The following is a 144179-nucleotide window of genomic DNA, read 5'->3' on the forward strand; positions in this document are numbered from 1 at the left end:
CACCATCAGGGTAAAACTGTCCACATACTATAACCATTCTCATATTAAATATTCTAATTTTTGTATTTGCTCATTTTCTCTAACACTGAAGCCAGATTTGTATTTATTTGATTGCTTAGAGGTAGAATATTTCCATAGGTGTTTTCAGTCAGTATACTCTTATAAAATGTCTATTCAAACCTTTTTTTTTTTAAACACGTGAAAATAATGTTGTCAATTCCTTATTTTTAAAGGATATGGTTGATTTGTGGATAGATTTTCCATAAAAAATGTGCATGGAAATTCACTCTTCTGTGGTTATGGCTCTCACAAAAGTTCAGTAAAATTACCTCAACTTAAACAATACTAGGAATTAATTCCCTCTGACACACACACTCACTCTCCCATCAAACTTTTTTTAGCCTTCAGTCACCTATGCAGCATGTTCAGATAGTACTCAGGAAGAATGGACCCTGGGTTCCCTTCCAAGGGTATGAAGGTGGACTCTGGGGCCTTGAACAGAAAGAAAATATCTCTGGGTTCCACATCTTCATTCTTCTCCCTACATCACTAACCACGCACCAGTGGCCAGAGAACAATATGATGGCTCCATCCAGAGACTCCGATTTCCTTTCAAAAGTTGCTGAGATTTCAAAAGTTTGATCCACTGGAAGGAGAAAAATGGTTGACAGGTGGCAAAACAAACAGACAAAAAATACTCTCCTATAAAACCTCTGGTTAGAGAAATATTTGTGCTTCACAGTGAGCTCATCGGAGAAAAATAAATATATAAATGAATAAATATATTTCTTTTAGGGGAGAATACTGAAAATTCAATGAAATCAGTTTTGCACACCCTTTTTCTTTCTCCACACCAGCTCTCTATTATGGCAATTTTCCACAGAGATTTCAAAAGTATTAGGTTTATTGTTTCTGCTACTGCCTAAGACGACTGTCCATTAATAAATATATCTAAAATAATAGACACTTATTTTTGAGTCAATGCACATGTTTATACTTAGCTAATGTAAAAGGGGATTTACTCTTGGCCAGTTCTGTATAAAGTACATTTCTCTATCAAAAAAATATGGTTTTCCTAGCCAACCAACTGCTCTGTAAAATTTGGGATATGCTTCTATGGCGGGGGGGGGGGGGGGGATTGAAGTAATTCAGTAAGAAAATTGTAACTAAAAGTTCTATTATTCAGTTCATATTAAAATTGAAATGAAATGAAAATATAATAAGACTCAAAATAAATTTGAAGTATGAATATAACATGAACTATTAGTAATAATAATATTTTTCCCTGCTAGAAAGTGAATAAATGGAATACATTTCTCATTCCATTTCTCTCTCAAGCACTTCTACATGTATTGTTCCGTGAGGGATTTTTATTGTCATTTATTTTCAAACTTCTGACCTTGGTTTCCTTGACTGCAAAATAAGGTTAATATTTCCTACCCCATTATACCTTTATGAGAATTACAAGAGAATTACATGTAAATTAAATACTATATAGCCTCGCATTTGGTAGGTGTTCATTAAAGTGTATTTCTATCAGGTCGCCTTTGTCTTAAGTACTATAAATTATGTATGGCATAATCCATAACCTTTTAGTCTTATTTAGAGTGGGGCAAAGAGAACCAACTGCTGTTCTATCATTTGAGAGAAAATGGCAAAACCTAAGAAAGAAAGTCTTCATTCTGAAAGCTTAAAGGCATCAATTGATTCATTTTTGTCAGCAATGTCCCTCCTTTTAAAGAGGATCAATACAGCAAGATGCAGGAGAGAATCTCTCTTCTGATCATCGATGAAGGGAAATGTTAGCTATACTTTTTAAACATATATGGCTAGCAGAGAGAAATAGGGAATGACACTTTAGGGTCCACAGTAGAGGAACAAAACGGAATGTTTGAGGGAAATGCAAAGGGACTATTAAGGGCGTCTCACAAATCAAGCCTTTGTTAGGTGTCTCTGTGACTGTGAAGCTGTCAGGATTTGTTTAGCTAATGACTCTCACTTGTTAAAATTTTAACCATCGCTCCTTTTGCCGCATTTCAAAAGACTCATAACATTCCTTTTAATATTTGTTTTCTGTTTGACAATATGATTTCACATGAGTATTTCTTCACTTAACAATATAAGGGCAGTTATTCAACTCTGGGACCCTTCATCCTCCATTCTAATTTAGCCATTTGTTCTTGTTCTAGCAGACAATTTCTGTCCTCTTCTCTTCTACTTGAAGTTCTAGACTTCTTCCAGGATAAGCAAAGCACGCAGGGACTGAGGAAGTAGACTGGATTTAATAAGACGGAATGTCAGGTGTCATTTTGGGGCACGTGGCCAAACTGTTGAAATAGTTGAACATTTATGGAAACACTCTGCTAAGAAATGTAGTTATATCACCTTATTTAATAGCTATTATAGTCCTGCGAGATAACAATTATTTTCATATTCATTTTGCGGACAAGAAAACTATGCCTTAACAAGGCTAAGTAATTTATTCAATGTACACTATTGGTATATTTCCAATAACCACTGGCTATTCTTTGAAAATAAGGGCTGTGAGACAACTTTATAAAGTTTCATGAAAAAACCTGTAAAGCTTTTGGGTTTCCATTTTATAAATGAGAGTTAATTAATTTGCCTAAGTTTGCACAGCTAAGTAAGTGACACAAAAGGATTTGATCACAAACCTATACATTTGATCTTAAATCTACTCCATAGTTCTTGACTGTCATGTATCTCTTTTGGTATCTGCCTGTTAATGGGTATTGTAAATGATAGAAAAAATGGTAACATTTTGTCCTTTCCCTCAATATGCTTAGAACATACCAGGAGAAATAGCTTTGATATTAAAAAAAAAGTCTAGAACCTAATGTATTTAGTGAGGATGGTCACCAGACAAAAACAGCAGAGAAACTATGAGATCAGATGAGAGAGGAGAGATTTGAAAAAACCTGGATGAGAAATGGGTAGGCCTCCAGCCATTCTCTTAAGTTGTAGGATTATGTAAGAAGATGTGTATCAGCAATTATGAAATAAATTCAGAGAATTGACAAGACAGCCATTCTAAGAGAATGAAGCTCTTCATGCATAGTGATACAACTTTAATACTTTAGTCTCCATCTATTAAGAGATTTAAATAATGTTGATAATGGTTGTTCTGAAATTTACCTTAGGCTTAAAAAGAAAAAAAAAAAGGTTTGTTGAAAAATTTTGGAATGAAAACAAAAATACCTGGGATGCTTTTTAATGTCTTTGATATTTTTAATTACCTGTAAGACCCTTTAAAATATTTGCATATTACATTCCCTTCAATATAGAAACTGCATTTGAAAAAAAATGTTAATAATATAATAACTCTATGAAGTGCTGTATCGATGATCCCCTAGTTGTTAATAGGATTTTTACTTTCCTGGTTGTACTAACTTGGTATTTTTGAAAGAGTAAAATGTGGTGATTGTTCAGACCTGTTTAATCCCTGCCTCTTCTACTTACTCGCTTTGTCTGCAAACCTTTGGAAATTATTTCTTCACTTGCCAAAAAGAAGGTTTCACATTCTGAGGATTAGTGGATTCAATGAAATGTATATATAGAAAGGAGCCTGGTTTCTAGTATCTAGAGACATTTAGCAAATGTTAGTTCTTTTTCGTTAGGCAAAATGCCTGCTATTATGCCTGGCAGTTATTGGGGATTCAAAACATATAGTCCTCCTAACTCTCCCCCAAATTAATAGATAATAGTTAGCAGAGAAATACTTTCATGTTACATATGTGATTTCCATGCAAAGGTTGAAGCACTCTTGATTCTTCCCCTCTTCCTCCTCATCAGCATTATCATCATCAAAGCCAAAGGAAGTTTCTGCTTTCTTTCCTTGCTGTCAGCTGTGAATTAGAAGAAACACTAGTTACAAACTGAACAAAACACACATCAGCAGTGAATAGTAAATAATGGAAGTTATCATTATAATTAAACACCCGCTCAGCCACGAAGTCACTGGTTTTAAGTTTAATGAATAAATGAGGCACTCTGCTAATATTTTACTTTAATTTTCTGGCAAGCACAAGATAAGGGTATCTTTTAAAACTTCATTGGATGGGGCACCTGGGTGGCTCATTTGGTTAAGCATCTGACTCTTGATTTCAGCTCCAGTTAGGACCTCACGGTTTCATGCGTTTAAGCCCCAAGTCATGCTCTACACTAACAGCATGGAGCCTGCTTGGGATTCTCTCTCTCCCTCTGTCTCTGCCCTTCTCCCACTCATACTCTCTCTCTCCACCCCACCTCAAAATAAATAAACTTTAAAAAAAATAAAAATAAAACTTCATTGGAGAAGAGTGAATTTTCAGCATATTTATCTCAAGGAAAGAAAGGTAAAACAATTTAGAGAACAAAATTTATAAATAGGGGAAGAAGGACCTGTGATGAAAAAGAAAATATGGCACCAAAAATATTGATGACCTGGAAATCCACTAGTTGTTGTTATATAGTAAAGTTTTAAGGAGAGAGAAAATGACTCAGATGCCATTTGATATTGTTTGTGCTGCTTGATGGACTTCTTTGCAAGAGAATCATGTAATTCTCAAAATATGTATGTGAGGTTATCTTGCCGGTTTTAAGTGTCCTAAGGGTAAGATGAAAGAACAAAAGAAACATAAATGGAGAAGAAATACCTACTTGGTTCCAGGCACTTTGTATCAATGATCATTACATGAGGTAAATACACTTGAAAGAATTGACTCAGAGCTATTTGACAAATTACTCAAGACCACAGTGTTAATTCATGAGAACTAAGGGTTAACACCTAGGTAAGTTTCACTAAATCCATGGTTTTCCATGATACGCTGTGCCTCCAAGAAACAGATCTGGTCTGAGGCTCCAGGGTGGCTCCGTTGGTTAAGCGGCTGATTTCAGCTCAGGTCATGATCTCACAGCTCTAAGGTTTGGGAGTTAAGAGCCCCATGTTGGGCTCTGTGCTGACAGCTCAGAGCATGGGGCCTGCTTCAGATTCCGTCTTCCTCTCTCCCTGCCCCTCCCCTGCTCGGACTCTCTCTCTCTCTCTCTCTGTCCCAAAAATAAACATAAAAAAAAAAAAAAAAAAAAAAAAAAAGACCTGGTCTGATTTGCCATTGGTTCACCATTTCACTTTTTTCTCTTAAGAAGGTCTAAGTGCTTACATCACAGGGATTAAACACTAACTATAGATGCACATAAGAGAGCACTCCCAAACAGATCTCCAATATCCACTCAACAAATGTACCAAATAGGATACCTGTAAGTCTGGAGAAAAAAAAAAATCAGTGTAAAAGAGCAAGAGGACACTGTCAATTCAAATGCTGTCCCGGAGGGAGAGAGTAAAGGACAAGTTTGCCTGGCCAAGAGTTAAAACTCCATTGGGATAGAAGCATCTCATTAAAGGTCCCTGACACGGCTGCACATTCAGCTCACATCACAAACCTCTTCAAGCCAAGTTCTGAGAACCTGGCTTCTGTCTAACTTGATTATATTGCTGTTAGGGCAAATGTGAAAGTCACTTCTCTAGGTACTTAAATAGTCATTTATTTTGTCCTTTTCATTTGCACATAGGCTTTCGTGAGCCCTTCTACTGAAATCAGTACTCCTGGGCGTGATCTACATTGTATTAAATTAAAGCTGGAATCCTGAGCCTTCAAGATGGAAGGCGTGAGACTTACCTACGGTTAAAGAAAACACCCATATAATTTTGTTCTTTACCCTTCCATAGGTGAAAAGTCTATCAGGTACTCCTCTTATTCAGATGGATCCAAAAAACCTTCTGATCTGATAAGTCTGCGGCAATGTTATTGGAGCAATAGAGCCCATATTTATCATCATGTTATTTAGCAGATTGCAGCTGGATACTTGTCATCCCCTTATCTCAATCTCATGCTTTGTGTAATTTTAGTTTAGTGTGGTTTAGTTTTGATTCGAAGTCAGCTTGTCCACAACAGCCTAGCTGCAGTCTGATGTCCCCTAAGAAGTGGGGTGGGGAAGGAGAAAGTAGAGAAATAGCATTTCAAATACGGTCTCATAATTAAAGATGGTTTTTTCTTCTTAAAAAGAAAATACAGTTTGGGAGCCACTGAATTACTACATTGATCTATTTTAGATATCAAGGAAATACATTACATTGCATAATATATCATATCATACCTATGGTTTTATATTAGATTGTATTTTGGTCCAGATGATTTTTCAGGCACAGGGCCACACTCTTCTCTCCACTCTCTGCTAGTTTTAAACAGAGTTATAATTCACATTATAACATTATATTTTAGGTATACAACATCATGATACAATATTTGTATCCATGGTAAAATGATCACCATAATAAGTCTAGTTAATAACATCTACCACTTTATACAGTTACAAAAATATTTTCTTTCTTGTGATGAAAACTTTCATGATCTACAATCTTAGCAACTTTCAAACACTATGAACTATACTCAGCAAGCTGTATATTAATCCCCATGACTTATTTATTTTCTAATCCTCTCTTTTTAGGTAAGAATTCTCTTATAAAATATAAGGCATTATATACCCAGTTTTGATACGTATACAAACTTATTTTGGGGGGTAGTACTTAATACAATGTCAGGGGCACCTGGGTGGCTCAGCGAGTTAAGTGACTTCAGCCCAGGTCATGATCTTGCGGTCAGTGGGTTCGAGGCCTGCGTCCAGCTCCATGCTGATAGAGCTTGTAGCCTACTTCAGATTCTGTGTCTCCCTCTCTCTGTGCCCCTCCCCTGCTTGCGCTCTGTCTCTCTCTCAAGAATAAATAGACATTAAAAAGTTTTAATACAATGTCAGAACCTGCTAAAGTCTATTAAAATATATGCTTTCATTGTTATTGGTATAAAACAGTGTTGGTATGATATTGTGACTAATATTTTGCATTAAATATGTTTTTATTATGAAATTATTATTGTACACAAAATCAGTGCCCCTCCCAGGTGCAAGCCATGTAGGAGATGGCATTTGACACAACCCATGAATGATGTGAACAATTTCAATTAGTGCTGCTTTCAGAACAACTGAAAACTGGCTGGTATTGCAGTTGCTATTAAGGGCCTGGCTGCTCCGCGAATTTTTTTAAATGTTAATGTAGCAACAAAATTGCCACTTAACTACAGTATGTAAATATGAATGCATAGCATCAATATCACCACAATGCTGCTGGACTTATTTTTCCAGGAATAGACACACTGTCAGTTTTAGATTAATTTTAATAGGAATTAATGGCTCCTTAAATAAATTGTTGATGACAAGCAACACTTTCGGAATCAAGTATTCTCAGATCGGTGTCTGTAACTTGGAGCGACATCTGTATATATTTATACCAATAGCTCATTAACTGACTCATATTTTATTTAAAGAGTCAGCTTTGTGGCATATTGAGGATTTTTTTAAAAAATATATTGAATACTACTACAGGCAAGACACTATACTAGGTACTTGACATCCTTTCAGTCAAATTCCTTAGTATCCGCGTGCAACAGAAACTACTGTCCTTGTTTGTATTAAAGAAAATGAAGGAGAGCAAAGGCTCACGTGTCACTGCAGGACACAGTCGAGGTGGTCAGCAATGGGAAACCTATTTCAGAAGTAATTATTATTTGTTGTTTCTCTGTTATATGCCAAGGGCTTCATAAGGGGCCTATCATTCAATGTCCCTAACCCTGCACACAGAGATATGCTTTTCATTAAAAGGTATTCACCTCTGACTCCTTTTTTATACATAGAAGAATCATCAGACAATTATCATCGTGTGATATTATGTTGCATTATGATAACCTGGCAATGTGGCGAGGGTGTGTGTGGGGGGGCGGGGAAGAATGCCACCCTGTTTTTACAGAGATATCTTTTGAGTTATTAACATTCATGATTTTTATAGCTGATCACAACTCAACATTTGAAAACTTTGTATGCTTGGAGTGGTATATCATAAACAGACATTTCAGAAGGTCCCTCTAGGCACACAAGAATGCTTCTAGTGAAGTGAATGCAACTGTATTTGCATGTACCCTAAATATCTCTAATTTAACTGACAGAAAAATTGTCAAGGCAGATGTAAAGTCAACCATGCACTGGTTGGTGATGATGGCCTCTGTCAGAAATATGCTCCTAATTCACAGACTCCATCCCTGAGAATTTATTTTTAATTTTTGTTGTGTTGTTTTACAAAATTTCAAATTCTAGGCCCTGGGCTAAGAAAATAAATGTGTCCTGTTTATGCTTAGGCAGCCAATTCCAACATCCTTCATGGGTGGCATGGATAGTGCCTCAACCAGAGTCCCAGGCATAGCAGTCAGGCATCACACTGAACTTGAATTACAGTTCCAGTGGTAAAAGTTCAGAGCTTCATCCACTTAGCAATCGACTTTGTTCTATTCATTCCACTTTATTAAGCATGGTGAAAGTTTTATATCCCTGATGTCTTGTTTCCTTTCCTCTCTACCAACCAGACCATCGACCATATACAGACTGACTTACACACATATGTATACACATCAGCATGCAAACCTCCTCCATTTAAGCTAAAGATGTTCATGCATGCGAGGCTTTTTTTTTTTTATTTAAATCTCTAGTGCTATCACAGCCAGAGAATATTCTTAGTCTCTCTATAATGAAAGAATGAGTCCACTACTTTGGGAAAAGAGGGATTTTTAGACCTTTGGGTTGAGCCTCAAACTAATATTTTGTTAGTATCGTGTGGCAGGAGACTGACATGTACACTGTACAAATTATCTTATGGAATATTCAAAAATTACTTTTGAAAGTTGTATTAAAATTCTTCTTTACAAAGAGGAGACTTTTCTTTTCTTTTCTTTTTTTTTTTTTTTTGTAGAAGCCAAGAAAGTTAAATAATCACTACATCTTGAGTAATGGTGGACCTGGAATCTGAATATACTTCGAGGTTACTCCAAAAACACACCTTTTGATTTAATGCAGCACTTTGGGAAGATGATAAACATAAAATAAATTGAAGTGTAAAAAAAAATGAAAAGAAGAAGATTGTTCTTTAATTCCCCAGAGCTCAAATACTCTTATTCAGAGTAGGTGGCAATACATCCAGTAGTTCAGACTCTAGAAGGAGAAACTGATGATTATTTAGAGACACAAGGCCCCATCATTATCTTTGTAGTCACGTTATTCTTACACTTTATATACTTTGTGTGCGTGTTGTGAAGTCAATTTCACACACAGAGATAATGAATTCTCTAACAGATAATGATTTCAAATGTTCTGGATGTTCATTGCTCCTCGAGATCAGTTCTCTCCCTGATCTGCTCATCCTTCAGGCCTGGCATATGTGGATTGTACCGACGAGGCCTCCTTGCCCTCTGGAGTCCCACTGGACACATCCAATGGGAGGACCTGGCTGGTGATGAGAAGGTGGAAAGAGATGGAGATCATGGTATTTATAGTCTTGGCTCCCTCCCTGCTGGATCTAGGTTTAGAAGTCTGTATTTGACCCGTTTTGGGTGGTCCCTCTGCTATAGTTACGGCAATTCCCATGTTACAATAATTTCTCCTTAGACCACAGGACAAGGAATGGCAATGCCTTCTGTTATTTCTAAATCCAGAAGATCTTCTGTACTTTGTTCATTTCCTAAAATCTTAGTGACACTTTTGTAAAAGTCCTGTCATTCAATTCTCTTTATTGCTTTTGAATATGTTATCTTCCCCCGCCTCCTCCCCCGCCCCCACCCCGGGATCCTGATACAATTATTAGAGAAGACCTTAGATGAAGTTGAAGAGAAAATGCTGAGATTCTTACATTCCTACTAAAACCCTATAACAAAAAATATAGATGAGGTGATCACCACTGAAGGAATGCTTCTTGAAAATTATTCTATACAGTACTTTCCCTCTAATCATAAATATATTTGCAAATACAATATACATGCATGTTGCTCTCAAAAGCATGGGTTTTTTTTTTTTTAATTTTTTTTAACGTTTATTTATTTTTGAGACAGAGAGAGACAGAGCATGAGCGGGGGAGGGTCAGAGAGAGGGAGACACAGAATCTGAAACAGGCTCCAGGCTCTGAGCTGTCAGCACAGAGCCCGACGTGGGGCTTGAACTCACGGACCGCGAGATCATGACCTGAGCCGAAGTCGGCGGCTTAACCGACTGAGCCACCCAGGCGCCCCAAAAGCATGGGTTTTTTTGAAAGTTTAATTACTCTATATAGAAATTTGGGTCACCTGGGTGGCTCAGTTGGTTAAATGTCCGACTTCAGCTCAGGTCATGATCTCACAGTTCATGAGTTCGAGCCCTGCGCTGGGCTCTGTGCTGACAGCTCTGAGCCAGGAACCTGCTTTGGATTCTGTGTCTCCATCTCTCTCTGCCCCTGCCACTCACCCTCTGTCTCTCTCTCCTTCAAAAATAAACAAACATTAAAAAAATTTTTTTAACCTATATAGAAATTTCCCTCAAATAAATATTTGTAATCCTAATAAATAAACAATTTCACATTTGTCCTAATAGGTACACAACATGGTATTGTGTTAAAAATAGAGTCCATCTGGGGCGTCTGGGTGGCTCATTTGGTTGAGCGTCTGACTTCAGCTCAGGTCATGATCTCACAGTTTGTGGGTTCGAGCCCCGCGTCGGGCTCTGTGCTGACAGCTCAGAGCCTGGGGTCTGCTTCTGTGTCTCCCTTAGTCTCTGCCCCTGCTCTGCTCATTCTCTGTCTCTCTCAAAAATAAACATTAAGAAAATTTAATAAACGATTTAAAAAAATAGAGTCCAGCAAATAAAAATAATATTAGAAAGGTTGCAAATATTACTTGCATCTCTTAGGGAATATTAAAGGAGATCCCATTTACATCCCAAAGCAGCACTTCTTCATATACTTGAAAAAAAATTTTTTTTCATGTTTATTTATTTTTGAGACAGAGAGAGAAAGGGGGGAGCAGGGAGGGGGAGAGAGAGAGGAAGACACAGAGTCTGAAACAGGCTCCAGGCTCTGAGCTGTCAGCACAGAGCCCGACATGGGGCTACAACTCACGAGCCTTTGAGACATGAGATCATGACCTGAGCCGAAGCTGGCCACTTAACTGACTGAGCCACTCAGGCACCCCTTCATATAATTTTTTTACACTCAAATTCTCTCTCTATCCGGCACTGCTCAAGCCACTCACTTGCTTAGACAGTTATTCAACATATAAAATTTTCCTTGAATTTCCATCTATGGAGACCTGATCTTTTTCTATCCCTATTTCTTCCTGCTTCTCTATTATCATCTCTCCCTCTCTTTCACATAATTCATCCATGTCATAAATTCCAAATTATATCACTCAAAATCATACCCACTGATAGAACTCATTCAAATGGGTAGAGGAAGGAGAAAGATGACTGGAAAAAGGTGTTTTTTCTTTTTGTTTGTTTTTTAAGTTCCTTTTCTAGCAGAAAGTGTGCTATTATGTCAGGAGAGAGTGTATGTTGAACAAAAATTTCTATGTGATTTCTGGGTTTTTTTAAATGTTTATTTATTTTTGAGAGAGAAAGTGTATGCAAGCAGTGGAGGGGCAGAGAGAGAAGGAGACTGGGGATCCGAAGTGGGCTCTGTGCTAACAGCAGAAAGCAGAATGCTGTGTGCAAATTCACAAACTGTGAGATTATGACCTGGGTCAAAGTCAGAGGCTTAACCATCTGAACCACCCAGGTGCCCCATAGGTTCAAGGTATCCACAGAGACAGTGAAGATCCATCATGGAACTGCTACAGACTGAGAAAATATTAGGTCTCAAGTTTAAAACCAACAAGAAAAGTAAAAAATAAATAAATAAATAAATAAATAAATAAATAAATAAAACAAAAACAAAAGTGAAAAGCAGAGAAGAAAAATCTGTATTTGAAAAACTAAGATATAGCTATGGATGACATTCTGATAAATGTGTCCAATAAACAGTCATATATATTCTATATATCTGCATATTATGTATGCATATATAAGTTTTACATTGACCTGTTATTTATTTATTTATTTATTTATTTATTTAAACTCCGTGTGTGTGTGTGTGTGTGTGTGTGTGTGTGTGTGTGTGTGTTTTAAGTAATCTCTTTGCCCAACGTGGAGCTTGAACTCACAACCCCAAGATCAAGTGTTGCATACTCCACCAACTGAGCCAACCAGGTGCCCTGCACTGACCTGTTATTTTAAATGCTTCAAAATGAGATTTTTAATTGTTTTAAAACATTCTGCTATAAGGCCTATTATAATTTATTTGCCAATTTCCCTCCTGTATGTAGACATGTATGTTATTTCAATTTTTAAATACTATATCTGTTACTAAAATCAAACATTTATTCATATATATGATCAGTTCTCTGATAGATTACTAGACAAAGATATAGTGGTTCAAATATTAGAATATTTTAAGTCTTATGATTTGCATTGCCAAAGGGATTTATTTCTAGAGAGATGGAATCAATTCACATTTCTACCAGCAACATGTTAGTGAGGCTGTTTCTCCATAAAATCTTCAGTCATTTATCAGGTGTTAGTTAAACAAGGAAGAAATGGCATATTGTTGTTTTCATTTGCATCAGTATAAAGTTTATTATCTATTTCACAAGCTTATTGACTATTTAGAAATTCTTCCATTAATATCCTTTGTTTATTCCACTACTGGAAAAATTTTTATTAAACTTTATGATGCTTCAAATCAGGGCATTATTTCTTTGACATAATTTTTACATTTTTACATTTCTGTGGTTTCCTGTCAATACGAGGTTTTTTTTAGCATTTAGCTTTCTACCCAAATATGTTTCCTAATAATTTCATCATAACTATTATAAATTACTATTATTGTCCCCAAATGTGTGTGTTTATCTGTATTTGTTTTCACAGATGTCATCTTTTTCACATATAAACTTTTTATTAATTAAACACTGTTGATACATAATATGAAAGAGCAATATAACTTGATGTCTAACTCACCCCTAAGTTGTAGAAATTTTTTAATATCCTTTACTGGGTTATCTATCAATATTCCCACTGATTGTGATAGATCCTACCCTGTTTGTCTGTTTTTTAATATATGTTTCTGTATCTTCCAAATAGGCTGAAGTTCTATTTGTTTTGTTCTATTGATCAGTTAGGTTACATGCATTATGTCTCAATTTTCTAAATCATTTCCACTTTATAGTATGTTTTTACAGCTGATAGGAAAACAATCTTTAGTCTTTTTGTTCACAAATCCTCAATATTTCTGTTAAAAAGACTATTTTTTGTAATACTTTTATTAATTTCCAAAGGTTTCCAAAGACTGAGATTTTCAAGTTTCTACAAATTAATACATACATATACATTATATATTATATATATGTATATATAATTATATTTATACATATGTAAATATATGTTGTGTGTATGTGTATACTAATGATGCTGGGTATTCCCCTACAGATAGATTCAAGTTTTTCTACTTCTTCATGTATTCTGTTCAATCTCTTGTAAAGTCTGAAACAATTTAAAAAAATTTTTTTTTTTCAACGTTTATTTATTTTTGGGACAGAGAGAGACAGAGCATGAACGGGGGAGGGGCAGAGAGAGAGGGAGACACAGAATCAGAAACAGGCTCCAGGCTCCGAGCCATCAGCCCAGAGCCCGACGCGGGGCTCCAACTCACGGACCGCGAGATCGTGACCTGGCTGAAGTCGGATGCTTAACCGACTGCGCCACCCAGGTGCCCCAAGTCTGAAACAATTTTAACACATATTCTGCTATTCAGTTTTTGTTCAGGATTATTCTTAGATAATTCACGTGATTGATATTCTGGATATTTTTCATTGCATTGTATACTAATTAGGTAGAAAAATAGAAATTTTTTTTTTAATTGAACTTATCCCTGATTAATTTACCAAACAAAAATCTATTTGAAAATAATTAAATATTCCTTTGAAGAATGTCACCTGTAATTATTTTTTGAGTATTATCACCCATATTTTCTAGCATAAAACATAATTCCTGTACAAAAACAGAATTCAGAATGATTAAATACACAACAGACAAATGACTGAGTGCATGAATGAATTCTACATTTTGTTAAAATGGTCAGAATTTCCAAAATACTATTAAAGATAGTATCCTAACCCTTACTGCTTTAGTTTTCCATTTTATTTTATTTTTTTTTTCAAAGTTTCTTTATTTTGAGACAGAGAGAGAAAGAAACAGCAATAGAGGGGCAGAGCGAGGAACAAGAATCCCAAGCAGGCTGTGCACTGTCAGTGCAAGGCCCGACATGTGGCTCGATCTCACAAACAGTGAGATGGTGACCTGAACCAAAATCAAGAGTGGTATGCTTAACCTACTGAGCCACCCAAGTGCCCCAAAGTAACGTCTCTTTGGTGATAGAGTACCTTCAAATACTGCATTCAGTTTCTGGAGTTTGCAAACCTCCTGAAACACGTTAATATATAACATGCATATATGCTTTACCCTGTTAACAAAAAAAAAGAGGTTTTAAAAAGAAATAAATTTAGCAAAGGAAACCTATTTTCCCCCAATCATTAAAATTCCAGGATATATTTTATTACCCTAAGTATTATTTTGGCTATTGGTTTAAGATTAACCTTATTTATCCTTTTATAAATGAAATCTAAGGGAAAAATTACTATTTTGTGAGAAAGGAAAATTGACTTTATAGATCACATCATATTATTCCATCAATTACTTTTTTTATTTACCAATGAACTATTGATTTTCTCTACTATATTAATAAATTAATATTAAGATAATGCTATATTCCTGCATTCATCTCCCTTAATTATGTAGGGTCAATACTTTAACAGTATAATTGTAATACATGTTCTGGTGTTTGATTTGGTACTTTTACAACTCTATAATTAAAATTGTTCTAAGAGTTTTTGTTGGTTTTATTTTCATACTAGTCATGTTAAAGTCATAAATTATAGACAAGTAGATACAATCACTTGTAACTTTATATAACATGGTGATTATAACTTCATTGTTTGAAACTCACAAATGTTTCAAGCCTTCAGCTTGGTTCACAGTGTTTCTTAGATAGTCTATTAAAATTTCCTTTTTAATTTTCATATCTTTTGTTCCATTTTTTGCATTAATCTCTGGTGTCCCCCTGAGTATTGTCCTACTTGAATATTATTTCCTTCTAACCATTCATTTGGATTGTCTGTAATGTCAAAAGTCTAATCTAGGGTCTTAATGTATCAGAGGTGAAGTCAGAGGATCATTTGAGCTCCCTCTACAGGAACAACAGCACAGTCACCCTTCAACAGCACTGTGATATACTGCTTATTTACTTAAAGGGGGAAAAAAGTCACTGATTTCCAAGTACTTCATATTGCTTATTATTAATGCACTATACTTTGGTAGCTTTTTTTCCCCCCTGAAAACCATTCCTTTAAATGCTTGTATCCTATTTCTCTGGAACTCGTGATGCAGCCCTCAGGTATCTGACCCAGTATGGAATATATTACAAGATTGAAGAAAAATGTTTTCCCTTTTCTTCGGGATTATTTAACCAGGAGGAGGGTGGAACTCTAGAGGTGACAGTAGCCATCTTTTCTGGCATAAGGAGAAAGATGATCTGCAGGATGAAGTCAGTAAGAGAGAAACAATGATAAGAAATAGATGGAGACAGAGTCGCCTGGTGGCTCAGTTAGTTAAGCCTCTGACTCTTGATTTCAGTTCAGGTCATGACCTCACGGTTCATGAGAGCCCACATGAGGCTCTGTGCTGACAATGGAGAGCCTGCTTGGGATTCTCTCTCTCCCTCTCATTCTACCCCTCCCCTGCTCTTGCTCTCCCTCTGTCAAAAATACATAAAAAAACTTAAAAAAACAGATGGAGACAAAAATCTTTGAGATACTCACTTCAGTTCCTGGGGCTCCAGTTTCTTCAGCTCATGCTTGGATTCTGTGTTATTTTTTTTTTCTTTCCAGTTTCTTCTCAGGTACAGAAGTCCATGCATTTTCTTATGGCTTAAACTTAGATAAGCTGGATAGTAGCTACCTGAAATCAAAGAGTCCTAACTTTTGTCAGACATCTTTTAAATGCCCTGTTAATAGATTTTGATACAAATTATACAAATTCATAGTGACCTCACTGATTTCTTCTTTGTGTAATTAACCTCTCCCTAATTTTTGAATATTGAGATCATCCTTCATCTTCAAGTTTATCATCTTATTCATTCTCCAAGGTTACTTAGAGATTTGTAAGAGTATCATCATCTAGATGTAAAAAAAAAAAAAAACAAAAAAAAAACAAAAAAAAAAAACGTTTTCCCACCCAAAGCAGAGTGATGATATTGAAATTTGGTGAAGAGCACTTAAATAAGTTAATAATAAACAGACCGGCAAGGAAACTTTCTCAAACACCTATAAGGCAATACCTGCTATACTTCCTCCTGGCTCGTCTTCTCCCTCACTCCTGCCATACCCATTTCTATGATCCTTTCGACCTGCCCCAAAATTCTGCGATTTGCAATTTTACTGCACATTTTTACTTAAATAAAATGTTTGGCAAGTGTTTATTTTTTCAATCTGTATTTAAATTCCAGTTAGTTAACATACAGTGTAGTATTAGTTTCAGGTGTAACATACAGTGATTCAACACCCAATGCTTCTCACGACAAGTGCACTCCTTAATCCCCATCTCCTATTTTAGCCATCCCCTCCCCGCTCCTCTGGTAACCATGAGTTTGTTCTCTATATTTAAGTCTGTTTTTTTGTTTGCCTCTGTCTTTCTCTCTCTTTCTCTTTCTTTCTCTCTCGTACTCTCTCTCATTTCTCTGCTTAGCTTGTATTTTTTAAAGGTGTTTTTTTTTTCAAAGTAATCTCCATACCCAATGTGGGACTTGAACTCACCACCCTGAGATCAAGAGTCACTTGTTCTTCTGACTGAGCCAGCCAGGTGTCCCTGTTCATCTGTTTCATTTCTTAAATTCCACATATGAATGAAATTATATGGTATTTGTCCTTCTCTGACTGGCATATTTTATTTAGCATAATATTCTCCAGTGGCTCCATCCATGCCTTTTCAAACGGCAAGACTTCATTCTTTTTCATGGCTGAGTAAATATTCCATCCTATATGTATATATATCCCACATCTTTCTTTATCCATTCATCACTTGATAGACACCTGGGCTGTTTCCATAATTTGGCAAATACTTAATTTAACTGAAACCACTGACCAGTGCATGTAACAGGAAAGCAATAAGGTTTCTGACTTACATTATTACAATAAATTTATTTCATCCTTCTCATGAATAATAAAATATTATAATTTGCTCTTAACATTATGTCTAATGAAAAAGAAAGACAGGAAGGAAGGAAGGAAGGAAGGAAGGAAGGAAGGAAGGAAGGAACAAAGGAAGGGGGAAGGAAGGAGGGGGAAGGAAGGAGGGAGGGGAGGATGAAGGAAGGAAGGAAAGAGGGAAGGAAGGAAGGAGGGAGGGAAGGAAGGAAGGAGGGAGGGAATGAAGGAATGAAGGAAGGAAGGAGGGAAGGAGGGAAGGAAGGAGGGAAGGAAGGAAGGAAGTAGGGAAGGAAGGAAAGCCACACTGTAGACTTTCCACCTCAACTTGGCAGCTGTTTCAGCCTTAATTGCAGCGGGTTAGGGAAACCTTGAAGCACATGGTGTCTTACAAATGAGCGTTCTTTAGTCAAGGTGGCATGTAGGTAGTGTGCTTGCCTGCAGGACTAACAATTATACTTGCCTGATCTGCATAACCTATATTTCCTTTTATTTTTTTTTTAATTTTTTTTCAACGTTTTTATTTATTTTTGGGACAGAGAGAGACAGAGCATGAACGGGGGAGGGGCAGAGAGAGAGGGAGACACAGAATCGGAAACAGGCTCCAGGCTCCGAGCCATCAGCCCAGAGCCTGACGCGGGGCTCAAACTCACGGACTGTGAGATGGTGACATGGCTGAAGCCGGACGCTTAACCGACTGCGCCACTCAGGCGCCCCTATACTTCCTTTTAGAGAAGCTAGGGAGAGACTACTCATCTGTCAGGTCTTAATTTTAAGGTCATCTTTTCTAGAAGTTCTCAATGCTGCCACCGACTAAGTTAAAAATGTAACTTATATAAGCTGCATGGCATATTATGAATATTCTTACCTATAATTATGTATTCAATAACCTTCTTCCATATTAGACTATAACCTCAGTGAGGTCAGGGACCATGTCTGATCTATCTAGGTATTCCTATATATAAAATGTGTATTTTATTTCTTTATAAAGAAATACCATGGCTAGATTTTTTGATAGGGGTACATAGAGATCTATAAGCACAAAAGTAAAAGCTCATTTTTTAATACAAATAAATGAAAATGAAATGAATATTTGCACCATGTGGACTCTATTCTGAAAAAATAAAACATAACTTTTTTCACATTTACATGACATCAAATCAATTCCAAGAAAATATTTGGGTCTATAAATGGAGCATATACAATATTAATTCTCTCCTAATTAATTTTACACAAATACTCTGTAATGGGAACATTAGGGAATGAGTTGTCTCTTGTTATTTTCACTGCAAATGTTAAAAGTGAATCTACAATGCAAATATTCTTTCAGAACTCTGAACTATGTCCAAATGTTTTCTTTGAGGGTGGGGTAGAGTGGATATGCAGACAGAGTGTAAATACCAACCAGTGAAAACCTCTTTCTTGGCACTTGCTTATGGAGGCTCAACTGCATGGACATTAAGAAAGGAGCAGGGAGTTAGAAGTCAATTCACAGCAGGAAGATTGCTACTTATGTTTTTCAATTCATTCGTGTGTGAAAGAATATCATATCATAAAATGAACCATTAGAAAGCCAGAGAATGGAGCATATGGGAAATAAACTCCTGAACCAGGCCAAGATACAGGTGTGTGCGTGTGTGTGTGTGTGTGTGTGTGTGTGTGCGTACAATGTGTGGAATCTAGAAATCCATTTGTTCTCTGCTCTATATATGCCACCTATGTTTAGAACCACAAACGTTCTGAAGAAGATATTGCCTGTGTTGCAGGGATGATGTCATTCTAGACAGCCTATTTCAGGATCTCAAAGTAAAGAACTCATCTCTAACCTCGCATTTAGGCAAACATATCTGAGCAGTAAAATCTAACAAATATATATTTGTCTATGTTTTCCCATTATTACTCTCTGGGTATTTCAAAATGGAAGTCAAAGTCACCTTACAAAGGCAATTCAGTGAACTGTCAATTTTGGTAAACAATTTATTAAATCAGTGTCATAGTAACTGGGGAATACTCCAAGACTCTATCCTCATACTGACCCATGTACTTACCTCATAGGGCTTTGAAAGTTGTAACCTTGTTTAAGGCAATTATCCTAGACCTTCTAGCTCTGCCTACTTCCTGGGACTCTGTTCCTAATTATTCTATGTCTGGATTTATTGCTGGTCTCTTATTCTTCTCCCAGCTTACCCCCAAAACATTGCGTTATACCTAGCTTCCATTTTTTTTCATCTTCAGTGCATGCTTTTTTACATTGTTTGAACCATACACCATCACTTTCTAACTGTGTGAACTGTTAAAACCAAACACAAATGGAGATCAGGCTTGAAAATTCCCCCAAACAGACAAAACCAGGTTAGGCATAAAGCAAAGCTTAATTTAGCTTATTTTGTAAGAAAAATGAGGCTGACTTGACCTGGGTCACTTCTTGCTTATGCCTCAGCAAATCATAGGTGAAAATTAAATCCTTCCCCCAAATCCATATGAGGTAACCATTAACCAATTCTCTTTCATTTAAGACAATTCTAACATTGTAACCAATCACTGTAAAGAGTAAACATTGCCTGCACCCTATGTTAGTTACTTTGGAACAATATACATCTGACCCTCATTCACATTGTGGTTTGAGTGTTCCTGGTTTGCAAACCATCTTTTGGGTGTGTGCACAATAAAATTCTTCAAAGGACTACTCAAATGATTCACTGGTTTTCTGTTTTTTATTTACTTCTGACAGAACTTACAAATATCAATTAAGCCTTCCCAACCTCAATTTTTTTCCAATTTGTAAAGTTAGTATTGTGCAAATTACTCTACCATAAAATGCAAAATAAACACCAAGGAAATCTGAGATGGTGAATGGTAAGTTTGAATAAATTGCTCTCCTTCTCTACTGGCTTAATGGGGTGCTGTAACAACAGTACCTTAACAAATGCCCATTTCCTATTGGTTAATGACCACCCACCACCCCAGATTCTACCATGTCCTATATAGGGTGTGGTGAGGATGGAGGCAGGGTAAGCAAGATCACACATGTGATGCAGACTCACATGTTCTATTAAACATTGTATAGAAAATTCTGTTAAAAATTAACTACAGAGTGAATCTGAAAAATGTGGAAAGGAAGGAAATGATAAATATGAAACTGAAGTAGCTTTTTAAAAAATGGAGACAATCAACTAAATGTAAAATTGATCCTCTATTTTTTTAAATGTTTATTTTGAGAGAGAGAGAGAGAGAGAGAGAGCGAGCTGGGGAGGGGCAGAGAGAGAGGGAGACAAAGGATCTGAAGCAGGCTCTGCACTGCCAACACAGAGCCTGACGTGGGGTTTGAACCCACGAACTGTGAGATCACGACCTAAGTAGAAGTCAGATGCTTCACCTACTGAGTCACACAGGCACTCCTGAAAAATATTTTAAAAATCTGAATAGATCCATAGTCAATAAAGAAAAATAACAAAAAATAATAATACTCTCTTTAAAATAAACAAACAAATAAATATCACTAAACCCAAATTGTTTGACAGACCATAAATCCTAGCAAGACAATCTAAAATCTCTACTACTCTATTTTGTCCAGATTACTGTTTCAGCTACAACTGAAAACCCAGATATAGAAATGCAGGCATTAGTCATTGTGAATTATTTTAGGGGTAATGATTTGCATACACAAAAAAAGTGTTCAACTTAATGTGTTTACATTAAATGGTTGACACTGTCTCTTGTCATAAGATGCAGGCTTATTCATCCCCAAACAAAAAAAAAAAAAAAAAAATTCTTCTATTCTAGAAGAAAGTCGAGTGAAGCATTATCTCAAGTGTTGTAGTAAGTACTTGCATTAACATAAATACTTTAAGAGAAAAGAAAGCAAGGGTATGGCATTATCCCCAAGAGAAGAAAATGTGTGTTACTATAAAAATATATACAAACTAATGTAGGAAAATACAGGCAGACTGTGGGAGACCCTAAACAGAGAAGGATTTAAGAGGGAATTTCAGAGAGGAGGTTTTGGTTTTTTTTGCTTTTTGTTTTGTTTTGTTTTGTTGTTTTTGTTTTTGTTTTTTAGTTTTAAAAGATAAGCAGGAATTTACAAGTTAGGAAAAGGAAATGCTTTGGAAAAAACCATTGTAGAGAAATGGAACATACTGAAGAAACATGAAAAAGCATGGTGTTTGAGGTGTGGGTTAGACACACTTCCCAGAAATGACTGATGCTTCCTTAATGATCACAACCCTATTGCTATGTATTTGATTATGCCCTGCCCTGCAAATTCGTATGCCAAGGCCTGAACCCCAAAGGTGACCACATTTGGAGATAGGATTTTTAAGATATAACCAAGATAAACAAGAGCATATGGGTGGGGCCCTAATCTGGTAGGATGAGTGCTTTCTAAGAAGAAAAGAGAACAGAACTCCCTCTGTCTCCACAATGAGGCCACCATTGTAGCTGCTGTCTACAAACTAAGGGAGACAGCTTCAGATTGGCACTGACATTGCCAGCACCTTGATTTTGGACTTCTCAGCCTCCAGTACCATGAAAAATAAATATCTGTAATTTAAAGCGCCGGATATCTGGTATTTTGTTATGGCCGTGGAAGACAACTAACACACTTGTCAAAACTGTACTAGGTGGGGTGCCTGACTTTTGATTTTGGCTCAGGTCATGATCTCACAGCTTATGAGTTCGAGCTCTGCATCGGGCTCTGCACGGATGGCTTGGGATTCTGTCTACCCCCACCCCCAGCCCCACCCCACCCTTCTCCTGCTTGCTAACTCTCTCTCAAAATAAATAAAAGTAAACATTAAAACAATGTACTAAATGAAGAGATTTAGGAGAAATAATTCAAATGACCCTAAGTGTGGGTGGGTCAGAAAGAGTCATCAAGGTGAAGGAGCTGGAAGATGTGATTGGGTCCACAGAATATTAAATGTGGAGGAGTTCTTAGGGACCCCATTTTCAGCTGCTTCATTTTACGGTAAAGAAAATGAAGATACAGCTTTGCCCACGGTTACTTCTAAGGCTACTGACAAAGCTGTGGGAAGCACTTTGATTTTCTCTGTATGTGTAGGGACCCCTTCCTCTGGAGAGGATATAGCAGTGTAGTATCACTTATGCTGACAATAATTCTATTTTCCTCTATACCCATGTGAAGTTCTGTCCTTTTTCACTCTTCCTGATACAGCCTGATGCCTTCACTGAAGCAGGTGATTAATTACCAAGAACTATCAAACTCGGCAGAGATATCCCCTAGGCAAAGGCTGCCTTTCTGCCTGAAATGCCAATCTTGGTGAAGGTCTGAGACACCCCATGTTTTCTGACATTCTCAGCTGTGTGGACCCTCTGCCTGGGGCTGATTCAGTGGGAAGAGGGTTGACTTTAACAAACAAGATGCTGCTTCCCCACCAGCCAGCCTGCTGTTGCTGTTGTTTGCAATCCTCCAAAGGCAAGCTCCTCCATATGCTCACCTACCACTGTCTCAAGTACCAAATGCATGAACAAGTGAATGGGAGGCACAGGAACCAGCGGAACTGAAAAACAGGGCTGGCATTAAGCCTAGCTGGGCAACAGGGAAAGGCAAGTACTATATCATGAAAGGATGGAAACCCTGGACCCACATGCTACCGACATGAGGACTGAGTTTCTGTTTCCATTATGCCCTAAGCAATGTCAAAAGCAGTCAGAAAACACAGCTTTGCAATCAAATCTGAATATCATTTTGTGAATATCAAACTCATGAAGGTTTAAAATTAATAATAATGATACTATCCAATGATGACAAGTATATAATAAGGTGTGTTTCATCCACATATTTATGAACACCTCCAGCTTTGCCCCTAGAGAGTGCATCATTTGGAAACACTTTTGAAGGGCCTTAAAAATGCCTACATCCCTTGTTCAGTCATCCAAAAAATAACATTAGGGATCTGGACATATAGGAACAAACCTAGAGGAAATAGATCTATTTATAATATGACAGTTGGGAAAATGTGCTGCTCTTATGTCCTGTTACAGACATGAAGACTCTGGCTGTTATCCCTCTGTATTCTCCACCAAGTTTACACCAAGGCTAAGCTACATATGGGCTATTCTAAGCCAGTAATAGAACACGGTGTGGTTACTAAGGAATTATCTGATAAGGTGAACTCTTTCAATGATGGATTTTAGCTTGAGGACTCTCCAATGACCTGCCTGAAACTTTTTAAAAACTGTGCTGCAGTCTGAGATTTTTCCTGCCACAATGACTATCCTGTCTCTCCTTTACAGGAGTCTGATCTGCATTTTATTCTGAAGATTCTACCCACCTTCTCCAACTGCCTCCCCCAATAAATCTGTTGCATGTCTAATCCTGTCCTGTTGTCCACTTCTCAGGAACCCAAACTAGTACATATAAGAATACTTAAGAGCCAGTTTAAGATGGTGAAGTAGGAAGATCCCGAACTCACCTCCTTCCATAGACACCCTGAATCTACAGCTACCTGTGGGACAATTTCCTCTTAAAAAATCCTAAAAATGAACAGAACAACTCCTTCCTATGCAGGAAATGAGAAAAACAAAACAAAACGCTGAAGCAGGTAGGAAAGGCCGAGACACATTCTCTGCAAACACTCCCTACCCTGCAAGGCGACCCACAATCGTGAGGGAACTCAAAACGTGGAGTTTCTCCCTCAGAAGCAAAGGGTTCATATCCCAAGATTGGACACCCCAACTTTTAAGCTTTCACATGAGAGATGAGTCCCCAAAATATGTAGTTCTGAAAACCAACAGGGCTTTCATCCACCAGACCCACAGGGCTGTGCCAAACTGAGAAATGACTCTCAAAGGGCTTTTGCAGATTCACCTGCTGCAGGGGCCAGAGCAGAAGCAACCTTTGAAAAGGACCCAGACTTTACGTGAAAGAGGCTCAACGCTAATTTTAAAGCATCAGACTGAGAGGCAGGGGCCTGCTGGGATATTCTGCAGGGACAGAGGCTGGGAGACGCTCTCCCTCAGCCTTGCTAGGGCAGCAGGGGCCATCTTATCCCCCACCCACGCAGTGGGCTCTGTCTCTTTGCTCCAGCCCCTGGAGGCTATCTTCATGCTTTTTCTCAGCCTTGCTAAAGCTGGAGGGAATCATCTTCTTTTCTTTTCCTATTTTTTATTTTTTTAATCTTTTTTTAATTTATTATTACTTTTTTGTTTACTTTTTTTTTTTTAAGCAGGTGCCATCTTTGCACTGTCCCTCTGCCTTGCTCCTGATCATGAGTATCTCCCAGAGAGGAGTTTCTACACACATCGGGTGACCTGTTTTTTGTCGCTGCAGCTCACAATGCACCCCTTGATGCCTGACTGTGGAGGCTAGGTGGGGTTTGAGTTCCTGGGTCCCACAGGACTATAAGTCAGAGAAACCGTTCTCTGCAGACTACCACCACCAGGGCACCACGAACTAAGGCACACCCCCAGTCACTCGGAGGAAGAGGCCTATTTGTTGTCCAGGAGCTCTGGTCTGAGGTAGTTTGGCACACTTCAAGGGGCCTGCAGAGCTCCATACAGGGAACAGGGGTAGCAGACACAATTTTTATGCTCCTCTCTGTCTCACTCTGGCTCACGGATAATGTGTACATCAGACATTTTACTGCAAAAGTGGTAACACCTGTAATAGAAATTAAATAATCATAGCAGTATTTCTCAAAATGAGTTGTATGAAATATATATTCACTGCCTATTATTTGACCTAAAACAAGTGGAAATATTTATAACACCTAAAAAGTTGAGGAAATGTGATAAACATCATGGAACAAATAAGTTTTTTTTCTCTGTCAGAGGTTGTTGAGAGTCCTAAAATAATGTGCATCTTGAATCAATAAAAAGGGGATTTGATATACATTAATAATGGAATATTTTCTTAAAATAGTCAGTCGCTAATTCAGTCAAAACATGTATTAATTATTTGATATGGGTCAAGGCATTTCGTAGGATTAGTATTACATAAAACATACATTACAAAACAAGGTTAAAGTAATATTTCATAAAAACCAACATGATTTTTATGTCTTATAAGTATGTTATACTTATGGTAATAAAATTTATTTTTTTCATGTGTAGATATGTACTCATACGTCCAATTAACAGCCCTATCCTTATTCTCAGAGCATTTTTCCTCTCCCCACAATCCAGCCAAGATCCTTCATTATAGTAAGAGATCAGTAAATATTGCCTTCCATTGGGTGACCCAATTTTAATTCCTTGTATGTCTGATTTGTCAGTGTAAAATTGACATTGGAAAATAGTAAAATGATCCAGGAGACACAGCATTCTTAAGGAATGTGTTACTTGTTCCTACTCTTCCTGTAGTTTCTTATGTACCTGATGATTGGGAAAAGCAGACACCAAACTGCAGGGGGATAAGAGTCTTCCCCTGACATTGCAAATACTGCACAATAAGTCTCACAAAAGATTTAAATACATACATGATGTTAATAAAGACATACAAAGGGGCGCCTGGGTGGCGCAGTCGGTTAAGCGTCCGACTTCAGCCAGGTCACGATCTCGCGGTCCGGGAGTTCAAGCCCCGCGTCGGGCTCTGGGTTGATGGCTCAGAGCCTGGAGCCTGTTTCCGATTCTGTGTCTCCCTCTCTCTCTGCCCCTCCCCCGTTCATGCTCTGTCTCTCTCTGTCCCAAAAATAAATAAACGTTGAAAAAAAAAAATTAAAAAAAAAAATAAAGACATACATGATTTAAACAAATCCTATAATATACATATCAGAAAGCTTGTGCAGTAGCGTATCATGAAATATTTGCTTTCACAAGGCAGAACTGTGAAAGGTAATCCACAAAGAACAAGGGTAGGCTGAAGTGCTATTCTATGAATGCAACTTCTTCATTGACATTCAATGCCTGGTCATCTGGATTTCCTTTCTTGATACATCTATGATTTATACTGTTTACATAACTGAACTGAGACACACTCTAGAAAGCACAGATTAACACTGTGTCTATTACTCAGATCACTGTACCTTTAACCCATTTAAAACTTTAATATGTAAAAATAAATTTAACAGAACCAAACACATTCCTCTTAAAGGGATTTAATTATTGCAGCAATATGGTATTTATTTGTCCCAGTAACCATTAAGAGATAATAGATATTTCTTTTGCTAACATAGCATGAACACACTGAATAAATGACATTTCGAAAGTAATTAACATCATTTCCACACTTAGTATCTTTTCACATATCATGAAGATCACACCTCTTGATCTGCCCTCATGATGTGTGACATCCTTATCTTGTAAGAGATGTACCATTCCTTCACAACTGCCTTCTGTTATCACACTTTTACAGTTCAAATTATTCATATCACAAACGCAGACGCATGACACCGGGCTATAGAAAGAACTATTTATGACAGTGTACCACGGAGGTTATAAATCAATCCCATCACATTTTTATTTAAGATCCAGGAATGCCACTGTGGCCAGGAATCAGATTAATTTACCCCTGAGTTTTGATAATTATTTTAAAACAAACAATATCACCATTAGAAAAAACTAGTCATTTCTCAATTTCATATCCAACTTCGCATGTTGCTGTCTTGTTCCTTTTGAATAATTTACAAGAATTCTGTTTTCTTCTAATAACAGAAACTGCAATTTTCCCTGTTAGATAAAATCATTCAATATTAACTATTTTGGGCTGGGGATCTTTTAATTACCTTCTGTTCTTTTAATAATTTATTTTTTAATTGAATCTTTTGATCACAGCTGAAAGAGAAACTGAACTTACCTTGCTCTACAAATTCCTAATAATCTATAAAGAGTTAGCCAAACTCATGGAAAAACTCATGGAAGTTTACATTTCAACTGCCAGATTGGTTTTCTGTATTATACACAGGTCAGAGTTGTGTTTCTTCGATCACTTATCTTACTCATTTAACAACTATGAGTGAGAATTATGAATCAATTGGTTTTAGGTGCTTGATAGAATGCAGCAAACAAAACACATTAGCTTCCTACTCTCATGAAGCTTATATTTGGGAGATATAAAAACATAATTATAACCTGGAATAAATTCGCAGGAAAAAAATAAAATTATTAGAAGAAACAGGAGCAGCCTATTTAAACAAAAGCAGTCAGGTGCAACTTCTCCAGTCTAGTAACATCCCAAAGAGAACAGTGTGAAAATGCCAGGGGTGAAAAAAGAGTGCATTGTCTTCAAAGAGTGAGAAGCAGTGAGTGAGGAGGCTAGTGGCAGGAAATTAAGCTGAAGAGGGAGCAGAGGCCCGAAACGGTCTGATAATGCCCACCATAGTTCCTTCATATAAAATTTAGAAGAATTACCCCAGGAGCCTTAGTTTTCCTTCTTTGAGTTATGTTCTGTTCCTTACTGCTTAACCATTGTTACTCCCGGATTAAGTGGTGTTTGTGAATGAGTTCTAACCAGCATTATGCCCATGGGAACACTATGGTTTGGAGATAAGAATGTTGGTACAATAGGCAGCAATCTTGTGGGATACTTGAAACTCTGTCCTTCGTGTTAACCCAAGGTATGTCAGAACGTAGCTATGTCATAACCACTGCTCTTCCCACTTAAAAAAATCATAATATTTTCCCTGGAAAAATGTTTATTAATGCAATATTTACATTTAAGAATCCTTTACTTTGGTATCTATACATGCAATCACATACATACATAAAATTCTTATGTGGGGAATAGACATGTTAGCATAGGTTGCTGTGAAAATAATTAAGATTACATACTTATCTTTTTACATATCTTATTGTATCTTTATTTGTATTTTATTTGCCTCTAACATAAGGCAGTAGTAAATTTATTTTATTTCTCCTTCAGCCACATAAAAATGGATTATATCAAATTAGTGTCAAGTCTCACAAGTAACATTATTTTATGCATGGGAGATTTTTATAACAGTCTTGTAAAACAACCATTTTGTTTCTCACCTACCATCTTTTGACTATTGTCTAAGGCAATGGTTCTCAACCTTGGCTGCTCCTGTGAATTGCCTGGAGAGCCTATAAAAATCCTTATGACCAGGCATCTCCTGAGGTCAAATCATAATCTCGAGGGCAGGGACTCTGGCATGTCTATTTTGAAAGCTCCCCAGTTGATTCCAATGGGAAGCCAAAGTTGGGAACCCCTTTTCCAGAGTACTCTGTATGGTGATGCAGGGTTATCTTAAAAAAAAAATGAATGCAAAATGTATTTTCCTTTGGATATCCTCCTCTGCTTTCAAGTTCCAGAAAGACTTGGCAACTGTATTGTAAAGACTTCCTATTTGAGATAACTTTTACCAGTCAATATACCCTGTGCCTATCTTTATTATAACTTTTACAGAAAGTCATCTATAATGAAGGGGTAATGAAATATTGCACTCTACTTCTAGAAGGTAAGTTTCTTAAGGCAGTGAGATGGATGGATGGATGGGTGGATGGATGGATACACACACAGAGATATAGATATATAATCAGTGCAAGCAAATGTACAGTTTAATATTCTCTTGGATTTTAATTAAGTGGATTTCTAATACAGCTAACATTTTATATAAATCCATAAATGTCCTTAAGATAATAATGAGGAGCGCCTGGGTGGCTCAGTCGGTTGTGTCCGACTTCAGCTTAGACCATGATATCATGGTTTGTGAGTCTGAGTCCCTGCATTGTGACTACTACACATCCTCTGTTCCCATCTCTGTCTGCCCCTCTCCCCCTCATGCTCTGTCAAAAATAGACAACCATTTTTTTTTTAAATAGTATAAGATTATAATGAAAACTTCTGGCTCTTCAACATAATGGTACTCAATAAATATTTGATGATAATTTTTTATGCTAAAAGTACAGTTTATAAAGTTTCTGTTGCATATCAAACCCTAGAAATTATAACATACTCACTGTTTCAGAACAATGATCAGGACAAGGAAAACTGACTTTATTATATAAACATAATTGTTACAATGGAATATTACTCAGTCATGAAAAAGAATGAAATCTTGCCATTTGAAATGATTATAAGGGCACCTGGGTGCCTCATTCGGTTAAGCGTCCGCCTTCAGCTCAGGTCATGAACTCGCGGTTTGTGAGTTCGAGCCCCGCGTCGGGCTCTGTGCTGACAGCTCGGAGCCTGGAGTCCGCTTCAGATTCTGTGTCTCCTTCTATCTCTACCCCTCCCCCGCTTATGGTCTATCTCTCTCTGTCTCTCAGAAATAAATAAAAATGTTAAAAAAATGTTAAAAAATGAAATGATTATGGAAGGAGCTAGGGAGTATTATGCTAAGTGAAATCAGTCAGAGAAAGACAAATACGGTATGACTTCACTCATATGAAATTTAAGAAACAAAACAAATGGGCAAAGGGGAATAAAAAGAGAGAGGGAGCCAAACCAAGAAACAGACCCTTAACTACAGAAAACACACTGATGGTTATCAGAGGGCAGGTGGGAGGGGGCATGGGTTAAATAGGTGAAGGTGACTGAGGAGTGTACTTGTTGTGATATCACCAGGTGAGGTATGGAAGTATTGAATCACTACATTGTACACTTGAAATGAGTACCATGCTGTATGTTAACTAAGTGGGATTTAAATGAAAACTTAAAAATAAAAAGAGACTGGAGAAAGGTTTTTGAAGAGGAGATTGTGTATGTAGTTTAACCGGGAAACGTAGACTCTAGTTTGGAATCTGACAAACACTTGCTGGCTATGTTCTGCTTCCGCATCAGTTTCCTCCTGCATGTTTATGCTTTTATAAGACTTATAATTGAAGTCCGAAAGCAGTATTTCCCACCATAGCCTTGAAAAAAACAGCTTATTAGTATAGTTTTTAGGTAACTGTAGTTGTAATGACAGAGGTAAGTCAATGACCAAACCTCTTTTCCCAGGTACTCTGTCCTTGATGACTCAGAAAAAAGGCTGAGACACACGCATCAATGATGACTTTGCCTTGACATCTGTCTCAGATAGGAAAGACACAAAGGAGATAGGAGGGAAGTGTTAATACCAATGCCCTCGAAGAATTCCATTCACCCAGTCACTACTGTGAAGACTTGAGTATTTTGCAGATGTAAAAATATTGCTAAGCTCTAAAAGAAACAAAGAAATTATAAAGGAATCATGAAACTAAACGTGTGGATCTCAGTGTTAATTTTTTTTAATAAATAGTTTATATGCAGCGGTACATGCCTTTGAGCACTTGGAATTTGGCTAGTTCAACAGAGGGGCTAAATTTTTAATTCTATATAATTTTAATTAAATTAAAATATCCACACGTGGCTAGTGCTGCTGCATTAGAGAATGTGGGTTTAGATTCCAGCCTCAGTATGAATTCCTTTGGGGACAGAGAGGTGACCACAGAGGAAACACACACAATGTGTCATTGGACACCTATAGTCATCTTCCTTGCTTTGAAAGCCAAAATGTGTTTTCTCATACTTTCCTCAAATAACTTTTAGCACTATCCTCTGGAACCACATAAAGAAAGACAAATCCTTCCTTGATGCCACAGCTCTCCAAATTATTTCTTAATCTACTACTTCATTCTTCAGTCTAAGTAGCCTCTCCTTCAAGCACTTCTCTGGATCTATGCTCAGCTCTAGGAGACCCAAGCTTCTAATCAGGTAGATGTAGATTGGAAACCCTTTGCTTACAAAATGTTTTCGGAAATTGTAACCCCTTTTGTACAACAGGTATAATAGTAATAATAACCAGGGGACCAGGGGCATCTGGGTGGCTTAATTGGTTGAGTGTCCAATTCTTGATTTCAGCTCAGATCATGATCCCAGGACCATGGGATTTAGCCCTGCATCAGGCTCTGCGTGGAGCATGGAGCCTGCTTCAGATTCATTCTCTCTCTCTCTCTCTCTCTCTCTCTCTCTCTCTCTCCCTCTCTCTCTCTCTCTGTCTTTCTCTCTCCCTCCCTCCCTCGTTCCCTCCCTCTGCCTCTCTTCCAAGCTTGCACACTCTCACTCAAATAAAGAGAAATAAAAAATAACTATCTCACATTTTGTTAACAAGAAATAATTAATAAACCATCACACTGACTGATATGTAGCAAGTAGTGAAATTTTAGCTCGTTCCTGCATATAATAGTTTTAGTTCTGTCTTGTTGGTCTCTGTCCCTCTTAAAGTCTGATGTACAAGATTGAACTCCGTGTTCTCTATGTACGTTTACAAGAATTTGACCATAAGCACAAATTATAAGTTTCTAAATATTTGACCCGATAGATCAACATTCTTTTACGAAAAGTATTTAACTGTTCTTTCCTCTCAGTGAAAGAGACAAAAGGAATTGTCTCGGTAACAAGTTTGTTTCCAAACTTTCACTGAGAAAAGGCATTGTAGGATTTATTGAAGTCATCTTGTCTAACGCATTCTTGAGTTAGTTGTTGTTCCTGACTGCAATAATTTGTTATCTACAGGATTTCCAATGTTACTGTGGGGGAAAAAAGCAGTTTTATATCAATACACCACAGACAGCTTATTCACTTGCCCCCCAGAAATTGTTCATTACTTTTAAGAGGAGACAATGGCTGAAAAATGGATAGGTTTCCACAGACGGTTTTTTAAAACTACAAACTGCTCAAATCTAGACATAAAAAGTACACATCAAAAAGGGAACAATGGAATTCTTTTGAGGTGAAGGACAAGCATATACTTTAAGGCTACATTTGTGAAAACACTGCTAAGTTTAAACATGTTAAACAGATGATAGATAGATAGATAGATAGATAAGCAGATAGACAGGTAGAAAGACACACAGACCAAATGTTTATATGAGGAGGTATGCTACACTCCGAAAAACACTACTTGAGTTGTCTAGTTTATATAAATAGAAATTGCAGGAACATGTATGGGAACGGATACTTAGGGCACAGGATAATAATGGAAGGAATGCAAAGATGTTTTTCTCCACTAAATTACCTTTGCACTTTTATTCAAAATTAGCTGAACACATTTTATAGCTCTGTATCTGGACCCTGGTATGTGCTATAGATCTGTCTATCTGCACACTAATACCACCTTTTTGTTGACTACTGTCACTATACCATGTCTTCAATTGAGGGACTGTTAAGTCCCCCAAATTTGTTGTTCTTATTTAAGCGGGGTTCCATATTCTAGGTTCTTTGCATTTCTGCATGAATTTGAGAAACAGCTAGCTTTTCATTTTCTTCAAAATACTATTGGGGTTTTGATTGAAATTGTGCTGACTCTGCAATTAACTTAAGGGCAATTGACATTTTACCAATACTGAGTCTTCCGTGAGTATGTTTTATCTGCATTGTTTTTTCTTTCCTGTCTCAGAAATGTTCTGTAGTTTTCAATGTACCAGAATGCATGTGATTTGTCAGTTTTATTGCTGAATATTTCGTATATTTGATATGACTGCAAAGGCAATTGTTATTTTCAACTGGTATTTCTTTACCAATATAAGGAAATACAGTTGATTTTTGTATATTTCACATACTACAAGGCTGGTAAATTCACTAGTTAGTCCTAGAATTTGCTTTTTTGAGATTCCTAGGGATTTTCTCCTTATATGATTATGCTGTCTGCTATTAAAAACAAGTATATTTCTGGGGCACCTGGGTGGCTCAGTTGGCCGGGCGTCTGACTTCAGCCCAGGTCACGATCTCATGGTTTGTGGGTTGGAGTCCCACATCAGGATCTGTGCTGACAGCTCAGAGCCTGGAGCCTGCCTTGAATTCTGTGTCTCCTTCTCTCTCTGCCCCTTCCCTACTCATTCTCTGTCTCTGTCTCTCAAAAATAAATAAATATTGAAAAAAAATTTAAAAAAAACAAGTGTATTTCTGACTTTCTAGTCTTTATAATTTTTCTTTCTTTTTATCTTATTCTACTGACTAGAATCTGAGTGTTGAACAGAAGTGGTGAGAATGTTTGATCTTGCTTTGTTGCTGATCTTAGGAGCAAAGCATTCAGTCCTTCACTATTTAAGTATGAAGTTTTCTGTAGATAGATTTCGGAATATACTTTATCGGGTTCAAAAGATTCCTTATTACTCCTAGTTTATTGAAATTTTGTCAGAAACAGATGTGAGATTTTGTCAAATGTTTTTTCTGCCTCAACTGAGATGATATGATTTAATTTTTATTTCCATTATTGACTTATTTTACCTATATTTCCATTTTGTTTTACTTATTTGATTTAGGGTTTATAATATGTATATTTAAATGATTAGAATCTACCTTTTAGGACAAGTATGCCACTTCATATGCAGTATAAGGACCATACAATAATACAGCCATTTCTCTGCAGTCCCTCCTTAAATTTTATTCTACTGTCATCATATACGTTAGGTCATAATATCTTCCAAACACCATGGCATATTACTACTAGTTTTGCTTTAAAGAGTCAATTATCTTTTAAATAAACTTAAATAATAAAATTTAAAGCCTTAAATAGTAAGAAAAAGTCTTATGTACTCATGTAGTTTTCTTCTTTTGTGCTCTTCATTTATTTGTGTATATCCAGATTTCCATCCGATACCATATCTGTCTACCTAAAGGACATGATATATTTTATCTTTTTCTTGCAGTGCAGGACTGCTTGTAATAAGCTGTTTTCTAGGTCTGAAATGTCTTATTTTATCTTAATTTCTCAAATATATTTTCTCAGGCTATAGAATTTTAGGTTGGCAGGGGTGTGTGTGCACGTGCACACATGCACGCACGAGTGTGTGTGTGTGTGTGTGTGTATGGATGTGTGTGTTTTCCTTTAGTACTACAAAAATGTTGTTCCATTTTTTTTAATTGCACTGTTTCTAGCAAGCAGTAGGGCTCTTATTCTTGTTTGTTCCTCTCTATGCGTTGCGTGTCTTTATGGTGGCTGTCATAAAGTTTTCTCTTTGTAATGGTTTTAAGCAATGTGTTCACAATGTGCATTTGTGTGGTTTTCTTCATGTTTCTTATTTAATTGATTGTCTTTAATCTGTGGATTTATAGTTTTCATCAAATCTGAATTTTTTTCAGCCATTAGTTCCGCATTGTGTTTTTTCCCCCTTTCCTCCACTTCAGGAATGCCAATGGCACTTATACTAAGACATGTAAGCATCACAGTTCGCTGATGCTCTCTGCTCATTTCTGTCCATAATTATTTTTCTTTGTGTATCATTTTAGATCATTTCTAGTCCTATGTTTTCAATTTAAGTATTTTTTCCCTGCAATGTCTAATCTGCCCTTAAACCATTCCTTATATTTTCATCTCAGATATTTTAATTTTCACCTTTAGAGGTTTCATTTGGGTCATTTTACATTTTTATGTCTCTGAATACTGTGTTTAATGGTTCCTCTATCTTCTTAACCATGTGGAATATAGTTAACTTCATTGGTTTCATGTCTTTGTGAAATATATAATCTGTCATTTCTGGGTCAGTTTTAATCGATTAAATTTTCTCCTCATCATGGGTTATAGTTTCTTGATATTTTTAATGACTATAAATTTCATCGGATTCCATACAGTATTCATTCTACTTTTGTGATATGGTGGATATTTTTGTATTTCTAAAAATAGCATTTTCTTTTTAAACTTTGTTGGGATTACAATAGCATTTGGTCTAGAATTAATTTTGCCTCATTAACTGAGCCAAATCCATTCTAAGTATGTTTCCCAGTGCATCACACTTACAAGGGATTCCACTCTGCCTTGTAGGAACAAGAGATATTTCCAGCTTTGTGTGAGTCTCAAGGACCTTTTCCTCTAATACTTTCAGGTAATTCTTTCCCTGGCCTTGGGCAATTTCTACGCATGCATTCATTGCTCAGTATCCAGTAAGACTTGAGGGAGATGCTCTGCAAATATTCACTATTCTCTCTAGTGCAGCTTTTTCTTCTCTGGTATTCTTTCCTGCAAATTTTAGTCATCTTCGCCTTTTGAGGTTTCCTGCTTCATCTCTTCATATCAGGGATTTCTCTGGGTTCTCCCTGTGTTCCCCTCCTCTGAGACATGGCCTGGATACTCCCCTCATTCGGTAAACTGAGGTCACTGTAAGGCTTATTTTGTTTGTCTCCTGATTCTCAGAGAACACTACACTGTCCTTCATTGCCTGTCTACTTATTTATTTATTTTTTTGAGGAATAAATTTTATTTAACTTATGTTTAGTTTTAAGCAAAAGTCTAACCCCCAGATACTTTCAGCAATATCTGGGAATCCCTCTGTTTCAGGTATTAAAAGATGACATTAAACTAGTTTCAAAAGAAAATATTTAATTAAAAAATATATATTTCCACATATCTCATTGATTTCCAAGCCCAGGTGCTATTCCTATATATTCATATGACATTTAACATTATTATTATTACAACATTATAAATCAATTTTTAGCTCTACTGAGGTATAATTGACAAATAGCTATATACATTTAAGATGTATAACGGGATGCTTTGATATACTTGTATGTTGTGAAATGATCACCATGATCAATCTAATTAGCATAACCGTCATCTCTAATCTTTTTTATATGTAATTGTTCTATATAATTTAACTTTTCTTAAATATATATAATGTGGTTGCTTTTTAAGTGGGGGGGGGGATAGTAAATTGGATTCCTATTACTCCATCTTGTTCAGAACAGAAGCACTTATAGTTTTAATAGAAACAGCAAAGGATTGTGGTTCAAACCAACACTAAGATATTACCTGGAAAAAAACAAGCAATCAAACTATCTCAATATAACAATCTAAATAAAGACTTGAAGAAATTGAAGAAGTTAACAGGAAAAAAAATGGCGGCACACAATACCTTATATGAGGCAATAGAAATGAGAAAAATAGAAATAAATGAAAATTAGAAAGATTATTAAATAAGTTGACAGGCAATAGTAGGCCATGACAAGAGAGCTGGCCAATATCAGGAAAGATTAGAAACAAAAGAAAAAAAAAACACCCAAAATGCTGGAACTAGCACTTAGAAGGATTATGAACATATAGATAGAATAGGGAATGTCATAAAGAAAATAGAAAACGGAAATAAGAAAAATGAAAATTATTGATGAAAATGATAAAAAGAATTTGCAAACAGGCATACAGAAGGAAAGCAAAAGTAATCAGGCATGGAAAAGAAAACTAAAGCAATGGAACACACAGACACACACACACAATGACATGACATGCAGTTCAAGAAACCTTTCCCAGATCAAGATGTGAACTTTCATACTGTAAGGGCAAACTGGGAAAAATTGACACATTATGGTTGATTGCAAGACATATTGTAGTAGAATCATTAAACTTTGAACAAATGGTATATACTGTGTTCATTCAAGCTAAAAGTTCAAATCACCTCAAGAAGAGAGAAAGTAACACTGATATCAGCTTATTTAAAAAATATACTTTATTTCAGGAAAGATTAGGGTAATATATTTAAGGTACTGAAGGACTGAAAACATAAAGCAAGGATTTTATATCCAGCCAAACTATTCTCCAAGGATAAAGATTATAGGGAAAATGTCACAAACGTGGAGACATTTAGAGTATGTTTTCTCTGAACCCTTCTCAATGAATCTCATACATTCTAAAAACTAGTTGGACAAACTTCAGCCAATAAGTAATTTGCGAAGCTTCAACATGCAGACAGGTGGCTGGAGTCTTTTACCATGTAAAAATGCACAAGGCCAAACAATGGTCAAATAATAAGAAGGAAAGTTCTGTGGATAAGGCCCATATTTTCGGAAAAGAGCTGTTTTAGATCACCCTGCAACTGAATTGTCATTTAAAAGAGGATTTTCTATCAATTTGGAAAATTAAGTACAATGTTGTGTAAAGATTCATAATATACCATTAGCAAAGGCGATTCAACTCGATCTATTTGATGAGCATATGGCTACCAAGGAAAATGTCTTTACCCTGACTGCCAAAGCAGGAGTAAGAAAAATGCAGATAAATAGGGAAGAAAAGCACTCCTTGCAGAAGAAACAATGAGTGCAAAGACTTCAAAGATAGTATGTGACATGTTCAAGGGAATTAGAGCAGATAGAGAGTGTAAAGGGGGGAGAGACATGGGATTTTAGTGAAGAGAGAGCAATATTCAGGAACATGTGGTTTATCCTTAGAAAAATTAAAAAAAATATATACAAAGGCTTTTAGCAGGGAAGTGACAAAATTTGTTCAATTTTAATTATAAATATAAACAATATGTTAAAGTGTGCAAGTTGGAAGGGACAACAATTTTTATAGGAAGCCCAGTCATAAGGGTGCTACAGTAATCCATGCAAGAGATCATGGAAACTTGGATCAGATCAATTTAGCAAAAAATACGCTTTGAATGGTAAATTAGTGTGAGCACTTTAAAATGTTAAGGTTTGGGGCGCCTGGGTGGCGCAGTCGGTTAAGCGTCCGACTTCAGCCAGGTCACGATCTCGCGGTCCGTGAGTTCGAGCCCCGCGTCGGGCTCTGGGCTGATGGCTCGGAGCCTGGAGCCTGTTTCCGATTCTGTGTCTCCCTCTCTCTCTGCCCCTCCCCCGTTCATGCTCTGTCTCTCTCTGTCCCAAAAATAAATAAATGTTGAAAAAAAAAAATTTAAAAAAAAAAAATAAATAAAATAAAATGTTAAGGTTTTCCCTGACATTGAGCATGGCTAAAAAACAGATAGCTGACCATTAGCCCCTGTGATTTTTATCATGACTAAACATACAAAGGCCCTACAGTATCGGAGGAATCCAAGTTAAAATTCAGTATGTGGTATTGCCTAATTTATTCCTCCAAACCTGATATATTCAAGCATATCATTGGTTAGATTCAATCTGATTCTTAGTTTTCTGAACTATGAGAATTTCTTCTTATACCTCCAGATTTATTCCCTTGATTATTTGTAGAAACAAGAAAAAAATCATACACATCTAATTCACTAAACTCTGTGTGAAATTTTAATTTTCTGGCTATTATATCTTAGTGCCTGGTACATTGTCTTGCACATAATATATGTTCAATAAAAATTTATTGAATTAATCGACTGATACACAGAAGTAGATTATATCAAAAAGAAGTAAAGAACTAGTATTACTATATGATCAACATTTATAGTCAATTATCTATAGTAGTTTTTTACTGTAGCTGTAACACATTACTGCACATTAGTGACTTAAAACAATACAAATTTATTATCCTAAAGCTCTGTTAGGTCAGGAGTCCAGTATGAGTCTCACTGACTAAAATCAAGGTCGTGGGCTGTGCTTTTTCTGGAGGTTCTAGGAGACAATGTGTTTCCTGCTTTTCCAAGTTGCTGGCAGACTTCATTTTCTTGCAGTTGTGTGACTGAGACCCATGTTTTCTTCCTGGCTGTCAGCTGAATGTTCTCAACTTCTAGAAGCCACCACATCTCTTGGATTCCTAAATCCTTTACTCTATCTTCAAAACCAGCAATAGTGGGTCAAACCAAATCTCCCTCTAACCTTTCTTCTGCCTCAAATATCTCTCAAACCACAACCAGAGAAGTTTTTTAACTTTAAATTACTCACTTGATTACATTTAGTTCACCATGATAATCAAAGATTATCTCCCCATCTCAAGGTCCATAACCTTAATCATATATTCAGTCCTTTCACCAAGTTAATATATACACAGGTTTTAGGGCTTAGGGAAAGAACATCTTTGAGAGCCATTATTCCACATATCTATAAAAATTCCTTAAAATTTCCTCCATAATTGTAATTGGGTATACTTCACTCAACAAATCCCCAGAGTTCTATTTTCCTCCAGCACTGAAACAAAACAACTGTTTTTTTAAAATATGGGTTTAGGTGATGGATTTCATTAAAAAATATATTCTCTATTTTTGAATGCTTGAATCATTGCATCAGAATAAGGTGTAAATATTATGAGGACTCTTAAATACTGAGAAAAACAGATCCAGAATCTTCTATCTTAAATTCTTTCTGCTATATTAGCATAAGTAGTAAAATGGTGAGTGAACATATCTACAATTCTAATTGTTCTTTGCCTCATTTCCTTCTTCTATTCTTTCCTTACCTGGATTTCTCCTTACTTCCATCTTTCTCTCTTCTTTTTCAGACATACAATGAAATAAGACGTAGACAGCATGCAATTTTACCACTGTAAACTGATATTCATCAGATTTATACCTGAAGTCCCTGAAGTGGCATCTGTCTTGCACCAGACAAGCCAACAGTGCACCCTCTCTCTTTTCAGCTTGTCTCTGACATTCACTTCAAGGAGCCTGAACAATTATTCTAATTGCTCAAAGTTTGGAAATGTCTTAATTGGATGGGAAAATCAAAAACAAACCAGGAACACGGAACTAAAGTCCTCAAGTTGATTAGCAAGCGACATAGATTAAATTCAGAAGATGAGTAAACACTACCTTTTGTTACAAAGACATTTCTCATCATCATCACTGCTATCTCTTTATGAGTGACATAAGAAACAGAAAGAATATTCGTACCTTAGTACTATTCTACTAAGTACTGCTTAGTATTATTAGCATTATGCCACTACCCTCACAACCAGAATATGTTTATTAAAAAGCAGACACAGAATTAAGCACAACAATCTGTGTAAATTATCAAGGGTATACAGTATTTCCACAAGGGTAATACGATTATCCCTGTTACACAGATGAAGATGTACAGTTTTAGATAAATGTACCCCCCCAAAAAAAACACTGTAACACACACGAGTGAATGTCAGGAGTTGGGGATTTTTACTTTGCAACTCTCTAACCACAACATGCAAGGTCTTTTTTGGGTAACACCTTTGGAAACCTTCACAGGCACACTGGCAAAGACAGAAACAGCACTCTGTATTACTTTCCTAAGGTTGCTGTGACAAAGTGAAACTGGGTAGTTTAAAACCACAGAAATGTGTTCCTTCATATTCTGAAGGTTAGAAATCTACAATCAAGGTGTTGGCATGGTTGTTTTCTGGAGGCTCTGAGGAAGAATCTTGCTTTCCTCCTGCCTTCTGGTGGTGGCCAATGATCCTGGGAATTCCGTGGCTTATAGATGCATCACTCCACTCTCTGCCTCTGTCTTCACATGGCTTCTCCCTACGTCTCTGTGTTCTCACACGGACTGAACTCTTGTATGGGCACCCATCATACAGGAGACTCCCCTCCTCTACCATCTCATCTTAACTTCAATAACAATAGCTCCAGCAATCCTACTTACAAATAAGTTCACATCCCAACCTACTGGGTGCTAGGGTGTCCACACATATTCCTTAGGGTTCGCAATTCAACCCATAGCAGACAGATTCCAATCTGAATGTAAAATGTGTTCCCCCAAAACCTTACAGGGTCGAATCAGAGGACAACACCTAAAAAGGTAATTAATCTTTACAAAATGCAAGGAGAAAATAAATAGGTCCTTGGCTTCAAGAAGAAAAGGTTATTTTTGAACAGCAGTTCTTTAATGCAGTGCTTATATTTTATTTAATAATTAATAAATGATTAATGCAGATTGCTTTCTTCCAAATAAATTATCAGAGTGTGTTATAACAGATGTGAATAAATCATAGGCTCTAGTTCAAGAGTTGTCTGCACAAATGTCAGGAGTATAATACATTATATTTAAATATTAGTTATGTGTCTAAAATATGGGTGAAGACTCAATCATAATATATTAACCACTATTTCTATCAATGAGTTATTAATTATTAAAATTCAGCATGTTCTGAAATGACTTTCTAGATGTTTTATTGTTTAAAGCATGTATTGATACTGATTTAATTTTCTCTTTTCCTTTTAGTGGCATGTAATTGAATTGTTAAAAATATCATCTATAACAATTAGAGATAGTCTAAAACACCAGCAATAGAGTAAAAAAGTCATCATAGTACATTTTTTCTTCCTATTAAGAAACGGAATTGCTTATTCAAATGATTTTAAATCATTCGCTTAATGGAAATAATTTTTTGTGTGATAAGAATAATGTAGCAGAATGATCATCATGTAACTATCACTGTTGCATCATTATCACCATCATCATCGATACTGTTTATTGAGTACTGGCTATGTGCCGAGCATTAAGAAAGGTGCTCTAAGAAATGTTATTCCAACCTCAAAACAATCTTAGGAATGAGCTATTATTGTACTTCCCATTTTATATAGACAAAATTGAGTTTTAGAGATGTTATGTGTTTTTTTTTTTCTAACACACAGTTAACAAATAAGAGCCAGAATGGGAACTCAAGAGTCCAGGATGATACTCTTTATCTTTTATATCCCACGAGCGCTAGGTTTCATGACAAAGAAACCTGGCAAGTTTCTGCTGTTTGAAGTTGGTAATTCATTCAAACTCTTGGGATTGGATGGCCCTCACTTGTAGTCAGATGATTCTAAAGATAATGACTACATGTGTCTAGTACATGTAACCATGATTCTTAGTACTGTACACAGATTATCTCATTTCATCCTCAAAATAACAAAATGTGGGAGATTTCATACCCCTCCTTAACAGGTGAGAAAACTGAGACGCTGTGGAACTAAGTAACATTTCCAAGGTTATACAGTCATAGTTGTGCTAAAATGCAAAACAAATTCTGGTTGCAAAACCTCTGTTCTTAATTTCATTACTGTATGTATGTATGGATATATGCATGTATGTATGTATGTATGTATTAAAATAGAAGATTCACATACTCCCCCAGCTCTGAGCATCTATGACTTTGTTTTATGTATGTTACTTTTTCCTGACTATGGCTGTCTTTGCCCAATGTCCTAAGGTGATGTTTTAAGGTGATCTCTCCTTCAAGATTTTGTTGAAATAACTTTTGCCAATGAAAAGCACTAGCCAAGCACTGGAATTTTTTTTTTCTAAGAATGTTGTTGAGTGCATGATGGTGAGGGAAACAAGTGTGGAGAGTTATGGCTAGCTCATCTTCTCCATAGTTACTTCAACATACTCCATTCTTTCTCTTTTTTTTTTAATTGTTTTTAATGTCTATTTATTTTTGAGAGACAGAAGGAGAGAGAGACAGAGTGTGAGCAGGGGAGAGGCAGAGAGAGAGACACAGAATCTGAATCAGGCTCTAGGCTCTGAGCTGTCAGCACAGAGCCCGACACGGGGCTCGAACCTGTGACCTGCAAGATCATGACCTGAGCAGAAGTCAGTCGTTTAAGTGACTAAGCCACCCAGGCTCCCCTGCATACTCCATTATTTCTTAATCTCCCATAGTACTCCATGTGACTCACAGATCCCCCTTTCATTCAGCTTATCAAATGCCAAATGCATGCTTTTTCTCTTACCCTTGTATCTTCAGTACCTTGCCCTACCTATCCCAAAATTCCAAAATCTAATATCACAATGAGCAAACTGGAGGAGTTGTGGAAAAACAAAGGGATCACATAAGGTAGATGATGATTATCTTTTCCTGTGTGTTTTGGTCCAAAAATGATATTTCTTTCATGTATTTCATCATAGGTTTTATTTAAAACTATCATGTGGCTGAAAGTACAGCTCTCCCCAAGTCCATTTTATCTTTTTCTTGGATCTACAGCTAGGCTACCTTTACCAGCTATGTGGTAAATGTGACCAGCCCATGCTGTATATGCAGAATTGATATGCACCACAAACAGGAGTGGCTCACAAAAACCTCCATGGATCCTGGATATTCTTCATTGACTTCCTGGATTCCTGGATATTATTTGTTCCCTCCCACGATATAACATAGTGCACTGGTTCTGTTGAAAGCAGCAAGGCCACAGAAATAGAAGGGGGACTTCACTTTGCCTCTCGGAGTAGAGCTGCCTACTCATTCTGATTTCAGGTGGGTGAGAATAAATCATGTTTGATTAAACACAAGTTCTTGAGACATTTTTCCAACGGCCACTGTTATCCTAAATCATACATAAACTAAAATAAGTAAGTGGTTGAAAATTGCCTCTGTTGGATAACATGCTTGGGGGAAGCATCATTCCTCCCCCTCCCCCAGCTAGCTAAACTTGTGCTTCCGCACTTGTCTGCTAACCTCTCTAGCTTCATCTCATGTAGTCTTTTCTTGGGTCCACTAAACTCAAGGAGAATTCTAAATATATATTATATTGTACATATACATATACATTATATGTATATATATGTAGAATGTGTGTGTGTGTGTGTGTGTGTGTATATATATATATATATATATATATATATATGTACGTGTGTGTGTAATGTATATGTTGTCTCCGGACATCATTTTTTTAAATGTTTATTCAGTTATTTTTGAGAGACACAGAGAGATAATGAGAGTACTGGGGAGGTGAAGAGAGAGAATCCCAAGCAGGCTCTGAGCTGTCAGAGCAGAGCCTGACACTGGGCTAGATCTCATAACTGTGAGATCAAGACCTAAACTGAAATCAAAAGCCAGAGCAAGATATTTAACCAACTGATCTAGCCAGGCACCCCTCTCCTGCCATCTCTTAATGGCTAACTCCTTTTCTAGCTCTAAGGTATCATTACAAATGTGGAGATCGCACATACTTCCTGGTACCACAGGCCACTCTGCCAAAAGCTGGTCACAGGACACTATGGTTAAGTATTCAGGCTCTAGATCTATGCTGTCCAATAAGGAAGCCACTAGCCACATGTGACTGTTTACTCAGTTACGGTAGCAGCATCCACATGCGTAATAGCCACATGGGATTATGGCTACCATATTGGACAGAAGGGATTATAAACATTTCCATCACCACAGATAATTCTATTGAACAGCACTGCTCTAAAGACATACCTGGAATTACAAACAATGGACTCCACCTCTCTACACCTATGTTTCCCAAATATTTCAAATAGATATGGTTGATATTAAATGAGATATTATATGTAAAATACTTTAAACTGTGCCTAGTAGATAAGTGCTGCTCAAAAACTATTGGATATTATTTTTATCTCTCATCACATATTGCAAGTTACTTTTTTTTTAGCTTCTTAATGTGTTTATTTTTGAGAGAGAGAGACTGACAGACAGAGAGACAGAGCATGAGTCAGTGAGGGGCACAGAGAGAGGGAGACACAGAATCTGAAGCAGGCTCCAGGCTCTGAGCTGTCATCACAGAGCTGGATGCGGGGCTCAAACCCACAAACAATGAGATCATGACCTCAGCTGAAATCGGAGGCTTAACTGACTGAGCCACCCAGGTGCCCCTCATATTCCAGGTTTCTGTAAGCTTTTTCTACTAGCCTCAATCTCAGGCAACCTGCACTAACCTATAATGAATGCCTTAACATATCTTATCTCATTCTCATTCTCATTCTTATTCTTCTTATTCTTATTCTTCTTATTCTCATTCTCATTCTCATTCTTATACTTATTCTCATCTTACCATTTATCCTTTTCCTTGGATCTGATATTTGGCCTAACTTCTGACTACCATTTTTACTTCCATTTGTGAAAATAATTTTATAATTTTCTGGCTAAGCGTCTCAGAATGCTTTAGGTGAACATGCTTTTTCTTGTTAAAGTCTTAATTCCAAGTTCCAAAGACAGAACTTTCAGTAGATTCTTGTTCTTCAAGCAAAATTACTTTTAAATAAAGAAGGCTTTTATTTACAAGTAAACTACAAGCAGTTTGAGCTCTATCTCCCAGCACCTCTAGGATCCTGAGTGAAGTAAGCCCTGGGGATATTCCAGGTAGGAGTAAGAATAGCAGCATTCACCACTCTGTGAAGCATGTAGGGAGGAGAGAGAAAGACGCTTCCTCACCATTTTATAAGTCTACGGTCACTGGGCCTACTTTACCATTTTGCACAGATGCCCCAACTGCACATAAAATTCGAAATTATATAACTGTAATTATATGGCCCAGAGTCTATTTCCAGTTACCTGAGTTGTACTAGAGAGAAAACCTTAATAACCGCTATTTTATAGTCTACCTAGATGTAGTCATGGTTGTTATAGAAACAGTACAGGGCTTCATGAACATGTCTGCCCCCTTCACAAGAAGCCAAGAAATTCTTTAAATATCACGAAAAGCCAGGCTCTTCTCTACACTTTAACATTCTATTTGCATCTTTATTTCATTCATACCTTAGCAATGTTATATCATCCTGTATAGAACTTAATGCCTACAGGGGGCAGTCTAATCACCCGGAGGAGAGACTTGCTCACCAGATTGTTCTGGGCAGTTCTGCAAACAACACATTCTTGCCTAACTGGCCAGGCCCTTAAACCCCATGTAAGCTATTACTACTTGTAATAAATAAAATCTATGATGATTTCTCCTACTTACTGAGTGCCCAGAGTATTAAGCACGTCCTTGGTCTTTATAATAAAGATGAAATACGAATTCTCTGTAAATGTTGAGAGAATAACAGGTAATTCATTTAAAATGAATAGAAATAAGCCTAGAAAGGGTATGAAATTCATACAAGGTTGTAACCCTTGTAAGAATAGCAGCTGAATTTTGGGGTTAACACTGTCAACTCCAAGTTTATGCTTTAGAGAAGTGGCTAAAGGGCAAAGCTTTCCCAATCAATACAAAAGGAGGATTATCAGGCACCTTAAAGCAAATCCTCCAGGATAGGGGATAGGTTTTCAATCTGGAAGTACTTAATGATTGCCTGGAGTGCTCCTCAAAGACTCCCTAATTCTAAATCTTTGGAGGTAGAATCTGGGAATGTGGATTTTTAACAAGCCAGCAAGGTGATTTGGCTATCTTTCCTTTTAGGGACCAAGCCCTAGAGAGAGAATTATAGTTTCCTTCCATCATTTGAGACAAATGTGTTCAATGAAAGTCAAATTGCAGATGGTGAGCCGGCCTACTAAGAACAGTCAAGGCTAATTTTCTATAAAGATCTCAAAATAGGAGAAAGAAACAGGGAAGCGGGGGTTTCTAACTTATTAAAACAAGAAAAAAGTTGCATAATAAACATTTATGCATTCGCTCAGCAAGTACCGATTCTAGGCAGAGATGGCGCTAGATGTTTGGCTTACAATAAGGATTTTATGAAAATTGCATACAAAGGAATAACAGAAAGAGGCCATTTCTGCAAAATGAGAGGATAGCTCTAGTAAAGGATACAGAAATAGGTCTTGGGATCTGAGGAATGCAGAAAGATGACAGAACACCATGTCATCATCTTGGATCTGTTTACTGTGGGATTCCCCAAAAGGTGCGTTGTGAAAACAGACCCTCCCACTGGCATTCTGTAATCCCTGGCCCTCAGAATAGTGATGCTGGTACAGGTCATAAAAGTTTCTTTGGGTAGCATAATAAAGCCAAGATCTGGAAAGCCGGATCTGGTTTTGCATCCCAGCGTCTAATGGTTGTGCACCCTTATTCAATTTACTTAATTTCATTGAGTTGTAATTTTCTTGTCTGTATAATATGGATAATAACATTATTTATCCTCAAGTGTCTTGTAATGATTGAATAAATACACATTTATTATCTCATTTAATCATTTCTTCAAAGTATTTAGAAAGCACTTTGAAATATAGTACAAAATAGGGCCAAGAAAACCTATTTTCTTTCCTCTTTATATTAACCTTTTAAATTGCCTCATTTAACCTCATGGTCTTAAATAACATTACCATCGCGGTGACTCCCTTGAGCTTTAAATGAAATACTCAACTTTCCATTTGAAATCTCATCATGGGTACTTAATAGTTATGTTAAAGCTAATATTTCTCCCCAAATTAATATATCCAAATCCAGACTTTTCATCACTTTATATCGCTCATCCCTGAAATATTAGCATCTCAGTAAATAGGACCATAATTCAGGCAAAATAAATTTAACCTCAATTCGTCTCTTCTAATCTCACACTCCAACCCTTTGAAAATTCTGTTAGTTCTATCTGTGAAATGTGTTTCAACCCTGACCACTTTCTCCTGGCTTGTGTCCCATTCAAGCCACCATCCTCCTTTACTTGATCCAATGACACAGCTTCCCAACTGACGCTCTTGACAGTCGCTATGGTTTCTCCTGTACTTGATGATCGGAGGAATCACTGTTTCATTAAATTTTATCATGTCACCATCCTACTCAAAACTTTCCAGTGCTTTCACATTCCAGTTAAAGTAAAATCCATTTTATTTATGTTAAACTACATTTCTAACATGATCTGCCCCTGCCCACTTTGACTTTACCATGCCGCCCTCATTTCCAGGTACCCAGTGTTTCTTACTATTTTTCCAACAGGCAAAAAAACGCTTATTTCCATCAGAGTAACTTCTCACGTGCTGCTGTCTTTCCTTTGATCCTTCAAACCATTTGTGTCTCATTTCACACGCTCCTTTCTTTTAGAGAGAGGCTTTCCAGTGACCACACTGTAGAAAATGAAATACCTTCCACTTGTTACATTCTATTCCCTTACCCTATTTTTTTTAATTACACTTACTAGTTATCTAAATTTCTATTCTTTAAATTCATGTGTCTTCTGTTTTTCACATTATAAGCTCAAGAAGAGAAAAACAATGTCTTATTTTCTGCTGTATTTTCAGAACCTATATATGTTCGGTACACAGTAGGCACTTCAAAAGGGCATTATATGTTGTGCTGAAGATTCAGATGAAGTGTCTCCTCCTCTGGACATATTTCCCTGAACTTTCATTTCCCTCCCTGTACCCTACTTGAGAATCCATTCGATTAGGTCTTTCTATAGCATCTTGAACATACATATCTTCTTTAAAGCTCTGGTTATATGTTATCAAGGTGATTTCTACTTATTTTTCTGTTCTAATAAATTATGACCCTGTAATGGGAAGGAATAATCTATTTTATGCTATACTCAGTAGGACTTCTGGCCATGTCACCTCCTAACTATACGACCCCAGGCAATATTTTAACTAACCCCCCATGTGCCTTGGTTTTCACATTTGTTTTTTTTTTTTTTTAATTTTTTTAATGTTTATTTATTTTTGAGACAGAGAGAGACAGAGCATGAGCAGGGGAGGGTCAGAGAGCGAGGAAGTCACAGAATCTGCAACAAGCTCCAGGCTCTGAGCTGTCAGCACAGAGCCAGACGTGCGGCTCGAACTCACAGACCATGAGATCTTGACCTGAGCCGAAGTCGGAAGCTCAACTGACTGAGCCACCCAGGTGCCCCTTGTTTTTCACATTTGTAACACAAAGCATTGTAAATGCCTCATGAGATGGATTGTTCTGAGGATTAACTGAGAAATACAGTAATGTACCCACTGTTTATGCTAGGTAGGCATTAAGTACTCTCCAAATACTACCTATTAATGTTGTTGTTGTTGTTGTTATTATTATTATTATTTCCAAATTTAGCATAGGGCCTTCCTACTGTATATGTTCAATAAGGGTTTGCTGAAGTAAAGAAGAATTTTAACCAGACATAGTTAAAACAGTCAAGGAAGACTTTTTCAAAACTAATGCATAAAAGGAAAAACTAAACTAAACTCTCCTGAACTAAAAAGCAGGGTGAGCTCTGGGGTGAGCTAATGAAAAAGTACTGATGGTGATTAGGGAAGAGGTTGGTCAATGTGATATCACCATCTGTGTTTGTAACTGATACATATGGAAGTTGGGCACCTACTCGCTCTTTTCCTCCCCCCCGCCCCCTACACACACACATACAGCCTGGGAGATAGGGTCTCTATCTTTCTTGATGATTACATTTTGAAGAATGTCTCTCAGATCCTTGGGAAAGGCATATCTGGGTTGTTAAACTGGCAATAGGCTGAGAGATTTACATCTCACGGGGCAGAGAAAGAATGTACAATAGAAATTAAAAGTAATTTATAAAGTAGATACCCTATGAAAAGGGAGGTCAGGGGTGTCCAGGAAGAAACCTCTGTAGAGTTTAGTCAGGTTGAGGGTACATTTGAGGCAATCTTGGTCATGGGATAAATAAAGATTCTGATCTCATGTCTTGTATAAAGCTATATAATCATAATACTGCCAATGGCTACATTGTTATAATAATATGTAACAAATACTATTTGGGGGTAGTCATTAGTAACGTTCACCAAATATGTCTAGCTCTCTGCTTTGGGGCAAGTAGCAGGATAGCATGCTAAAGAGTCTACAGAGCCATGTGAATGGTTTTGTCCAATGCATTTTGGGAAGAAGTGACCTATGTCACTGCCAGGCTGAAGGTTTTAATTGCTGATGTGTCATCCTCCACTAAGGCGACCTGTAATATTTGAAGGACAGCTGTTTAGTCAAACTGATTTCCAGGTAGGAGGATACAAAGCCGCATCCAAGCCAATCCACAAGAGACTACAGAATGAGAATAAATAAGCTTCTGTTGTGAGAAGCTGCTAATATCAGGGCACTGTATGTTGTTCTAGTATCACTTAGACATCCCCTCCCCACAGTAAGCATCTAAACTGAATTCTGTCAGGAAATCAAAGCAAAACAGAAAAAAAAAAATCATCAAAAGTTCCAAAACCATCCACCAAAACACGGGTACAGGCTTCAAATCATGAAAAAAAGGTTATGCGTGGAAAAGGCAAGGGAAGCCAAGGATGTGAGCTTGAAACATTGGTCTCTCTTCTATTATTAAAAGGCATTTATTTTTCCTTGTTCATTTTTGATAGAAATATGAGCCATCAATTTTCTTTTATTTCAAGATCTTATAGATTTTCTACAAATCTACCATAGCAAAAACATTTATATTTCATTATTACAAATTCCACAGGGAACTCTCTCTCTTTTACACTCCTTCTCAATTTCATTACATAATTAAAATGGGGAAGTGGCCTTAGGGAAATAATAAAATATGCTAGGATTCACTTGTCTTAAGTAAATATGTATAAGGTATATTTTTATTGAATATTTTAGGTTACTTTAACTTCTTTTTAAAAAAAATACCTAATGGCCTAACATAGACAATTACAGAAACTGGCACATTAATACCCTTTGAATGGTAATTATATTTTAATTAAAATGCCAAAGTGATGGAAAGGTGAAGAATAAGCTATTTACTGTGTGGAGTCTAAACAATGAAATAAATGGGGGAAAGGACTTAAATTTTTATGATGTTTTTCGAGTAATGCTGAAAAAGTGATACTGAGAGCAATTATTATTTTTTTCCCCAAATACGGTAATACATAAATAGAAGCAAATTAAATCTACCACTCAGCAAATTTCATTTGCCATGGGGAGATTAATATGAAAAGGGCCTCTGAATTTTTATCAGAGCAGAAAACTTAATAGGATATTTCAAAAATTCAGCTCTGGCTGGCTTGAGGATAGATAATGGAATTTTGCCGCTTAAATCTTGAGGTCACTATTTCAAAAATGCCCCAAGTTGGCAGTAACTAAAAGGCATTACTATCTGATGGCACTGCAGTGCCTATGTGAAATGAATTACTGGTTTCACTCTGATGGTTACCAGATAGAACTCTAACACCATCCGAACAAATGGAGCTAATTGGCCCAAGTACTGGTATTTCAAGGAGGCAGTGGAAATGGAGGTATTTCCATTTCAACGGAAAATGGAATTACATTCCTGCTCTGTACTTGGTTGCTTTCCCATGATGGGAAAGACAGATGTGAAGTTTATCTAGGCTTATCTTGGGCTTTGATGTAAATAAATCAAAGATTAATTCTGGCAGATCATGCCTTCACTCTGTAGGGTCCTAGAGATCTGGCTTATTGAGTTGGGGATGATGTATCTTGCCCCCTCTTTTTCCCAGAAGGGGGCCTATGGAAGGGAAATGGTGATGTTTAAGGCCTTGGGTCCCATGGAAAAGGACCTGCTCCAGGCTAGAGGAATTCAGGGTGTTGATATGGCTGCCTGCTTCTATTACCCAGCTTGCACAAAAATGACTCTAGAATTCCAGACTGGCAGAGGAGGAAGAGGAACTGAATTAGACAAGTGTGTGAGTTTGGGGCAAACACTAACCATTACACTGTCCTCAAGGCAAGAGAGTGAATATATAAAGAGCACTGGCCCAAAGACAGATGGCCTGGATTCCAATACCGGCTCCAGCATGGAACAACTGTACAACAATCAGGCATGTTGCTCCCCCAGCCACAATTGCCTCGATTCCTCACCGTTGTGTGACTCTTGGGCAATTAAAATAGTTCATGAACATACATGTAACTTAGTCTGGCCATGAGTAAACACACAATAACACTGGTTATAACATTTCTATTACAACAGGTAAGGAGTCATTATTATTGTTGTGGTTATTTTCAACACCTGTCTTGCAAAAACTACCTCCTAGGCTTCTTATGAGGATTGATAGATGTAAGAACATGTCGAATGTAAGTGGTTCCATGCAAATTCAAGATGTTAATAATTGTAAAAGTATCTGGTTTATTTTTATTTTTGTGTATTATCATGTGTTATTTCTCAAATACATCTTATTCCTGAGATTTCAGACAACGGCATTGGAGACCAATTAACACTCCGGGAATAGAGTAAAGCTGAAGCAAATGGTAGGAGGAATAAAGAGGGGCTTGCGGAAAACCTTTGGGAAATGTGAGCTCCATCTCTGCCTCAAGCAGAGTCCCTCATGCTCTGGGTTGACAGGACTGCCAGGTCACCAAGCATTTTTTGTACATACTGTTTATTGGAGCCAGTAGGTATTAAATTATTTCATCAAGCAGTCCTGTAACTTTGCAGCTCCCTGGTGGGTCTTCTAATCTCAGATTATGTTCACCCATCGAGCCATGATTGCTGGAAGGGTTATTACTATTTCTCATTATGCTATCTCCTGAGCCCTCTTTTATCCTTTTGTTAAAATTGTTCCACTGAGAATATGTTTTTAACTCAAATTGAATTTCCTTTCTGACTCCCCACCATGATGTCATAGAGTCCCAGGTTCCTAAAGATCTCTTAAACATTCTACGGGAAAACAAAATGTGTGAGTTCAGAAAGATTTCTTTTCTTGGGAACGTAATTTCATTTTTTTCCATTCATTCCATGTGTATTTATCAGTCCTTGACTAGTTTGTGCAGATGGTATGTACACGCACATGCTCACACACACACACACACACACACTGAGTGTGATAGAGAATAAGGAGCCAGTTCAATGAATTCTGTTGATTTTAATTCAGAATGTTTTTCAATAAAACGGAATTTAAATTAATGGGCTTTACCCCACTATGTGTTTAATCCACAGCTTCTGTTTCATTGATCTGTACTCCTACTCTGAATCCAGGTCTTTTTTGTTTTTTGTTTTTTTTTTGTTGTTGTTGTTGTTGTTGTTTTGATTGGCACTCTTTTTTTTTTTAATATATGAAATTTATTGTCCAATTGGTTTCCATACAACACCCAGTGCTCATCCCAAAAGATGCCCTCTTCAATACCCATCACCCACCCTCCCCTCCCTCCCACCCCCCATCAGCCCTCAGTTTGTTCTCAGTTTTTAAGAGTCTCTTATGCTTTGGCTCTCTCCCACTCTAACCTCTCTTTTTGATTGGCATTCTTAATATATGACAATTTACTACGCAGCATAGAAGTGAATTACACATTATGCACGAAAGACCAGACACAACGTGTCAGTGGCCCATTTTGCACTCAGTACTGATGGATTGAGTCTTCTTTGGGTATACATGAGGGTTGAGCTCCCTCCCTGGTGTTTTATCTATAAAAACTTTCTCCTTGTATCTCTCATCAGACATTATTTTGGCTTCCTGAATATTCCCAGGTCTTGAAAACTACAAGCAAGTCTTGGTCAGAGAGCATCTAACTGCTTCACTTATGCTTCTCTGGAACTCATTCATCTCATACACCTTGCAAGTCACCCAACCCCAAAAAGACCACATTTTCCAAGTCCAAAATTAAAAGACTAGGAAACTGTGGTTCCAGGTATAAAAAGATAGAGACATTGGAATTTCTAGAATATACTTACAATTAATAGGATCTGTGATTGAAGTTAGGAAAGGCACTTTCCACAAAATTTTGGACTTATGGTTACTATACCAAACTCACCTAGAATCTTTAGTTTTTAAAAATTTTTTTTTTCAACGTTTATTTATTTTTGGGACAGAGAGAGACAGAGCATGAACGGGGGAGGGGCAGAGAGAGAGGGAGACACAGAATCGGAAACAGGCTCCAGGCTCCGAGCCATCAGCCCAGAGCCTGACGCGGGGCTCGAACTCACGGACCGCGAGATCGTGACCTGGCTGAAGTCGGACGCTTAACCGACTGCGCCACCCAGGCGCCCCAATCTTTAGTTTTTAATACTACATCATCACTAAGGACCAAGGCCAACTAACACATTAAAAAACTGGAAATAATCCATGAGAGGTAACAGCTGATTGTCATCTTCATGATGGCTGGGCTATTTCTGTTTCCCACTACAGTATTATATAGTGCCTACCAGTGTAGGCACTATAGTGCCTAATAGTGCCTAATAGTGTGCTAATAGTGCCTAATAGTGTGCTTCCAGCACATAGTAGAAACACAATAAATATTTGCTGAAGAGAAAGGAAGGGACAGGTGATAGCCATAGACACAATCACAAACTTAGGGAAGCTTATACAGGAAAGAAGAATGCATGATTTCTGAGGACATAGGCAGCAAATTTCCAGATTCCTTTTATCTTGCCCCATGATCTCTCTAATGTAGGTAATTAAATACAACACATATTTCCTCAGAATTGTCTTTCTAGAAAATTTCTTTTGGACCACTAGCCAACATATAATTTATCCTAAACAGAAGATTCTGTCAATTCCTCACTCCATCTCCAGGTAAATATTTTACGGAGGGAGAGCACACTTAAACTTCTCTTCTAATTATCCAAAAGTCATCTTATCAGGAATATCTTTATACTTCTACTGAGACTTAGTTCCAGCCTCCTTCATGTAGTTAATATTTATCACACATTTCCTGTGTGTCAGGAACAACTCTAAAGACCTTAGCATGGGATAATTCATAGAATCATTTTAACAAATTGGAATGTGCCTATTCGTCTCTCAGAGTAATATGCAAAGGAGGCTCAGAAAAGTGTCACTGAATTTCTCCTATGAGTCAGTCATTATCTTAAGGGGAGCTAAAACAAAAATGAGTCACTTATGGTTTCTCCTCTCCAGGTATTCTTATTTTCTTGCAGTAGACAGACATATACATAAATATAAACAATAAGGAAAGTACTGTACGTGCATGTTCACAGCACAATGATTAACAAAAATACTTTGTTTTTTTTTTTTTTCAACGTTTATTCACTTTTGGGACAGAGAGAGACAGAGCATGAACAGGGGAGGGGCAAAGAGAGAGGGAGACACAGAATCGGAAACAGGCTCCAGGCTCTGAGCCATCAGCCCAGAGCCCGACGCGGGGCTCGAACCCACGGACCGCGAGATCGTGACCTGGCTGAAGTCGGATGCTTAACCGACTGCGCCACCCAGGCGCCCCTAACAAAAATACTTTGGATTGCAGGCTACTATGATTCCAAACTTCATTCCAACATTACATAGTTGTGTAGTCTTAGGAAACCATTAAATTCTTCTATGCCTCACTTTCCTCACTTAGATAATAAAGGTGATATTTGTATTTATCTCCAAGAATCGTCAAGAAAAGGAAATGTAAGTGGCGCATGTAAGTGGCTAGCATATAATTGTTTTCTAATAAGCAAATGACAATAATGCTCATTAGTACCAATAAGTTATTGTGGTTCTTTTAATAAGAATAATAAATGGTCTACTACTGAATTAGAGCAGCTGTCACAGGAAGATGTATTCAAGATGACTCTTAAGGATGAGGAGGTGCTACCCCAACATTGCAGAAGAGGATATTTAATCCTGACAGTTGGAACAGCATGTGCAACGATTGTAACAGTAAAATTGAATTTCCTATAAAACGTTGACCTCCAAGTCACAAACATGGACACATACTCTTCCTGTTGACCACAACAAGACCAGCAGTCTTCACAAGATGAATTATACAATTTGGATCATTGATCATACAGAAATTCATTGTCAGCCTGACTTTTAAGATTTGCCAGGTATTAGAAGAGCTTATTTATAGAAAGCAGATGGCTTTTTGTCATTTAATTCACTGAAATTTACTTAGTATGAGGAAGGGAGAAATCAAGCTGGCTCCACGATAAAAGCTCTCTAAATACATTAGCTCACTGAGTGGACTGCAGAGGGACAAATAGAACACTGCTTTTAAAATGAATTAGCCTTCTTTTATGTTTTAGAAGAGATAAGACCAAAGTCCTCAGCAGTGAATGATAACATGAGTAGAAGCAATTTCAGAATTTGCTTTATCAAATGCTGAATCCTCTCTCATCCCATGGACCATAGGGCCTTCTTTCTTATGAGGTGCCCTCACTGTCTTCCTTGAATGGATCAAGTTCAAACAACAGTGCCTCAAACCCCAGACCCATTCCATTTCAATTCTCTGCCTTGTTTGTCTACTTTTTCTTTTTTATTTTCAATTAAAACTCCAATTGGCCACCCTCTCTTCTGGCATTACAAAGCACCTTTTGCTTTCTTTGCAGTAACAAGTATCCTGCAACCTTTCACATGCTGCCCAAATTATTCATCCAACTGTTACTTTTTTTTCTTCTATATTTCATTGTGATACAGATACTCAGATGAGTGTATTCTTTCTATTCTGTTGGTCTCTGTCTCTCCTTTCTTCCTTCTCTTGCTCTCTCCTAACCACCCCATGCCTGGTTGGCATTATTTAAGAGTGTGTGAACTTTGGAAGCAATAGCTTTGCGTTCTGACAATAGTCCTTTTGTTTGTGATGTGGTAATCTTATCAAAGTGTATTTTTTTCTTTGCAATTCTCTAATCTGTAAAGAGTTATGGAATTCTTGTGATGAATAAATAAGATAATGCATGCAAACAATACCTGGGAATATCCCTTACTACTCTCATTGCTGTTCACATTTGATACACATTATCAAAACCTAACTAGTTCTCACCACTGAGAGTCATCAGGATTATAAAGTCAGAAAAGCCATGATATTTTCCCTGAAGGAGCTCACTACCTAGGTTTGGAAAGCTTAGAGTAACATTATTTTACAATAAAAGTTAGGCTTGAGTAGGCAGACAGAAATTGAAGGGTGAAACAGAGTGTTTTAATTCTTTCAATAACCAACTTTTGAGCACTTCAATTTGCAAAGGAAGGCAATTGTGTCTTCATCTGCATGCGCTGGAGATGGCCTGGAGGTGCATGTTTGGAAACCTGCACTGAACTATAAGACTGCTCAAAAGGATCAAATTCATGATCTTTGGCAGGGACACAGGACTAAGGAGGAGTAGAAAAATCACCTCATGACGGGGCGCCTGGGTGGTGCAGTCGGTTAAGCGTCCGACTTCAGCCAGGTCACGATCTCGCGGTCCGTGAGTTCGAGCCCCGTGTCAGGCTCTGGGCTGATGGCTCGGAGCCTGGAGCCTGTTTCCGATTCTGTGTCTCCCTCTCTCTCTGCCCCTCCCCCGTTCATGCTCTGTCTCTGTCTGTCCCATAAATAAATAAAAACGTTGAAAAATCACCTCATGAGTTTCCCTCTGATTGATACTATGAGGAAAATGAAGATGCCTCCCAGTCACCTGCAAAACCATACGGCACCTCAGTAAGGAGAAGGTGTAAGTTATAGGAAAGGCAAGGCTTCTTGGAGGAATATCTTGGACATGCTCAGTCATTTTGGCCCAGTGAAGGTCAACTCTGATGGGCAGTACTATTTGTTTCAGAGACCCCACAAGAGTTGGTCAAGATTTTGCCAAGTCTGAATCACATTTTGATTTCTCCCTTTGCTCAATCCAGACACTCTCTCCTTTCCTTTACAGGTTTTGATTCCTAGTACACATCTTGCATACCAATCTCTGTCTCAGCATCTGCTTCTAGAGAAACCTGTAACAGTGGAATAAGGGAAGATACAGCCAGTCATTGGTTACAGGATGAAGTTTTTCCAAGTGTATTTCTATAACTGCTGCAAAGACTTTTCATATTTATAACAAATATGTTCATCATAGTCTTCTTCCCTAAAAGACTGGCAGAGCAGATGCGCCTATTTCAGCTCATATTGTTCAAACTGGAAGAGTCCAGGAGCACCTGGCTGGCTTGGTTGGTAGGGCATGTGACTCTTGATCCCCAGTCATAAGTTCAAGCCCCATGTTGGGCACAGAGCTTACTTGAAAAAAAAAAAAAAAAAAGAGGGGCACCTGGGTGGCTCAGTTGCTGAAGCGTCTGACTTTGGCTCAGGTCATGATCTCATGGTTCATGGGTTTGAGCCCCATGTCAGACTGTGCTGAAAGCTCAGAGCCTGGAGCCTGCTTCGGATTCTGTGTCTCCCTCTGTCTCTTCCCTTCTCCCACTCATGCTCTGTCTCTCTCTGTCTCTCAAAAATGAATAAATGTTGAAAAAAAAATTAAAAAGCAAAATTAAAAAGAAAAGAAAATGTAAAAAAAGAAAATAAAAAGAGAGGGAGAGAGAGATGACAAGTCCAAAGTAATTGGCCAAATTAAAAAACAACAACAACAAATGGAAGAGGTCAGAGACAGTCTAAAATTAATGGTCCACATATGCTCATCGAAATTGGAATGAGTCTGCTATTCCAAGAATCTGTCTTCGGCTCTGCTTCAAAAGGCCCTTTAAAAGCAATCCTGGTGATGGATGCACAACACTGTGCATGTACTAAATGCCACTGAACTGTACAGTTTGAAAATAGTTAAAATGGTAAATTTTATGTTTATCCTAGAACACAAACATGCTAATAAGTCTGGAAGTGCTCAAGTACTAGGCATTGAGAAAATAGCCAGAAAGTGATCATTTGTAAGTTGGTTTAGAACAGGAATTTGTCACAGCTTTGTTGATTGGGGGAATTGGGCATAAATACAGGAAGATGACAGGAATAAGGTGACAGAGAAGTGGCTCTCCATCTTCACTCTGGGAATTCTTGACCTGTGGATGAACATAAGAATCACCTGGGAGGGTTGGAAAAAGCCAGTTCTCCAGGCTGCATCCACCAAACAATTAACTCAGCACCTCTGAGAGGGGATGCCGATCTCCAGTCATCCTTTATGTAATCAAGTTTGAGACACTCTGTTCTACTTCTGTACCATTTACTGGTGAATGCATTTCATCTTTAATGGATCCTGTTATATACAGGAATTCTTAATTGGGAGGTGGGGTAAGAGACCATCAAAATCTCTCATCCCCTTAATTCTGGCATTTCCCTCTCATTCCCTAGTCACAGGAGGGAGGAGGAAAGGAGGTTGCTTCCATTTGTGAGAATCACCCTGGTAGGGAAGTAGAAATGTTACCAAGTTCCAGCTTTGCCAACAGCAACCCATGGCTAAAACCCTGGCATAAATAAATATATAAATATGTACATATATATAATACATGTATTATATATTTTATAAATACATAAAATATATAAATATTTACATATATAAATACACACACACACACACACACCACACACACACTTTCCCTAAAAACTTAGTGTAGAGTAGGCTCACTTCCTTTTTCACCACCAATACCACAGAAGTACTCAAGCTGCTTTTCTTGTTTTCTGTGTTTATTCTTCCACTCCTTTATCTAAACAGCAGTCAGCACAATCATTCAAAAAGGCAATTTTATTCTGTTTAGGTCAATTTCCTGCTCAGAACTCTTCAATGGTGTAGGTTTTTTTTTTTTTTTTTTTTTTTAACCTTCATAATAACTGGCTACAAGAACCTGGAAGAACTCCACCTTCTTATCTCTGCAGCCTTATCCTTTCATCTTTAAGACCTTCCATATGACTCTTTCTCATCCAGTCTGACTATACCTCTCAATTCTGATAATACTTCTCCCTCTCTTTCTCATCTCAAAAATGTGACCTGTGCTATTGTATTTAACTAGAATGCCTTTGTTTTTCCTTGACTGATGATCCCAACTCATCATTCAGGTCTCAGATTAAACTTCCTTCCTCATGGAAGTCTTTCTGACACACTGTATTACCCACTGTAATAAACAAGGCAGTAGGCATGATTAAGATATATCCATAGCAAAGTATGTGTGTTAGATTATCTTTTCTTCCCTACTCACCCTCAAGTTCCAAGAGAGTGTAGTGGTGTCTCTCATTCAACACTTTTTCCTAGGGCTTGATACCATGTCTGGTGCTTTGATAAATGTGTTTTTCCCTTTAATGATGAAGTGATTGACTGATTTTAGTTCCCACAGCAAACAAAACAAAACAAAACAAAACAACCCTAAAGGAATGGGATTTGATAGTATTCTAAGTGGTTGTGTCTTTTCATTCCAGAACAATTTCTCTCAACTCTCAAATTAGATGGAAAATTTCTTAAGAGTCCCTGAAATCTGGGATTAGTCACAAGAGGATTTGATCTTTAACCAGAATGATGATGGCTCAGAGGGTGGATGATTATAGCCTAGCATATCACAAGAGGACTCAAGCGAGAGAACACAGATTTGGCATTCTAAGATTTGTTGAAGCAATGTGAACACCCCCTTGTCAATCTTGATAAAGGTCAGATTATAAGAAATAAAAGTAAGTACTATTTAACCCAGTAGGTAGCATATCTATACCTCTATTTTCCCTAGAGCCTGAGAATATAAATAGTTCAAAGAAGATTCTGAGAAATTAACTGATCCAGAAGGCAGTAACATGTCATTAGCTGCCACCAGGTCTCAGCATCTTCCCATGATTCTTTTCTTCTTCTTTTGTTCCTGCAAGTATAATGAACTGAATCTTCCTTTTTCCTAGCCTCTCACATCTATCTTTTTCTTAGAAATTGTAACTAAAGCCTAAAGGCCAATAAACTAAACTGTATGAAAAGAAACCATGAATTACTTCAATAAAAATCACACAGTCCTTAAAAGTTTTAAAGAAGGAACCATTTGAACAGTAGGTGAGGAGGTGAATGTTCTCATCCCATGTCCCGCCACTCAAATGTGTCTACTCTTCAAGATTTCCCATAAACATGAGTGTCTATACATCATTTACCTCCAGGAAATGCATGAGTGAACTTTCAGATACCTCAGATGCCTAACCAAAAAATGAATCACAGACACAGAACCCAAATTCAGTTACTTTTACCTTAGGTGACAGTGAGCTCTTTCTGTGTTAATTGTATTTACGGGTCAGCCAATCACAATCCACGGGTCAAATCTGCAGGCAGCCAGTTTTTGTAAAAAAAAGTTTTATTGTAATACAGTCATGGCCATTTGTTAATGTATTGCCAATGGCCACATTCACCACAAAGGCAAAGATGCATGGTTGAGACATATACCATAATATGAAGCCAAAAACAAACTAGCCCTTTACAGACAATGTTTGATGACCCCTTCAAGTGTATAAGGTCCTATTATATCATCAATTGGTCTCAGGGGTATGGGATTAAGGAAAGGGTGTCTACTTCCTGAGGCTAGTATTGTAGAAGCAGTTTTAGATAGGTAGTAATAAATAGGTAAGAAATCTTAAAGAAATATTGAATTTTCAGGTAGAAGGTTTGAGGATCTTGGCATTCTCTTTAATGTTAGTAATGAGGTGGAAATCTCAATTTGAGGAAGGGAGTTTCAGTTGGATTAACTGGATATATTGAATTTTGGGCATCAGTGGAAAGTGACAGATTTGCAGAAGTTCATCAAAAGCTGGAATCTCATCTTATACCTATCTGATAGCCCAATATGTAAGCCAAGCACATTTCCTGGGAAAGCCATTTATTTTTCTTAAAACAATTACTGAGCACTTAGTATTTAAAAAAAGAAAAAAAAAGTTGTACTAAATCACTGATTAGTCCCATAAGTGAAATTTTAAACTTTAAGCTTGGAAATCGCTGTTTGGTCATTTATTTTGCTTTTAAGGAAGATCTTTTTTTCTTTTTTAATTGTACACATATCATCTAAAATGAAGTAGAGTTAATCTCATTTTATAGTCACTTAACCTTGGACAGGTTACTTAACTTCTTATGACCCAGTATCCTCCCGTGTAAGACAGAGATGATCATGGTTATTAATTCATTGGGGTGTGAATTTTAAGGTAGTTATTATGTTTAAAAGTTACAGAACACTTTTTGGCATAGAATAAATACTTAAAAAAACCCAACACAGTGATAAATCTATTCTCATTGTTAAGAGATGCATTCAGATCTATGAGAATAGTTGCAATAAATACAATCTCACTAATATGCACATCATGTTTCTCAGACTTGTCCCAAAGATACAACTGTGGCTACTTAAACATGGAGGGCATTGGTCTCACCCTGTGAAGCCATTTCATTTTTTTGTCCATATTTGGTTTATTTTATGAAAACAACACAGCTGCTTTATCTAGCTTCTGCTTTTCATTAATTTCTTTCTTGTTCCTGGTCTGACCTCTCCTCTACACTTAAAATTTCTTTTCTTTTTCATTCTCTACCTTTTCTTGTTTTCCATGACACCAGAGTTTAAATTTCACACCTAAAATGTGGGCCAATATATTGTGACCAGATCTCATAAACCTAAAACACTGGTCAGATATTAATTTTTATTATCACTTCCAATCAAAGAGAAAGTCTCTTGCCTTCTTGTCACCTCTCTGATACCACCCCCTGAGAGATATTTGTGGTCTTAGAACATTCAGCTTTCCTTAATTTGGTCTTTTATTCTGATTTGGTGCCTTTCCAATCCCCCCCCCCCTTTTTTTTTTGACTAGGCTTATTTATTTCATATGTTATAAGGCAAACATCAAACAGGTGATGATAAACCTTCCTAGGCTATGTTGTGTGGGTAAATGCTATAATTGTTCCAGAAATTCCTGAAGTTTTAACATGTCTTGTTATAATGTCATCACATGAAATTCTAATGACTGAAATGTTGAAATGTGTGTCACACAGATAATCAGATTTCCTTGTGAACTGCAATGTAATGAACTCTCATCAGATTTTTAACTGTGTCCCTTCTTGAGTCTTTTGTCATGTATAGTTTTTGCTTCATCCCTCAATATCTTATATTGTTGGAAGTCTGACCTTCATATATAGGAATCATTATAGTAGATAAATAAGGAAAAATAATAATACTTTACTTTCCATTGAACCTTATAAATATTAAATAAATTGTCACAGGAAGTCGAAAGCTGGACTGTAAGCTTGAGGCCAGAGACCATATTTTATTTATCTTTGTAAACCAACAATTTGCCTTACATCTAGCAATTAGCATGTGCTTAATAATTTTTAAAATGTAAATGTTATCATCAGAAAGGCCCCATGAGAAATCCAAGTAGAGTACTATCTCTTGTATACAAATGAAAAATAAACAGTAAAGAACACTCAGAACTAGAACTTAGTTACTCTAATTCCTTATTCAAAATGCTTCCTACTACATTAGGCTTGAAACAACAAAAACAGAAGAGTATGATTTCTCATTGACATCTTCATGATGTTGCTTTCAATAACAGGGCATTACAATGAATGGATTATTATTGCAACCTGCCCTGACAAGAACACGTATTTATGTTTATTCAAGAAATTTCCATTGCACTGATTAATATGGTAGACATTTGCCAAATGTGACTACTTAAATTTTAATTTTAATTAATTAAAATGAATAAAGTTAAAAATTTAGTTCCCCACTGACACTTAGCCACATTACAAGTACTCAACAGCCACGTGGGGTTAGTAGCTACCATACTGGAGAGCAAATATATAAGGCATTTCCCTCTTTGCGAAAATGCATGGAACTGCTGGGATAACTGTTCATTCATGAATTTAGAGGTAAGTTTGCCAAAACATCCACTGGTATGCATGGACAGATAGATATAATATGGTTGGGATATTTTGAAGGATTGTAAAGAGAGGTGAAAGGAGAGACTCCTTGAAACTTTATGTTAAAAATGATTTATTAATATAACAAAGTGAAATATTTTGATTTATCATGGTTTCCTAAAATGTGGTAAAAGCACATCCACATTTTAGTTCAGGCTTTCTTCAAAGACCAGTTACCACAAAATAATACTTCTTTGTCCCTTGTTCCCCCCTCCCAATGAAGGCATTAGAAAAGTTCCATAAAAATGGCAAGCTAAATTATTTATAATGTTGAGTTAGAAAGAAGGGTCAGATTAATCCAAACCTCCTTCTCCATCTCTGAGTCTGTACAGTTCACGTGAGCAATATTTACTGAGAGCCTATATATGCCAAACATGGCATTATATGCTAGGGATACAGAGAAAAATAATATATGTGCCTGTATGCAAGCACCTTGCAGTAAAGGAAAAAAGACATATATATGTATATCTATATCTACATGTATATCTATATGTATATGTGTATCTAGATATATGTATATCTATCTATCTATCTATCTATCTATCTATCTATATATATACAGAGAGAGAGAGAGAGAGAGAGAGAGGGAGAAAGGGAGAGAGTACTTATTTTAGAATAATTTTAAACATACAATTTGAAAAAAATAGAGACTTCTAGCATATTCTTTACAGAGCTTATTGGAAGAAGGAGAGAATATAATTCTGTGAAGGTTTGATGCTTGTGGATGTCTGTTTATTCTCCAACTCCCAAACACAAAGAAAAAATTGCAGAAAATTTAAAAAGTGAGGAAAAATGCAAAAAGTTATTTAGTTAAAATAATCCAGAGAGAGCCATGTAAGTTCGTAAAAAAAAATTTAAACAGAATATTATTTGGCACCAACACTTGATATTGTTAGTATGTGCAAAAAACATACACACGGTGAATTGAAATTAAGTAATAAATTTGACAATGTGGCAAAATGTCTCCTCAGACAAATCTTGGGAGAAGTGAATGGAAAACATTCACCTGACCAGCTCATTCCTTCTCTTTAGAATACTCACCATGGTCTCTATGTGAAAGTTCTCAACCACTAATTACATAGAGGTAAAAAGCACAGGATGAAGCCAGAGGAGAGCATTTCAGGGAACAGTGAGTATTTCAACAGAAGAAAATCTGAAACCTCAGTGAAGAAAACAAGAGGGCAAGAATGATGAACTGTTAACCCCAAACCAAAAGTCCTATCCATAGGTTTATTTAATTCATTAGTTACTATAATACAAAGGGGCATAGACAACAGGTACTTGGTAAATTTTCAATGAACAAAAGAATAAATAAACTGTGTGGCTGCACAGGTACATGGTAATAAAATTTCTAATCAGTTTGTTGAGGAGAGCAAACATTTCTTCATCTAAGGATTCTTCAACATTTTTGGGGGGTTTTTACTTATTTATTTTAAGAGAGAGAGAGAGAGAGAGAGAGAGAGAGAGAGCACGCGCACACAGGTGGGGGAGGGGCAAAGAGAGAGGGAGACAGAATCCCAAGCAGGCTCCACCACACCGTCAGCATGGAGCCGAATGGCGGCTCCATCTCACAAAGAGTGAATTCATGACCTGAGCCAAAATCAAGAGCTGGTCACTTAACCGACTGAGCCACCCAGGTACCCCAAGAATGCTTCAACTTTAATAATTTATAAAGCCATCCTTTATTCATCTCGAATTTAATACCTCAATCTTTCCATTTTTCTTTAAGAATGCAAAAGGGTTTGAGATAGTCTGTGAGTTCATTTGTTCTGTTTTCCCATATATATATGTGTATATATATATATATATATATATATATATATATATATATATACACACACATATATATTAACTGAAATACAGTTAACATACAATGTGATACTAGTTTCAGGTGTACAACACATTTTCCTCTATTTCTACCAATCATCAGCCACACTGAAATAAAGTTCAATCATTTCTTGAACACATAATCCCATTTACTGCCTTACTATCTCGGAATGTGCATTTCCCCCGGTATGGGACGATTCTTCCTCTCTTTCACTCTTGGAAGACTTCACCCAAGACCAAGGCAAAGAGTCAACACTGCACACTTTTCTGGTGGTATGTCATTCGACTCTCTAGCCATTCCTCTTTCCTCATTTATCAATGAGTTCGAGCCTCAAATGATGGGATCAAATGAAACTCATGTATAAAAGAGCTTCTTTATGCTCCTACTTTATTATATTTACTTATGTATTCTTTGATTTGTTTATTCATAAATATTTATTAAGCATCTGATATATGCTAGACATTATATAAGACACTAGTAGTATAGTATGAATAAATAAATATAGATCATTTCATCCTGGAGCTTAAGGCAAAGTTCAGTGTTGTAGCACTCACTTTTTCCATTTTTATAACCATGGTGTTTACGCACAGAGCCTGAGATAGGAGATATCCAATAATTATTTGAAGTAAGGAAGTAAGAAAAGAAAAGTGAGAAAATGGGAGAAAGCCAGAGAGAGAAGGAGGAAGGGAGAACACGGAGAAATAGGAAGGAATTAAGTCAGGGAGGGAAGAAGAGGCAGTGAAAGAAAGGAAAGAGATCCCTGAATACCAAATTCTCCTAACCAAAATCTGGGCTGGAGCTGGCCCTTAAGACAGCAGAAGAAGCAAGTTTCTATAGAATATGCATAGCTGCCATCTTGACAGAAATTCATTGTTATTTAATGCAGAATATCCAAGAGTCGGCAATGCACCGTTTCACAAACTTTCCCACTGAATTATTCTAATAGCAAAGGGGAGTGAATGAAGACCCCAGAGGCTCTCAACCAACTAGAGGAGTGAAATTTAAGTCTTTGAATTTATTTGAAAAATTCATGTAAACGTTATATTCTACCCATAATATAGCCATGTTAGTTTACATATGAAAAACATTAGCTTCCTCCCAAATCTGCTAATAAAATGTATGCTTTAGGAAACAGCATCCATGGTTACTATAGAGTTCCATCCCTGCAGGCATATCACCACCTACTCCACACTAATAGGCGTTATGCCAGCTTGCATAGCAATGGAATGGGGAATACTTTGGGTCATATGACTTCCAAAAGTAAGGTCTAAAACAAGTGTCACTGGAAGCAGTGAATGGGACTCCTTGCCACCAACTGTATACAAGGAGAGATGTCCACACTAAGATACATCTGCTCTTACTTTATATGCCTGGAATCCTTCAAGCATTCTAAAACAGCAATTACTATTTAAGAAGTTCCATTTTAGCTGTTTCTAAATCAGTTAATAATATGTATTTTCCTTTTAATATCCTTCTGAGGAGACAAAAGTGCCTCTCACGTAATTTCATTAATCTACACAACATTTCCTTTTCAAAGATGGGCTTTTTCATCACTTAAAGTACCTTATTTTATACCAAGTTAATATCTAACATCAAACATTTTGCTGGCTTAAGTAATAGCAATGTTTATAATTGGATGGCAGTTAGAATTTGAGCTTTAAATCTAGAGGCTATTTTGCTATTAAGTTAATACAATATAATAATGGGGGCTGTAAAGAATTTTTTAACTCATGGATATCTGTATCTACATCTACCCATTTATTTCTTTTTTAAATTCACAGGTATATTTATAGTGGTAGAGTTCTCATTTATCAAGGATGACCAGTTCTCAATGCAGTAGTTTAAACAGATGTTACTAAGTGTGTAAACATACAAGCATGTAAAAATATAAATGATGATGTTTCAATTAATTGGAAATGTAAAAATATTCATATTCTGCTCAAGTGAATATCTCATATGCCTGAGGACCAATCACAAAACTGTCTTTTCTATGTGTTTAAAGGAAAGTTTCTAAAATATTTGAGAATTCTATTCCAGAAGACATCGAAACAACTCATTCTCATTATTCAGATAACTCAGCCTGGAAGTTGCTCTCTGTCAGGATGAGAGGATGGTCTGTAAAACCACCCCACAGAGTGAAGGTTTTAGTAGCAGGTGTTTCCCAGTGTGTGCAAGGGAATAGAGCATGTCCCTGACCTGCTAAAATTGCTTCAATATGTTGAAAAGCAAATAAGAGACCAGACATCTTGAATAATAGACCTATCACAGTATTATTTTTTACTTCAAAATGGGTGCAGAGGGTTATCAGCATCTTTGTCTGAAATTAATATAATTATTGGCTTTTACGTTGACAAATGCTCCATCCAAAATGAATCAAATTACATAGCAAATATTTGTTAAACTCCTATATTCTTTAGGAGCTGGTGATATGACAAAAATAAGTAAGTAAACAGCCTTTCTTATGGTGTTTAGAGTATAGTTGGTATGGTATAATCAGGAAGTATCAGGTAAGGATGACTATATACTGTTAAAAGGCTAGGGAGGAAAATGAAGTCGGGTGTGGAATGAAGAGAAGATTCTTCCATGCAGGTTTGCCTGGGATGGCTTCACCCAGAAGTAGCAGGTGTGTATTACAAACGAAGAAAGAGAGCCATGTAAATAAGGCCTGAGGAAAACTATTGTAGGCAAGAGGACCAATAAGCTTGTCCTACCCAATGAGTAGCATGAACACTGGAGAGGCATGATAAGTCCAGAGATGGACAGGAATCCAGGCCACAGAGGTCCTTGTAGGGATGGTGAGGAATTATGTGTGAGGAGTGTTATGGAAATGCTATGGAGTGACTTGATCTTATTGATGATTAAAAAGAGATCATTCTGTTGTGTAGAAAAAAATAAAAACAGAACAAAAGGGAACAGGGACAGCAAGGGAGCAGTTACAAGAAAACATGATTGTCTAGAAGACAGAAAGAGAGGACTTGATAGCTATAAATCTGTTGTGAAGGGGTTGGACTTGAGATATGTTTTGAAAGTAAAAGTGATAAAATGCTGATGCATTGGCTATGAGGAGTGAGGAAAAGTGGAAATTAGACCAACACAAGGTTTGCTCTACACAGCTGTATGAATATCCTTGACATTTATTGAGATGGGAAGCTTGCTGGATGATCAATTTGGGGGAGTTAGGAATCAGGAGTTCTGTTTGCAACTTGTAAGCATGAGGGACCAATTAAATATCTAAGAGGAGATGCAGAGTAGTTCACTGGAGATATGGTCTGCAGGTTATGTGAGGTTAAAGGTAAGAACAGGAAATTTATTTAGAGAAGAGAAACAAAGATTGATCCTTGGTTCCTTCCACCACTTAAATACCAGGAGTAAGCTAGAAAAAAAAAAAACAAAACAAAAAACAAAAAACAAAACAGGAAAAGAACTTAGTCCAAGAGATAGGAAGAAACTCAGAGGACTGAGGATCCTTAGAAGCCAAATACAAAAGTACTACATAAAGAAGAGGTAATTAATACTATTTTGTTCAAATGAGATGAAGGTGACAATTACCACTGGACTTATGTAGATGAAAATCTGGTGATCTAGTCAGTGATATGTGGAGGCCAAAAGACTAATAGGAGTGTATTGAGTAAATAATGGGGAGGGGGGTGAAGAATGGAGAAATTGTAGGTTTAACCTTGTTTTTGACTATTTGTTTAGAAAGGGTCACAGAGAATTGGGGTGGTAGCTAGAGGGCCATGAAGTCAAGGGATTTTTTTTTAATGGAGGTTATTATAAAACGTGTTTTACTATGATGGCAATGATTCAGCTCATCAAGGTCTCCATCCTCATTAATAACCATCCCTTTGAAAGGCACCTGGGGGTTCAAGTTGGTTAAACAGCCAACTTTGGCCTAGGTCATGATCTCATGATTCGTGAGTTCAAGCCCCGAGTTAGGCTCTGTGCTGACAGCTCAGGGCCTGGAGTCTGCTTCAGATTCTGTGTCTCCCTCACTCTGCCCTCTCCTGCTCACACTCTGTCTCTCTCTGTCTCTCAAAAATAAATAAATGTTAAAAAAAAATCATCCCTTTCAAAGGGTTTAGAAAAAAAAAAACTAGAGCCATTTAAATTGATCAAGATCTTATTATAGACTAAAATTTTCAGAGAGGGGCTTATAGCTGGTTAAAGTCCATCTAAAATATCTGACTTACATGCTCTAATCTCCTATTTGTTCTTGAAGCATTCTAGAAAATAACCTACAACATCCACTCCGAACAACAGAACAATCCCCAGAATTCAAGTTATAAGTGCTACAATTTAACTTGCTTGTCATCACGAATATCAACAACAGAAAAATATTTTGGATTATTTTTGTTCAACAACAAAGATTCCAGATGATAAGATTGATTCTGATATTGTGTAATTCACTGTTTCATTCTTACAACTTTCATTGGGTTCTGACTTTGGAAAGACATAGGACTTGTGTTTTAGTTGCCACCAGAGTCATCTGACTAAAAATTAAGCTAAAGGGATGTTAGGTTGAAAAAATATAAGAAAAGAAGGTGGCCATCTTTTACTTCCCTCTTCTGATTATCCCAGATTTGATCACTGTAGTGATATTATATTTATCTAGTATTCTGGGTGGGTCTAAAATGGGCCTGATGCTGGAAATAGAGAAAAAGATACAGTCTCAAATCAGAAAAGGCTCAGAAGTCAAATAGGAATAGTAGAGACAAGAAATTGCAGCATAGTATGTAAAGTGCTCTCATGGTACGATGTACAGAAGGCTCTGAACAGAGTGTACAGGGAACAGAAACCTGATTCAATCCTTGCCTTTTCCCTCAAAATACATGGTACTCCCTGATCAAGATGGTTCTACAGAACAAACAACATTCTAAGATGAAAAGAGATGTCACATTTTCAATGGTTATTTACTTTATGTTGACTTTTGACAAGAAAATTTGTAGAGGCTATTAAAAATAATAATAATCAGCACATAAACAACATGCTGAGCACTTACTACACGTCTATAGTTAGTATTGTATCAACTGGGTTAACAACTTTATAAGGTAAGTCCCATAAACCCATCATCTCTCCCTTACAATGAAGAAATGGAAGTACGTGGAGGTTAGGTGTCTTTCCCACGGTCACAGAACTACAGTGGCAGAGCTTGGACTTCAAGCCAAGAAGTTCAACCCCAAAGCCTAACCAAAGCTCAACTCTGACATCTAAGAGGAGGGTGAGCAGGGGGAAACTACAACTTATTAGGAATCAATAAAATAACTTGTGTCTGCTGATCTCCAGGTTAAACATCCTGAGAGCATCCGAGCTGGTAAGGGTCATAATTAGAACATTTAAATACTTAAATAGAACAAAGTATTTTTCCCACAAAGACATTTATGTGACAGTAAAGGTAGGAATAAAATCTCAAAGTTGCAAGAGGTAGAATTGATGTAATAAAAGTGATGCATTGATTTAAACAAATAAAAGTCTTCTCTTTCATGAGGTAGTAAACAAAAACCAGATAACAAGAATTGTTCAAATGTGTGCCCTCTACCACAATCATATGATTGACCTGAATTAATAGCTTTCAGTGTAACATGTTTAAGAAATAGAAAAAGGTATAATTACATTTCAACTAAGCTTTAAAGAGCTTCACCTGAAGTAAGAACTAACTACAAAAGTGACTTTAATATTTCTAGCCACACTATGGCCTAGAGACACTCATAGAAGAATATGACAGTGGAGTATGGTCTTGGGTGTCCTCCAAAAAAATTTTTTTTGAAAATGATCTCATACAAATTTTAATAGGTCAAGTGGTACTGCTGTTTCTAAGTTACATAAAGTTTCTGAATCTCTTTCTTCACTACAATACAGAAACCATGCCTACCTTGCAGAAATACCATATGGATTCGAGTTAATTCACACACAACACCTTTTATTTTCTGGTATAGAGTACATCCTAAATATTGTGATGTTATACATAAGTAAATGAATATCAGAGCATATACTCCCTGACAGTCTTTAAAAAAATTAATGTTTATTTACTTTTGAGAGAGAGAGAGAGCACCAGCAGGGAAGGGGCAGAGAGAGACAAAGCCACAGAATCTGAAGCAGGCTCTAGGCTCTGAGCTGCGAGCACAGAGCCCGATGTGGGGCTCAGACTCAGGAACCGTGAGATCATGACCTGAGCTGAAGTAGGATGCTCTATTGACTGAGCTGCCCAGGCACCCTGACTCACTGACAGTTTTTAAAGTTGAGAAACAAAAGTAACTATACTTACTGGCATAGAGTTGCCATTAATTTTGTTAGCTTGTTTTTAATTAACTTTATTATTTTTGTAAATTTGTAATGGAAAGTTATATTAAAATGTATCAGATATAAAAATATAAAAACAAATCACTGATCAGAGAAAAGCAACCACAGTTAACCTAACAGTGTATATCTCTTCACATTTTATGACACACTGATCTCTTTTTTGAATACAAAGTTATTTCTGGCCTGTTAAGTGCTATAAAGTACAGCCTTTCTTTAATGATTCAGATGTCTTCACATAGATCAAACTGGAAGTGACTGATATTGGAAATGTCCTGTGTTTTTCTGAAGCCAAAAATTATAGGTATGTACATAATTTAGTTTTATAAATTCAAAGAATCTATGGGGCGCCTGGGTGGCGCAGTCGGTTAAGCGTCCGACTTCAGCCAGGTCACGATCTCGCGGTCTGTGAGTTCGAGCCCCGCGTCAGGCTCTGGGCTGATGGCTCAGAGCCTGGAGCCTGTTTCCGATTCTGTGTCTCCCTCTCTCTCTGCCCCTCCCCCGTTCATGCTCTGTCTCTCTCTGTCCCAAAAATGAATAAACGTTGAAAAAAAAAATTTTTAAAAATTCAAAGAATCTAAAAAGGATATAATCTATAGAAAATTTCGTCCACAATACATGAGGAGTTTGCTTTTTATACAGGGCTGAGGAACACTGGTGAAGTGGAAGGAAATGAATGAATCCCTTTTTTCTAAGCCATGAAGTCTGGATTTTCCTTTCTGAGATCTTTTGTTTTCAGATGGGAGATGCCTAGGCACTAAAGATTAACTAACTTGAGGATTTTCTCTAGTAAATTAGACAAGTCCTTTTCTTTCTATCTTTTGCCTCTCCACATTCCTAAACAGGTTCTTCAAAACTGGAATCATATATACTAACTGCATGCATTCATATCAAATGTTTGAAGGGCAAAGAGAAGACAGTCCACGCTACTTTATATCGCGTATTACTGAGGTGCTAATTTCTCTATCACCATAAAAGACCATAATTATCTCTGGATTTCTTCCCTGCTATATGATCCACAGATACATGCCCGGACACTGAAGTCATATATATTTTTTTAAAACCTCACCAAGCATCAGCAAAGATGACTGTTCATACCTCCAGAATTTTTTATTCATGTTTATCCACAATGGGTGAAAACAGCATGCAAAATAAATGAAGAATGATACCACAAATGTCTTAAGAGAGATATTAGGAGAGGATCAGCAGAGAGGCCTTATGAAAGTTGTATGAGCCATGTATTATCTATGCATATGCTACAACGGTCAGAGCATTTAGTATGTCATGCTCCGCACCAGCCCCAAATAATATATTTGACACATAATGAAGTTTTAACTTGGGCTGGGGAACTAAATTCTGCCTTTATTGTTATTTTTAAAAATGTATTTGCCTTTAAATGTGCTGTTCATATGAAAAGTCGCTGCATACTTTCACAGTCCTTTCAAATCAGGCCTTCATATGGAAACATCAAACAGCTAAGCTACATCACCACGTGTAAGCACTTGCAATGTTCCGTTAGCCTGAGTGGGGTTCAACTTCCGAAAGCCATTCATGTTCCTTTTTGTCACAATGTTGCTAATAAATATTGAAGCTGAAGACAGAAAATAAAGTGCCTGAGACAAGGTCAATAGGTTAAAACAGTAGCATATTAAAAAATGCCCATAAAATGTTTCTTTGAGCCCAGGAGTCATATGGTAAAGTGGAAGATGAAGAGGCCCCCTTCACTTAGGAAGGCATTTTTCTTCTAATTAGCATGTGTCAACCAGGGCTGAGGGGAAAAATGCATGATGAGATTTCAGACAATGCAATGGAGATGCTATCTATGGAGTACAAGGTTAACAAAATCTATAAGGGTATTTACACACATTTATTTTTATTACTATTTTTTTTGTCTTTGTCCCTTCATGAATGTAAAGGATATGGTTTTCTAGAAACAAAAGGTCAGAGCTGGAAAGGAATTAGACATAATTTAGTCTGGTCTCTTTGTTTTTAAAGATGAGGATGCTACAGTCGAAAGAGGTCAAGAGAATTGTTTAAGTTCACATAACTAGCAAGAGCAGAAACGAGGCACGAGATCTCCTACTTCCGAATGTCTGCCCTCCCATTGTGTTCTATTCTGTGACCTGAATGACTCACAAATCAAGCACATATTCAAAGAAAACTTCAACGATGATATTTGAACATTTTATTGACCCCACTACTGATGATGAATAGTTTCAAATATCTCAACCATTTTCAGACCAAATTCTAATATTATTCTATGTGGCTGTGCAGCAAAGTGAGGTAATACAGGAACAATTTAAATGCTTGATCACTACACAGGAGTGAGATGTCCCTAACTTAAAATCTAATATCTACAACTTCTATTTATGTGACCTTGGCTAAATTACTTGATTTCTCTGTGGCTGAGTTGTCTCATTTGGAAAATTTGAATTATCATAGTTCTAAACTGATAAAATTGCCATGATGGTTAGATGTATGTACATGAAATGTTTATCAAACTATGGAGTCCAAAGTTAGTCCTAAATATATATTGGAAGCTAGTATGATTTATTATTATTCTTAATGATAGTAAAGAGAACTTTCCTTGCCTTGCACTTGGATGTAGCCCATTAGACTGATAAATTCATCCACGTTCTATAAGAGGGTGGTTTTTATCTCCGGAGAATAAAGAGGCATAGAAAAGATTGGTCAATTTTCATATAATAACTGAACACAAACCAAAACATTCCATCTTATTAGCTTCAAACACATAGGCAGATGGTCTGTTTTGACATATTGGATTCCAAATCCTTTTGCAGTCTTGTAAAGTTCAATCAAATGAAAACCACATTGTAAGTCACGGTACAGGGAGTCAAATATTTGACCATAGTTGAAATGCATGGGTTAGCTCAACCTAAATAACCCTTGGAAGACAATCATTATCACACCAAAGGACTTCTTTTATCCAAAATTATTAAACAACCTGTTCTGGCTAGGTGTTCTGGAGTACAGTATATTGTTAGTATAGTTGGTCTCTGGACTATAGGAGGATCTCTTCACCCACCAAAAATAAAGAATTTAACTTTAGGGGCTCTCCACTTAAATTTTATAAGCATCCTATATGTGTAACCTACTAAGCTGTATTCTGGGAAGAACTGTTCAGAGGCCCCTCGAGCCACTCTCTTGACATATATGGTAGTCAGAAGACTCCCACTCTAGGAAATCCTGAAAAAATCATTTAAGGACAATTAGTGAGAATGCTGCATTGGTAAAGGTAAAGTCTTTCCAGATATTAGTTTCACTTTTTTTGTTTGTTTTTGTTTCTTAAAGTGCCATGTAAAAATCTGCATTGCCCTTATAATGTTTCTATTAAATAACTCATGACACTAATGGAATAATGTTTTGGTAAAAATGATTCAACCATAGGCATCATGAAATATCGTCTTTGTTCCACCTTCTAATGTTCAAATGTAATGGCAATACACCATTCATAATAGCCAGGGGCCCTAATTACCAAAAAGAACACTTTAGCCTAAAGCAGATTTTGAACTGAGAAACAAACAACTAATTGATTTACAAATGACTTGAGGTCCAAAACTTAATTTGTAAGTAACTCAGGGAGTTAAATATCCCATGAGAACTATTGACTGGTAGAATCACAAAATAATCATAATAGTAACAATTTATAATGAAGATAGGCCAATAGTTAGATTCGTTTTATTTCTCAATGGAGACTCTGCTATAGTAAGCTTTTAATGACATTCTCTTTGATTAATGTTTGCATTACCTACAATTTATCGGTCACTTGCTCAGCTGAATCTTTTCAGGAAAATATTACATATAATGATGTTTCTTCAGTTATACCTCCATAAAACATACCTAGATTACAAATTGGACAATAGAAGACTCATTAACACTGATCAGCAGATGTATCTGCTGATGTGGTGCTCTAAGACAGACAAATTTACAACTCAGTTCCTAGAAAATAAATTTATTTGTGACTCCTCACAGAATACCTGGATGGGCATTTAAAGTCTATCCCCAAGGCCCTCTTCCCATATTACAACATCAACACATCAGTCTTCGGAGTTAGATAAAAGGAATCTGATGAGGACCACGTTAACATTTATGTTGGGCTTAAATAAAACATGAAACTAACATCTTGAAAGAGTCGGAGCTGAGCGAGGCAGCATTCACACCACGCTATTCAAGAATTATTCATGAAGCTTCAGTGCTTCTCAAGATTTTAGTTGCTTATATCTGATTTTACTTAAAGTTCTTCCTTGCAATGATTGTTTTCAGATATTTCATCTACTGAGATAGGAAGTGTGCAATAACAGGAAGATGCAGTTTGAGCACCTAATGATATCTAAATGCCTTAATTGCCTGATCATCTTCCTTCCTGAGTGTTAAATATCTCTATTTGTTGGAATGGGGAGGGTGTTGGTGGAGGAAAGGGAAGGTTTACATTTCGGAAGAGCAGATTAAACAGAACTATCTTATTTAGAAAAATGAAGGCTAATAATCTCCTGGGTTCAGAGTTCAGGAAAGCCTGAGTCATTTTCTAATGACATTGTCATACATATTTTGGCTTTATCTTTAAGCAAAGACCCAGAGAACAGACACCCAGTGAACAAGGTTTACAAGAATCCATACTCAAAACTTCCTGGCTGTAACTAGAAGAGACAGCCATCTCTTTCCTTGGGTTTCTCCTCCCCTCTACTCAAAACTTCCTCAGTCTCCAGGGAGAAAATGAGTGTTACAAATTGACCCACCCTGACACGCTTCAGTTCCAGAAACGGCTCTGTCCCACTTGGTCTCTGAGAATTACTGTGAAGCAAGTTTTTATCTCCCAGTAAACAACATTCCTCTTCTTCCAGGAATTCTCCGTGGTCCTAATTTGCTAAGTCAGAAGCCAAAGCCCCCTCAGTGACAACAGAGGGTTATATCTATTTCTTCAGTAGTTCGTAGTTCTCAAGGCACTTCCACATACATTTTCTCATTTGATAATGATGAATATTTAACTCTATTGAAAGCATATGTTAGGCTGGGAAAGGGACTGTGGCAGATGTGACATTTATGGGATTTCACACAGGGCAGAAATTAGCATGAGGAAGCCAAGGCTGTTCAAGTGTGTAAGACTCATAGTCCATAATCAGAGACAGGGTGTCATTTGTATTTACATGCAGGCATAACTGGAAATGCTGATCATGAAACATTCAGCAACATTATTCCTCTCTCTCTCTCTTTTTTTAATGTTGGCATGCATTTTTAACTCTGGCGATATCCAAAATAATTTGTGCAAATTTAACAGATAGAAAGCATTTTGACCCAAACTGTGCATTAGTTAATAAAAAGAAGAGAAAAAAGAACATCAGGCATACAAATGCAAAAATTATTCTTTCAGTTGGAGTGTTTTATTCAGTTTGAAATTAAAGTGTTTAATGGAGGGAGGGTAGACTGAAGCCATTTTTGTGATTAGACGTGTATTATGATATTTATACTTTGCAAAGACATACAGCTTTTCACCTATGACACTAAATTCTCTTCATCATTTTTTTCATATTGAATTACTATATCACTGTGCTAATGCTTTTATGAAGAAAAGAGCCATTGTATTTTTTTTCAAAGCCATACAAACTATACCTAAAAGATCATATTTTTCAGAGACAAAATGGTAAGTATGTCTCCCTAGATCTTAACTTTATATACCCTTTACAGTTTTTATGTGAATATGTACATTCCATCAAAAATGTTCAAGGACATTTTTCTGAGAAAACCTGATTCTGAATATTGTTTAGATCTTTTTTTGGAGTAATAAATCATATATTTAGAAAATGTACACAACTCATAAATGGAGTAAGTCAATTAATTATTGAAAAGTGAATATATTTGGCACACCTAGGTAGTTCAGTCAGTTAAGCAACAGACTCTTGATTTTGGCTTAGGTCATGATCTTACTGTTCCTGAGATCAAGTCCTACATCAGGCTGCACACTGACAGTGTAGAGACTGCTTCTGATTCTCTCTCTCCCTCCCTCTCTCTCTCTCTCTCTCTCTCTCTGCCCCTCCCCTGCTCACACTTGCTCTCTGTCAAAATAAGTAAACTTTAAGAAGTGAAAATACTTGATTCATCACAATGCAGATCAATTTGTACATTACTGATGCCCCAAAAGTTTCCTTTATGCTCAATCCCAGTCATCATAACCCCTAATGAAAACTCTATGACATCTTAACATAAATTAATTTTGCCTACTTAAAAATTTATACCAATGGAGTCATACAATATGTATAGATTTGAATATTTTCCCAAATGTTATATTTGTGACATTCATCAATGCTGTCACACATAGAATATAGAAGTGGCTTCATTATCTATTTGCTATGGGATGTCTCTAGATCAGGTTACTATCAACAATCTCATAGGTATTGATTCTACCTATATTTGATTATATTTTTGTTGGGTATAACTTTTTTGTTTATTTCAATTTTAGCCATTCCAATAAGTGTTTAATGCACTTGTACATGGTTTTAATCTTCATTTGTCTACTGACTAATGATGTTAGATATCCTCTTGGGTTAGGCGCCAGATAAAGACTTTTGCCTTATGCATTAGATTGCCTAGCTTTTTCTAATTGAATTAATGGATTAAATTGATGGAAAATTTTTATAAATTGATTGCTAGGTAGGTAGATATAGGATGGATAGATAGATAGAAATAATGAAATAACCCCACTTATTCCTGATAATATACTTTATTCTGAAATCTATTTTCTCTGATGTTAAAATAACTACTTTAGCTTTCTTTTAATTAATACTAGCATAATATCTCTTTTTCCATCCTTTCACTTTTGACCTGTTTGTGTCTTTATATTTAATTTTTTTTTGGAAGCAGCATATAGTTAGGTCTTGCTTTTCTTCTTTTGAATCAAATCTGACAATCTCTACTTTTAAAATGGATTTCTAAACCATTTACATTTAAAGTGATCATTAATACAGTTGAGTTTAAAACTGCTATCTTCCTCTTTTCTATTTCTCAGATTTGTTTATTTCTTAATTTTGGGTCTATGACTCATTTTATTACTGATTCTCCCTTTTGTTTTTCATTTTGAATAGATTCCTTTGCTCTGTCTTCCACTTCATTCATCTTTTGCAATATATGATATGCTGATAATCATATTCAATATATTTGCCACTTCAAGTATTATAAGCCTAATGTCTAAATATTGATTTGGGTCTATTTTTTATGTCTTCAGTTAACACATCCAAGTGTCCCTCTAGTTTCTTAAGCATACGGAATATAGTTTTAATAATTTTGTTTTTATTGCATTAGCCAACTAATTATATCACTTGTGTCAGATCTTGGCCAGTTTCAATTCATTGTACTCTTTATTACGTGCCATATATTCTTAGATGTGACAAAGTTACTTAGAACAGTCTGATATTCTGAGTTTTCCTTTCAAGCTTTTTTTTCTTTTTTTTTTTTTTTTAAGTGAGGCCAGTCAGCATTTACTCTAGAGTATGTTTTCATTCCTTGCTGGAACATGACCCCTTTGCTGCACTCCATTTGATGTCCTATAAATTATGAGTTTTTTTACTCCGACTGGTGGGAAAAGACTTTATTTCTGGTACCATGAAATCTCTGGACATTGCTCCCTCTGAATGTTTTAAATGGTTCTCTGCTAGCTATCATTAGTTTCCTTATATTTGTGTACTACCAGTACTCAACTGAACACTGGAGGGAACTCTGCAGATGTCTGGAGTCTATCTCTGGGAGCTATCTGCTCTCTGATACTTTGCCTTGCAAACTCGATTTGCCTTTGCCTTCCCAGAATCCCAACCCTGTCTCCTTAACTCTTAGCCTGACAGGCTTTTCCTAAATTCCTCCTCCTTTCACCATAACTTGGAAGCCTTCTATAGGCAGTAACTTTGGGCAACTGTAGGCGTCACCTTATTTTCCATATCTTTGCGAAAACTAGCCTTCACTGTCTCATCTTGGCTAAAAGTAAAAGTCTCTTTTTTTAGTACTTGTAGATGGATGCTAGACATTGGGTTAAACAGTTCTGTTTGTAAGGATAAGATTTACATACAGAAAAGGACACATCTCTTCTTTTGTTAGGCTGCTTGTGTGGAGGACTGGTCAATCTGTTGGTCTGTGCTTGGGCTTCATTTTACATTATTTAGAGTCAGTGGACTATAGTTTTCAAATGGAGGGTGGAATCATGAGCCTTCCTTTGGTAGGCTTTAGGTTCCGAGAGTCTGAATCGTTTGTCACAGCCATTGGTATCACCTCAGTGCCTACTGATGAGTATCAACAGAGCAAGAGAAGAGAAAGAAACCCTAGAGGAATCCAAGCCTTTACACTTTTGAGGCAGATGGTTCCTGTAATAGAAAAGTGGCTTGAGAACTGAAAAACAAACCCGCTAATGTACAGATGTTAGGGCAGAAATATGAGGGCAGAGTTTCCTGCAAGAAACCTTCCACCCCAGATTTTCTAGGCCTGGCACTGAGTACCTTTCCTGCTACTGTTCTTTCCTGAAAGCACTTGGTGAAAAGATTTGTCAGATGAGGACTATTTGTCTTTTCTGTCTGTGGCTCTCGGGGATTCTAAATTGCCATGTCAGTTCACCCTTGAACTTTAAAAATTCATTAAAAGTTAAGGTGTTTTGTTTTTTTAACTCACACCTATAGTGATTTTTTTCCCCCTTTTCCACTGCTCCACTAACAGTAACAGCAGCCATGAGTTTCTTCTCTCCTAGGATGTGCTCAACACTCTCAATTTTAGTTGATCAGATTTCTTCACATTCTTAGTTATCTGTTGGGACTTACAAACTTGAGTTTTTGGGTGATCCAGAATATTGGAATTGCTAAAACAGGAGGAACTTCTCCTGCAACTTTCTGTATCCTAAGAGAAACCATAAGTCCCTGCCTGGTAATCTTTGATCAAATGTCTCAATGTATATGCAAAAGCGCACAGTGTAAATCATGCTATCTTCCCTCAGAGATGATTTTTTGTTTGTCTGGTAGATCATTGGAACATTGTCTGATTGTCTTGATCCAATTAATAGTTCAATTGATTCAAGGTGGAGTTTTAGGCTATTCCACTTGTAGGCCTTGACCCCTAGAATTGGGCTGTTCTAGGATTTAAACTGAAAGCCTCATGCGTTTACAAGGGCTCGTGATCCTCAGCAGATCCTTACTTAGCATTGTGAGACTGCCAACACTTTGCTAGGCTTTCTAACTTCTAAACCTCAGCCTTCTACAAAATTTTTCACTTCTTATTCCTTGAATCTGTAAGTGGGAAAATGCCTTGTGATCAAACTGAACAAAATAACAGGTTGACTTTTGGTGATTTTTTTTTGAGGGATCTTTATTCCTCAAGACCTAGAAGACTTGGAATCCTCCATTTCTTTTTTTTTTTTAATTTTTTTTTTTCCAAACGTTTATTTATTTTTTTGGGACAGAGAGAGACAGAGCATGAACGGGGGAGGGGCAGAGAGAGAGGGAGACACAGAATCGGAAACAGGCTCCAGGCTCTGAGCCATCAGCCCAGAGCCCGACGCGGGGCTCGAACTCACGGACCGCGAGATCGTGACCTGGCTGAAGTCGGACGCCCAACCGACTGCGCCACCCAGGCGCCCCTGGAATCCTCCATTTCTATTGTGGGGGCCTTTTCCCAGCCCTAGAAGACCACTATGAGCTCTGAGGTACAACTTCCCATTTCTGTGCCTCACTCTGAGAATCAGGAAATGCACTAAGAGAGAAAAGGAACATATAAAAATAGTGGCAGGGGCGCCTGGGTGGCTCAGTCAGTTAAGCATCCAACTTCAGCTCAGATCATGATCTCATGGTTCTTGAGGTTAGCACTGCATTGGGCTCTGTGTTGACAGCATGGAGCCTGCTTGGGATTCTCTCTCCTTCTCGTTCTGCTCCTTCCCAGCTTGCATGTGAGCTCTCTCTCAAAATAAATAAATCAACATTAAAAAAAAGATTTTATTTTTAAGTAATCTCTACATCCAAAGTAGGGCCTGAACTTACAATCCCAAGATCAAAAGTTGCAAGCTCCAGGGGCACCTGGGTGGTTCAGTTGGTTGAACGTCAGCTCAGGTCACGATCTCCCAGTTCACAAGTTAGGGCCCAGGTTGGGCTCTGTGCTGACAGCTCAGAGCCTGGAGCCTGCTTCAGATTCTGTGTCTCCCTCTCCCTCTCTGCCCCTCCCCTGCCTGTGCTCTGTCTCTGTGTCTCCCAAAAATAAATAAACATTAAAAAAAAATAGTTGCAAATACTGGGTTCAACTCAATGCTCTCTCCTTTTTTCCTGTATGTTGGTTTGCTTTATGATGCCTTTGAAAACTTTTTTACGGTCATTCCAAGAGAGAGATTTGGTATGATACTAGACCCCCCCATTACAGCCTGAAGTAAAGATTTTAATGATAATTTATAATTTGAAATTGTTTTTACATTTGATAACTTAAACTTCCCACATTATGAAAACTGATGTAAGAGCCAAAGTAATCTACCAAAATTTCAATTTTAAATCATTTCATAAGAATTTCACTAATATGAAAAGTTATAGTGCACATGTCCTATTAAAGACATAGTATGTCATTAATACCGTAAGTCAGAATACCTAAGTTTAACAGTGCCTGATTCCTATGACTTGCCCAAGCTCATACCAGCTAATGGAAACTGCTAATTCACAACTCTAAGTATCTGCTCAATCCAAACTTTATTGCAGTTTTATTTTAAAAATAAAATAAAATTTTAATTTTTCCTGACATTGATAAATAGAATATTTATTCAAACACTGCACTAAGCTGTAGCTATCTCCAATTCTTCCTTCCCCTTACCTACCACAATAGCTCATGTTTTCAGTCCTATGACTAGTGCCTATTCATTCCAACATTTCTCAAATATGTTCTCTTCTCCTTCCTTCCCACTGTCAGAGATAATTATTATTATCTCTCTTAATTTGGCTCCTTGACTCCCCTGTCAGTGCATCAATATTAAAGATGCTGCCTTGGGGCGCCTGGGTGGCGCAGTCGGTTGAGCGTCCGACTTCAGCCAGGTCACGATCTCGCGGTCCGTGAGTTCGAGCCCCGCGTCGGGCTCTGGGCTGATGGCTCAGAGCCTGGAGCCTGTTTCCGATTCTGTGTCTCCCTCTCTCTCTGCCCCTCCCCCGTTCATGCTCTGTCTCTCTCTCTCTCTGTCCCAAAAATAAATAAAAAACGTTGAAAAAAAAATTAAAAAAAAAAAGATGCTGCCTTATCTTTTCAAAATATACATATTACTATTATTACTACTTCACTCTTATTTTAAAGCTTGTTACAAGCTCAGTACATAAAATGGAAAACAATGATTTTTTTTAGGATGGTAACCAGTTTGTGTAGGGGTTTTATAAATCAGGCTAATTTTTTTGTCTTAATGTCTGTCTCCAAACCCATGACCTTGTCTATTAGCTACAGCAAAGTACCCCTAAGTTACTATATTTACAAGCAAAATTATCGGTCTTTGTCTGAAAGGCTCTTTGAGCAAGATCCCTTTCTTTTTGAGTCCTCTGAGACCTCCTCTGTGATGACTTTCTTAAAAAAACTATCATTATACATTCCTTCCTCTGTTCTTCCATGACTCTTTTATATGGATGTGCCATAATACTTATGCATGGTCTATTTGTGAAAGTTTATTATTCTCCAGAGATGTCTCCTGATCATTTTCCCAATTCTATCTTTCTTTCATTGATTGTATCCATGCCCATGACTCTATCTGCTATGTATATATAAATTAATCTTAAGCATCTCTCTAAATTCTCTTTCCCTTGAGCTTCAGAACTTTATGCAAATTGACTTTTTCAATTCTTCTGCTGCATGCTTTACTTACCCCACGTGTAAAATTGAATCCATCATCTATTGATCCTCATGTTATATACTCTACGTTCCCCAATCATATTAATGGATAGCCAGTTCTTTAGCCAAGAAAAATTTCCAATTTCTCAATTCATTTCTTTCCTTTGGTTCCTGTATCCATTAAATTGCCAAATTCTGTTGAGCCTTTATCGGAAATGTTATTTAACTCTGCTAATTTCTTTTGTTTTTCACCACCATGAATCCAGTTTGAATTATTATTGTCTTCTAAAGGGTCATGATTCTACCAATGTCACAAAGGCTATCACTTAAAGATGGATCTGATATAACTTCTGTTTAAAACCTTAAAGAAATGTCTGAAGCTAAACATTTAGCTACCAAATTTGATGTATAAGACACCTAATTAACTTTCCAGTTTGATCTTGCTTTAATTGCATCCTCTCATCCTAAAAAACTTAGTATTTACTAATGTCCAACCAAAGACACTGTATGTTCACATTATTTTTCCTACCTGAGAGCATTACTTTCTTCAACTGGCCAATCTTCTTCCATTCACAAGAGCCTGATCAATTTTAATCCTCCCTATGAAGACATATATAATTTCACAGTCAAAGTAGTTGCTCAATTCATTCTACAAATATTAATTCAATGTCAACTTTGCACCAACTGCCATTATACGTGCTTAGAACACTTTTATAAATAAAACAAAGATCTCTGTCCTTGTACTAGAATTTCTGTCCTAGAATCTTGTGTTCTAGTGAGAAAGAAAGAAAAAGGGATTGGATAGGTAGCAGTTTTCAATAGGATGGTCAATAAGATGGCCTCATTGAGAAGGTGATATGTAAACACAGACTTTAAAGAGCTGAAGGGGTAAAACAAATGAACACCTAAGGAAGAGTGGTGTAGGCAAGGAAGCAAAAAACCTCAGGCAGGAGAACATGTTTGAGGAAAAGCAAAAAATCTGGATTAGAGTAAGCAGAAGGAAAGAGTAAGAGGTGGAAGTCATAAAGTTATACAGAAAAACAGTTACATATGGCCTTGTCAGAATTTTTACATTAACCCTGAGTCAACTCGTGAGCAATGCAGGATTTTGAAAGATAAAATGGTCTTCCCTATATTATCAAAGGATAAGTTTGATTCACAAAGAATTTGATATTCAACTTTATTTTAATATTTAAAATAATATATTTAACCATCATACTGAGTCTCACACATCTCTGCCTCCATATTCTGAAGTTCTCAAAAATAAGAACCATGTTTTATTTGTCTCTGTGTCCATAGATAGAAGCTGGTACATACCCAGGATATTGCATGTGGCCAAAAGTTCAGATGAAGATTTAATTACAAAATATGGCCTGTCCAGGATGTTTCAGGCACAGAGATAGATGCTGTTGCATAATAATTCAACTCACAATAGAAGTCAGAGGTAATTTAATGTATGTACTGCTGACAGCACACATTTAATGTATTGTTATTTCATTCGCCTTTGGATGACTTTAAATTATCATCTTCTGCTACATGCCCCTACCCTGGACCAAGAAATATATCTTTCCACATATCACCTGAAACCCCTATATGATACGGGGATGACGAGAAAAAAGAACTTTGAGGCCCTAATAAGACCTGTTATTATTGTGAGACTTTATGCATACTTTAGTGCTTTATTTTTCCACAAGAATCCTAAGTGCTATGTAATACTACTTTTTAATGTTCATTTATTTTTGAGAGGGGGGAGGGGCAAAGAGAGAAGGGGACAGTATCTGAAGCCAGCTCTGAGCTGACAGCAGAGACCCTAATGCGGGGCTTGAACTCAAACCGTGAGATCATGACTGGAGCCGAAACTAAGAGTTGGACACTTACCTGACTGAGCCACCCAGGCACCCCACCATTTTCATTTTCATAATGAAAATGGTAAAATTCATTAAGAATTAGGATTTCAGGAGCACCTGGTGGCTCAGTCAGGTAAGCGTCCGACTCTTGGTTTCGGCTCCAGTCATGATCTCACGGTTCGTGAGTTCAAGCCCCGCATTAGGCTCTGCGCTGGCAGCAAGGAGCCTGCTTGGATTCTTCTCTCTCTCTCTCCCCCTCTCTTTCTGCCCCTCTACTGCTCATGCTTTCTCTCTCAAAATAAATAAATAAACAAAAAAATAAACAACAACAAAAAAGAATTAGGATTCGAACCCAAACTATCACTTGCAGAATTACAATGTCTTTTTGCCTCATCACTCCATTCAAGAGAAAGTCTCTACTTTAGAGAGAATTTATGCATCTATATTACAGAGATAGGTATCTTGACATATATTCATGGACCTAACCACACTTATACAGTACTTACATGAAAAAAAAAATTACTGCCACTTTTAGGAAAACTGTCTTATATTTAAAAAGAATGGGTTGGGGGCGCCTGGGTGGCGCAGTCGGTTAAGCGTCCGACTTCAGCCAGGTCACGATCTCGCGGTCCGTGAGTTCGAGCCCCGCGTCAGGCTCTGGGCTGATGGCTCGGAGCCTGGAGCCTCTTTCTGATGCTGTGTCTCCCTCTCTCTCTGCCCCTCCCCCGTTCATGCTCTGTTTCTCTCTGTCCCAAAAATAAATAAAAAACGTTGAAAAAAAAAAAAAAAAAAAAAAGAATGGGTTGTGTCAGTAGCAAACGATGAGATTTTGGCATATCCAAAGAACTAAAGATTGGTTTATTGGCTTATTCTTCTCAATCTGGAAATTCTGACTACTTCAGTAAAATACCTTATCAATTTCTCACTTTGGCTTTAATATGCCTCTTGAAATGCTTTGAAAGATACATGGAGCTCTAAATTGCAACCTTGGTTCTTTTTACCTTCTCATAGTAGAAATAAACTTAAGTGATTTTTCATTCTTTCTGCCTCCTCCTGTTACCTGAGCGCTCTCCTCGTCCAAGGCCACTCTATTCTCACCTGAAGAATAGTGCCTATCACTTCCTCAAATGGCTCTGGTGAGGGACAATTCTAAAATATATATAAGAACTATTTGAACCAATGGTGTATGTATAGACAGGTAGATAGATAGGCATATACATACATGCATTTGTACATACATATACAGGATAGGCTGTTTGTGTGTATCTGTATTTACACGTAGTTGTTAAAAGCCCTAAGCTCTGAGATAAGATAAAAGTGAAATTGGAATTTTAACTCTACTATTTTTGTAGCATTAACATCAGCAAGTGACAAGTTCCCTGAAATTCAGTCTTCACATCTGAAGGAGCACTGTTGCCATCCTTAAAAGTTATTACAGCAAAATGAAATCATACAACAAATGAAAAGCAATAGTGGAGGCTAAAATTACTCATTTAATAATAGTATCTTTTAAACAGTTAATGACTGACTAGGACCTATATGTTAATATCTAGTATTTCCATGTGCCAATTGCATTAACTTTCATAACTGAAAACAAACTACAGGTCACTATATAACCAATTTTCATAATGAAGCATTGTAATACAATCATTTATGCAAATAGGGTGTTAGACATTTTTGTTTTATAGTCTTTGCTATAAACTGAAAATCTCACAGAATGGCCCTGCATTGACATTTCAAAGGAACTTGCTTCTCTACCCTTCCTCATGTCAGTTGACTATTCTTTCCAATTGTGATTTACACATCTGTCCATTGTGATGGGAAGCCATGCCTATAGGTGGACAGAGGTGGGCGACACATCGATCTCTGTGACATGCCATTAGCCATCTTCTTTCACTTAATACTATCTGACGAGCCTTGACCAGTTCAATTTTCCCACTGAAGACACTGTGTTTAATAGAAATAGAACTCCCCCTGCTCTCCTGCCATGTTTTATGTTTAGGCAGATTCAAAGTTGTCTCTTCTTAATTGTGTCTATTTTAGGTCATTTTAGCGAATTCTCAGTTCCTTTTTAATTCCTACACAAAATGAAAAGCAAAACATTTCCACTAGCCTGGGTAAAATTTGTCAGTCATTCTTTTGGAAAGTTTAGCGTGCTAACTCAACCATGATGTTGCATTGTTCAGAACCCTAGTAATTTGGAATGTTTATCTTTGTTGCTGTTTCCAAGAGAATTATGAATTCATACTTTAAAATGTGTCATTTTAGTTTTTTCAATGGGAAATAATTTCAGTTTATTTTGATTTTTTTCCTCTAAATCGACATATGGTAGGGATAAGAAAGTTGTAGTGACCCAGAATCAACTCATTTCACAGAAAAAGTCTGAAACTTTTTGTTTACATGTTTTTGGTGTTTTAGTTTTTTTGTTTTGTTGTGTTTTGTTTTTTGTTTTTGTTTTTTTTGTTTGTTTGTTTTTTGTTTTTTTTTTTTTTTTTTTTTGCTTACTAGGATGCAATTTCAGCCATAAAATTAAACATCTATTTGTAAAGAGACACCAACATTTCCCTGATGAGCAACTCTGTCATTTCTTCAGAACTTCAGAATGGAAAGTTTACTAGGGAAATAGAAAACTAAATCTTATCAAAAATGTATTTTGTTGAAAAATAAACACAGTATGTCATTGGATTGATATACATTTAATGAATATTAGTATTTTATTTCTTTCTCTCTTTCTTCTTCCTCTTCTTATCCACCTAGGTGATATGAGTGCATTGTATCTTTTAATGTCTAAGCATCTGAGGGAGTATTTGGTAGCATCAGTCTATTCTTGAGGAACATAAGGCAGGAAAAAAAAACTTAGCAATGTTATACACATGAAATATTTTGACTTTTGACTTTTGCCTAGTTCCTTCCCATATAGCCCCAGGATATTGAAAGCTATTACCACAATTTGGTTCACCATTTTCAGGCACCTCTCATTAGTGCCTAAAAGGGCTCATTTGCAAAATAATAGTGGAAATGATAACAACAACAATTCAAAAATAACCATAACTGCTGAATGGCATAGTGATAGCAAAGAAGATCAATGACCACTCACTCACTAAAACATTACATAGATTATGCAGCAATCTGCATGTTTGTGTATGTAAATGTGTGTGTGTGTGTGTGTGTGTGTGTGTGTGTGTGTGCGCTTGTGTGAGAATGCATGGGTTTGGGTAGGTGAGTGTATATATCCCAGTGTTCATTGTCTTTCTACTGAATAAATGGAAATGAAAAATGTTGACTCCCAGACAGACTTTAACCTACAAATTCTCCTCTGTCTCCTCCATCTTTCGCACTATATTGTTTGGGATTTATTAAACATATCCTTCTTCAATAGCAGCAATTATGGTCCTCTCCAACCCTTGTTGCAGGCTGTTCCTCCATTCTACCTACAGAAAACATACCCTAAATGCCAGTGTTGGGATTCAGAATGAGTTGCCCCTAGATGTGCCACTTTGCCAGCAGATTATTTCAAGCTGAAACTCATCAGGCTCAAAAGACTCAGGAAGAAGCTGACCTTCTTCCTAACTACCTAAAAGAATTTAGATATAGGAACTGCGCCTGAAAGACAGCTATCACCTTTGGTAACTACAGTATAACATGAACTATGTATTGTAGACAGGGAAGAATTTAGCAGAATTCATTAAAATTCCTCTCTATGCCCCAGTGTTTCTGTATGGACCAGCGAACATTTGTTTACCAAAAATTTACTCTTTTTCATCTTCTTGTGAATTGCTTTTTTTCTCTCTGAAGTCTCAGACCCCTGTGCCCTTCTCCTTAGTTCAAGATGACATATAGACACTTTATTTTGCTGGTCTGTCTTTGGAATCTCATGTTTATGTTCAGAGAAACACTAGTTTCTCTGAAATTTTTCTTGGTTGATATATTTATTTCCTCTTGCTGCTACAATAAGTTAACATAAGCTTCCTGGCTTAGAACAACATGAATCAATTGTCCAAAAGTTCTGTAGGTCAGAAATATCACTGAGCTAAAATCAAGGTGTTAGTAGGACTGCTTTCATTCTGGAAGCTCTAAGGGAAAATAATTTCCTTGCCTTTGTCTCTTCTAAAGTTGACCTGAATCCCTTGGCTTGTGTTCTTTTCCTCCCTATTCAAAGCCAGCAGTGTAGCATCCTCAGCTATCTCGCTGATTCTGACCCTCTTCAAAAGCCCTCTGTAATTACATTAGGCCAGCCAGAATAATCATAGATAATCTTTCCATGTCAAGATCCTTGGTTTAATCACATCTTCAAAGAACAAAATTTCTTTTGCTATGCAAGGTAATATATTCACATGTTCTGGGGATGATAACATGGGTGTCTTTGGAGGGACAACATTCTACCTACCACAGATGGAAACAAATCCCATTTCTGTCATTATATTTCCATTAAGTGTTTAGACCACTTTTACATGTAAAATGTAATAGAGATTTATGCACATTGTTTTCTGTTGTGGTTTCATTTCATCACATTCCTTAAAAATTAAAATCACAGAGACCATTGAAATATTAATCTCTTCCATTCTATTTTTGATACATGAGGATAGCCCTAACTCTTGGATAACTCCTGATTTCTATATCACCCAACATGAGTTCAGTTTGTTAAACTGAATTTAAAAATGTTGGGAGTGATCACATTAACCTATGAGTTAGGCAGAACAGTAGAAGCAATGAATAAAAGAGATACCCTGTTACGTGATTTTTTTTTTATTACGAGGCAGAATAAGATTGGCAATAACTCCAAGCTGTGGTCTTTCACCAAAATTAAGTCTAGACTGTGACTTTTGAGGGTTGGAATATTTTCTAAATAGGTGTGTTTTCTAAGACAGGATGCCATCATATTTGAGGGGCAAATATCTATGATAGCTGTTGAGAAAAAAAAATTAGAGTCATTTGAGTCTCATATTTAATCTTGATTGCTTTCTAAGATCATTCTTGGGATCAGAGGGTGATTACTGTGATTTTACCTCATATGGAAAGATTTAAACTCTCTTTAGATGATATTCCAAACCAATGTCAATAATAAATCTGTTTAATGCTTATTTTAGAATTAAAGAAGGAATTAGTCATAAAGATAACTAATATCCCTGGTCTCAATTTCTAGAGGAGTGAAGAGTTGTATTCTTTCAGGGACTATGGTTAGGGGAGATAATAGAGAACATGATAGATGATTTCTTCAAATTAGAGAAAAATAGTTGAATTTCCCCACTGATCATGGTCACCATCACGCCCGGCACCCAGAAGAATTTCAAAGACCTAGACAGATATTTTTAATCTCCTCAGTTCTCTGTAAGGAGAAATATATCCTGTTTTAAAAAAATGAAAACACAACATTTTTTGGTTCAAAGTATTGTGCTATTTTTTCCCAAGACTATCCCCCATGACCTCCCTAAAAGACATTCACTAATATCTTCAATTTTCAAATACAGACATTAAGCAAATGAGGTTAAATAACATGAAAAATGCAAAATCACTAATACAAATTAATAAATATTTTGGTGCCTAAAAAGATAACATTAAGAAAACTCATTAATTTTTAAATAAATAAGTTGTTAAATTAGCCATCAAAAATACCCATCATATTGAAAACATGTCGTATGTTAAGTTTTCTGACTTAGCAAGAGCTGTTACGTGGGCACCAATGTTTGCTAAAAAAAGGATATTCAATTTTAAACTAAATAAGTTACTCATGGCCAAATTATTATAAAAGCCAACTATAAAAAGTCTTCTAATTTATTATAAAAACTGACATTTTAAAGCTTTTTAATATATTTTGTATGATGCAGATTTGGACTTCTGAAAGTCAAAGTGCTGGACGAGAACCTACAAAGATTAAAAATAAAACCTACCTCCTTCTTATTAAATGTATTTTATACAAATTTAATTTTTTTCCCAGAATGTCTATTTTAAAACCTGCTGCCATCAGTTACCAAAATCTAGTAAGGTTGACTCTCACTTGCCAAGGAGTAGGATTCTGGGCAAAGAAGAACACTGTTTGAGGAGGACACACGACAGTATGTTTCTGAAAGACAGGTGGGATAGTTACATTTGTGTGTCAATTCAGCTGGAAGGTGGTACTGAATCTGTGGTAAAACATTCTGAATGTTGCTGTGAGGTGTTTTGTGATGTAACCAACATTTAAATTGATGAACTTTGAATAAAGCAAATTGCTCTCCATAATGTGATGGGCCTCATCTAATCAGTTGAAAGCTTTAATTAAATAAAAACTGACCCCCCACAAGCAAGAGGGAATTCTTCCAGCAGATGACCTTTGGACTTGAATTGCAGATTCCTGATTTACCAATCTCTATAATTGTGTGAGCCAGTTCCTTAACATAAATACACACACACACACACACACACACACACACACACACGTATATACACACCATCTTGGTTCTGTTTCTCTAGAGAACCTTGACAAATACAAAGAGAGAAGGGGGTGATTAATGTCCCATAAAAAAATGAAATAGAAAACAATGGATCACAAATAAAGTATAGTATCCAAAGTAGTATCTACCATAAAGATGAAAAGTGACCTGCATGGGTGAGACAAGGGAACGAACATCTCTTCGTTACCAAAAATTGTACTTCTTGCTTCAAAATTTAACCCCCTTAGCCTTAATAGAAGATATTCATTATCACCTTTAATTTTCAAGTAATGATATCAAGGCCTGTAAAGCTAAATAATATACAGCCTCAAGCAACCACAAAATTTTGGAAAAATGCATAAATTAGACCTTTATTATAGTTGTGTTTTTTAGTTTACCTAGGATCTCAGACCTAATCTGATAAAACCCCACACATGACCCAAAACCATTACTGCTACCTAACCAGATATTTAGGTATTAAGCTCATATATCATGGGCTAACTGTTACATTAAACTCAAGATGCATTACTGGTATGTTTCACAGTTGAAGGCCCCTAATGAATTTGCACATCACCACTAGTTTATGGGATATAATTTATGTGAAGTGTCAAAAATATAAGTGTACATATGGCTTTCAGGTATCGTTTATATGTAGTTCTAAATCACTGCACATATAACTGAGTCAGTTATTGAAAATTAACATTCTGGGGAGGGGGGTGAATTCATACCTACAGACATCATGCTGGGCTCTTGCAATGGAAAGAAACCTTCTCCAATGGCCCCTCTGTGGCTGTGGTTTATTACCTCGATGATTTTGTTGCTTGTTGTAACCCAATATGTATGTTAGTATACCTTAAGGAATAGGTTGTCGTCCGATTTATTAGTTGGAGTATCTTACATCTTTCAATGGTAGGGAAAATTTTATATTGACATATCCAGAGTTTTTATTGAAGTTATATTAGTCCTATCTATCAGAGATATGCTAGAAAATCTATAACTTCCACCAAAATGTTGCCCATGTGAGCAATTCAGTTTATGAAGTGCAATCTTCTAAGGCAGGCTTAGGGCCTCGTGATTCATTTTTCAACCTATGTGATGTTTAATGATTTTGTCAAAATAAAAACTAATATACAGTTCTATGTCCATCATCAAATTATGCCATTCAATTTATAGCTTACACTATGAAAAAAGACATCCAGATATGGAGGTTTGAGGAGTAGGAAATAGCTCCAGTCTATGCAATTCTCCTTCCTTTGACACAGATGTTTGTAGTAGGTGAGAAGTTATTTGGTTTATTATTACACTGGGAATTTTTTATAACAGAGTAATGACACTGTTTCATTATGTCAAACATGTAGATATCTACCTGGGGTATACTGTTGGACCAAAAAAATGATTATTAAAAAAATGAAACTATATAAAACAAGAGGGAAAAGGGCTGAAAGGTCTTTATCACATTGTTTAAACCAATCTTAAATTCCATTTTCTAAACTACTGAACAGTAATTCCCAAACATATTCATTTTTCTTAGCCATCATAGAATATCAAGAAGAATTTTTGCAAGTTGTGTGTGTGTGTGTGTGTGTCTGAGTGTGTGTTATGAGGTCATGCATGCACAGACATTTTAAAAGGCTGAATATAATTCACATTCCATTTTAATCTTCTTTGTCACATGTTGTTTTCTTAAGAATTAGTTATTGTTAAATAATGTCAAGGAATGAAAACTTCCATAATTAAAAAGGAGAAAACTAATATGGTTCTCTCTTTGGAGGATAAGATTTCCGCAAATAAAGTTACACTGGTCATTTAGATAATGGTATTCCTAAATCAGCCCTGATGATAAGTCTAGTGTATTTTCACCTTCTGAATTGATGAAAAGCAACCTTACATTTCAAGTAGGTGAATTTCTGAGTTCCTTGTTTTCCTCTTCTTAGAGTGAGAGATTTAATATTTGACAACATCCTTCCAAGATCCTTTAGATTTTTGTGTACCAATGTGAGATACACAGGGAATTAGACCCACTCTGTAACTCCCTACAAATATTAACCCAGGTTCACTTCAAAGGCACGTGCTAAGATTTCTCATGACCATGCATGAAGACATTTTTATTTTAAAATTCTGAGAAAGCATATAAAGCTTGGAATGATTCAACAACTAGCCCAGAGCCTCACACTTAATTAGTAGGGAATTCAGACTCATACTCAGATTTGTCAGAGTCAAAGGCCTATGTTCTTTATGGAATATTGCACAGCTTCTGGAAGTTTCAGAATGCCAACTGTAATGGGGTAAAATCACAGACACATGTCAGATTTAGCATGTATCACCAGAATGTTCAGCACAAAGCATCGATCCCCCATGCATGCCAGATCCTGCCACTGATCATTTTGCCTTTTTCTCATACACAGCACATGACTCCAAAAACAAGGCTCATGTGGAAAAGGAATTTACATTTTCAATTATGTATCTGTTCCTGGATGTATTAAAACAGATTCATCTTTAATACCATTCTAACCAATTTTTTTTTATTACTGGTAACTAGTGAGAGTTTATCAAGAGGAAGCAGATAAGGATTAAAAATAGAACCTTAGTGGGGCGCCTGGGTGGCGCAGTCGGTTAAGCGGCCGACTTCAGCCAGGTCACGATCTCGCGGTCCGTGAGTTCGAGCCCCGCGTCGGGCTCTGGGCTGATGGCTCGGAGCCTGGAGCCTGTTTCCGATTCTGTGTCTCCCTCTCTCTCTGCCCCTCCCCCGTTCATGCTCTGTCTCTCTCTGTCCCAAAAAAATAAATAAACGTTAAAAAAAAAAAAAAAAATAGAACCTTAGGATTTTGTCATCAGTATTATGGCTCAAGAGCAATGAAATGTTGGAGATCCCAGGAAATAAAAGCTGCCACATGGAAAAATTAATAGTTCAGAGGGTTTTGTAATAGAATTGCTCGAAGAAAAAAAAAAGAATCATTAGTTCAAGTGACATACAAGCATACCTCTTTTTCTTTTAAGTTTGTTTATTTTGAGAGAGAGAGAGAACACATACATACATGCATGTTGGGGAGGGGGGGAAGGACAGAGAGAGGGAGAGTGAGAGGACAGACAGAATTCCAGGCAGGCTCTATGCTGTCAGTGCAGACTCCAATGTGGGACCTGAGGTCACGAACTGTGAGATCATGACCTGAGCTGAGATCCAGAGTCAGATGCTTAACTAACCAAGCTACCGAGGTGCCCCCAGCATACCTCCTTTTTATTGCATTTTGCTTCATCGCACTTTGCAGATATTGTTTTTTGTTTGTTTGTTTGTTTGTTTGTTTTTTACAAATTAAAGGTTTGTGGCAACCCTGCATCTAACCAGTCCATCAGCATCACTTTTTCAACAGGATTTGCTCACTTTGTGTCTCTTTGTCACATTTTGGTAATTCTCATAGTATTTCAAAGTTTTTCATTATTATTATATTTGTTACGCTGATCTCTGGTCAGTGATCTTCGATATCACTATTATAACTGTTTTGGGTCACCAAAACCCAGGCCCTTTAAAATGGCAAACTTAACTGAAATGTTGTATGTGTTCTGACCGCTGATGTGGTGGAAACAGTAAGCCAGAAGTGGTGCCTGGACATGGGACCAGATTGCTGCAATCTCATGATAAAACTTTAACGGCTGAGGAGTTGCTTCTTATGGATGAGCAAAAAACTGGTTTCTTGAGATGGAATCTGCTCCTGGTGAAGATGCTGTGAAGATTGTTAAAACGACAACAAAGGATTTAGAATATTCTGTAAACTTAGCAGGCTTTGAGAGGACAGACTCCAATTTCGAAACAAGATATACTGTGGGTAAAATGCCATCAAACAGCTTAGTATGCTACAGAGAAATCATTCATGAAAAGAAGAGTCAACCGATGCAGCAAATTCTACTGTTGTCTTTTTAAAGAAATTGCCACAGCCACCCCAAACTCCGGCAACCACCAGCCTGATCAGTCAGCAGCCATCAACGTCGAGGCAAGAGTCTCCATCAACAAGATTATGACATGATGAAAGCCCAATGATGACTAGTACTTTTTAAATTATCAATGAAGGATTTCTCTTTTTTCCAGAGAAGTCTGTGCTTTTATTAGCCAAACAGGCTACTTCAGAAGGATGAAGCAGGACGAGTGGGTGGCCCCAACACTAGGCTTGCCATGCTTCACAAGCTTAGAGGTGAGGGAGAACTCACCCAGGTAGTAGCCAATCATCTCAGGCTTTATTTCCACCTGACTGAAGGTCTTGCCACTGTAAACACCTGCCATATTGCCCCCCATCACAGGCAAAATGATCATGTCCTGAAGGCATGCCTTAACCACCTTGGGCTTCTCCATTAGGGAGGCCTCCTTATTGGCCTTGTGCAGGCGCTTCAGCAGTGAGAGCTGCTTCCTCTGCAAACCCTCTGTTGCTGAAAGGCAGTGTGCAGCTGCATCAACTGTTCATAGGACCTGCCCAGCAGCTGGTCAAGGTCCAAGCTGCAGGAGGTGAACTTGCTTCTTCTTCTGCTCCACTTATGCCATCTTATCAACTCTTTGCAAAGGACTATTTTTTAAGCAAAGATATGTACATATTTTTCTAGATATAAAACTATTGCACGCTTAACTTTATTGCACAGTATAGTGTAAACATAAGTTTTATATGCACTGGGAAACCCCAAAATCCATTACTTGCCTTATCACCATACTTGCTTAACTGCAGTGGTCTGGAATCAAATCTATGTTATCTCTGAAGTATGCCTCTGTTACATTAGAGCATGGAACAAATGGATGTCCAATACTAGCAGAGAAGAATACCACAGAAGTTTGGAAGAAAGGGAAACCCTACAGAAAACAAATCAGAGCAAAATGTTTTCTGCACTAGATCTCAAATCCAAAGATTTCAGCTCAATGGGTATCAAAAACATAAGACCCAAGACATTGACCATATCACTGAAAGTGTGAGTAATACTCAAAATTGTTTTAAATGGCAGATACTCCAACCAAATGTCATTGAATTGCTGAGAAAGTTATTTATTTTTCCATTCTTTCTAGTTACATTAATAAAGAAGTTTGCATACCATGTTAACATGTCTTTAGCACTCTATTAACACTTGTTAATTTCTCCTGTGCAGTAATGCAAAGTTTCCTTTAAAGATACATTTATTTACACTAAAAGGGAGTCAGTTTAAAGGAAAATAAGTAGAGACTTTATGCGGATATGGTGAAAATCATGACAATGTAATATAATTACTGAACTTGAAAAACACTGCACATCTGGAGAAGAAGCAAGGTGAAATGCTAAAAAACCTGAGTCCTTTAGCAATATTTAGGGACAAGCCCATCTCTCGTCATCTCTGAGATTTGTGGGATGAACTGATACTGGAGTCAGACACAAGGGCAAGTTGAGGCAAAGTATAATGAGTTTGATTTTATACACTTCCTGGTCATCCACTCAATAGCAAGCCCTAGATACAAGGATAAGTGAGATTCAATTCCTGACCGGCCCTTCCCTCAGCATCACAGAAATTTTCTGTAGCAAGACTCTTTCTCAGATAGTTCTAACCACCAGAGACAAATTTTTTCCAACCACAGACTGCCCTTCTATGGCATGAAGCCACTCACAGGACTTCTAATCACTCATTCCATAGTTATGCCAGACAGTCATTTCTCCTTGGAATATGTCTCCTCCATCTGAAATACTCTCAGTTTCTTCCGTCATTCCCAATTTTCCCTCTACCATCTTGACTCCTCATCACTGAAAACATTCTAATTTGTTTATATTTTTAAGCATTACAACCAGAACTGCATATACTATTTTAGGCCTAGCAATATTATTTTAAGGATCAGAAAACAGATACAATCAATTGAGCACTATTATAGGAAAATTTTCCTATGTTTGTTTCAGCTCTGGATCATACCAGCTTTGTGTGTTCCATTGATGACTCTGAATTAACTTACTTTTTCTTAAAAGTATGGAGACTCAACATAGCTTAAGTAATCATTTCTTTTGAGTTCATGAGTTACATAATTCGAAAATAAATACAAAGACTATTCCTTTCCATAAGCACACATTCTTTACCACTGTTCTCTAAGTTCCTCAGGTAATATAAATAGGGATTCAAAGGAAAGGGGTCATATGGATAGTAGAATATTACATTGCAGTATTGGTTACATGGCTTCCTATTTTTCATGATTTTTTTAAAAAGGTCTCATATAGCTTAAGAGATTTTATAAGTTTCCAAATTATTTTTAAAAACAAGCTTCCTAAGTTTCTTTATACCAATTCTTTCCTTCCCAAACTCACCATAATCACTCATTTGGATGTCATTGTGTTACTAGTGGGGCAGAGAAATCACCTGTTGATGCACATTTACAATAGTCATGTTCTATCTCTCCAATACTACCAGGGGCAGAAGACTGCAGATTAGTTCTTAAGGTAAACCTCACAAAGTACAGAACTCTAATTTTCAATAAAACAGGAAGACAAGTCTCCACCTTTTCCAACTGTACCTTTATTTATAAAAGGCTGTAAGTGGGCACTTGTCCTGGAGAGCAATATCTTTATCCTAGGGAGGATGCTCAAACAGCAGAGTGAAAATAACAGAAGTCTCTTATGTAGGTAAGGGGACATTCAAAGCCATTCTGCCTCATTGAACTCTGACTAAAATTAGGCCACTCCTGACCCAGCTTAATTTGCAGACACAACACCCAGGGGATCTTATTAAAACACGGATGCTTATTCCCTGCCTCTGGGGTCAGGCCTGAGAGTCTGCATTTTTAACAAACTTTTCTTCAGAGAAGCCATACCACTGGTCCAGAGAGCACACTTAATTGTTAAGGGATTAACAGAAAATTGGCAGATTTGGGATTTCCTACATTTGATTCTAATTGTATTTGAAGAGTAGACTACCATAGATTTCATTTGCTCAATAAACATGTATGGAGCATTTGCAACGTTCCAGTCACTGCTTTAGGTGATGGGAATTCAGCAGTGATTTTCTTCCCCGAATGCCCTTTAGGCTTTGGTTCAAGTAAGTGGGTCTCTACTCAAAGATCCCACTGCAGTAGGGCAAGCATTTCTAGCACAGCTTTGATACTAACATTAAGAGCAAGGACCTTGAGAATTAGAAAGATTTGGTTTTGAAAGCTCACTGTCACTTAATCACCTTGCCATCCTGAGTAAATTAACTAATCTCTGAGCCTCAATTTTCATATATATGATGAATAAAAAGGCATGCTGTTTGTAAAGCATTGGTCCAGTGCCTGACATGAGTAGTATTCAAAAACAATGCCAATTAGTATTACTCTTGTTCCAGTTCTGGCACTGAGCCACAGAGCAAAGCACAACCTGCAGATGCAGACATACTTAGTGGTAATCTATGCAGGGCTGGGCAGAGAGGGACCAACAAATAGCAGGTGGAGGATCCTGAGAACAGGTCCTGAGAGTTATGCACTTCCCTATTCCAGAAATGATCGTGTGCATCAAAATAGATTTTTCTGTAATGACAAACATGCCCATATCTGAACTGAAGCCACTTTTACAGAGTCTAAATGCTGTACACAGGGTGGAATGAGACGTATAGAAAGGGGTCAAGAAGGCTACCAAACCATCCAATGAGATTTCATAGATAATATATGGTTCCAGGGGTACGAGCGACTTCTTACACTATGGGTGAACTGCTATGGGGAGTGTAAACCTCAGAAGGGTAAGAAATGACCCTAAGAGCAGAGGGTGATACCAGAAAGAGGAAGGGAGAGAAGTGGCAGGGATCCCATCCCTAGAATTGGAGGAGAAAGGGACTTGGATATCAGGTTGTAATAATCCAGTTGCTGATTTACCTACCAGCTGGAAGATCCTAAAAGTTGAACACAGGATCTACGGAAATATGATCCAAAGGGAGGGACATGAGAGTCACGCAGGTGGGATGAGTGGTAAATGAAATGTAACCCAGACTGGAGTGCTCAACAGTTATGCAAACTGGCCATTTGAATATGGAAGCAACTTGTTCTGTGCTAATGCTGCATGCTTGCACGAGACACATTCATTTTAAGAGTTATTAGAGGGGCGCCTGGGTGGCTCAGTCAGTTAAGTGTCCGACTTCGGCTCAGGTCATGATCTCACGGTCCAGGGGTTCGAGCCTCGCATCGGGCTCTGTGCTGACAGCTCAGAGCCTGGAGCCTGTTTCAGACTCTGTGTCTCCCTCTTTCTCTGACCCTCCCCTGTTCATGCTCTCTCTCTGTCTCAAAAATAAATAAATGTTAAAAAAAATTTTAAAAAAAGAGTTATTAGAATACCAAAGTAGAAAAGAGAAATACGTGGACAGACCAAAGCACAGGAAAAAATATAAGAAATTGAGGCAAAAGAAATGTCCATCTGTTATTTCAGAGGTCAGTTAGAAATCACAGTCTGGGGATAAGAACTGTGATAATTTCATGTAATTCTGAAATATTAGTGACATTTTCACAAGGCACATGTGCATGTGTCTAGGTGACCACAGGAAGGAAGGGCTAATAGACAGTATACTGGTTTGGTGCTAGGCTTGGAGGGCAGGAAAAGATGATGAATGAGTGAATGATCAAAGGATAGATATACAAGCTTTAGGGGAAAAACAATCAAGTTAAAAACTTGAGGACAGTAGGGAGAAACCCAGAAGCCATATTAAACCTGACAAGGAGGGCTAGCCATAGGGAGAGCGCCTCTGTGGTTTTGAAAACTTTCACAGAGCTGAAAACCTTCACTGGGGAACTTGACAGACTACAGATCAGTAAGAAGGCCAAGCGTTATTGGCAGTAGCAATTAAAGATCCAGAAACTAGACTGGAAAAAACTTGCATTCATAAGAAGAATGAACTTCTGCTCTTGTTCTCATTTGCCTTTCTGATCTTACAGTGGAGCACAGCGTATGAAGGAATTTACGAGACCGTGGCCACATGGTAAAATGTCAGAGCGCTTGGCAACTGTCACTACGTGAAGGGGATTTCTCCCCTCACCCCGGCTCATTAGTCTTACCGCAACAATATCTTGTGTACGCTGGCATTTTGGAAACTTCGCCATTAGTCCTTTCTGATAATCACCCAAAGTGAATTACTGTTTCCTAGTGCGACTTTACCCTGACTTTTTCTTGTAACCAGCCATGAATATATCAACATTAAATGGGTGGAATATGGAAAAGGTGACTTCACAATTTTTTTTTACTCTTCTGAAAATGTCGTGTCCTCAGTTGGGAACATTTGAGAGGTCATTTTGCTTCCTGTCCCCATGCAGTAAACCACATCTATCTTTCTTTATATATGCCTTTTTCATAGTTTCACTTGGGCTTGGTCCAAACTAAAGTGGAGGTAGAGACATGACTTTCATAGTAAATTGTGGTCCAGGGAAGACACACGGATTGAATGAATGAGGTTGAGTAAAGATATGTAAAATTGATTAATATAATGTACTTGAGTTTACTACGTAACAATTGCCTCTTTTCTTTCTCAGTGTTTACAGCCTACATTTTTAAAGCAACACCAAAGAAAATGTCATCCTCATTATAAAAACGAAACAAAATCTAGAGAAGATGTCTGAAACGCAGTTACATTAAGTACATAAACAAGTGTGTTTTATTTCTTTTATTGTCTGCTCTTTAAAATTTTATTTCTGAACTCCAGGAAGATTCTTTCTTTGTGAGAAAGAAAACTACCTAGGGATAATTTACCTAGGGGTGCCTGGGTGGCTCGGTTGGTTGAGTATCTGACTTAGGTCCAGGTCATGATCTCGTGGTTCATGAGTTTGATCCGTGCATCGGGCTCTGTGCTGACAGCTCAGGGCCTGGGAGCATGCTTCAGATTCTGTGTCTCCCTCTCTCTCTGCCCCTCCCCAGCTTGTCCTCTGTCTCTCTCTTTCTCTTTCTAAATTTTAAAAATCATTTAAAAAACTAAAAAAAAAAATGACCCAGTGGCTAACCTAAGTTCTGTTGTCCCCAGCTATGGGAACAGAGTGTCAAAATCAGAAACAACTTGTGCCATCAGGAATTTAGTTTTAATTGACTGGACAAACCCAAACCTCCTTTCTCCTCATCCTCCTCAAAGATGGACACAGGTTCAAGTCTTAATTTTTTAGACATCTTATGCTCATAAACTTGATATCCATAATTGCTATCAATTTAAAATATGGAAATAAGGGGCGCCTGGGTGGCGCAGTCGGTTAAGCGTCCGACTTTAGCCAGGTCACGATCTCGCGGTCCGTGAGTTCGAGCCCCGCGTCGGGCTCTGGGCGGATGGCTCAGAGCCTGGAGCCTGTTTCCGATTCTGTGTCTCCCTCTCTCTCTGCCCCTCCCCCGTTCATGCTCTGTCTCTCTCTGTCCCAAAAATAAATAAAAACGTTGAAAAAAAAAAATTTTTAAAATATGGAAATAATAATGGTTTTAGTAGCACACATTTTGCATTATGCAAATTAGGACTGATGGATCCCTTTCACCTTTGTTTTTTGTTGTATCATTTCACCAATAGAAATGAATGATGCAATCCCATTGTGCAGGTAAGAGGAATGGAGTTGCTTAAGGCCAAACAGCTACCGTGTAAACAATCTGAAGTTCAGGCAAAGAACTTGTCCAATGAACTGAAAGTTGTCTCATACAATAGTTCAATTCTTCTTCAAAAAAGGGTCATAAAAATATTCATTTACAGATGAGAGGCAAAAAATTCAATAATAAAGTAACTGGCTCATTCAACTAATAATATTTAAAGGAGATGTAAATTAAACTTGCTTTCATTCCACACCTTAGGTTATTTTCTCTACATCATAGGGAGAGATGAGTACATTGCTTTTCAATGTAGTGAGGAATGGTGGGTGGGGGGGCCGGGGCGGGGGGTAACATGAAGCAGTAGAATAGAGTGGCTGAGAGTGCCAACGCTGGAATCAGACTTCCTTAATGAAAATGTCAGTTTCATCAGCTTGTCCTTGGGGTAGTTTACTGAATTTGTCTATTTCAGCATTCTTGCCTATACAGTGGAACTCACTACAGATATCCTCACAGGGACATTATAAACAGCCAATGAACAACTACGCGTAAGCACTCAATGCAGTGTCCGGTACATTGTATAGAGTCAACAAACGTTTGCAGTGAGAGGCATGAAGACAGTTATTCTTTCTATTTTCCCTCTAGCATAATCTAGAATCTAGTACTATTTAGGTTTTAAGTCAGCACCTTTATTCAATAACTCTCCTTTGAAAGGCAACATGACAACCATATTGCACCTCTACTGTGTCCCTGAAAAAGTATTATCTCAGTGATTTGGAGAAAGGCCAGCATAACTATAAGACATTTGTTGAGAGAAATTTGCGTAGGAAGCAAAGATATGTTTACCAAACAGGGAGTGAAACATATTTCAGGGCTTCTCATCTACAGGTGCCCATTATCTATAGAGAGACCAACACTGGAGTCACATGGTCGTGTTTTTATAAAATTGGCAAAGACATTTTAACCTCAATTAGTCAAGACCATTGTTTCTTTCCTTCTCCAATCACTCTTTGCCTTTCTTCTCCCATGGGTTAGGAGTGACGTACCCTGTGGACATTTTGGGGTCTAGCTGACTGGAGAGTCTGCTGGGACTTTGTGGATTTAGCAGAATATATTTACAGGGTTCAGTAGCTTTGCGTATCATAGTTATTGCTAGGTGTCGCAATGTAGGGACTTCCAAAGATTTACCTATCTTCCACTGACCACAGCACCACACTGATGAGTGTAGTATCATGTACAAATATGTGATTTGTACATTTGTGATTTGGCCCCCAGTACCAGAATTATCTGATAGAAGAAAGAAAAAAATATATTTAAAATTTAAAGCTTGTCAATAGAATTTTTTTCCAACCCACACACATGAAACTTAAAAAGAAAAAGATTTGGTTCTCATTGAAGCCTAATCAAATTACAATTTTTATTCCATCAAGAGTATATTTGGCAATTCAAGAACAATAAATTAAAAAAACCAAACTTCCTTTTAAAGAGCCTGATGTTGGGGTGCCTGGGTGGCTCAGTCGGTTAAGCGGCCGACTTCGGCTCAGGTCATGATCTCGCGGTCCGTGAGTTCGAGCCCCAAGTCGGGCTCTGTGCTGACAGCTCAGAACCTGGAGCCTGTTTCAGATTCTGTGTCTCCCTCTCTCTGACCCTCCCCCGTTCATGCTCTGTCTCTATCTGTCTCAAAAATAAATAAACATTAAAAAAAATAAATAAATAAAGAGCCTGAAGTTAACTTTCTATTCACTCTACAAGAGAAAATAATCTAAAGCTATCATAAGATTATGCTGCCAAATAATTTAGGAAACAGAAAGTCTTAAGGTACTGTTTCAAGGAATTAATTTTAAAAATATGCTATTCTTTTGCATCATGTGATATTTGTAATTTTTTAAATTATATTCTGTTGTGATTTCTTTACTCATTCTAAATAAATACGGTATTTCATATAGATTTAAATTCATAATTTTGTATTTTTTATCTTAAAGAAGGCTCCATTCATATTGTAAAACTTCAACACCTACAAACATGAATGTGTCTGATGTAGAATATCTTCCACGTATATAGAGATGTGGCTAAGTCTTTTCAAGAGTGAATTCTTGCTCAATCAACTTAGAGGCAACCAGAAATGCAGAAAAGGTAAACCCAAGGGGAAAGATGGCATCATGTTAGGTGTTCTGTTGGCTCTTGTTACTTTCCTTTTGGGCTCTTTGAACAATTTTACCTGAGGCTATATAGCAGAGCTCTGCAAGCTCAAAGAATGAATATCCTCCCTTGATTTGTCAGAGCTACCAGGGGCGCTCTTTGGGAGAAAGGAACAACATGAAGAAGAAACAAGTAAATACACGCACAAACTTGAATAGGCATCACAAGAATTCAAAAAGGGGTTGAAAGAGAAGCAGTAAAGAGAATCATTTGGGAATAAAGACACAGGAAATGTTTCTACTACTTAGAATAATGCTTCTATTAATCCCCCACCATCTTCATTTGCTGCAGCCCCACCATCTTCATTTCCTGTACTTTTTTTTTTTTTAACATCTTCAGTAAAAAATTCATGCAGTAAATGTGTGTTACATGGGAACTACGTGCCAGGATCTGAGCTATGTGTTGGGCTATCACATTAAGCAAAAATGAAGACCCTATATTCCAAAATTAATAAACTGAAATCCTCACCGCCACTGTGATGGTATTAGGGGATGGGGCCCTTTGGAGGTGATCACATAATGAAGGTGGAGCACACATGAAGAGATTAGTGCCCTTATAAAAGAGACCTAAACAGCATAAAGGAAGCTGGTCCTCATCATATCCCAAATCTGCCTGCACTTTGGTCTTGGACTTCCCAGTCTCCACAGCTATGAGAAATAAATGATTATTGTATAAAAAAAAAAAAAAAAGTAGGCCCTATACACACAGAACATATAGCAAGAGTGAGAGATAATTAAAACTATGCAAAAACCACACAGACAGGAATTGCAAGACTGATATGTACTACAAGTGTGAGAGGGGTGCCTGGGTGGCTCAGTTGGTTAAGTGTCCAACTTTGGCTCAGGTCATGATGTTAAAATTCTTGAGTTTGAGTCCTGCAACAGGATCTCTGCTGTCAGCACAGAGCCCCCTTCAGATCCTCTGTCCCCCTCTCCCTCGGCCCCTCCTCCACTCACACATGTGTGCATGCTCTCTTTCTTTCAAAAATAAATATTTTTTTAAAAGGGTGAAAGAGGGGCGCCTGGGTGGCGCAGTCGGTTAAGCGTCTGACTTCAGCCAGGTCACGATCTCACGGTCTCGCGATCCGGGAGTTCGAGCCCCGCGTCAGGCTCTGGGCTGATGGCTCAGAGCCTGGAGCCTGTTTCCGATTCTGTGTCTCCCTCTCTCTCTGCCCCTCCCCCGTTCATGCTCTGTCTCTCTCTGTTGTAAAAATAAATAAACGTTGAAAAACAAATTTTTTTAAAAGGGTGAAAGAGTTAAAAGATAGACAGGCAGATATGACCTAGCCAGATATGTCCAGACAGATCTCTCGGAGTGTATAATATTTAGCTATTTTTTAAAATATAAATTGAGGAAATAAAAGTTACGAATAAGCTACAGGATAAGAGGGAACGATGAATAATATTTCAGTCAGAAGAATATATGGGGCAAAGCCACAGAGCACGAGAGAAAGAAATCACAAGTCATATCTTAAAAAATGATTAATTTGTATATTAAGAAATGTAATTTTACAGAAAATATATTGTATCAGGTAGAAGAGTATCATCGTCATCATCACCAGCATCATTACCATTTTTATTACTATCATTGCTACGATGTCCACAACCACCAATTTGAGCCCTATGTACCAGACACTATGCTGGTTTTCTCATTTAATCCTTATACAAACCTATGTTCATTCATTTCATCATTCATTCATTCATCCATTCAATAACTATATTTATTAAATACCTAACCTATACCGGCCATTCTGACAGGAATGCAATTAATATTTGGTATTTGACAAAACAGATTAGACTCTACTTCAATGGAACCTTAATTTATAATTAATATTAGCTTGATACATGCTACCTGCTAATTATTTGTATTTCATTTGACTCCATGTCCTGAAATTACTCAATTATTATCTCATGGCTCATCTCTGGAGGGTGTCTCAAGCTCATCCGATGGGACAAATACATGTCAACTTCAGGAAGGTTGGAAGGAGAAAGAGAGAATTGCTCAGGAATAGATCTGACTGAGAGAGTGCTCCTGGACACAAGGATCTTTGAGGGTGAGTACAGACTCTCAGAGGTGCTCATAGGCACTGCCACATGAAAAAAATCCTGCGGGTGCCTGGGTCTCCATCCACGAGCTCGTGAACTGACACACTGTGCCCTGGCCAGGGGTGGGGTATTCAGGAGTAGGATCTGCTTTATCCCTTTCCTGCAGGCTTGCCACTGCAGAGACCAACAATAGATGAGCATGTACTACAGATCTTTAAACCTCCCAGACAGGACATACACGGTAATTGGACTGGGGGTAGGCAAAAGACTTTTCCCTGATGAGACACAATCTCTGGTCAATCACCTGCCAGACAGGGCATTGTGCTGCCAGCCTAGAGTAAGGTATCATGTCCTACTCCAAGATGTTATAGGGCAGTGTGACCAACTCTGACATGCTGTGTCCATGCCCATGCACCTGACAGGGAAGAGAATGAAAGTAGTCATGGGCAGGAGAGAGAAGGAGGCTCAGTAGGCCTAGGGAACAGGGGGCAGGGAGGCAGGTGGTCAAGAAACCATCCCACAGCATTGCTGTGACATGATACTCTGTGCGAGGTAAAGTTCCAAGCCTGGGTACGTGCTCCATTGACCCATTGGATTTCACTTATAAAATACAAATTCAAAAGTAAAATTACTAGTAATTTCAAGTTGGCAAATGCAGAACACTAAATCCCAAGTACAGGATTCTTCTAAATGTGAGGCCTTGTACAACTGCATTGGTCACATGCCCATGAAGCCAGCCCTGACTGTGAGGCAGAGAGTAATTATGCACAGAGGTTAGGAAGTTTTTCCTGAGAAGGTGAGACCTGAGTGATGAGAAAGATCTAGACATGGAGTAGGAAGAGATAATTATAATTAAAACAGACTGAATGTTTGTGTCCCCCAGTCCTCCAAATACATATGTTGAAACCTAATCCCCAAAATGATGGTGTTTGGGGGTGGGGAGCCTTGTGAGTGATTAAGTCATGACGGCACTGGAGGAGTGTTCTTACGAGATACCTCAGAGAGCTCCCTTACCTCTTCCATCACGCAGAAAGAACACAGTGAAAAGATGGCCATCTATAAACCAGGAAGTAGGCTCTCACATACCGTATCTGCTGGCATCTTGATCTTGGACTCCCCAACCTCCAGAACTGTGAGAAAAAAAATAATACTTGTTGTTTATAAGCCATTCACTATATGGTAGATATTTTTAGCAGCTCAAATGGACTAAGATACCTCTTCCCTTTTTTTAAGATTGAGTAGGTGAATTAGCCTGTGTGTGACAAAAATCCCCATTAGCCAGATTCCAAACTCTTTGTTTTTAACCAGTGCTGTATTTCTGCTTTTACTTGGGAAGGCTGTGTTTTTCCTATAGAAAGAAACCAAGGATAGTTTTTTATAAAACCAGGGGTAAGTTTGTCAAAAAGCTGCAGTTATACTTCATAGCTCAATGAAAATAAAAGAACAAAACAAAAACAAAAAATCTGAACACCAAAGAAACCATATGACTTACATACAAATTATGAAAGGATCTTGGGGCGCCTGGGTGGCGCAGTAGGTTAAGCGTCCGACTTCAACCAGGTCACGATCTCACGGTCTGTGAGTTCGAGCCCCGCGTCGGGCTCTGGGCTGATGGCTCAGAGCCTGGAGCCTGTTTCCGATTCTGTGTCTCCCTCTCTCTCTGCCCCTCGCCCGTTCATGCTCTGTCTCTCTCTGTCCCAAAAATAAATAAATGTTGAAAAAAAAAAAAAAAACAAATTATGAAAGGATCTCTGCAATCAACTTAATTAACATGCCCAAAGTTTTGTGCATGTGTTTGTGTACTGTGTATGGTATGTGTGTGTGTCTGTGTTCACGCACGTGTGTGTGTGTGTGTGTGTGTGTGTGTGTGTGATGATATTTAACTTAAGATCTTTTTGGCAGATTTCAAGTACAAATCAAGTATAAAACACAGTATTCTTAACTATTGTTACTTCCTGTACATGTAGAATGTAATCTTGCTCAACTGAAATTTTGTACCCTTTGGCCAACATCACCCCATTTCCCTGTCTCCCAGTCTCTAGGCACATCAATCTGTTTTCCCTTTCTATGAGATTGGTTTTTTAAAGATTCTAGGGGCGCCTGGGTGGCGCAGTCGGTTAAGCATCCGACTTCAGCCAGGTCACGATCTCGCGGTCCGTGAGTTCGAGCCCCGCGTCAGGCTCTGGGCTGATGGCTCAGAGCCTGGAGCCTGTTTCCGATTCTGTGTCTCCCTCTCTCTCTGCCCCTCCCCCGTTCATGCTCTGTCTCTCTCTGTCCCAAAAATAAAAAAATAAACGTTAAAAAAAAATACTTTAAAAAAAAAAGATTCTAAAGGGGCACTTGGGTGGCTCTCAGTTGCGCGTCCAACTCTTGATTTCAGGTCAGGTCACGATCATATGGTTCATGAGATTGAGCCCCACATCAGGCTCTGTGCTGACAGTGCGTAGTCTTCTTAGGATTCTCTCTCTCCCTCTCTCTCTACCTCTCCCTTGTAATAAACTTAAAAAAAAATAAAAATAAAGACTCTACATACAAGAGAAATCATACAGTGTTTGTCTTTCTCTGACTTAGTATTAATGCCCTGTAGCTCCATCCATGTTATCACATAGATGTGATATTCCTTTTCTTCTTAGGACAGAATAACATTCCCCTGTATATGTAATCTAATACTATATTTTCTTTACTCTTCTGGCAAGGGAAATTTAGGTTATTTCTATATCTTGGCTATTATGAGTAATACTTTGATGAATATGGGAGTGAAAATATCTCTTTATCATCTTGTTTTCAGTTCCTTTTGGATATGTGCCCAGAAGTGGGGTTACCAGATCATAGAGTAGTTCTATTTTTCATTTTTTCACTTTTTAAATTAATTTTGAGAGAGTGTACGTGCATAAGCGGGAGAGGGGCAGAGAGAGATGGAGAATCCCAAGCAGGTTTTGCACTGTCAGCACAGAGCCCAAGGCAGGAGCCGATCCCAGGAACCATAAGATCTAGACCTGAGCCGAAATCAAGAGCCAGATGCTTAACCAACTGAGCCACCCAGGTGACCCTCTATATTTCATTTTTTGAGGAATCTCCACACTGTTTTCTGAAATAGCTCTACTAATTTGTATTGACACCAGCAGAGTACAAGAATTCCCTCTTGCATACTTCCTGACCATCACTATTTTTCTTTGTCCTTTTAATAACAGTCATCCTTACACATGTGAAGTGCTATCTCATTGTGGCTTTGATTTGCATTTCCCGGATGAATAGAAATGCTGAGGGGTGCCTGGGTGGCTCAGTCGGTTGAGCGTCCGGTTTCGGCTCAGGTCATGATCTCACGGTTCATGAGTTCGGGCCCACATCAGGCTCTGTGCTGACAGCCCAGAGCCTGGAGCCTGCTTCTGATTCTGTGTCTCCCTCTCTCTCTCTGTCCCTCCGCCATAAGCACTCTGTCTCTCTCTGCCTCTCAAAAATAAAGAAAACTAAAAAAATAAATAAGTAAAAAAGAAATGTTGAACACTTTTTCATGTACGGTAGCCATTTGAACTTATTTTGAAAGTGTTTATTTAAGTACTTTGCCCATTTTTAATGAGATCATTTGTATTTTTGGTATTGAATTGTATGAGTTCTTTATATTTGGAGATTAACCCTTTATAGTTTACAAATATTTGTTCTCATTCCATTAGTTGCGTTTTCATTTGCTATTTTCTTTCTCTGAAGCAACTTTTTACTTTGATGTAATCCAATGTGTCTATTTTTGCTTTTGTTGCCTGTGCTTTTGGTATTATATCAAGAAATTATTGTCAAGACCAGTGTTAAGATTTTCTCTGGTTTTTTATTGTTGTTGTTGTTTTGTTGTTGTTGTTGCTGCTGCTGCTGCTGCTGCTGTTGTTCTTGTTGTTGTTGTTGTTTCAGGAGTTTTATGGTTTCAGGTCTTACACTTAATCCTTTAAGCCATCATGAAATGAATTTTGTGTGTGTGAGACCAGTACAATTTCAACTTTTTGCATATGGATATCTAGTTTACCTAACACCATTTATTGAAAAGACTATCCTTGGGGCACCTGGGTGGCTCAGTTGGTTAAGCATCTGACTTTGACTCAGGTCATGATATCGCGGTCCGTGAGTTCGAGCCCCGAGTTGGGCTCTGGGCTGATGGCTCGGAGCCTGGAACCTGCTTCCGATTCTGTGTCTCCCTCTCTCTCTGTCCCTCCCCCGTTCATGCTCTGTCTCTCTCTGTCTCAAAAATGAATAAACGTTAAAAAAAATTAAAAAAAAAAGACTATCCTTTCTGCATTGTGTGTATTCCTCCTTGGGGATCAGTTGACTGTAAATGTATAGGTTTACTTCTGAATTCTCTTTTCTGTTCCATTGGTTTATTTATCTGCTTTTATACCAGTACCATATTGTTTTGATTACTGTAACTTTATAATACCATTAGAAGTCAGAAAGTGTAGTGCATCTAGCTTTGTTCTTCTTGATCAAGGTTGCTTTGCTATTTGAGGTCTTTTGTGTCTCCATGTGAATTTTAAGGTTGTTTTTTTCTATTTATGTGAAAACCTCAATAAAACTGTTTTTTAAAAAAATGGACATATAACTTTTTCTATTTATGTGAAAAATTCAGTAAGACTTTTTAAAAAAGAAAATACAACTTTCTGTAATAAACAACTACAACAAAACCCATATACAAATAATGCTCTTTTGCTTAAATATCGTCCTTGATTTCCAGTCACCAGAGCTTGAACAAAGACATTTCAAGTTTCTGATTCTTGTTTTAGCCTTAATTCCTTCCATTTCTCTTCTTATCCTAATACTCTAAAATTGGGGAGTTAACAATATTTATAGTTGTCTAAACCTACCATGCCATTCCACATAGGTTTTGAATCTTTGTACATGATGTTTCTCATCCATTCAATGGCCTATTCCCAGTCTTTACACCTAAAAATCAATAAGGATATATTCAAAGTCCAGCCCAGAAGTCAACTTACTTCTCTGGAAATACACTACTTACCTGTAAGAGATATTATGTTCTTCTTACTGTGTAATACCAAGGTATTTATTCTTGAGCTCACTGCCTCTATTGACTATTTGTTTATACCAGTCTTTCCCATGACACTAAAAATCCTTATGTGCATGAATCACATAAACTTCATGTTTATAGGGTTAACATTGTGCTTAATTCATAATAGGTATTCGTTTCATGCTAATTGATTTATGTTCTGCCCATAGGATATTTTACCTGTCATGTCCCTCTGCCTGAAGGGCCAGTAGCTCATGCAAAAAAAGTTTTCCTAACCAACTCTATAAAAATGTATCAGACAGCCCATATTTTTAACAGTTGAACAGGGGAACAAATAAGGAAATGTCTCTGTCTGTAGGCCATTCTGATGTTGAATTTTCTTGCCAGCAATGTTCCCAATTAATGTTCAAGAAAAACCATTTGTTTTAGACAATCATTCAATGATATGTTTTGTTTTGTAAAAGAACAGCATTTGACTGTATCAAGACAGAAACAGACAGAAGACAATAAAAGAGTTTTCTTTTTACTGTCTATTTTCAAATATAAAATATACATCAAGGGTAGTTTTTGAGGTCTGCTTGTTTTTCTGTATAGTTATTATGCCCATTAGGCACCCAGGAAAACAAACAGGATGCACAACTAAAATACTGCAGAAAAAGAAAAGCTCAAGAATCTAGCAAAAATACGGTGTTTAAACTAATATATCTTATTTTATCCACAACATATATACTCTTATTAATACAATATTTTATGAATATAAAAAATAAATATAAGTATATAAACGTGTGTGTGCTTCCATTGTGACAGGCACAATTAGTTTGTATACAGAAGCTCATTTATTCCTCACAACAATCTTGTAAGGTCAATGTTATTATTTCACAAAGGTAAGATTCAAGCTTAGAAAGAGATTAAAAGATTTAAATTTTGATATCCTTGATCTCAAAGCTGATGCTGTTGGTCTACTAAATACTAAAACCAAAATGATAATATCAAAAACAATAAAACAATCTTAAAGCACTGACTGAGCCCTCATCATACACTCATTCTTAGTGCTATAGACGCATGATACAATTAAATTCTCACCCCTACTCTATTAACCTGTTCTCCCCATTTGACAGAAGCCCAGAAAATATAGTAGGCACACGGACTACACTGTTTTCACATCATGGCACTGAAGTTATAAGAACTCTAGTTCCTAACAGCTATGTTTCAGAATCATTTATGTGTGTAACAGTCTATATGTAATATCTGTACACTTAGAAATACCCAGATAAATATCAATTAACAGTCAAATTTAAACTTTTTAGAGACAATGTGCTTGACAGATGTTATTACTATGTCAAAATAGCAGAAGTGCACATCAGTTTTACCACTGTCTGTGATAAACAAGCAAGAAATTAATGGAGTAAGGACTACTGAATCACACAACACTATTCATTCCTTTAACTAGATGGCTCAAGGCTTTAGTCTAACATTCCTGTTCGATTTCTATTTTTTGTTCTTTTCATTCTTATGTTAGTTTTCTTCTGGTTTGCCTGTCTTTTTCCTTCGCAACAGTCATCTTTCCTCATTATAAAAATATGACAGAGTCTACTACTGCTCTTTCTAATAAGTTCTATGCTTGGAAATCAGAAAATCAAACCTGTCCTCTTAACCTATGGAAAGGATATTTACTTGGATAGTTACTGTGCATCAATATATAGGAGACACAATGTTAAGCTAAAAGCCAGTGAAGAAGTCCCCACCTTTATAAAATAAGAGTCTAATCTAGGAGGCAATTAAAGAGAGAAGTTGTACACAGGAATGATAGCTATGATAAGTAAAAATTATAAAGATGATATGAATGTATATGGTAGAGGAAACTGACCTAACTATGGGAATGTGTCGAAAGAAACAGTTATTATTAAAGTGACGATTATTCACACAGTCATACATAATGATCATAATTTTGAAGACCTATTTCCCAATACCTGGTCCAGAAAAGTGAGAAGCAAAGAATATATTACTACTTTTGTACCATCCTTTTCTGGTCTATTGTTCAGCACGACAGTGGCCCACCTTCATGTTCCATGACTATTCTCAGCCTTCATATAATTACATGTTAACAAAAAATATATTCCATAATTAAAGTTCTATAGTTTATGAGAGTTATGTTACACGTGAATGCTAGATAGATGGAGAATATACACTCAGGCTCACTTTTCTCCTCTCCACTTTCCTCTCTACTTTTTCTTGTTCTTCCCAGTGAAAATGAATGTATCACCATTAAAAGTGCAGGTTCTAGAGACAACACAGCTGGATAAACAGCTTGGCTCTATTCTGTAGAATTTGTGTGAACTTGGGTACATATTTAATTTCTCTGTGCATGAGTTTGCCTATATACAAGGAAGGGATACAAGTTGTAACTTCCTTCTCAGGGTATTGTTGGGATAAAATGAAAAGGCTCCTGGCACATAGTAACTGTTCTATACATATTAGCTGTCATCACTGACAGGATTTTAGCATACTCGCTGGATCCTGTTAGCTTTTACTGTGCATCCTGTAGGCCCAGCTAACCTCCTCTAATTCTTCTTTGGGTATTCTTGTTGCTTAGTTTCATTCTCAGATTTAGCACAGGCTTCTTGAGAATAGAACCATCATTTTATTTTTAGAACCACATGCATCCCCCAGAAACTTTAGACTTTGTGACAGACTCTGTCACTCAGTCTCTCATTTTCATTTATTTCCTCACTTTTTATGTCAGCTCATATGCTCTAGTGGTCAAGGAACTTAGTTCAGGTATGGCATTCTCCTCCTTGAATAGCTTTGGATGACAAATACATGAGGTAGTATCAAAGGAATAGAAATCATGCCAGTGAGTTCTACATTCCCACAAATGGCCTGCTTTCACATGATACAGATTCAAAGTACTTGAGAACCACAAGTAAAAATCACTCTTTGGGTACAGAAAACTACAAATGAAAAGATTTAGTTTTGAAACATATGTACCTGGGAGGTTTGTGCATGTGCTTTGTTTTGGATTTTCTCATCTTGTAATCTGCATTGTTTGTGCTGACAATTCCTTCTGAAAGGGATCATGAGTGACTTCCAGCTGGAAGAAAGAGAAGAAAGCAAACAGCTTGTAGGCAAATGCACAAAAAAAATCTGGGCTTCTTCTAAAATGGCATGCACAAGCTTGTAAGTATTTAAGTCTCAATATCTCTACGTGGAAGTTCATCCTGCTATAAACAAGAAAATAGAATTTTTTTAAAAAACACAAAAATCTTGACTTTGTTTATGGGAAACCATGTTCCCTGTTCTCTATTATAAAATCTCAGGGATAAAAGGGACGTGAAAAGAGTGTGAAGTCTAAACTCTTTTTAGACACTTGTGCGTTTTATATATACCACAATGATTTGAGACAAGCAAGGATGGTGAGAAGATGGAAGGGGGTAGAAGAAATAAAAAATCGGACTGAGTTAGAGAGGGGTAGTGGTTTGGATATTATCAGGTACCTGATGATTGGCTGATACATGGCTTCTGTCTTCGGGGAATGACCGGGAGTCCATTATTATCATTATATAATACAAATGAGGATCAGGGCTTACTGAATGCCTACTGTGTGAGAAGCACTATGGTATGTGGTGCAGTCACAAAAGCTTCTTCAAGTCCCACAAAGATGCAATAAGACAGATACTAGCATTATTATTATTTTATACACAGGAATACTGAAGCATAAATTAAGTAACCTCACCAAGGTCAAACACTCATCAGAGAGCTGTGATTAAAAGCCAGGCTGTCTTACTCCAGGCCCTTGTCCTTAATCATCATGCACCATCCTCTCCAAAGCATGTGAACTGCAGTACTTTGAACACTGATGTGCATACACTATACACAGACTCCCAGATTCCACAGGAATAAAATTCTCACCACCTGGTCCAGAAATGTAAGCATTTACCAGATTGCAAATAACTTCTTAAAAGGATGCTAGGAGCAATAACAATACCCTTCTACTTACATTTTGTCTTAAGTAATTTAGCTGTTGGTGTCCCTGGAGAAAAGACTATGCTTGCAATTGTAACCAATATACATTATTTATCAAGGTACATGATTTATAATCAGAAGTTCCTTAAATTATACAAAGTGTTATACCTGAACCAAGATACAATTTGCGTATAGAAGCTTCTTCAAATATAAAATCTCATTCAAAAACATATAAGAATTTTCCAAACAAATAAAACAACATTGTAAGTATTACACTGTGACTAATCACCTCTTTTATTCATATTTTGCACGCTTGCTAAAGATAGCTTTATCTTTGATAAACTTAAGATTTACAGGTGTAACAGATGAACAATTAGAAGATACTTCTGTAAGTGAGTAACAGAGTATGTACTTAGTAATGATTAAAAAGAAATAGTTACCAATATTTTTTTTATCTTTCAGGTATCAGTGCCATATAAATTGCTTTAAACTATTACATTAATACACTTGGTAGCACGATGATGTCATCGGTACTCTGGGATTCCTGGGAAAGAAAGGTCTTTGTAAAAGACTAAAGTATAGAAGAGTTCATAGAAGGCTTTAGAAAAGATGCTGCTAGATCTGAAAGGTGAGGAGAATAAAACACAAGAATCAGAAAGGAGCTTCCGGGAGAACAACGTATGCAAAGAAGCTCAGAGGTGTGGGAGAATAAGGGGTGACCGGTGAACAGAAATTGTAGCTATAAACTTGGAGGTTGTATATGCCATCCTAGAGAGCATGAATGTTACACTGAAGATAATGAAGAGACAGTAATTTGGTGTCTGCATTTTGGAAAGATCTCCTCGGAAGATAAATCTACCAAGTACACAACTGATATGGAGGAACGAAATGATGCAACTCTGAGACAGAAAGTTATTGCTGTATCTCTATATATGTCTTTTTTCCTAGATTACATTTCTTTTGTAAATCAAGAAGCAGCACAGAATGAAGGCATCAGAGCCAAAGGTCTTCAAGGCCTAGTTTTAAATTACTATGGCTAGGGGCGCCTGGGTGGCTCAGTCAGTTGAGCTTCTGACTTCAGCTCAGGTCATGATCTCGCAGACCGTGGGTTCAAGCCCTGTGTAGGGCCTTGTGCTGACAGCTCGGAGCCTGGAGCCTGCTTTGGATTCAGTGTCTCCCTCTCTCTCCGCCCTTCCCCCGCTCATGCTCTGTCTTTCTCACTCTCAAAAAATGAATAAATGTTAAAAATAAATTAAAAAATAAAAAATACATTACTATGGCTAATACGTCGTTAAGAGACAGACACTGGTTTAATATATGACCTAGTATTTATTTACTTTAATTGAGACTACTTTATGTACAGTAAAATGTTCACATCTTAAGCAGATGTTTTATATTTCTATGTATGCATTCAAGATGCCATTGGGAAAATGTGTATAGCATTCTGTTCATCAGAAGAAGTGATAGATATATGAATTAATTAAAATTACAGGGCACCTGGGTGGCTCAGTCAGTTAAGCGTCTGACTTTGGCTCAGGTCATGATCTTGCAGTTTTGTGAGTTTGAGCCCCGTGTCAGGCTCTGTGCTGACAGCTCAGAGCCTGGAGCCTGCTTCAGATTCTGTGTCTCCCTCTCTCTCTCTCTGCCCCTCTCCTGTTCATGCTGTCTCTCTCTCTCTCTGTCTCTCTCTCTCTCTGTCTCTCTCTTGCAAAAATAAACATTAAAGAAAAAAATTTTAATTCAAAATTATTTTTTATGATCTATTTATCACGTCCCACATATAAGCTCATGGAAATCAGTTCTATGGAAAATAGAGAGTTTACTTATATGTGGTAGGGAAAGCTTGTCAAATAAAACTCAGTTGAAGCCGCTAAGTGTCATGAACAAGCATAAGGAAAGTTCCATGGTTGTTGAAAACAAACACACTGCATCATTTCCATTTTTGGAGAACAAAAATCCATTCTGGGAGCTATGGGTTTTTGAATTGCAACTTAAGTATTTAGCAGCATTTAAATCAACAGAATACCAAGAAGACTAAAATTTTCAGTCACAAAAACAATGACAGGGGCACCTGGGTGGCTCAGTGTGTTGAGCGTCCGACTTCGGCTCAGGCCATGATCTCACGGTCCGTGAGTTCAAGCCCTGCGTGGGGCTCTGTGCTGACAGCTCAGAGCCTGGAGCCTGCTTCAGTTTGTGTCTCCTTCTCTCTCTGCCCCTCCCCCCTCACGCTCTCTTTCTCTGTCAAAAATAAATAAACATTAAAAAAAATTAAAAAGAAACTGATATATTTCAGTTCTCTATGCTTCAGAGAACTAAAACATTGATGTCAGGGCAAGCTTTTCCTCAAGGTCGCTGGTGATTAATGTAAGATACCTAATGGATAGGAGGAACCCTGTGTGAACACCATACAAAAAATACAGATATATTTTTGGAAATACACATAATCACCACAAATATTATAAAGATTTAATAATTAATTTAGAACTAAAATAATAATTATTAAACCAATGTACCTTTATATGCATTAACTATTTATGGTGTTTGTTTTGGAAATTCCAACCAAAAACATTGATTGCACAGCTAATCTCTGTTAATGTCTGACCTGCTTGTGTCAGAGGGATTAAAAAAAAGACTTAAGTAAATTAGTCATATCCCACTTTTATATCCTTGAGCCTTGGCAAGGGAGCCTTAAAACGCTCTTATTTTAGTATGTGACAATAAATTCTTGACATTTTTGGCTTCTGTAAGTGTAGGTTTAGAATCTCTATGGTCCCTTGATAGTTCAGTTTTCATATTACTACTACTAAATCTGATTTGGAGTACTCCATTAGTGAAGAAAATTTATTAATATGAAGGGAGAATACACATATGTTTAAATGAATAAATAATTTATATTTCCTTTAAAGGAGATAAAAATATCATTGAGTATTTTCATCTTTCACTTTTTTTATAAAGTAGGTAACTTTTGACACAAACAGGTTTGAGCAGACTCCAGTATCTGAAATACTGTGAAAGATATTTTATAAATTATTCCAGTGCCAGATATTCTAATTAATAACCCTGAAATTCAATAAGCAAATCTCCATTTGGTATTGCAACTATGCAAATATTTCTAGAAATGTAAAATTTATTAGAGTATTGGCATCTGTTTTTCCATACCATCTTTGCTAGAATTACTAATAACTTCCATGTATTGATCTAGAAACTCCAGCTCCTGAGTTCAGTTGTATTAGATCAGAGATAATAGTGTAAGTTTAGCTTCATTGGTGAAATAGGACTTAATTTCAATCTTGTTCTCTTAGATTTGGTACTTGATGGCACTAATCACACCATATGAGCTTAATCCTTGTAAGTAGACTTCTTCTTTCTCAGGTATTCTGCCTAGCACTACACTTACATGAACTTGGACACCAGATTTTTATTGCTTTAATCTAAAAACCATAAACTGACCTTGAGGTATCCCTCCCTTGAGGACTATATTGTCTTTTCCATGCCCACTATATGTGAGAAAATGTCACCTGGATACCATCCCCATGGCCATCAGTCAGTTTTCACCTATTCCTTATGGATGTTGAATTATGAGCCTTGGTTATTCTCACCTCCTTGTATCCATGGTTTACACCACATGATTTTACAACCCCTTTCACTAGAGGAAAAAATGTACTTTTCTGCAACTTTAATTCAGACTCAGTGTAATGGTTTAAAAGAGACACAAATCTTTGATGTTCTAAGTGTCCATTGATAGATGAGTGAATAAGGAAGATGTGGTGTATACACACACACACACACACACACACACACACACAAATATTATGCAGCCATAAAAAAAATGAGATCTTGGGGCGCCTGGGTGGCGCAGTCGGTTAAGCGTCCGACTTCAGCCAGGTCACGATCTTGCGGTCCGTGAGTTCGAGCCCCGCGTTAGGCTCTGGGCTGATGGCTCGGAGCCTGGAGCCTGTTTCCGATTCTGTGTCTCCCTCTCTCTCTGCCCCTCCCCCATTCATGCTCTGTCTCTCTCTGTCCCAAAAATAAATAAAACTTTAAAAAAAAAAATGAGATCTTGCCATTTGTGACAACATGGATGGACCTAGAGGGTATTATGCTAAGTGAAATAAGTAACACTGAGAAAGACAAAGACCATATAATTTCACTTATGTGGAAGCTAAAAAAAAAACAAAACAAAAGAAATGAATAAACAAAGCAAAAAGCAGAATCAGACTTATACCTACAGAGAACAAGCTGATGGTTGTCAGTGGGAAGAGAATTGGAGGAGGGAAAATCAGTGAAAGGAGTGGAAGATACGGGCTTCCAGTATGAAATCAGTAAGTCACAGAAATAAAAGGCACAACCCGGGGAATATAGTCAATGATATTGTAATAGCAATGTATGGTGACAGATGGTATCTACTCTTGTGGTGAGCACAGCATATTTAGAGAAGTTTAATCACTATATTGTATACCACATACTAATGTAACATTGTGTGTCAACTCTACTCAAATTAAAAAAAAATTAAAATTTTGACCCTCCTTTCATCAAGAGGCAGGGGCTAATTCCTTTACCCTGGAATGTGAACCAGCCCTAGTGACTAGTTTGTAACTAAGAGAAAATATTATAACGTACACTGGGTAGCTTCTCAGGCCACATCAGTAGAAGTCATACAACTCCTGCCTGGTTTTCTGAAACACTTGTTTAAAAAACCCTGAGTCACCATGTAAGGAGTCTAATGAACCCAAAGCTGGAAAGGCCAAGTTTAGGCAATCTGTTCAACAGTCTCAGCTGATTGTGCTATCCAGCCATCCCAACCCAGACCAGACATATGAGTGCAGAAGTAATCTTGGAAGGGGATTCTCCAGACCAACTGGTCAAGTCATTATCCATTTCAATAATCTTAGGTGAGGACCAGATGTCATAGAATAGAAAAGAGCCATTCATACTGTGCCTTTCCCAAATACTTAGCCAACAGAATCTGAGAGAACAACAAAATAGTTATTTTGCACCAGAGATTTTGGGTTTAACTTGTTTCACAGCAATTTGTAACTAGAAAACTAGCTAGTCACTTTGGATGATAAGATATGGGTAGAAGTGACTGTGTGCCATTTATAAGCCCAGACCTCAAGAGGTCTTACTAATTACATCTTTACCTCCAGCCCCTCTTGGGCATCTGTCATTGCTAGAATAAGACCATACTCTGGCTAACCTGATATTCTGTGGGATATGTAAATATGCAGGCCAAGTCTGTGTCCACCATAGAGTGAGGAGCTAGGTCCAGCTGTCCCCATAGTTTGAAGCACAGCCACCCAACCACATCCAGACTAGTTGCCTGTAAACCACCAGGCAACTTACAGATTCATGACCAAGTATATAAATAGTTGTTTTAAACCACCTATTTTGGGGGTAGTCAATTATACAGCAAGAGTGGTCCAAAACACCCCAAAATTCGTTCTGTTACTAATCACAATTGTTAGATTGTTTCCCATTAAATAACAAGGCAAATCATGTCGTTTTTTATTTTGTACTTTGGATTTTTGGAACTTCCACTCAGGTGCTCACTCGTCTTGTTGTATGTGCTGTATAGTCCTAGAAGGCCATTCCCATAGTTGACTTCAGTTATGAAAGAGAATCAATGTTTGGGGAGTACAGATTTGTGTGTAACCAAAATAATTAAAGAATGGGCTTTCTTTCATATCTCCCATTTTGGTTTCTAGTCTCCTCTTTCACACCCTTAACTTTAAACAAGTTATTTCCCAATGATTTCTGAGTCTTCAAGCCTCTTTTATAAGTATTCACTGTGCTTTCTTCAAAAGACAGAGATTATCTTTATTTTTCTTTTCAAGCCTATAAATGCACAAATGCATTGCATAGTTCTAAATCAATCAATCAATCAATCAATCTTTCTCTTTCTTTTCCTCCCCTTCCTCCACCATGATGGGAGCATTTCAGGATTATTTTCTTGACCATCTGTTCCTCAGAAAATGATGGCGACCACAAAGTTCAGGGTTATACAGACATGCGGGATGATGGCATCAGTATTTCTTGCTCACACACAGCCCCCAAAAGCTCAAAATTGCATTTACCAGTAAATTCCAATTGCAAAAGCCATATGGAGAACTGAAATGTGATGGAGCAAGATGCTTAATTCCATTTCAAATGTTTAATGACTTGCCATTTGTAGATAAAAGATTAGAAAATTAACGTAAGGTACCGAAGTCAGGAAATGTGGGAACATTAGGATAGAATCTGTAGATAAATTTTTATAAATGCCTAGAGTGTCTGAAAGAAATATCATCAACATTATAAAATGGAAATTCTGGGAAAGATCTTTGAGAATACCTATTGAATTTTATAGATGAAGAAACAGACTCAAGGTTAAAATGCTTCAAATGTTTCACGATTCTACTCAATTCAATTAAATGGCAGAGTGGAGGGGGGGTTCTGAAGTAGACATTAAAGGAAAAATTTCCCCCCTAAATTCCATTATGAAGAGGTAGAAAGAAAGAGAGACAGGAGAAAAAATGGTAGTGCCAGGAGAGAAGAGAATAGTAAAGAATGAAGTAGAAACGTAATGCTATTAATCAAAGGAGAAAGGAAACTGCATGAGGGGGCCTCCGCCTGCAGAGAAGGAGGGTAGGAACCTAAGAACTGGACTTTTTTGCCTGTCACTGGGTGTCTTATTTTATTCTCTAATAATTTTACTGAAAATTAAGCTATTCAACTTAAATTACAATGGGTGGGGGAGGCCATAAGACAAAAAATTACTTTTCCAGAATCTTAATTCTAAATTAGGCCACCCCAATTCCCAGATTCATGACCTTCTTTTTACTACATCATACAACTCTGGAACAGAAAAGAAGGGAAATGGGCAAAGGAGATCTGCTGGAAGACATGAGAATAGAATTGGATGCTTACAGGTCAACAAAGTGGAATCCAATATTTTGCTCCACTATTTATCTGCTGTTTCACCTTGAGGAGCTTATTTCTCCATAGTGTGCCTCTATTTTCCCATCTCTCAAAGGAGGAATATTTTAAGGACTGAATGGTATAACTGGTTAAAGCAACTGGCATGTTTTAAGCACTTTTTGGATGTACAGATGCTTAGATAGGTTTCAATGGTACACAGGACTAGAATAGAGAGAAAACTTTGCTCAAAATAGACAAAATCAACCAATAAACCAACCAAACCAAAACCAAACCAAACCAAAACCAAAAAAAACAAGAAACAACAAAGTATTTTTTGTTTCAAGTTTTTACTTAAATTCTAGTTAGCTAACATATAGTGTAATATTAGTTTCAGAAGTAGAATTATGATTCATCATTTACAAATTATACCCAATGTTCATCACAAGGGCCCTCCCTAATACCCATCACTCATTTACTCATCCTACATCCTACCTCCCCTCCAGCAACCTTCAGTGTTTTCTCTATAGTTAAAAGTCTGTTTTATGGTTTGCCTTTCTTTTTTCCTGCCATGTTCATCCGTTTTGTTTCTTAAATTTCATGTATGAATGAAATCATTTGGTATTTGTCTTTCTCTGACTTATTATGTTTACCATAATACACTCCACCTCCATCCACATCATTACAAATGGTAAGACTGCATTATTTTTTATGACTAATATTCCATTGTACAAGTGTGTGTGTGTGTGTGTGTGTGTGTGTGTGTGTGTGTGTGTGTGTGTTCTTCTTTTCCCATTCATCAGTCGATGGACACTTGGGCTCTTTCCACAGTTTGGCTATTCTTGATAATGTTGCTATAAACATCTGGGTACATGTGCCCTTTTAATCAGTATTTTTGTATCCTTTGGGTAAATGCCTAGTAGTGCAATTGCTTGACTGTAAGGTAGTTCTATTTTTAACCTTTTGAGGAACTTCCATATTGTTTTCCAGAGTGGTTGCCGTAGTCACCATTCACACCAGTCACAGTGTAAGAGGGTTCCCTTTCGTCCACACCTTCACAAACATCTGTTGTTTTCTGTGTTGTTGATTTTAGCCATTCTGACAGGTGTGAAGTGATATATAACTGTAGTTTTGATTTGCATTTCACTGATGATGATTGATGTTGAGCATTTTTTCATGTGTCCCTTAGCCATCTGTATATCTTCTTTGGGAAAAATGTTCATTTCTTCTCCCCATTTCTTAACTGGATTATTCGTTTTGGAAAGTTGAGTTTGATAAGTCTTTATAAATTTTGGATACTAACCCTTTATCAGATATGTCATTTGTAAATATTTTCTCCTATTCTGTAGGTAGCCTTTTAGTTTTGTTGATTATTTCCTTTACTATGCAGAAGATTTTGATTTTTATGAGGTCTCAATAGTTCATTTCTGCATTTGTTTCCCTTGCCTCCAGAGACTGGTCTAGTAAGAAGTTCCTACAGATGAGGTAAAGCGGTTGCTGCCTCTGTTCTCCTCTAGGATTTTGATGGCTTCCTGTCTCACATTTAGGTCTTTCATCCATTTTGAGTGTGTTTTTTGTATGGTATAAGAAAGCGGTCCAGGTTCATTCTTCTGCATATCACTGTCCAGTTTTCCCAACACCTTTTGTTGAAGAGACTGTCATTTTTCCATTGGATAGTCTTTCCTGCTTTGTCAAAGATTAGTTGACCAAAGAGTTATGGGTCCATTTCTGGATTTTCTATTCTGTTCCAATGGTCTAGGTGTCTGTTTTTGTGCCAGTACAATACTTGATGACTACAGTTTTGTAATATAGCTTCAAGTCCAAAATTATAATGCCTCCAGGTTTGCTCTTCTTTTTCAAGATTGTTTTGGCTATTTGGAATCTTTTGTGGTTCCATAAAAGTTTAGGATTGTTTTCTGTAGTTCTGTGAAAAATGCTGGTGGTATTTTGATATGAATTGTATTGAATCTGTAGATTGCTTTGGGTAATATGAACATTTTACTACATTTGTTCTCCCAATCCATAAGCATGGAATGTTTTTCCATTTCTTTGTGTCCTCTTCAATTTCTTTCATGGAGTACAGATCTTTTACCTCTTTGATTGGGGTTATTCCTAGGTATCTTATGGTTTTTGGTGCAAATGGAAATGGGATCAATTCCTTGACTTCTCTTTCTGCTGCTTCATTATTGGTGTAGATAAGTGGAACTGATTTCTGTACATTGATTTTGTATCCTAAAACTTTACTGAATTCGTGTATCAGTTTCAGCAACTTTTTGGTGGAGCTTTTGGGTTTTCATACATAGATTATCATGTTGTCTACAAATAGTGAAGGTTTGACTTCTTCCTTGCTGTTGATGCCTTTTATTTCTTTTTGTTGTATGATTGCTGAGGCTAGGACTTCCAGTACTATGGTAAATAACAATGGTGAGAGTGGACAACCCTGTCTTGTTGCTGACCTTAGAGGAAAAGCTTGGTTTTTCCTCATTGAGGATGATATTAGCTATGGGTCTTTTGTAAATGGCCTTTATGATGTTGAGGTATGTTCCCTGTATCCCTACTTTGTTGAGGGTTTTTATCAAGAATGGATGCTGTACTTTGTCAAGTCCTTTTTATGTATCGATTGAGAGGATCATATGGTTCTTATCCTTTCTTTTATTAAAGTAGTTTATCATATTGATTGATTTGCAAATATTGAACCACCTTGCAGCCCAGGATAAATCCCACTTTGTTATAATGAATAATTCTTTCAGTGTACTGTTGGATTTGATTTGCTACTAGTTTGTTGAGAATTTTTGTATCCATGTTCATCAGGGATATTGGCCTGTAATTCTCCTTTCTAGTGGTGTCTTTGTCTGGCTGTGGAATCAAGATAATACTGGCCTCATAGAAGGCGTTTGGAAGTTTTCCTTCCCTTTCTATTTTCTTCAACAGTTTAGGAAGAATAAGTATTAACTCTTCTTTAAATGTGTGGTAGAAAAAAAATAAAATAAATGTGTGGTAGAATTCCCCTGGGAAGTCATCTGGCCCTGATTGACTGATCGATGATTATTTATTTATTTATTTATTTATTTATTTATTTATTTATGGGAGATTTTTAATCACTGATGCTATTTCTTCGCTGGTTATCAGCCTGTTCACATTTTCTATTTCTTCCTGTTTCAGTTTTGGCAATTTATGTGTTTCTAGGAATTTATCCACTTCTTCAGACTGTCCAATTTGTAGGAATATAATTTTCCATAATATTCTCTTACAATTGTTCATATTTTTGTGGTGTTGATTGTGATCTCTCATTCTTGATTTTAACCATCTGGTTCTTTTCTCTTTTCTTTTTGATAAATCTGGCTAGAGGTTTATCAATTTTATTAATTCTTCCAAAGAACCAGCTCCTAGTTTCATTGATTTTTCTATTGTTTTGTGTTTTTGTTAGTTTCTATATAATTTATTTATGCCCTAATCTTCATATTCAGCTGGTATTAGGCTTCATTTGTTATTCTTTTTCAGTCTCCTTTAGTTGTAAGCTTAGGTTGTATATTTGACATTTTTATTTTTTTATGAGGTAAGCCGATATTGATATAAACTTTCTTCTTATGATCACTTTTGCTGCTTCTGAAAGGTTTTGGACCATCGTGTTTTCATTTTCATTTGTTTCCATATATTTTATTTCTTATTTAATTTCCTGGTTAATCCATTCATTATTTAGCAAGATGGTCTTTAATTGTCAAGTATTTGTGGTCTTTCCAAATTTTTTCTTGTGCTTGACTTCAAGTTTCATAGCACTGTGGTCTCAAAATACGCATGGTATGATCTCAATCTTTTTGTACTTGTTTAGACCTGATTTGTGACCCAGTATGTGATCTATTCAGGAGAATGGTTCATGTGGACTCAAAAAGAATGTGTATTCCACAGCTTTAGGACAAACTGTTCTGCATGTATCTGTTAAGTCCATCTGGCCTAGTGTGTTATTCAAAGCCACTGTTTCTTTGTTGATTTTCTACTTCAATGATCTGTCCATTGTTATAAGTAGGGTGGTAAAGTCTTCACTATTACTGTGTTACTGAGTTTCTTTAGGTTTGTTATTAATTGATTTACACAGTTGGGGCATAAATATTTGCAATTGTTAGATCTTCCTGTTAGATAGTCTCCATTATTATGAGATAGTGCTCTTCTTCATCTCTTGTTACAATCTTTGGTTTAAAATCTACTTTGCCTGATATAAATGCGGTTACTCCGGCTTTTTTTTTTTTTTTTGATAAATGTTAAGTGATAAAATTTTCTCCATCCCCTCACTCTCAATCTGCATGTATCTTTAGGTCTAAATTGAGACTCCTGTAGGCAGCATATAGATGGGTCTTGTTATTTTATCTATTCTGACACACTATGTCTTCTGACTGGAGAATTTAGTACATTTACATTCAAAGTGATTATTGATAGATATGAATTTAGTGCCATTGTATTACTTAAGTCATTGTTTCTGGAGATTTTCTGTTTCTTTCTAGTCTTTGTTGCTTTTGATCTTTTTATTCCCACTCAAAGAGTCCCCCTTCAATATTTCTTGCAGGGCTGGCTTAGTGGTCACGACCTCCTTCAGTTTTTGTTTGTCTGGGAAACTCTTTGTCTCTTATTCTGAACAACAGCTTTGCTGAATGGAATATTCATATCTTTCCCATTCAGCATGTTGAATACATCACGCCACTCCCTTCTGGCCTGCCAAGTTTCTGTAAAGAGGTCTTATTTGTCTTCCTTGTAAGTTAGTGACTTCTTTTCTCCTGCTGCTTTAGGATTTTTTTCCTTATCTCTGTATTTTACAAATGTTACTACAATATGTCTTGTTGGCCTGCTTTTGTTGATTTTGATAGGAGTTCTCTGTGCCTCCTAGATGTGGATGTCAGTTTCCTTCCCCAGATTAGGGAAGTTGCAGCTATAATTTCCTCAAATAAACCTTCTGCCCCCTTTTCTCTCTCCTCGTCTTCTGAGACTCCTATAACACAAATGTTATTAGGTTTTATGGAGTCACTGAGTGTCCTAAGTCTACATTTATGATCCATTATTTTTCTTTCCCTCTTCTTTTCAGCTTCATGATTTTCCATAATTTTATATTCTATATCACTCATTCATTCCCCTGCTTCTACCATCCTTGTGTCATTACATCCAGTCAGTTTTGTATCTCAGTTACAGCATTTTTTATTTCAGCCTGACTAGCTTTTACGTCTTTTATCTCTGTAGCAAGGGACTCCCTGTTGTCTTCTACGCTTTTCTCAAGCCCAGCTAGTATCCTTATGATTGTTTTAAATTCTGGATAAGACATATCACTTTTATCTGTTTCAGTTAGATCCCTGGCCATGACCTTTTCTTGCTCTTTCCTTCGGGATGAATTCCTCCATCTTGGCAATTTGTCTAGGTCTCTGTCCTCTTCTCTGTGTTAAGAAAGCCTGCTGTATTTCCTGCTCTTGAGAGTGATGGTTTTGTTAAGAAGAGGTCATATACTATCAAGGGCCTGGCACTTAAGTAAGTATTTCTGGCATATGCTGCATGCATTCGGCTACTGTGTTTTCACTGCTCTTTCCCTCAGGTCAGTCCTTTGCAGAGTTTCTCTTTGCCTGTGGTAAAGAGTGTTTGGATCTTGGCCAGAGAATGCGGAGATTTAACTAGATGTGCTCTGGTCTGTCTGCTTGATAAAAGAGACTTGATGCTATTTCCAGTAGAGCTGAAGCTTTGCAGCACTCTATGGTCGTAGAAATCTGTACATTCAGGGGATGTTATTCTGGTCTTCTGTGGGAGGGGCCCACCAGCTTTTAGCATCTTCCCTACTATGCACACTTACCCTAGTAAAGAAGCACCTGCAGAGTGAAGAGTGCAGAGTGCAGGGGTGTGGGGCTTGGTGTAAGTGGTTTAGGCTATCACTATTGGTGGTGTTGTGCTGCTTACTAAAGTTAGGTGGGTTATGCTGAGGGATGGGGGAGGGGAATGGCACCAGCCCTCTTTGTCATCCCTGGAGAGGGGAGTTTAATCCCGCCATTGTCTGGGAAGCCCTCCCAAAAAAGTGAACACTCTCCCCTTGTGTGTCCCAGGTGTCCCTCAGATCCTTGCCATTTACCCTGTCTGTGTCTGGGCTGTCTGCCCATCTGGCAGAGCAGTGCACCTGTGTTCTATACCAGGCAGGCTGTCTGTGTTTTAAAACTCCAAGCTTCAGGGACCTGGTGTGGTGTATTACCACGCTTGACATCTAGGGGAGGGTCTTGCTACACTGGGGCTGGTGCAGGTTTGCCCCACAGGGACAGTCACACCAACACACAGGAGATTGGAGTTTGGAATAAAGTGCAGTAAAGAGCAGGTATCTCTGCACTTGTGCTGAGGGGCAGGAAAGCATAATGGTGCCTGCTGGCTCTTTGTCCCCAGAGAGGCAAGGTCACCTCTCTCAGATGTACTCCAAGAAAGGGGAACTATCTCTCTGGTGTGCCCCAAAGGATCCTCAGATCGTGCCATCTGCTCCTGGACTTCTGACCTCCTTCTCCACAGGAGTACCGTAGCGCCTGCTGGGCTCAAAACCCATGGCGCCATGGCGCAGATCTCTAAACTCCAGTCTTTGAGGTCCACCTGAGGTAAAAACTCATGATCATCAGCTCCTCTCATTTTCCCAGCCAATGGCTTTGGAGAAGTGTTTTCCTTGTGGGATCCCCTGTGCACTCCTCTCTCTTTGTTTCTCTCTCTCTGTCTCTCCTCTCTCCACAATCAGGGCTCCCTCCCTTCCATGGCACCTATGATCCTTTTCTTCCCCAAATCACCCCTCTGCACCTCCTAGCCTCCACAATGTGGTCTCTTTTCTCCCTCTAGTTGTGCAGTTTGTTTGGTCAGTTCTCAGATCAATTTCTTGGGTGTCCAGAATGATCTGATATTTATCTAGCTGTGTTTGAGGGATGAGGCAAGCCTAGGATCCTCCTACTACTTCACCGTCTTCCAGTCTTCAACAACAAAACGTTTTAAAAATCATACGCAATAGTAGTTCTGGCATTTCCTAAAATCCCACCTGTGGTGATAAAGCTAGCATTCATGGCAGTTATATAAAGCTTTGACTGTTCTATAATTCTGTAATTGTTCTATAAATTCTAAAGCTTGTTATGCCACAGCTCTGAAACTTTGGGCACAGTAGTTAACGGGGGCTTTATTCTTGCCTGCATGATGCCAGGCTGCCACATTCTTAGCAAATAACATTTAAAAGGAAATGGGCTTCATGCAATAGAGTTTGTCATACAATGAAATTCCTACTTATGCAAAATGCAGCAGTGCTTAAGAAAATCCCAGTCATTTGAGGGTATGGTCAACTGAGATTCCATTACTTGGCATTTCATTACACTATGTGCATCTGTAATTCGTACATTTTGGAACTCTTCAGTGTCTAGAAGAGAGCATGACATATAACATCATGAATATGGCTCGTTATATTCCTACATAATTTAATGCCTGAACCGGCTAAATAACAAAGGATGATATAGGGAAGAAAACATTAAGTTTTAAACTTTGTATCTAGTTTAGTCTCCCTTACCCCCAAGCAAGATAGCTGCAAAACTTAAACTCCATCTCTTCTGAGGCTGATACCTCATGGACTGAAGCACAGTGACTTACATATGCTAGCCACTAAGAGAGGCAATCCAAATCCGCCAAGCTGATTGCTTACTCTTGGAACCAGTCTACTCAGTGTCCAATACCAGCTGTGCCACTTTATTGGCTTGTACAGTCTTGAGACAGTTACTTCCTGTTTCAGTTTCCTCAGTCACATCTGCTGTCACAGTCAGGGGAGGTGATAATAACTACCTCATAAGATTGTTTTAAGAATTGAAAGAGGTAATCCATAGAATCAAATAGAACAGCATCTGCCACAAAGCAAAGCCTTCAATATATGTTAGACATCACTGTTTTTTCTCTAGGAAAAATCAGAAGCTAACTAAGAGTTTTCGACTGGAGTGAGGTGTGATGGAAGTGACCATGATTTGTAGGTAAAAAACATTTCTGCCTAGAGAGGTGCATGCTAATCGTGCAATGTGTAGAGAAGAGCCCAAGAGCAGGATTACAGCAGGGGGCATGTAACAGCAGGAAAGTGACTTCCACGAGACATGTGGCTCATATCATTTCATGGAAGGCAGGCCCAGAACTGAGACTCTACAGAGTGTAAGTGCAGGGAGACCAACAAATCCCATGAGAATAAAGAATGTCAAAATCCATCATTTCCAACAGGCTTCCAAGTCTGAAATTAGGAGATGAAAGGGCATTAAGTTGATTTCTCTGTGTAAACTGGTCTTGCATTAAATATGTACAAAAACATCCTAAACAATAAAGGAGGCAGTGCAAAGATACAGTAGACATGGGGAACGGCATACGTATAGGGTTAGGAGGGTCCTAAGAAAAGTCTATAGTAACACTGCTCAATGTAACTTTCTGTGATTATATAAATGTTCTATTCTTGCACTCTCCAGTATGGTCACTAGTATCCATAATATAATATGACTTGTAACTACAATGTGTAACTATATAATGTGACTTGAGCATATGAAGAACTAAATTTTAAACTTAATTTAATTAAAAATTTAACAGTCATAGGTGGCTAATGGCTACCATTTTGGGCAGTGGGAGTCTAATAAAGGACTATGATATCCCCACACCTAGGCAAACCAGTATATTTCAGTGCTTTCTAGTTTTGTGATTTATCCAGTCATCTGCATTCCTACAAATGATGCTAAGAGACTTAGAATTCATATTGTCTATAAGAATAAAAACTTACCTTTTTTAACAGCAAGTAGGATAGAACTCCGGAAAACAAAGTGTTGTTGCAAACCCTCTTGCTAGAGTTAATAAGCACTGACTGTTGCTCTTTCCTTTTGTGGTCTCCATTACCTGTACACCAGGCCCAATAAAAAACAGGGGTTGGTGAGCAGTTTAAAAAAAAAATCTAAGTTCTCTCAAATTATCCAGAATCAGTGTGCCCATTAAACTCATAAAAATATCATCTTTCACTGGATGCCACAGTTGAGAAAGAATACAACAAATGTGGTAAAATAATGGCAGTTGTTACTTATTTTTCAGATATAGCATACTTAAGTTGTTATAGTGTCATCATTTCTGCTCTTGAAGAATTTCTGAAGACAAAACAACAAACACATTTAGAGGTGAATGTACAACTTGGATTCCTATAAACAAAGCTGTAGTCAGGTATCCAACACTTCAGGAAGAAGATGTATATTTCTGCAATATTTTAAAATAATCAATGAAGGAGTAAAGTTTTTCCGAACAATTCTTACACTTAAAACGTATTGTCAAGACTCAATAAAGGTGTCATATGACAGATGATTCCCTACTTTTCCCTTGAAAAGCAGCAACTTATTTTTTCTTCCCTTTGAGCTCTCTCCTTTCTGAAATGTTCTGCACTATGCCCTGTCAGATGAAAAATAAAAAGGCTCCATTTTATGTAAGCCACTATTACTCTTGGCAACAAATCCTAATGTATACAGAATAAGATTGTGTTAGGGGTGCCTGGGTGGCTCAGTTGGTTAAGCGTCCGACTTCAGCTCAGGTCATGATCTCCCGGATAGCTCACAGCCTGGAGCCTGCTTCAGATTCTGTGTCTCCCTCTCTCTCTGCCCCTCCATGCTCATGATCTGTTTCTGTCTCTGTCTCTCTCTCAAAAACAAATAAACATTAAAAATAAAATAAAATTTAAAAAAAGGTCATGTTGTATTCTCAACTGATTTGAGTTGAATGTTGGTTTCACACTACATACATGTTAAGGGGATCCAGGTCATTTCTCCTTTTATAACTGATAGAATTTTCTTTCTTTCTACCACTAATAATGGCTACATTTTTTTTTTGAATACTTACTATATGTCATACACTATTCTAAGTGCTCTGTACAATAAATTTATGAAATCTTCAAAAGCAACCTATGGAACAGCTAATATAAATGTCCTCAATTTGTAATAGAAAGTTTTCATCACACAGAATTTAAACAATTGTCCCAAGGTCAAAGGGCTACTAAATATTGATACTGGTAAGAGCCATGTAGATTTGTGAGTCAATAAATAGCCCATCCTCTTAACCACTAGTGCTAAAAGGTTAAGGTATGACTGGTATAGCATTATTTACATGAGGCAATAGATCCAGCTAAAATGCAGACAGTTCTGTTGGTTTTTCTGCCTTTTAAAGCCAAGTTTTTAATACCTATGCATCTCAGAATTCATTTTTAATGTATTTCACTCTTTATTTTATTTGTATATTCATGAACTTCTCGTTTCTCTTATATGAAAAGGGCTGTATGAATATCTTCAGACTACTTGCTTGGATTTTATTGGCATTATCACTGTCAGCATCATACCTAATATGTATTAAGCACTTTCTGTATATTAGATCTTCACACAAAAGTTTACAACAATTATCTCATTCAATATTATTATAACCTAATTGATGGGTACAATTATTATCTCTATTTTACAAATGAGGAAATGGAAGCTCAGAGTGCTTATGTACCTTTCTCAAGTTGTCACAGTCACAGAGGAATTAACTCAGGCCTGCCTTATTCTACTAATTTTACTGAGGAACCACACACATATAGCCCTAGTTGTAATTTTGCCTGTGGACAAAGCTGATTGTTCTATTCAGCTGTGGTTTTCAACCTGCAAATATGCAATTTCCTGTTTAAGTCATAATAAATATGCCAGTTATTAAGAACACATAACTTTCTGCCCCTGCCTCAGAACACATTTATTGCATTTTCCTCTAGGCAGGTAAGAAACATGCATTTAAATCTCCCTCTGATAAATGATTCTTAGAACTGCACTGATTCTTTGCTTTCCTTGTGGCCTCACATAAAGTGCTGCAGTTAAAGTGGTGAGTAGGGGAAGTAGTAGCAGAATATGGACTGGCAGTGAATAAAGAGAAAAAATGAGAGAGGGGAATAGTCTTTGCCAGTGATGGAAATGGCAAGGCTAAATAGGAATTTAAACTCCCTTTTACCTCCCAGTGAACAAACGCACAACTTTTAACATTCTTCCTTTACATCTTAAATCTTGGAGGCTTGGTATCATTAAGTGACTCAGTGCAATAGTCCTTCAAGAGAAATTATACCCCATCTAAGAAATAGTGACAAATACCAGATAAAGTACTCTCAGTCTAGTCAAACCACTGCCTTGGAAAGCAATAACATTGCCTGCTTTGATTCACACTGTGTTTCTCTGCATCACATACTAGTAGACTGTTTATCTTATTCAATGGCAGCTCAATATAAGACTGAGAGCTATAAAGAATTTATTCTATACTCCCTCCCCAAATCCTTTGTGGTAAAAATGTTAGAGCTTTGTTTTACTTAACTTCAGGACTCCTTCTCTTGCTATTGTTCATTCCTCTTGTCTGGTGATTGTGATAAAAGAAAGAGAAGAATTTCTGAGATGACAACCATTGGGTAGAAAGTCTTTCATGCTAATTTCCAAGATAGCAAAGTGTTAATGATCATCCCCTGGATACCTATAAAGTTTTAATCTATCCATAGCAAGTACACTTCTTTGGCAGAAATTGTCTGCCCTGAAAACAGCCATTTCCCTTCATTCTCCCTCCTTTCTGGCAGAAATTGATTTCTGCCATAGACAATGAAATGTTGGTCCTTTCTTCACAATCCTTTCCTGCAGTTAAGAACCATTAGGCATTAAAATCCTGGCCGTTGATACATACTAATAATGTCTTCTGAGAGCTTATGTGAAAGATTTTTTTCCCTGATAAAGATATAGCTCCAAGTATCCCACCTTCTTTCTTTCTGCCTTTAAAGGAGATGTATATGGGTGTGTGACAACTGTCTTGTCACTAGGAGTTTACTGGCTTGAGAATGAACAATCAACATGCAGAGCATCATAAGACAAAGATTCAAAATTTTAGAATCTTGAAGGCATTACTGAGCTATTGACCTAATGCTGCAACTGCCTCTCTCCAGACTTCTTAATTTGTGAATAATTAGCTATCTTAACTATGTAGGCCATTTTCAGGTTTATGAGCATTTTTTTTCCTTCCAGTCAAAACCATAGTAACTGTTGCACCTACATGTCCCAGGTATTGCAACTAATTCAGTAAGTTGACAGAAATAATCCCTATACTCACGAAAACGCAGACATACAACCCTTTCCAGGAAAATGAGTGGTCATCATTAAGCTTTGCTCATGACCACTTTGCCTCTGGTGTCCAAAGATTAAATATGTTGGAAAAAAGAAAACAGTAATGATTAGCTCTTTAGCTTTGACTTTTTTTGTTATCAATTTTATGATCTGTAAAATGAAACTGGAGGACCTTCAAAGTTACCCATAAGATTCTAAAATTCTATCTTCTTCAGAAGTGTTTTGGAACATATGTTCAAACAAAAGTTTGAACAACGGGCATTGCTAAATTTGGTCTAGACATGAGAGTGCAACTATTAGAATTCTTCATCCTATTTATAATAAAGATTTGAATCTGAAAGTGTAAGAAGGATTAAATTTAGAGGTGAATATAACAGAATTATAAATCAGATCACATTTAATAATAACATCAAAGGTAATGATAAAAGCAATGTTGCTTCCTAGACATACTTTCGTTTCTGGATGGTTGGGACAAAACCACAGGTAACATTGAATGTGACATTGGATTTAAGGGGACAGGGGACACTTCACAGGTAAAGACAGAGAGAAGGACAGGAAGAGACTTCAGAGACTGTCACAGAGACAGGATTCAAAAGATGATAACCTATGTAACACAAAATTGCTTCCTTAAAATGCTGAGTCCTGGGCCTCACCCTCTGGTCTGATGCAAATAAACTTCTTAGGTAATCCATGAAAATCTGCATTTTAATAAAAGCCTCAAGTGAGTCTTCCCTAAGCACATTTAATTTTGGGAACCAATGCTCAAGATCTGCTCTGAGCCACGTGTAATTCTGTTTAAATTAACTAAATAAAAAATTTTTAAATTCAGTTTCTTAGTTGCACTACTCTTTCTTAGTTGCTCCATAGGCACATCTGGATAGCAGCTACCATAGGAGACCACACAGGCATAGAACATTTCTACCCTCACAGAAAGTTCTATTACATGTCTACAGCATGTGTTGTGTATATAAGCTACATCGCCAATCAATTAGCATCTCTCCCTCCAAAATCAAATTCCCTTCTCTATGCTCCAGTCCCTCTCCCCATGAAAGCATTCTATCCTTTCTCTTATCTATACTAGAGGCCTGCTTCTGACTATTTCTTACTTTAAAAACAATAACACTACTACCACCACCAACAAACATGCTATTGACCAATATTGAATACCATGAGACACTATATCCATCACTTTATGTTTACTGTAATTCTAATTTTCATGATTAACTTGTGAAACTCATTTAACATCTGCATTTTATGAATGACTAAAGTGTAAATCAGAGACATTCATTCATTTACTCAATGTCAAGTATTTAGTGCCTACTATCGTTAGGTATATTCTCTGACTGTGGAAGAGGGTGCAGCATGGTATATACACACACCCACAACAAAAAAAAAACTGCTGTCATCATATTTCTATTTTTGTGGGCAGAGACAGGCAATAAGCAAGTATATAAGTAAATTATTAAACAATGTATGTCATATGTATGTCAGTTTGCTACTAAGCAATGTATTTCAGATTGTGTAGAGAGAAAATAACTACTAGAGTAAGATAAGATCAACCAGCTAGTAATTGATGAAATTAAGATTTATATTCAAATATATATGATCCTATGAATGAGCACTTTCTTTCCAAGTTGGCAACGTTCTGGGTACTTAAAAAAAATCCTTACCCCAAGTTTTAAGGAAAAATAAAATTTCCTTATTTTTTCATAACTAATTCAAAAGGAAGGAGCAGAATAATTTCCAGAACAAAGAGGAGACAGGCTATGACTGAATAAGTATGGGGAATTGCAAGGAATTAGGGAGTAGGAAGATAACACGCAAATTAATTGAGAAGAAAATAAGGACCACAGAAGTCTAGGTGAGCTATAGAAGGAAAAATGTATCAGTCTTTATTCTTTGCAAGTTACTCTGCCAAAAGAGGAAATATTTTTGTTTTCATCTGTATTTATTTTTGCGTACCAAGTGCCTTTATCTTTGGAGTTCAGATAGGTAGTTATTTAATTCCCTTTCTTAACCTCATTTAAAACTATTCTTTTGTTAATAGGGCATATTTATTTATGCAAAGTCAAGTATGCAAAAAAAGTCACACTTCTCTATTTCACTGAAAGGAGTGTAAATATAATTCTGAAGCCCCTTTCCTCTAGGCTGGCACAAATTATAATCTCAGCGATTTTTGTGCCTGGGTAGACACAAACCTATATACACATAAACACATACCCTCTCAATAAATATGCAAAGATGCTTGGTCTTGCCCAGTATGCAAGCATGGGGCAAGACTCAATTGCTTCTACTCCAAGTAATTACCACTGAAGTACTCACTGCTCTAGACTTGAAGTTAGAAACTGGGATAATTGAGGGACACACTTAAAACACAAGAACCTTCTGAGGCTAGTGTTTGCAGCCTGCTTCCCACTGAGCCATCTGTATGGAAGTCTTGTTACTCTCCTGGGAGCAGACACATCTCCACTTCTAGGAGATGTCAGGGAACTGGCAGTATCTGCCCTCTGCTCATCTTATTCCTCTTGCTTTAAACTTACTTTGCATCTCCCCATCAAACAAACAAACAAACAAAAACTCTGTCAAAACCTAGTGTAGATTTCTATAGAGGTAGAAAGAGGGACTGTCTTCACATAGTGTCTCTCTTCCATTTTTTTAGGATGCTTGCAATTACATTGGGCTCACCTGAATCATCTAGGATAATCTCCTAACTTTAAGGTCACCTGATTAGCAACCTTAATTCCATCTGCAACCTTATTACCCTTTGCCACATAGCCTAACGGGTTCACATATTTTAGAGATTAGAGTATGGACATTGTGCGGGATCACCATTCTGCCTACTACTACAGCTTTTTATGCCAAAATAAGAAGTATCTTGAAGCATTTCAGTTGTTTTATTAAGAACCCTCTAACTTTGATTTGCAAATAGCTGAGTTATAACTGAAAGGTAGAGAATATGGTTCCTTGATATGCCTTCAGTTCTCTATGGAATGAGAATTACTCAAATGTCAACATAAAATAGATATAAAGAAAGGGAATTAGATGCAATCAACCCCTCCAAGTCATTATCTGTGGTACCAAGAAATAGTTACTTTTATTTTTTACAATTTTTCCTTCCTGCACATCCCTGTTTCACTGTTTTTCCCAAGGCTTCACTTACTATCTCCAATTTCAGCTATCCCTCTGCTCACATAAAGAGAATATTGATGAGGGCAGTGGGAGACTAGAGTTTCAGTCCCAGCTCTGCCACTGGATAACCGCAATCCCCAGGTCAATTCACTTTCTGTCTCTGAGATGCAGTCTCTCCATATGTAAAACTCTAGACTATACCAATCTCTTATCAAATAAGATGCACAGTACAGATGAGGGACATGGCACATGTATAAAATATAATTCACTCCTCAATGATCTATCATTGTTATCTGTATTTTAGAGGTTAAAGAAATTGAGGCTCAGATAAGGTAAATAACATTTCCTAGATTAACCCAGTTTATACATAAAAGAAACTAATAGATTATCTCATATAATATAAAATATTCTCATGTAATATGTAAAGTATAAAATTCTCTCAATTAATAATCAGAGCGCCATGCTGTCACTCAAATGGAAATAGATGTGACTATGTAGAAACATAAACTTACACACAATAAATAATTCATGTCTTTGCAATAAAGTCATTCTATTACCACAAATTCCAAGTGATGTATTCAAAAGTGAGGGGAGCAGAAAGCTCAATTTCCCAAGCTGCTGAGTCCTTGCTGCAGGCAGATTCTAGCTCTGATTAAATTAATGCCTGCCCAAACATAGGAACAGAGCCAACCTGAGAATCAATGTCAGTTAAAGCTTTCAGCTCTTTGGGTGTAACTTTTATTTTTCAACATAGAATACAGTCCAATTCTTTTTATCACTGCAGAAAGTTAATAGGAGCATTTGGATCAAACACATCCATGTTATAGACTAAAGTGTTCAGAAAATGTAGTTACAAGAATAAAAAAAAAATCTGAAGAAAACCCTATCTGAACATCTCTATCACAAGTTGCTGGTTAAAAATTACTAGAGGCTCAAATGGGTATTATTAGCTCTTTCAGGATTTCTGTTCACTATCACTATACACAGATTAGAGCCCATCCATCTGTTATGTAAAGAATAATCAAAGCTAATGATCACAAAGCATCCTAGGTATCGGTTACTATATTAACTAGATTTATATAGGTTTCCTCATTTTTCTTAGCAATTTTATAAAGTATGTTCTAATATTATCCAAATTTTTCAACTGAAGGGACAGAGACATAAAAGAGTTAAGAAGTTGCCCACAATTGCACAGCTAACAAGATGTGGGGTAGTCAAGTTCTCTCATTTGAGAGCTCATGCTGTATACAGCTTCAGTTTGGCAGAAAAATTCCTTCCCATTGAACAGAAATGCATCATTCTCTTTTTGTTGTTGTTGTTTCTTTATCCATAATTGTGAGACCTTAGGATAATGACATCATTTTTTCACTTTTTTCTCATTTCATCTTTCACTGACCAAGACAGAATCTTTCCTATAAAAGGTGATCAATAAACAATTTTAAGATTAATAAATCAGATGTGGAGAAAAAGAAACCCTTGTGCACTGTTGGAGGAAAAGCAAATTGGTGCAACCACCACGGAAAACAGTATGGAGATTCCTCAAAACATTAAAAAAGAGTTACCATAGGATTCAGTAATTCCAATACTGGGTATTTACCCAAAGAAAACAAAAATGCTAACCTGAAAAAAAAATATATGCCATTGCATGTGTATTGCACCATTGTTTTCAATAGCCACAATCTGGAATCAACCCAAGTGTCCACTGACAGATGAATGGATAAATAAGATGTGGTGTATACACATGGATGCAATAATATGGATGGGTGGATGGATGGAAAGATAAATACCACATGATTTCACTCATATGTGGAATACAAAAAGCAAAACAAATGACCAAACAAAGAGAAAAAGAAAAAGAGACCAAAAAGACCCCCCAGATTCTTAAATACAGAGAACAAACTGGTGGTTGCCAGTGGGTGGGTAGGAGGGGTGAAATAGATAAATGGGATTAAGAGGATACTTCTTTTGATAAGCACTGAGAAGTATAAAAATTCTTGATGATAATGTACATCTGAAACTATTATAACACTGTATATTAATTGTACTTGAATAAAAAAATAACATCCCTTAAAAAGTATATTAATATACCGGGGCGCCTGGGTGGCGCAGTCGGTTAAGCGTCCGGCTTCAGCCAGGTCACGATCTCGCGGTCCGTGAGTTCGAGCCCCGCGTCAGGCTCTGGGCTGATGGCTCGGAGCCTGGAGCCTGTTTCCGATTCTGTGTCTCCCTCTCTCTCTACCCCTCCCCCATTCATGCTCTGTCTCTCTCTGTCCCAAAAATAAATAAACGTTGAAAAAAAAAATTAAAAAAAAAAAAAAGTATATTAATATACCATTCTATATATACCATTCTCTAATATACCAGACTTACCTCCATTTGTCATGATTGTCTTCAATTAGCACTATCACCCTCACTCGGCAAAGTAGCAATGCTAACAGTCCACAGAATATTCTTAACATTTATTAGCAGACAATTTAAAACAGGTAAGAAAACAATTATGTTTGGGACATAGGTTATTTTTTCTTAGCTAAGCATTGATTCCAAAAATCTGCTGGTTAACATTCATCCAGTATTTAACTCCCTGTGTGCATCTGAAGTGTCTTAGACACAGGAATGACTTCTCCTCAATCTGCTTTTCAGTAATCAGGTATCTAAAATTCTGGCCTTTCTGAGGAACTGATGCTTTATTTCCATCCTGGAAGTCTGAAAAGTTGGAGACCTGATATGTAACGTTTACTTTAAGGATATGGCTGGGAAATCTTCTCATTAGCAACTGTTTAACAATTGTTAAATACAATAGTCGAGGACTATTTAAAGACCAGTGATCTAAGAATGGGTTTCTCAAATAAAGAAGGCACCAAAAATGAACTTAAAATGAATAAAATAGCCAAGTGTCCTCAGATGGTTCATGGTGGCCTAGTGAAATGAATATGTGTACATAAAGACAAAAGACAGATCAGCAGAAGGTTGAGCCAATCAGAGGTCTTAATGGCGAGGGAAATAGAGATTCCTCAAACTTCACTGAAAATTGCAATTGGGGCTTTCTGGGCAGCATTTCTCTATTTTCTCTTCCTCTCTAATATCCAATAAAGCTAATCATCTACCAGTGTTGAATTTTACCTGTTAGGTGACACAAGAGGACTGTGGCTTTGTGGAAAATAAATACGAATATTAATCCCTCCTTTTCTGATTGAAAATCAGTAGCACGACTATAAATTATGAATTTCTAAGTCACCACACATACTAACTTGATTATTAGTACTGTCTTTGTCATTGTTTCATTATCAGTACCTGTGGTGTTAAGATCTTCATAAGCATTATTCACTTGGTTTTGTTAACACCCAAAAGATTTGTGATAGCAATCTCCATTTGACACTTGAAAATACTGGGTTTAGAAGAGCTGAAATAACTCATTCAAGGTCACATAGTTAATTCACACCCCTTTCTATTCGCATCCTATATCATTGTCTCTTTTACCACTGACCAAGCATCGAGCTTATACATGTAACTAAAAGAGAAAATGTCACTGTCCTGTAGAAAACTTTGATTTCATTAATAGATTAATATTACCTACAGTAATTTCTAAGAAACTAAACAGACTCAAAGGCAAGAGTTAAAGAAATGGGCTCCTACATGATAAAGAGAATCAAGGACAGTGAGGAAGAAGAATAAAACAGAAATTTGGATTGATAAGCATCAGGATTCCCTGCTCTTTTCTGAGACTGTCCACTGAGATTTTATTTCCATAAAATCACACAATTGTGTTATATGTGCCAATTTAATTCAGAAATCTTTTATATAGTTTATATTACTTTGCATTTACCCAACCTGTTGTAGTTTAATCTTTGCATATACCTCCATGATGCTTAGCCCTGCCCATGAAGAACAAAGAAAACAGTTTCAGCCTCGGTCAATGTGCTTTGCACTAAAAATATAAAATATCCATTTTTACTCTTCATCTTCCAAATACTATTCTGTTTTCTCTGCTTTAAAGTCAATGTCATAGGTTTTTGTCCTTTCCAATTTGACCATCAGACATAAGTCTTTACCATGATCACCCTGGCTCTTATTTATTGGCATCCAGATTCCACTTGACTGGTTATAGATTGTTTGTCCCATACCTGTTATTTAAAAGCACATATTTCTACACAGTGGATTTCCTAAGCTACAGTTGATTTCAATCAATTTTATTTAACTCACTTTTAATTTCCTTCATGCCTAGACTTTTCAAAAAATCCAATACCATATTTTATGCTGTGTCATTTGAAAACTTGCAAACTGATTAAGCTGTGATCACAGCCATGTGCAATACCTCCACTTTCCTACAAGTTTATGATATAGCAAGGGGACAATGTTAGCCAGTAATTCTAAAGGGGAGACAAAACGATGTATTACAAAGAGAAAAGAACAAGTACTCAGAAGATCTAGATGCACTGTAATTACGTTATTTCTCAATTTAAATCCTTCAATGATTCCCTCAAGGGCAACCAATTAACGCCCAACATTCTCAGTAATGCTTATAAGGCCATCATGATATTCACTTCAGGGCCATCTTCCCTAGCTCTCAATCCTGCCAGATTTACTCTATCTTGTGGGTCTTCATGTTCTCTCACTTTACCCTTGTTCTTCTTTGTATATGTTACTGTGTCTCTCTCTGGAAATCTACCAGGATAACTCTTACTAATTCTTTATGATTTAGCTTAGACATCATTCCACTCCTAGTGTCATATGTCCACCAAGAGCTTCCCAAATTTGCTTAAGGTAAGAAATATCTCAGGAAACTCCAGATCTACAAAATGAGTGTTTTCAACATTTCTGAGATCTTCTTTAATCAGATATGGTAAGACATGCAGACAAAGAAACAGAAATGTGAAAAAATAATTCAAAATGCAGTAAGCACCGCTAAGAGACTCACTCAAAATGGAGCTGGACAGACCTTGAAGGAAGCAGGACCCATGCACATTTCCTGTTTCAATTCTTGGAACACCACAAACTTTTGACTTTTGTCAGTTGCAAATAGACCACCTCCTGGAAAATTTCCAGTTTGGGCTGAAACAGAAATAATGGAATGCCTGTTAGCCAAATAGCCTATCATGTATCAGACAGTCAGCACATCAAACTCTGCCAGCACCAATCACAATTCTTTCAAAACAATTTATGTGAAAATCTAGTGTTTTTTATCTTTATAAGCCTGTACCTCCTCCTTGCAATTTGGAGCACATTTTTAAATTTCCATTGACACTGGGTCTCCCATATTGCAATCCCTAAGACCCCAAATAAACACTTTGGGTTGCTTCTTGATTAACGTAAGATAGGACATGCCACACAGACCAACAGGGGGAAGGGCTGGGATCAGACATGAGGTAGGTGAGTGAGGGGAAAATGTGAACAAGAGTCTTTATGGTGGTTTTCACAGAAAGGAAGGGGAGAAGCAAGTTAATCGGTTTTAGTATTGGCTAGTGGGAATAGGTTTCAGGATTTGGGAAGAACTGGAACTGTTTCTAGTGGCCTGATACCTGGCTAAGGGTGATTAGGGCAGGTGAGTAATGGCCCAGAGACTATTGTTGGTTGTCTTACATTTGAAAGGTCTGCTTCCCCCAAGAGTTATCTCTAGGAACTGGTGAACCTTGGAAGGGGCAGTCCCAGCAAGACTCCAAGATGTCAAAACATCAGAAAATAAGGGGGAAAAAAAACATGACTAGTACAGTGAATCTCTTTAGGGAAAATCATTAACTTCTAAAGCACCCAGGTAGAGTCCCATTCCTAGTAAGAGTGGTGGGATAGTTTATATAGGAATAATCTGCCTCTAGATAACAATGAATTTTACTTCCCTTAGAGACAAGAGCAGAGAAAAATTAAAGGGAACATGACTATTGATAAAAAGTATGGTACTGAACAAGATTTATTCTTAAAGAGTCTTTCCCAAAAAGGTTCTGGTTTGCACTGGGTGGGGCAGCTATAATTCAGGCAAAAATAGCAATAGCAATCTTACTGGATTGAGGTGTCAGAGAATGAAGTTGAGGATACCAAAGTGTTTGGAAATTAAGGACATAACCACAGAGAGTGGAGCCCCTAACTATGCCTACAAATCTCCCATAAAACTCCGGCTGACCCTAAACTATCTGTGCACATGTAGGCTTCAAGAAGTCTCATAAAAAACAACAGAATATTGAAAATCTGACCATAGTTCCACACTATTGACAGCAGGGAAACACACTTTGATGTTTGAATCACACCTATTTAAAAGGGTGTCATGAAAACTTTCCACTGAAATTCTACAATAGTCATGGTTTAGAAATAAAGACTATGTCCTTGGACTAAGCAATATTCTTCAGACTAATGGAAAAGCTGACACAGACATTCTGTGATTAAGTATAAAACCCAGTCTCCTCTAAAATTAAGAAAATCTGGGTGCCTGGGTGGCTCAGTTGGCTGAGTGCCTAACTCTTGATTTTGGCTCAGGTCATGATCTTAGGGTCAGGAGATCGAGCCCCACATCAGGCTCTGAGCTGCACATGGAGCCTGCTTGTGATTCTCTCTCTACTTTTCCCTCTGCCTCTCCCTTGCTTGCATGCATTCACTCTCTCCAAATAAATAAATAAACATAAATTAAGAAAATCAACTAGTAAAATAAGTCCCTGATTCATCTGAGATGTTGCATGCATCAATAATCCATTTCTTTCACTGGTGAGTACTATTCTAGAGCAAAGAGGTAACACAGTTTATCATCACATGGGCTTATGTAGAGCCAAGGTTTTTAATTTTGATGAGGTCCTACTTACCATTTTTCTTTCATTAATTGTGCTATTGATGTCAAGTCCAATAATGCTTTGACCAGACCTAAATCATGAAGACTTTCTCTTTATTATTTTTGTCAAAAATCAATTGGACATACTTGTATCATTCCATTTCTGGGTTCTCTATTCTAGCCTATTTATCTGTGTGCCTATCTTGCCAGTACGACACTGTCTAAATTACTGTAGCAAGATAGCAGTCCATAATATTTGATAGAGTGATTCTTCCTATTTTATTCTTCTTTGTCAAGATTTCATTATTCTGGGGTCAATGCATTTCCATAAAAATTTTAGAACAATCTCATCTAGATAGAGATTTATATCTAATCTCTAAATATCTTTTCAAAATTTGGTTCTGGAGGAAATGGAAAAAGTATGGAAAAAAGTAACTTTGGTAAAAGACTATTATCCAAAATAAAACAAATATAAATTAAAATAAAGAAATCTCAAAACTCAAAATAAAAACTCAAAATAAAGAAATCTTAAAACTCAACAGAAATTCAGTAACCCAAT

The 144179-nt window shown here is 37.2% G+C and overlaps 1 long non-coding RNA gene and 1 pseudogene across 1 annotated transcript; both read right to left on the minus strand.

Moving 5' to 3' along the window:
- Positions 1–5294: 5294 nt before the first annotated feature.
- LOC147573431 (uncharacterized) lies at positions 5295–113839 on the minus strand. The gene is made up of 4 exons (XR_015244453.1): positions 113732–113839; positions 106753–106868; positions 15867–16005; positions 5295–5973 (listed from the first exon to the last, which is right to left on the minus strand). It is a non-coding gene; the product is annotated as an uncharacterized LOC147573431 (long non-coding RNA).
- LOC112857418 (small ribosomal subunit protein uS19 pseudogene) lies at positions 95119–95535 on the minus strand (annotated as a pseudogene).
- Positions 113840–144179: the final 30340 nt, after the last annotated feature.

The sequence above is a fragment of the Puma concolor genome, chromosome E2 (genome assembly GCF_028749965.1).
Source record: "Puma concolor isolate L17-30 chromosome E2, mPumCon1.1.hap2, whole genome shotgun sequence".
Lineage (NCBI taxonomy): Eukaryota > Metazoa > Chordata > Mammalia > Carnivora > Felidae > Puma > Puma concolor.